Raw genomic sequence first — 121283 nt, 5'->3', positions numbered from 1 at the left:
CTGTCATGGAGCTTTAGGGACATCTCAAATCCAGGGACGTCCATCCCTTAAAGATGAGGAAATAGTGGCTCTTTGGGTTTAGACATTCCAAGATCACATTGGATTGGAATTTAAGAATTAGTCCAAATTCTTTCCCTACATCATGCTGTGCTCTGATTAATTGAAAATCTAACCTGGCTGGTGTAGTTCAGTGGATTGAGCGAAGGCCTGCGAACCAAAGCATCGCCGGTTTGATTCCCAGTCAGGGCACATGCCTGGGTTGCAGGCCATATCCCCAGTGTGGGGTGTGCTAGAGGCAACCATACATTGATGTTTCACTCCCTCTTTCTCCCTCCCTTCCTCACCCCTCTAAATATAAATAAATAAAATCTTCATATAAAAAAAATCAAACAAACAAAAACCCCCCCACAACTTGTGAAAAAAAAAGAAAGAAAGAAAGAAAATCTAAAGGTAAGTGAAGGCTGAATATTTGTTAAGTGCATTTGTAAATTAAAGGTCCACCTCGTAGATGTGAAAGTCTTCCTTGAATTCTTTCCTTCAACCTTTTCTACCTTCAACCCCATAGCCTCACTATTAACAAGTACTGTTGATCCTTCTACCTCCAAAATACATCCTTATCCCTCCACTGCTGCTGTCCTAACACACACCATCGATCCACTACAACAGCCCTCCAACTGGTCTCCTTGTTTGAATCGTCACCTTCTTTAATCCACACATGTGGTCTTTTTTTTTTTTTTAAAGATTTTATTTATTTTTAGAGAGGGGAAGGGAGGGAGAGAAACATCAGTGTGCTAGAGAAACATTGATCAGTTGGCTCTCACACGCCCCCTCCTGGAGACCGGGCCCACAACCCAGGCATGTGCCCTGACTGAGGATTGAACCAGCAACCTTGCAGGACGACAGCCAACCAACTGCGCCACACCAGTCAGGGCCCCACGGGAGGGCTTTTAAAATCATAAACTGGTTCATGTTCATTCTCTTGATTAAAACCCTAGCAGTGTCCCTTTCAACATGAATAAAACCCAAACACTCCACAAGACCCTGCATGACTTGGCCCCAGCTTTCTCTCCATCCTCCTCTTGTACCACCTTCTCTGCCTTTCCACTGTGTCCATCAGCTCAGCTCTTCTTCCTGTTTTTTTGTTTTTAATCCTCACCCAAGGATGTGTTTATTGATTTTAGAGAGGAAGGAAGACAGAGAGAGAGCACGCATATGAGAGAAACATAGATGTGTGGGAAATATTGATCACTTGCCTCCAGTACCCGCCCCTACTGGGAATCAAACCTGGACCATTTTGGTGCATGGGATGACGCTCCAATCAACTGGTCCACCCAGCCAGGGCTTCTTCCTGTTCTTGACTGCCCAGCCTGAGTTGGCCTCAGGGCCTTAGCACTTGCTGTTCCATTTGTGTGGGACATTCTTTTCATGGCTCTTCTCATGGATAGCTCTTAATTTTTCAGATTTCAGCTCAAAATCACCTCCTTAGGGACCTTATTTAAAGCAGCTGTTTCCTCCCCCCAGTGTGTATCCCTTTCTCCATTTTACAGTCCTTGGTAGCACTTGTTCCTGTCTGAAATTATCTTGTTCATTTTATTTGTTTATTGTCATTCTCCCACCACTGAAATGTAAGCCCCATGAGGGAAGAACCTACCCTGTTTTGTTCTGGTCTGTATTTCCAGAGCCAAGAACAGAGCTTTGTATATGCAAGGGGCTTAATGACTAAAGAACTAGACAGTAAGACTTCAAGGATTACAGCAGACTACTGGTTTTTTAAAAATTAAAGTATAGTTGACATATAATATTAATTTCAGATGTACAACAAAGTGATTGAACGTTTACATAGCTCATGAAGTTACCACCACTAGATAAGTAGTAACAATCTGTCACCATACAAGTAATTATAGTTATTAGATTATAATTGTATTCCCTGTACTGTACATCATATCCCTGTGACTTATTTATTTTATAACTAAAAGTTTATACCTCTCAATCCCCTTCCCCTCTTTCGCCCTTCCCCCCCCACCCTCTGGCAAGAATCAGTTTATTCTCTGTATCTATGAATTTCTGTTTCTGTTTGGTTTGGTTTTTAGATACCACATATAAGTGAGATCATACAGTTTTTGTCTTTCTCTGTCTGACAACAGGTTACTGCTATTCTGACCCCTGTGAACTGTTTCGTTTTATTTTTGTTTTACCACTAACAGGGGTCTAAGCCCACTTCCTCCACCAAGAGATCTAAACTTCCCTCCTTTGGGCCTCTCCTTCCTCATCAAGTAAACTGGATAAGTTAATCTCATTCAACTCGAAAAATTCCACGATTTCAAAGCGCTGTAAGCAATTCCAGACTGACCATCAAACACGATAGACAAATGGAGCCAGGGTTTTAATCCATAAAATGAGAATAACAGGGCCGCCTCCCTGGGCTGGTATGAAAATTAGAAATAACGAATGTGCAGTGCTTGCCACACACTGGGCACAGCAAGTAGTAGTTATTTTCATCCTATTAGACAACAGTGGCAGCAGCCAGAAGAGTAAACCAGCCAAGAATATCCTTTCTGAGTTGCTTTCTTTTAATTTTTTACAAAAGAACAACCATGAACCTCACGGGTAGAGCATCGGCTCATGGCAAATCATCTTACTCATCGAGCGTTTATTTAGTGCCTACTGTGTGCCAGGCACCGTGCTAGACTCTGAGAAGATACAAGTTGACTGCCTCTTGCAGAGAGGGAGTCAATGAAAACAGCTAGTTCCAACTGGGAAGGAATGCATCAGGGTGCTGTACTGGAGAAATGGGGAGGGGAGAGTCCAGTCCTGGATGTCCAGAGAAGGCCTGCTACCTGAGAAACAAACTTCCCTGACTTGCAGGATGTGAAGGAGCCATTTAGGAGCACAGGGAAAGGGCATTCCAGGCAGAGATGCAGAGTTTAGGGAGGGAGGTGAACCGCTCCAGTGGCAGGAAATTACATGGGAAACCTTTGAAAGATTTTAAACTGTGAGTTGATTAGATTGTGTTTTAATTGATCACTCTCCAGCTGCTGTGTGGAGAATGGACTCCACTGAAGCCTCCTGGCCCGTTTCTTTTCCTATCCTGTCCCATAAATTGGATCAATGAACTCCCCAGCATCAGTGATTTGTAGGCTGGGTGCTCTTTATCACACCACTCGCTTCTGTCTGGCCTCCCCCCAATTATTTAATAAGACCTTCGGGGAGGGAGCAGTGAACGAGAAAACAAGAAAACGGCACAGTTCCTGCTCTGAAGGAGCTTCCACTCCGATAGGATCCGAAGGAAAGGAGACCGTGGCATTCAGGTGCAAACCCGGGCCGGCAGGGTGCTGATTGCTCTGACTGCAGGCCTGCCCCTGTGACCCTGGGCAGTTGGCAAAATGGGCTGATAACGGGTAGCTCCAGACCCTAGCCCTCCCTCGATCGGGGTTGGGGTGCAGGCCGAGGTCAGAGGGGCTTGCACCACTCACCCCGCCACCCCCACCCCCTATCTCTGCCAACCACCTGCCCCCAGCGCGGGGCCCGACAGTGGAGTGTTCTGGCGGTGCGCGCGGGGTCCGAACTCCAACCGCCGGCCGTGCCGCCACGCCCCTCCCTGTCCCGCCCCGCCCCCCGCGCTTGGCGCGCTCCGCGCCCTCCACGCCCTCCACGCCCCCACCCCGCCACCCGCTACTCCCCGCATCTCCCCGCAGCCTGGAAGGCAGAGCCCCTGCCCGCGCTAGCCCGACCGGAGCGGGTTGGAGCGCAGCGCGGGCTCCCTCGGACGGCCGGCCCGCTGGGTCCAGTCTGGGGGATCGGCGGCGGCCGTGTGCGAAGGACGCGCGGCGGCTCGCAGCGGGCAGCGAGCCCGGAGCTCTGTTGCAGCGTTGGGCCAGAGCAATTAGTACAGTGCCCGGCCCGGAGCGAGCGCTCAGAGTATTCTGGCCTTGGTTGCAACCGCAGCGCGGGCAGACACCAGGAAAGGGAGTGTTCGATAACTGGGCTGCCCAAGGGTAACTGCCATTATTGCACCCAGGCTGGCCTGGCCGGGTCACCACCGCTTCCTTCCCGCGGTGGCAGCCCAGGCACAGAGGGCACGAGCTTGGGTCCCAGGATGATGAGAGCGGCAGACCTGGGATGCGAACCTGGGACGTTTGGCTCTTGGCCCACAGCGCTGGGGTGAGGAAAACATACAGTACTTTAAGGACTGGGAAGGGTTTGACGGATGGAGATAACTGAGCGAGCTCAGCCCAGTTCTCTAGGACCTTGGGAAGACGTCTGCTCTTTATAGGTCTTGTTTTCCCCTTCCACAAAAATGGCAGGACTTAGGAAAACTGAGAACGAGAATGTAAGTAGTGCTCTCGGACGTGTAAAGCACTTTCAGTGACGTTGTCATAGGTAATGCCTCACATTTAACTTACCAAGTGCGCGTTTTTATTGGCCGCCTTCTACCGTGTCCTACAGAGGTTTATTAGGTCAGGGAGCAGTGACAGCAGTACTGTTGAAAGATTCAAAAGTTTGTCAGGACAACTGCCTTGGATAGTGTGAGGTTCTGAAACACAGCCACCCTATGACCTCATTATCTGAGCTCCAAGCTACCGATTTAAAACAATACTTTTGCTGGGTCTGCTTGCCCCTCCCCAACTACCAAGCACTGTATCCCAGCAACCCAGATTACCAGGACAAAGCAGTTTTAACTATTATTATTTTTTAAAAAGTTTCTTTGTGATTTGGGCTGGACCCACTATGAAGAGTCCTTTAGGCAAAGTCCAAACTGGGAGGTAGTTGGGTGGGGGGATTGGCTGAATTCTGAAAGTTCCAATTGAGTGTTGAGTTTTCTAAATGAGAATTATTTTGAGGGCATTGGTGGTAAATAACAATTTTTGTCCTTTCCACTGACAGGTCTACCTTCTAGCAAATTATTGGAAGGATCATGAGAAATGTAAGTAGGGATTTGAAGTATTAGTTAAAGGAACCGAAGTTGGGTTTTGTTTTTTTTTAATTTTCATTTATTGGTGTGTGTGAGTGAGAGAGAGAGAGAGAGAGAGAGAGGGAGGGAGAGAGATATTGCTTTATTGTTCCACTTATTTATGCATTCGCTCTTGCTTCTTGTATGGGCCTTGACCAGGGATCAAACCCTCAACCTGGTCATATCAAGAGGACGTTCTAACCAACTGAGCTATCAGGCCAGGGCTGGAACTGAAATTGTTTATTTATAGGAGAATAACATTTAATTTGGTGACACCATTTCTGGATGTATGAAGTTAGTTGGCAGATGCCTTGCAAATGTCCATTTCTGAGGACTATATGTACTAATAGTACAGGCAGCGAGGGCACACAGGCGGCAGCCCGTCACGAATGCTGACAGACCCATGCAGAGTGCGATGGTTTTCAGCCCCTATAGGCCTGTGGAAGGGAAGCCGGGCCACGTGTTTCCTAATGTCCGTGATGTGCGCCAGGTGTTCTTTGGGCTAAGCATTTTCACCTGTCCTGTAACCTCGTTTATCCTCTAAACAAACTTAAAAGGCAGGAGGAGTTCTTACCTTTTTTAGAAATGAGGAGACTTAAGCTTAGGAAGGTTAGATAAACAAACTCTGTTGGTGCCAAAAATACTTTGCACTAAATAACTCCTTTCACTTTGTTGGTCCAGGTTCAGAGTCCGCAAATATTTAATGAACATATCTTTATGCTGGGCGCTTTTGAGTATTTTATTTAATCCTCATGACAACCCACCATGCTTTTTGCTCATTTCAGCTGATCACCTTGAAATCAATTATTGAGGCTTTAAAAAGTATATAGCCCACACAGCCCAGGAAAATAAATAAGAATTTGTAAATCCATTGTCACTATGTCAGATCGACCTTTCTAAATGTGAAGTGGTGCTGTGGGGTACCAAAAGTATCAATTCCCTTTTTAAAAAAATGTTGTTTATTTTTATTTATTTATTTTTGGATGGGGGAAAGGGGAGAGAAAGAGAGGGAGAGAAACATTGGTTCGAGTGAAGTCAATTGCTTGGCTCTCGCACACCCCCAACTGGAGACCTGGCCCACACCGCAGGCCTGTGTCCTGAAGGGGAATCGAACTGGTGACCTTTCGGTTCCCAGGCTGGCACTCAATCCCCTGAGCCACACCCACCAGGGCAGCACATTTAATGCACTCCTGACGTCTCACCAAGAGTGGGGCGAAACAACAGTGCTGCCTTAGGAAACAAATTGAGTTGCAAGAGCATTTTCTTCCCCCGATAACAGTTAAACCTGAAAATGCCACCGGTTTCCTGTGATAAATGCTTGCAATATTGACTTATGGAACTAACCATTGATCTGGTGCTTGGGCAAATTAGGTATTACTTACAAAAAAACATGTGGATATTCCACCATGGCCAGTAACTAAAGGGATTCATAGAGTGTTGCTTACACCTGAGCACTTCGGGAAACATTGACAGGGACAGCCTCAGTCTGAACGTCCCCCACCCCGCTCAACTGGTCTCCATAACTGTGAGTGATATTTAAAATATATGTAAATCTGATCAGGTGTTTTCCCCCTGCCTTTGATGGAAAGGTATTTATTTGCACAGCCAGGAGCAATCGGGGTTGCCTGGGGTGGAGGTGGGAACAGACCCTGAAAAAACAGGACGGTTCTTTTCTGGGTGATGAAATCTAAAACTGGATTGTGGTGATGGCTGCACAGCTCCGTGTATTTACTAAAAATCCCTGAATTGCACACACAAAAGAGATGGATTTTGTGGGATATAAATGGTACCTCGATAAGAGTTAAAAAAAAAAAATAAAGAAAACCCCTTTAGGTTCCCTGTCTCTTACCAATCAAGGCCCAGCGTGCTTAGAATCAGTCCACCCTCCAGCCTCTCCCCACAGGGCCGGAGTTCCCTGCATGTGAGCCATTCACAGCTGGTTGCTGGGCTTTGGATAGAGGCCGGGTCATCTCCGTGCTTTTGAGCCTGCTGTCCCAGGCTCTTTCTCCTGCGCTGTCTGCCTGAGAAACACTTAGTCTCTCCCCTCAAGACTCAGCTTGAGCACCTGGGAAAGGAGCGAGCTTCGCTAGGGGCTGCTCTGCACCACAGTGGTCCATGTGCAGTGATTTAAGAAACTGAGTCTTAGGCTAAGTAACAGATTCAGGGTAACACACTGAGTAGGCAGTGGGGCCAGTGTCCTGATACATTTCTTCCTGATTCCAATGCCCTTTGTCCTAACCACGTCAGGGTAAAGCCTCCTTGAGAAGGCCAACAGTTAGAAACCAAACAGACTTCCCAGAAGAGGTGTGTTCATATAGGTCTCCCGCATTGTTCTCCATTCACCCATCAAATGTTTGCTGAGTGGCTGCTGTGGGCGGGGCAGCGGGGCACGGCTGCATGGAACAGTGATCACACAGCTGTGATCACAGCGCCTGCTCTCTGGAAGGGCACCGGTGGAGGTGACAGATACTTGCAGAGCCATCAGCGAAGCAGTGGAATTGTGTGAGGTGTATAATAATGAAAAGGAGGGAGCAGGGGAAGGGGGGTGTCAAGGTAAGTGATGTTTAAACTGAGTCTTGACAGGTGGGTGATGGTTTAAGAAGTCCGCAAGGGGAAAGGATTCTTCAGCAGAGGAAACAGCATAGGTAAAAGCGTGGTCAGTAAGAACAGTAGTTCTTTTAGGGAATGGGAATAATGTCGCATGGCTGCAGGCGAAGATGTGGAAGAGGCTGCCTGTGCAGGAAGGACCTTGGATGTTATTCTAAGACATTAGGATTTTAATCTGTAGGCAGTGGGAGCCATTGCAGTGTTAATGAAATGATTGATTTATGTTTTAGGTAAAGTTGAGGACAGACCGGAGCAGGTGGAACTGGGGGCAGGGAGGCCAGGAAAAGAACTCTTGCAGTTAGTTCAATGGAATGAATGTGGAAATGTCCAGTAACTGATAAAAATGATAACAGCTAATGTTCATTGAGCTCTTTCTGTGTGGCCAGATGCTGTGTGAAGTGCTTTGTGGGCATTATCTTAATAACTTTCACAAGTACCCTTTGAGCTAAGTACTGTTGTCCCTGCTTTGCTGGGGAGGAGCTGTGAGACGACTGGGTAAGGTCACAGAGTGATGGAGCCAGAATTCAAATCATCTGTCTGAGTCTAACACCCTTAGGCTGCAAATCTAAACCCGAGCTGCAAACTTAAACACCTGTGCCTGGTGTCAGGCAGAATATCCAGACCTTTGTCCAGTGGAACTTGCATGTAAAGTACAAGTCTAGTTGATGCTGCCTCTAAGACACACCCCAGATCTGTCCTCTTACCTGTCCCCTGCCACTCAGGTGAAGTCACCATCCTCCTTGCCTACAGTCTTGCAGTGGTCTCCTAACTAGTTTCCCTGTGTCCTCGCTTGCCCCCCATGTGGGATTTTATATCCCACAAAATCCATCTCTTTTGTGTGTGCAATTCAGGGATTTTTAGTAAATACACGGAGCTGTGCAGCCATCACCACAATCTGGTTTAGATTTCATCACCCGAATAAAAACCCTCCCGTCTTTTCAGGGTCTGTTCCCACCTCCACCCCAGGCAACCCCGATCCATCCATCGCTCCTGGCTGTGCAAATAAATACCTTTCCATCAAAGGCAGGGGGGAAACACCTGATCAAATTTACATATATTTTAAATATCACTCACAGTTATGGAGACCAGTTGAGCGGGGTGGGGGAGGTTCAGACTGAATGCTGAACTTACTACCTTAGCAATATGTTCATTTATCTCTTGCCTCTTACACTTTAAGAGATCATGAAACCTGTTCATGATCTCTTAAAATGGAAGTCAAACCACATCATCTTCCTCCTAAAACATCCCTGGCTCCTCGTAGCTCTGAAAATCGAATTCCCTACCCTGATCTGTTAACTGTCAGCCTTGCCAACTTCAGCTGGTGTAATTCCCTCCCTCTCTCACTGATTTCTAGTCCTACTGCCCTTCTTTCTGTCACTGGAACATGCCAAGCTGGTTCTTGCCTGAGGAAACTTATACTTGTTTCCTTCTAGAATATTCTTTTCATGGATATGCTCCTGTCTGGCTTCTTCTTGCCATTTAAGTCTTAGTTTAAATGTCATCTTGCCCTGACCAGTGTGGCTCAGTGGGTTGGGCATCGTCCCACAAAGTGAAAGGTCGCAGGTTCGATCCCTGGTCAGGGCACATGACGGGTTGCAGGTTCGATCCCCAATCGGAGTGCATGTGAGAGGCAACGGATCGATGCTTCTCTCGCACATCGATGTTTCTCTCCCTCTATTTCTCCCTCTCTTCTCCTCTCTCTCAAAATAAATAAATAAAATCTTTAAAAAAAAAAGTCATCTCAGCCCTATCCTGAACATCCAATGTAAAGTTGTTCATGAAGTTCTTTATCACCTTTTTAATTTTCTTCATTGAACTTATTGTGATACAATATGTTCATCATTTTCCACCTTCTTCCCCTAGAGTGAAAGCTCCCTAGATTGTAGTAGCTGAAACTTATAGAATGCCTATACTCATCAGGCACCATTCTCAGTGTTTTAGTACATTACTTATTTATTCCTTATAACAGGTCTCACAGGAGGTGGGTACCTTTATTATCCCCATTTTACAGGTGCGAGAACTGAGTCTTCAGTAGGTTAAGGCATTTGCCCAAAGTCACACAGCTAGTAAGTGCAGAGCTGGGGCTTGAACCTAGGCAGTCCAGCTCTGACATCCACACACTTAAGCAAAAGCAGGAACCTTGTTTCCCCACGTCTGTGTCCCAGCACCTTGACACAGCCTGGCATTCAGCAGGCTCTCAATACACATTGTGGAATGAAAGCGTAGTTACCATAGAAATATAAATCCATTAGAGACAAACACCTAGGAATTGTCCTGGATTCTACTCTCTCCAATTCACAATCCATCTGCAAGTTCTGAGTCAGAACTACTTTTCACCTCAAAACAGATCCCAATATGTCTAATTTTCTCTTTCTTTCTTTCTTTTTTCTTTTTTTTTTAAAAATATTTTCTTTATTTTTAGAGAAAGGAGAAGGGAGAGAAACATCATTGTGTGGTTGCTCCTCGAGTGCCCCCTACTGGGGACCTGGCCTACGATTCAGGCATGTGCCCTGACTGGGAATCCAACCGGTGACCCTTTGGTTCATAGCCCAGCTCTCAATCCACTGAGCCACACCAGCCAGGGCTCTTTTCTTTTTTTTAAAAAAAAGATTTTATTTATTTCCTTTTAGAGAGAGGGGAAGGGAGGGAGAAAGAGAGGGAGAGAAACATTGCTGTGTGAGAGAAACAGTGATCGGTGGCCTCTCACACGCCCCCACCTGGGGACCTGGCCCACAACCCAGGCCTGTGCTCTGACAGGGAATCCAAATGGTGATCTTTCAGTTCGCAGGCCCCGGTGTTCAGTTCACTGAGCCACACTAGCCAGTGTTGCTTTATTTTTTTAAAAAGATTTTATTTATTTGTTTTTAGAAAGAGGGGAAGGGAGGGAGAAAGACAGGGAGAGAAATATCAGTGTGAGATCAGTGTCTAACTGGGTGTTGACATGCTCCAAGGCATGGCAGAGAACTCACAGGAATGCTGAAGGGGATTTTAAAATCACAGGGGAAACCTAGGGTGTTCGTTCACTAGGCTGCCGTAGCAAGACACCACAGACTGAGGGGCTTGTGCAACAGAATTTAATTTTCTCACAGTTCTGGAGGCTACAAATCCAAGATTAAAGTATTGGCAGGTTATGTTTCCCCTGAGGCCTCTCTCTTTGACTTGCAGGCGGCCACCTTCTCACTGTGTTCTTATGTGGTCTTACCTCTGTGTGTGTGTGTGTGTGTGTATGTGGTCATTTAATCATTTTTTATTTTTCAGTTACATTTGACATACAATATTATATTAGTTTCAGGTGTACCCCCCAGTGATTAGACATTATATAGCTTAGTAAGTGATCATCTTGATAAATCTCATGCCTCTCTGGCCCCATACATAGTTATTAGAATAATACTGACTATACTCCCTATGCCAGGGATGTCAAACTCATTTTCACGGGGAGCCACATCAGCCTCGCAGTTGCCTTCAAAGGGCCGAAATAATTTTAGGACTGTATAAATGTAACAACTCCTTTAAGGAGTTGAAATTACATTCGGCCCTTTGAAGGCAACCGCGAGGCTGATGTTGCCCGCGGTGAAAATGAGTGTGACACCCCTGCCCTATGCTGTACTTTATATCCCCATGACTCTTCTGTAACTGCCACTCTGTACTTCTCAATCCCTTCACCTTTTTCACCCATCCTCCCAAAGCCCTCCTATCCATCAACTATCAGAATGTTCTCAGTGACCCTTTGGTGCGCAGGCCAGCGCTCAGTCCACTGAGCCACGCCAGCCAGGGCGGATAGTCTTTTTTTTTTTTTATTTATTTTTTATTTTTTTTATTTTTTAATATATTTATTGATTATGCTATTACAGTTGTCCCATTTCCCCCCCACTCCACTCCACCCTGCCCACCCCCCTCCCTCCCACATTCCCCCCCCATAGTTCCTGTCCATGGGTCATACTTATAAGTTCTTTGCTTCTACATTTCCTACACTATTCTTACCCTCCCCCTGTCTATTTTCCACCTATCATTTATGCTATTTATTCTCTGTACCTTTCCCCCCTCTCTCCCCCTCCCAGTCCCCTGTTGATAACCCTCCATGTGATCTCCATTTCTGTCATTCTGTTTCTGTTCTAGTTGTTTGCTTAGTTTTGTTTTGGTTTTAGGTGTGGTTGTTTATAACTGGGAGTTTGCTGTCATTTTTACTGTTTCAATTTTTGATCTTCTTTTTCTTAGGTAACTCCCTTTAACATTTCATATAATAAGGGCTTGGTGATGATGAACTTCTTTAACTTGACCTTATCTGAGAGGCACTTTATCTTCCCTTCCATTCTAAGTGATAGCTTTTTTGGATACAGTAATCTTGGATGTAGGTCCTTGCATTTAATCTTGGGTAATGTAATTATGATGTGCCTTGGCGTGTTCCTCCTTGGGTCCAGCTTCTTTGGGACTCTCTGAGCTTCCTGGACTTCCCGGAAGTCTATTTCCTTTGCCAGATTAGGGAAGTTCTCCTTCATTATTTGTTCAAATAAGTTTTCAATTTTTTGTTCTTCCTCTTCTCCTTCTGGCACCCCTATAATTTGGATGTTGGAACGTTTCAAGGCATCCGGGAGGTTCCTAATCCTCTCCTCATTTTTCCAAGTTCTTGTTTCTTCATTCTTTTCTGGTTGGATGTTTGTTTCTTCCTTCTGGTCCACACCATTGATTTGAGTCCCAGTTTCCTTCTCATCACTATTGGTTCCCTGTACATTTTCCTTTGTTTCTCTTAGCATAGGCTTCATTTTTTCATCTGTTTTTCGAATAGATTCAACCAAGTCTGTGAGCATATTGATAACCAGTGCTTTGAACTGTGCATCCGATAGGTTGGCTATCTCTTCCTCGCTTAGTTGTATTTTTTCTGGAGCTTTGAAGTGTTCTGTCATTTGGGCCATTTTTTTTTTTTTTGTCTTGGCGCGTCTGTTACTTTAAGGGGCGGAGCCTTAGGTGTTCACCAGGGCGGGGTAATGCTGGTTGCAGCACTGTGAGGCTGTACCTGTACGTGGGGGAGGGGCCGAATGGGAGCAATGGCGCCCGCCTCACTCTCCTCGGGATTTCAATCTTCCACTCCGATACCCACAATCAAACTGGGCCCCTCTGGTGCTGGTTCCCGAGTAAGTGGGCCTGTGCACACTCTAGGCCCCTGTGGGTCTCTCCAACGACCTCTCCGGTGAGGCTGGGAGTCTCTCCTGCTGCTGCCCCAACCCCCACGGGCGTTTTCAATCAGAGTTTTGAGGCTTTATTTCCCTGAGCTGGAGCCCCGGGTTACGCGGTCTGCTTCGCTCCCTGCCGTTTGTCCAGTTTATCTGTGGGCGAATGTGGGCCGCCGGGTGCTACCCGCCACTCTGCCTGCCCCGCTCTCCGCCACTCTGAGTCCAGCCCTCTGGGTTTATCTGTGCAAATGTGGGGCCGCAGGGTCTGCTAGTGCTCGGACTGCCTGCGCCATTTGTCCCACACTCCGCCAGTCTCAGTCCCGACACAGCCACGCGAGTCCTCTCCACCCCGGTGCCCGTCTCCGCCCCTCCTACCAGTCTGGATGAATGATTATTTTCTATTTCCTTGGTGTTGGTCCCCCTTGCTGTTCGATTCTCTGTCAGTTCTGGTTGTGCGAGGAGGCGCAGTGTGTCTACCTACGCCGCCATCTTGGTTCCTCCGCGGATAGTCTTTTTAAAAGGTGCTGGAGCAACTGGATATCCATAAGTGAAAACAAAAAAAAAAAAAAAAAAGAAGAAAAAAACAAAACAAAAACCTAAAACCTCAAGCTAAAACTTCTGTACAAAAATAAACTCAAAATGTTTTATAACATAACATAAAACATAAATACAAACCATAAAAGTATCAACTTTTAGGTGATGACATAGGAGAAAATCTCTAGAACCTAGGGTTTGGTTAAAGAGTTCTTAGACATATCACCAAAAAGCATGATCTATAAAAAAAACCCAACTGATGTTATTGGACTTCATCAAATTTAAAACTTTGCCCTGTAAGCACCCTGTTGAAAGGATGAAAAGACAAGCTGTAAATAGGCAGAAAATATTTGCAAACAATATGAGTGACAGACTCATTATGTGGAATATGTTTCATTTTCTGTTAATTGCTGGTGTATAGATATGCAAGTGATCTTTGTAAATTTTTTTCCTGATATCCTGCTACCTTGCTAAGTTCATTATTAGTTTGAGTAGCTTTTTGGCAGATCCTTAGGTTTTTTTACTTATATATTTATGACACTTAAAAAAAAACAAAGTTACAGAAGTAGAAAAAAATGAGCCAGTTGGGCCATGTGGGCTCAGGAAACAGGAAAGTTACAGAGACAAAAGAAGGGCCCTAGAGAGAGTCAAGTACATGCCTTGAGGGAAAGAGCAGGGAAGAGGTATAGGAGAGAAAGAGAGGTGGGGGGGAGGGAGAGAGAGGGAACTTGCTTTGGGGAAAAGGGGCGGTGAAAGTCACAGGCCTAAGAGTGAGCTGGAAAGAGCCTGTGACACCTTTTCTACTTGTTTCTTTTCAACCATTTTGTCTTGATTTTTTTTTTCTTGCTTTATATTGCTGGTGAAAACATCAGCATAATTTTGAAAGGAGTTGGTGAGAATGGAGATTCTTGCCTCCTTCCTGGGCTTAGGGAGAAGGCATGTGGTCTTCATAGTACATATGACGTTAGCTGTGGGTTTTTATAAATGCTTCTTTTAGGCTATGAAGTTCACTTCTACTTCTAGTTTGCTGAAGGTTTTTTATTATGAGTGGGTGATCTATTGAGATGATCACATTTTTTGTGTCCTTCATTCTGTTAATATGGTGAATTAGACTGATTTTGGAATATTAAGCCAACCTTGAATTCTTGGGGTACACCCCATTTGATCATGATATAATATCGTATTTATACATTGCTGGGCTTTATGTGCCAATATTTTGCTTAGGATTTTTACATCGTTGTTCATGAGGGCAATTGGTCTTTAGTTTTTTTAATAATTTTTTAAAATTTTGGGATCAGGGTACTGTTGATTTCATAAAATGAGTTTGAGAAGTGTTCCTGCTATTTTTAAAAAGAATTTGTGTATAATTTATCTTATTCCCTCCTTATGTGTTTGGTAGAACCCACCAGTGAAGTAACCTTGGCCTGAAATTTTGTTCGTGGGAAGGTTTTAATTATAAATTCAATTTCTTAAATGGATTCAGAGCTATTTAGATTTTCTACTTTTTTTGGTATTCTGGTAATTTTGTGTTTCAAAGAATGTTTCCATTTCACATAAAATTTACATTGTAAATTGTCAGGTACATTGGCATACACGTTAGGGTTGTTACATCTTGATGAATTGACACCTTTATCGTGAGGAAATATCCTCTTTCATCCCTGATGATTTTCTTTGTTCTGAAGTCTGCTTTTTTCTGATATTGATGTTGCCATTCCAGTTCTCTTCTGTTTAACATTTGCATATATATCTTTTCCCGTCTTTTCCCATTCACCCATGTCTTTCCATTTAAAGTGGATTTCTTATGGAGAACATATAGTTGGGTCTTGTCTTTTTTAAAATCCAACCTGATAATGTCTGCCTTTTAATTGGAGAGCTTGGGACATTGGCATGTACTGTAATTATTATGATTGAGTTTAAATCTTACATCTTGCTATTTGTTTTTCCTTTTTTTATTATCTTTTGTCCTTTGCCCTGTTATCTTTTTGCATTAATGTGGTAATTTAAAAAATTCCATTTGAAAAATCTACTTGCCTTCATTTTTGAAGGTTATTTTCTCTGGTTGTAGAATTCTCGGTTGACAGGTTTTTTGTTTTGTTTTTTTTTCCATTGTTTTCTAGCTGCACAGTTTTGGTGATAAATTTACAGTTATCTTTGTTCCATAATGTATCTATATCTTCTGGCTGCTTTTAAGACTTTCTCTTTAGTACTGTTTTTCAACAATTTTATTATAATTGATCTTGGTATGATTTCTTTTTCTTTTTTGTATAAAGCACTTTTTTAAATTGTTTATTCTATTACAGTTGTCCCAATTTTTTTCCCTTTTGACCCCTCCACCCAGCCCACCCCCCTCTTCCGCCGTCAGTCCCGCCTTCACTGTCTGGGTCCATGGGGCATCCTCACACAGGCTTTGACTACGATGTGATTTTCTATGTGTTTATGCTGCTTAGGGTCCATTGAGCTTCTAAGATCAGTGAATTTATGGTTTGCATCAAATTTGGAAACTTCTGTCATTAAAAATTTTTTCTGGCCCTGCCGGATGGCTCAGTTGGTTAGAGCACTGTCCCGATACACCAAAGTTGCGGGTTTGGTCCCTGGTCACGGCATGCACAGGAATCAATGGAATGGAAATGAATCCACACACCAAAAAAACCAATTTTTTTCCCTCCTTTTTTCTGGAACTTTAATTATACATGTGTTAGATTGCTTGATACTACCCCACAGAGGCTCTGTTAATTTCCTTCAGTCTTCTTTTTTCTGATTTATTTTAGATAGTTTCCATTGTCTTACATTTAAATTCACCAATCATTGCCTTTGCTGGTGTGGCTCAGCGGACTGAGCACCAGCCTGTGAACTGAAAGGTCAGTGGTTTGTTTGCTGGTCAGGGCACATGCCTGGGCTGTGGCCCAGGTCCCCAGGTGGGGGCATGTGAGAGGCAAGGGATCATGTTTCTCTCCTTCTCTTTCTCCCTCCTTTCCCCCTCTCTAAAATTGAATAAATAAAAATTCCATTACATTAAAAAAATAAACTCGCCAACCATCACTTCCTTCGGGGTTTACTCTTCCGTTAACCCCATTCAGTGAATTTTCCATTTCAGACGCTATTTTTCATCTCTGGTTCCAATTGTTGGAGTAGCGAATGTCTCCTCACCAATGCCACTCCCCAGATGGCATTTGGCACAGGTCTGCACCCTGGCCTGCCTTTCAGCACGGCGTTTGCTACTTGAACAGGAATGTCCAATCTTACACTCTTTAGCTGAGCTGTGTTTTCTTTCTCCTTTCCTACATTTTGCTTTTGTTTCTGCCTATGACCACCTGGTAGCCCTGAGGTCTGGAGGCTGCTGTCCTAAGTCACCAGCTACTGCTTCCTCTCACGGAGCCTTTGTCAGTAGGCCATATATGGTGCTTGTCCTGTTGCTAGGACACAAACAGCCATCTCTGCCCTTTGTTTTCCGCAGCTGCCATCAGGCCATCTTCTGTGTGGGAACTAGGAGGAAAGCCCCAAAATCCTGGCCAGAAATCTCTCTGTCATCCTTATAGGGATTAAAATGTAAATTGGCTCCTTTTGGCTAATTGATTGACAGCCTCCTGGAGGGAAAGAAATAACATATATACACAACAGTGCTTTCTAGTTTACAACATATTTTCATTAACACAATTTTATATAATCGTTTTATTGACTGTTGCCTCCTTTTCGATTAATTGTGATATAATTCACATACCATAAAATTTGCCCTTTTAAGGCTTATAGTTCAGTGGTTTTTAGTATATTCAGAGTTGTGTAATCATAACCACTATCTAATTCCAGAACATTCTCATCACTCCAAAAAGAAACCCTATACCCATTAGTAGTCACTCCTCATTCTCTACTTTGTCCAGCCCCTGGCAACCACTAAGTGACTTTTTGTCTCTGGATTTGTCTATTCTGGACTTTTAAACAATTTTAAATTATTAAAACTTATTTTAGAGAGAAAGGAAGGGAGAGAAACCTCGATTTGTTGTTGAATGCACTTATTTATGCATTCATTGGTTGATTTCTTGTATGTGTCCTGACCAGGGAGTGAACCCACAACGTTGGAATATTAGGATGACGCTTGAACCAACTGTGCTACCAAGCCAGGGCCTATTCTGGACATTTTATATGAATAGAATTATACAATATGTGGCCTTTGTGTCTGGCTTCACTGATCATAACGTTTTCAAAGTTCATCCGTATTGTTGCATGAGTACTTCATTCCTTTTAGTGGTTGAATAATGGCCCGTTGTGTGACTATCCATTCATCAGGTGATGGACATTTGGGTTACTATTTCAACATTATGCATAATGCCGACACGAACGTTTGTGCACAAGTTTTTGTGTGAACATGGTTTCATTTCTCTTGTGTATATATCAAGGACTGGAATTGCTAGGTCATACAGTAACTCTATATAATTTTTTTCTATGCCATGGACAAATATTTATTGGAATAAGTTTTTCGTAGTGTGCAAATCATCCTTACAAATACAAATAGTTAACTTTTTAGAGGAATTGCTACAGTTCCCCAAAGTGGCTGCACCATTTTACATTCCTGCCAGCAGTGGGTGAGGGTTCCAGCCTCGCCGCTTCCTGAGTGGCACCCGTCGTCTGTCTTTTTGATTATAGTCATCCCAGTAGGTATGGGGTAGTATTTCATTGTGCTTTCAGTTATTAGTGTTTCCCTAACGACTAATGATCTTGAACATCTTTCCATATGTGTATCGGGCCACTTGTATATCATCTTTGGAGAAATATCTATTTAAATCCTTTGCCTATTTTTCACTGGGTTGTCTTTGTATGGTCTGGACACACAGACTCTCTCCTGTGGGCTGACTTTTCACTTTCCTGACATTGTCCTTTGACGCACAGAAGCTTTTAATTTTGATGAAGTCAGGGTTTTTTGTTGCTCGTGCTGTAGGCGCCGTATGTACGTAACTGTTGCCTAGCCCAAGGTCCTGCAGATTTATACCTATGTTTTCTTAGGTATTTTTGTAGTTTTAGCTCTTACATTTAGGTTAATTTTTATATTTGGTTTGAGTTAAAAGTCCAACTTCATTCTTTTGAATGCCGGTATCTAGATGTCCCAGCAGTATTTGTTGAAAAGACTTTTGTTTCCCATTGGGTTGTCTTGGCACCCTTATTAAAAATCAGTTGGCCATAAATGTATGGATTTGTTTCTGAACCCTATTCCATTGATCTAAATGTCTTTTTTATGCCATTGGTATAGTCTTTAAAAAAAAAAAGATTTTATTTATTTAGTTTTAGAGAGACGGGAAGGGAGGGAGAAGTGGGAGAGAAGCATCAATGTGTGGTTGCCTCTTGTGTGCCCCTAACTGGGGATCTGGCCCCCCACCCAGGCATGTGCCCTGACTAGGAATCGAATCGGTGACCCTTTGGCCTGCAGGCTGGCACTCAATCCACTGAGCCACACTATACAGGGCAATAGTCTTGATCATTGTAGCTTTGTGGTTTGTTTTGAAATTGTGAAGTGTGAGTGCAGCAAATTTATACTTAAAGATTGTTTTGGTTATTTTTGCTTCTTTGCATTTCCATTTGAGTTTGAAAATCAGCATGTCAATTTCCCTAAGGAAAAACAAAAAGCAGCCAGCAGATGTATTGATAGGGATTTCATTGAATTTCTAGATCAGTATGGAGAATAGTACATTATTAACATTAGGTCTTCCCATCCATGAATGTTTTCATTTATTTAGGCCTTGAATTTCTTTCAATGATGTTTTGCAGTTTACAGCGTACAAGTCTTGCACTTCTTTTGCTAAGTTTATGCCTAAATATTTTACTTTTTGATGCTGGCCTGTGTGCTCTTTAACTAAGGTGACATCATCATGAATGTAACATTCCAGGAAAACTTCAGTCTGGAGATCAGTTTCCTTGGTTGTAAAAGAAGCCTGGAGAGCTTACCTTTCATTCCATAGTCCCGTCCCCTTTCAGTTTTTAGTATTTTGAATTTGCTTGGGACAGGACACATGTCCTATGTGTTAGTTAATTTGCAGCCGTCACTAGGGCTTCTCTACAGTATGAAAGATAAAGATTATGGAGAAGAAAGGGTTTGGAGCCTGACAAAACTTTGACTTGATTGGGGGTGCAATCTTGACCAAGTTGTTTCATCAGAGCTGTAGTTTTCTCATCCATCAGTCAGGGCTGTTGTGGTGGATTTAGTAAGCTAAGTCATTGAGAGCCCCTGGAAGACTGCTAGACCCCAGGTTTGATGTTAGTAACAGCCCAATTGGAGACTTGTGGCTTTTAGCTCTTCCCAGCTTTTCACTGCGACAGTACTGAGATCACATTCTTGTATTCCAGACTCTAGAATCATCTGTATGTTGCCCTTCCCTAGGACTACCTCTGGTCTGGGTGAGGACAGCTTTTTCCTCTTCCCCACTCAGTAAGTGTTCCGCCCTCAGTCCTCAGTTCCTTATAACATTGCAGTGAAATGTGGTCTAATGCTCCGACCTAGAGGTCTAGTCAAAAAGGCTAGCGCTGTTAACAGCTGGTAATTTACTGCTTGAAAATGGGTGAGAATTTCCCCTTTGGTGGCTCACTCAGATCACTCTTGTGTCTCTAATTAACAGAAAGCAAAAGGGGGGTCTCCTTGTAACAGGGACCATGTCCTACAATCTGGTCTCAGCCAAGTGGGTATGAGCTCTTTCCTGAACAGGACCTTATTGGGCACTCTTCTGGGAGCGGGGGTAGTTTCTTCTCGCTCCTCCATTTTTTCCCATCCATTTCCCCTCCAAGGTTCAGTTGAAATACAATCCTTTCCAGACCCTGCCCCCCCCCTTCTCATTGGCCAGGTTTTCCCCTTACTTGATGCATCTTGTTCCTGCTAGTATCTTCTAACATTTTCCATTCCAGCGTATTTCAGCATCATTCTCTTTTCTGGATCTCAAAATGGCTTGAGGGTAGGGCTGCGTCCTGTGCTTGTGCTGTCTGGTCTGGCACAGAACATAGGTGCTTCATGTGCATCTGCTGGACCACTGACCTGAGGCAGGTGTGTGCGCTTGATACCTTTTCTGGGTTGGGCTCTAAAAATACTTGGTGTGCAAGTTCACCTCACCTTAAAGTACTTATCATTTTTGGTAATACAAAAATAGAAAAAAAAAAAAAGGAGTTGGAATAACTCTACTGGACTCTCTCTGGCCCTCAGCAGACTATCATGTATAGTATCAACCTCTATGACAAAAGACAACCTGCCAAATGATGCCGAAGCAGCTTGCAAACAGTATTCTCATTTTTCAAACTCGTTCATGGCCAATGTAATTAATATGAAGTTAGAGGGAGGACCAGTAGTAATCGCTCTGTTAACGGCTGGAGAAGTACTGGACTCACTCTTGTAATTAATCTTAGCTTTTCAGGTCTTATTTCCACACTTTTCTTTCTTACTACTTCATCCCTCCCGCCCCCACTGACATCTCATTGGCACTTAAGAAAAACCGAGCGTGATAGAAGATGTATTGTAGCCCCAGGTTTAAGTATTGCTGTTTCAAGAAACTGGGTAACTGAAGTGCTTATTTTATTCCCTGTAAAGTAAGGTCGATTGGAGGACCTTGAGGTCATCTACAGGGGACCATGTAAGAAGGTCCCCATAGCAAGATTTTAAAAGCTAATTAATATCAATTCAAATTGATAAAATTGACATTGGGCTGGTACTTGTAGTGTTTTTCTCTGAGCGTTGGAGACATTTACAAAGCCCATTTATAAATTCATAAATCTATATAGGGAGGCTATTAGCTAGTGCTTTTGCTTTTTCCTCTGACCACTATGCATCGGGGACTTAAACTGATGCCTTCTGAGACAAAGATGTGACGACAAGAAGTTAGCTGTCTCACACAGTTTATTTAACAATAGGTAATAAGAAATCAAATTTAACAGTCTATACAGTGATCCAAAGTTCATATTTATAAGTAATCAATTTTAATTGCATGATTTACAACAGTTGAGGGTTTTTGCTTTCTATTTTCAAGTTTTACAGAAAGTGTGTGTGTGTGTCGGGTGGGGGGGCAGGGTGAGGAGGAAGAAAGCAAGCAAAGCAGAGACCCCAGGGACGTTTTGCATGTTAAAATCATCCCACTGGAATCGTTTCTTACCCTCTTTTTAATTTTTTTCTTTGTTAGATGTAAAAATAACGAAAAAAATTCTTCCGAGAAACAAAACCACAGTATATAATACATCAATTTGGCAGCTGCCCCTGTATATTTTGAAAAAGTCACTTTTCTTTCTACATGTACAAATTATTTTAATACTTGAAGTTTTACGCTCAGACTTACGGAATAGAAAATTTTCTGGAGCACAAAAGTTGACTTGAGGGGAGGAAAGAGAATTTTTTTTTTTTTTTACATTTTTAAAAGAATGAACATCTTTGCACCCAGAGAAAAAAAATTGGTATTTTAATATATATTTATATATATTTATATATATATATATATATATATATAGAATGTAATTTTAAAGTAACATTAACCCCCGTTGTCCTCTGGTTTTAGAAATGTTCTTTTTTACTCTTCCATAAAGTGAGGAAAATAGGGAAAAATGTCAACCATCTGCACCAGTAAATAATAACTATTAATATTACATATTTTCATTAATTTAAAAAAAATAATAAAACCTATTGGAGGTGCAAGGCAGGAGCACGTGGGTGGCTTCACAGACCTCAGCCCCCTCCCAGTGCGCACTTGAACCACACACACAAGGGAAAAAAAGGCTGGTGGTAGCCAGCCATAACAAAAATATATTCTTTGTATTCTATTATCCCTCAGGTTCATCTTGCATGTTTGCTTTAAACCACAAACAGCTACTGCACAGTTCTTATGTGTTCCAAGGAAAATTGTCTTTTAGGCTAAGAAAGATTCAAAAAAATTGTTTTCAGTACAAAACAGTCTTGTTAAGAGAAAATAATTTTTTTGCTCCCAAAATACTACAAGGTGTCTCTAGTGTATGTCTAGTGTACTCTGTGAGAGGTTTGAATTCAAGTCCGAGTTATCGGTGCTGAGTCCCAGGTCTGTGGCGCTTGCACCATGGAGGTTTGCCATGCCTGGATTGCTAGTGAGTTGAGAAAGCATTGGATTCTGGTCCGGGCTGGCAAAATGCCCTTGTTCCATGGGGTTGGCTTGGGCTGCTACCAGTCCCGGATGTGGAGAACTGGTCTGTGGGGAGACGTGGTGTGGAGAAGGCTGAGGCTGCATCCTTGGGGAAGGGCTGGAGTGGGGGGGCTGAGACTGCGGCCGTGGAGAAGGGACAGGCTGGGGAGAGCGCACTTGATTGGAGAGAGAAGAAGGGATCTGCTGGCCTTGTAGGTGTGGGGACTGAGCCTGATTTGGGAGCATATGTTGTTGTGGGCTCATGGGGTTGGGCTGAGCAGGGGACCCCATCTGTTGCTGAAGGAGTCGCTGCTGATAGGCCTGCAGACTGGCTCCTGCCTCGGCTCCCAAGGCCTGGGGGAGCTGGCCCATCTGTCCCATGTTCCCTTGTTGCATCTGTTGCATATGATGCTGCATCCGTTGCTGTTGCTGCTGCTGCTGTGGGGAGTAGCCAACTCCTTGGGGTTGCTGGAACTGGTTGTGGTTGGCCATCCCAGGGCCAATTCCTGGCCCTGCTCCCTGTTGCTGCTGCTGCATCATCTGTTGTCGTCTCAAGATGTCTCGGAACTGTGAAGGCATGGTGTTGTGATTCATGTTCATCTGCTGAGCCTGAGGGCTCATCCCTCCCATGGGCGGCTGGAGCTGCTGCTGTGGTTGTTGCTGGGGCAGGCCAGCCCTCTGGACACCTGCCTGCATGGGATTCATGTTCTGCATGGCTGGATTGGAGTGGACCCCCTGCTGACCTGGCATGGCAGGAGGCTGCAGCCCTGGCTGGCCCTGGGGCATGCCAGGCTGCCCAGGGAGGGGTTGCGGATTTGAGTTGGCGTACTTGGCAGCCCGCTGCTTAATGAATGCAGCCAACAGCTGGGGATTGGCATGAAGGATACTAAGCACCTGTTGCTGCTGTAGGGGAGAGCTGGGAGACCTGAGAGTCCGCAAAAGGTTTTGTAAGGCTTGTTGAGACACAGTGCCTGGTTTGAGAGGGCTCACACCGACCTGGCCCAATCCTGGTTGGGGAGCCATGTTCAAGGGCTGACCATGTTGGGCCACCGACATCATGGCTGGCCTTGGCATCCCAGACTGTAGCTGCTGGGGCTGAGGCAATGCTCCTTGGGCCCACGGTGGCTGTTGCTGCATCCCAGTGGGGCCCATCCCTGGCTCCAAATGCCCATTGGGACCTCTGGCCATGGGAGGTGGGTTCATACCCATGGGGGCCATTGGGGTCATCTGGGGCATCTGGTGCTGGATTGGCCTTTGAAATATCTGCACGTGGGCCATCTGGCGCTGTGTCTCAGCTGCCCTTTGAATCTGCATCGCCATTTCCACTGCTGCGGGTGGGGGCCCCGGAAGCGGTGGCTGAGCAGTCTGAGGAGGGGTTGGAGGGGTCACCTGGCCTGGTGCTTTACCCTGGGACACAGGGCCAGAAGCTTGAGTCCTGGGCAAGTAGGGTGGCATGCTGTTGGGAGGGGTGGGCTGAGGCTGAGAGGGGGGCTGGGGCTGGGGCGTCTGTGGGGTGGTGGGCTGTTGGCTGGTCGGCGTGGTTGGAGTGGCAGGAGTTGGGGAAGGCAGGCCCTGCTGCTGCCCCACCACACCAGTCCGCTGCATGCTGGCCATCCTCCTGCGGAGCATCTGGGCCTGCTGGAGCCGGTGTTGCAGCTGCTGCTGCCGGAGCTTTTGCTTGATGTTTAGGCAGAACGGCACAGGGCACTTGTTCTCCTGGCAGTGCTTGGCATGGTAGCAGCAGAGGGCGATGAGTTGCTTGCAGATGGGGCACCCTCCATTGGTTTTCCGTTTGCAACCCTTGGTGTGCTGCACAACCCGTTTCATCTTCTGGCAGGAGGGCAGGGAGCAATTGGCATTTCGGCACTGGCAGGCATGGACCAGAGACTGGATGCAGCGCTGGATGCTCAGGCGGCGAGAGTCTCCTGGGCTCTGGGTGGCTGCAGCCTGCTGGTTGTTGCTCTCATCATCTAAGCCAAGCCCTAGTTTCTCCATTTTGTGGTCATGGTTTTTAGTGTTATAGCAGGTGATACACAAATCGTAATCCTGGGAAAAGACAACATAGGTACAGGTAAGCTCCCCAAGGTTGAAGTCATTCAAAAACATTTTACAAATTCTGCTGGAGCTCAAAAGCCCCTTTAGTTCTACCCCTCAAATACGAGGCCAGGCCCTGCTTACCTGCCTTCTAGCACTCACCACCCTTCAGCGCCCTCCCCTCCCTGACACCTGGGGCCTACCTCGCAGACGGTGCAGTGCCAGCGTGTCTCCACGTGGTGCTTGCACTCATTGCAGGTGTAGACAAAGCGGTCCTGGCTCTGGGTGTGCAGCTCCACCAGCATGCACATGGTGGACCACTGGGCTCTTCGGAGGGATGAGAACTCCAGGTGCTTGTCTCTTGCAAGGGTGAGAAAGGCATCCCGCCCATCCATCAGATCGCAGGGGATGAGGGGGTCAGGATCCACGATGGGAGGCAGGGAGTTGGCGGCAGGGCCGGCAATGAGGCGAATGACAAAGAAGACCTGCAAAACAGACGCACTCATTCTGACTCTGGATCCAGAGTGCCATGTGGTGCTGGATCAGTAACAGCAGACAGGTGAGTGTGACTGGATGCCTGTGAGGCTGATGAACAGAGTTAGTGATATAGCCCTCCCTCCTGCTTCACATGTCTCCGATCTCTTCTCTGAGACTAATAGGCCTAAAATCTACATCTGATCTTTTCTACCTCCTTCAAGAATTCTTTCAAAATAAGAATGGAACAGGTCAGCAGGTACAGCTCATGGACAGTGGACACTGTGCTTCAGAGAGGTCTACTTTTGAGAAGCAATCTGTGGTTTAATCTAAATCTTATTATGAGGGGAAAAAAATCGGACAAATCCAAAATGGGGGAAATTCTCAAAAACAATTGGCCTGTGCTCTGAAAGGCAGGCCAGGAACTGAGTCTGTTCGTCGCGGCACAGACTCCTAGACTAGAGCCCATCAGGACCAGACGTGAGATGGTGACACTGGACTAAGTTTCCTGAAAGCAAAACCATACTCTGGCCATGCAGGAATTGTCTGGTTTCTCAGAAGGTATTTGCTGAAATAGAGAAGAGATACAGAAAACGTAGCAAAATGTTAACAAATGGTGACTCCAAATGAAGGATGTGGAAGGGGGTCCTTCATACAACTTTCCTTTAAGTTTGGGGGGAAAAAAAAAAGTTGGCAGGGGCAGGAAAGGTAAACCATCCCCCCACCCCCCGTCGGAAAACCTCCTTATTTCTTGCTGTGGAAGCAGCAAAGCTTTTGTTCACCCAAGTTTGAAAACACCCAATAACCATTAATTCCCATATCCACTAGCAGAAAGGCTGCAACAGGAAGCTGGTATATGTGAGTAGTATTTGAAATGAATGAGTATATAACTATAAACTCTGATTAACCTAATAAAATATAAAATGCTACTTTCATGAGATCAGGATGTTGTGAGCAAGTGCTGTATTGCCCTCTATCTTCTAACCAGCTTTCAGAGACTGACCTGTGCAAACTGCAGTTAAGACTTAAAATATACTTGGGAAGCAATGTTTGCATAAAACAAAGAGTATTTTAAGATAAGATACATTTCTAGAAAAAAAAAAAAAATACAGGACAGGAGAGCACACACTGAAAATATAGACACATATAACACAGATGCCAGAAGTTAACAGCATCAAGGGAGGACTTGGATGGGTGTTCGACCTTGTAAGGAGTATTGGGTTTCGGATTGTGGCTCACAGGAAGCACTGATGAAGCAAGAAAGAGCGCTTGAAATGTGACACAGAGGCACTGCTGTAGCAAGTGGGGACTGCCTAACTCATTCAAAACAGAGGCAAACAAAACCATCTGATGACTCCCTAGAAAATCTTCACCACAGCCACCCCTCTAATGGTAGCCACCATGACTGATTCCACTCTATGCCACTCCCCAGGCATGACACCTGAAATTACCTGAATCGATCGACACCTTGTAGTCTAATTCCTAACAGGTGACTACTACCTACACCTTCAGACTAAACAGAGTCTCAAACGTATCCACTATTTAAGTAAAACCCATCACAATAGGGCCTTTCCCAATTGCTCTGTTACTGCTACATATCGCTCTAAATAGCTAGTAATTATTATCTAAGTGAGGCACTCACGAGAACTGAGGAAGCCTTCCATTTCACTAGCACGGCTGAGATAAGTTAGGCCTCTACCACTGTAAGCTGGCCTGCTGTCCTTAGTTTGTTGGGCTTTGACAGCAAAGGCAGGGGGCAGAGCACTGGCATATGGAAAAAGACCCTCAGGAAAGCTGTAATAGGTTGAGCACCATTACAAGAAATAACTCTCTGAAAAAGGTTTCTGCCATAACTACTCTCCCGGAGACTGCTTCTTTAATTTGGTTCTAACTCCATACTTACGCCTTCAGCTCCCTCTCCCTCTCCAACACCACTTCTTAAGAAGAACTTGATCGTGCATCTCTGAACAGTGTCGAACAGAGATGTTCAAAATCGGACATGAATCACCCTTTAAGACTTCTCATCACACCAATGATGATGTTGAAAAGAAAAGCACCAACACACCCCACAGCAACAAATAGATAAATAATGAAACAATTCAGAGTTTTAACTTCTCTGAGAAGAGGTTACTAGTTACAAAAGTTTAACTTTTCTTCAATTCTCTCCACTTCTCAATTCACTTTCAGGAAGGACAACAGTCACCATTTTTATTAATTGGTTTTGCCCAAGATCTGTTATAACAAACTGGAATGACCAATGGTGTTCTAAGGAGCTTGGTTTAAAACAGAACAGCAAACATATCCAACAAGCCCATCTCCTGTACAATGAACTGACATACCCACTGATACACTAAGCTTATGGTTTCAAAATACAGTCATGTGCTGCTTCGCAACTGGGAAATGTTCTACAAAACGTGTCAGTAGGCGAACTAGTCGTTGTGCGGAAGTCACTAGGCAAAGCTAGGTAGTATACGAGGTCTGTTCAGAGAAAGCCCAGCCACTGTTAATTTAACAAGAACGGTTTGTGCAACTTCAGCGCCTCAGGTCTGTTTACACCAGCACCACCACAGCTGTAAGCCACGTGCTGCGCTATGTGTGACATTGTAATGGCTGAGACAATGATAGGCGACAGGAATTGTTCAGTTTCATTATAATCTTATGGGGCCACCACTATATATACAGTCCATGATGATGTAAGCAAAGATCCAACACCATCTATATTTATAATAGCTGCAAATCAAAGAGACCATCATTTCCTGTTCGTAGCACCCACTCTAGCCACCCTCTTCTTTCTTATTCAAGTGACTCCTTCCTTCTGAATTTCCAATATGGTGCTTAGGCCAAGTGCCAACCTGCTTTTCTCCCATTCTTGAAGGCTCCGCCTTACCTCTTTATGTTTCTCCATGGTGGCGTACAGTTTCTGCGAGAGGTCATTGGACACGTTGGGCATGCCTGGCTTCTTCTTGTTGCCCCTACTCAGGCTGCTCTTGTTTTTGCTGGTTTTCTTATTGTTCTTCTTCTTAGCATTTTTGCTGTCTCCCTTTGTCACCTGCAGGACAGCATGAAGGAGAGAAAAAAATGTCAATGTTTTGTTAGGAAGTGATTTGAGTAATACAAATGGCAAAAAGACCTCTTTCTTTGAAACTAGAGTTCGTATGTATTATACCTTCCACCAACTGCTCTGTGCTCACCCTCTTTATACTTTTAAGTTGCTATTTAAAGTATCAGTTATCTCCTAGTGAAGAATCCCTGCATTAAGACCCTCCATTAAGGCCATGGCAACCTCAGCTCTGTGACCAGAAGAGCCCTGTAGTTTGGAGACCCCTCAGATCAAGCAACCCTATCCCAGAATCGAGGATGGGGAAGGTGGCAGTGTGTGGCAGTGAAGGGCACACGGAAGTGGAGAGCTGAATACTTGGATTCATTTCTTTCCACTCACATTCTAGAGTTTTATGGGTCTACTCCAAAACTATCAATGAATTTAAATGACAAGGCCATAAAGAGTTCTTTTTTTTTTTTCCATAAAGAGTTCTTAAAAAAAAAAAATCATTGATTTGAGAGAGAAAGAGGAATGCAGAGAGAAATATCAGTTTCGTTGTTCCACTTAAGTATGTTAAAAATAAAAAAGACAATATATGTCCTGCAAGGCCCAAAATACCCATACCTTGGACCTTTACAGAAACTAGTATTCAGGGTTTCCTTTCTATTTCCATACTGGAAACCAGGATTCTATTTATAAAGGTGTTTTGACGATAAAAAGGTTTAAAACCACCGAAATAGAACCTTAGTAACTTAGCCAACATTTCTTGCCTAATTCAAAGAGCTCTTTCACACCTGAGAGCTTTAAGACCAAGCTGAAGTTTAAGCTCACTTCTGGATTATAGACGAGAATCAAGGTAGAAATTGGAAAGGAAAATAAAAAGCCCTTACATCTGTGCTTTCATTGCTGGTATTTTCCTCTCGCTTCCGCTCTTCCTCCTCCTGTTCCAGTTCCTTAATGCTCTCTTCCAGAACATTGGGCCAGAAATCACCTTCAAAGTAGGGCAATTCCTTTGCACTTGTTAATCGATCTTCAGTAGCTTGTTTAAAAATATCCTGTGAAAATATCCATGTACAAATTAAATTTCTATTAAAAAAATTTATACTATATAGTAGCAGTCATAGCTAATGGATACACGAAACACCAAGGATTAAAATGTCTTCTAAAATGGTGGCAGAGATATTATATCTAAGCACCATGCCTGGGAAAACATTTAGTGCCATAAACAGTAAAAATGGACATCTTATGCCAGTATTTCTGGTTTTTGCCTTTCCTCTACCCACGAAGGCAGGAAGATTTTCTGCCTTCTTATAACTAAGTGGTCCTGCCAGGACCAATGGCAAAGGCATCATAATTCACACGTGGCCTTTACCACTCCTGATGACAAAGGCAGCACAGTGTGAGGCTCGCCTACCTTGCACCCATCCTTGGAGTTCCAGCAGCTTTCACTAAGAAATCTGTTCAACACAAGTCCAACTATAAATACTGGAAACTGTATGGCTGCAGAGTGATCTGCTGTGCTGCTGGGAAAACACCCAACTGATGATTTCCTCTCCAAGAGTAAAAACAGAATTCAGCAATTGAAGTTCTTTTTATGAGAGAACTTAGAATCAAAATGGCTATTAAGAATAGCCATTTTTTATTTGCCACACCTTTGAAACAAATTTGTTGATCTAAGACTCTTTGAAAGGCTAGTTTTTCTTAAGAAAGTCTGACTATAGAAAAAAGAATATTTTACATTGCTAATACTCAACTGACTAGATTTTGTAATAAACATTTTGTCAGGTGCACTTCATCTTACTAATTCAGGCAAAATAAAAACATTTTACCAAATTAGCATAATTTTATACATTACATGGAAGGAGGGAGAAGAGAAGATTTTTAAGAGAGTTAAGTGACAGAATACAGAGCGGCAGGCGTAGGGAATTTCCACCACCACCTCTCCCCCACTTGTCCTGACCTTGTAGTCATGGACAATTCTCTCAGACACGGACTTGTCAAGCATCTTTTTGTACCACTCTTGCAGTCGCTTGGGCTTGGGTATCTTCTGGTCAGGAGGATGGCAATGGAAGATATAGTCATCTCCTTCACTGGGGGGACATGCCCAAATATGCCCTGTGGTATAACTAACAACAAAAAGAAAAGGAACATTCAAGAGAAATGATCATCCCATCTAAGAAGAATGCCACTCTTTAAACTACAAGGTAAAGTCAGTAAAGAAACCAGTAACTTCCCCCTAAAGACAACACAAAGTATACAATCCAATATCAGAATTCTCAGTCCAGAACCAGGCATAACCCATAGCACTAACAATGGATCTCACACTGCCTAGTCCTTCTTAGAGGTTTCCTGGAAGCCAGTTATTCTCGGAGCACCCATAACCCCCAAATTTGCACATAATGACAAAGAAAAGGAAAATGGATCATTTTCAACATAAAAGCTAAACAAAATGCACATTGTTAAGAATAACCTGTGAGGTGAGGTGGTGAATATTCTCAAGCACGTACGTACCTTAAAGAAGGTAAGGAACCAGTCTGACAAATTTTTATTATCTCCAGACCTTTGTTTTTTGTTTTGATACCCAGGTGAAAAGGGTCAAATACAGAGTTCAAGGTTCTGGCTCCAAATGAGTAACAACCAACCTTCAAATCAAACTGTACCTAACTTCTCAACTGAACAAAATAAAATCAATCTGTGATGGGTATAACATCAAAGGATCTCCAACAAAATTAAGGTTATAGTTCTACTAGATGGAAAACAAAACTGAGGAAAAAAACAAAACCAGAAGTCATATATTTGCATGTTTTAACCTATGTCTTACCACAATACCACAGTGGTAGTTACTTTAAATCAATTTTTTTAAAAAATGGCATTTGTTATCAATATGCTTACCCTAGTTTCTTGACATATTCTAAGTATCCAATTAGGATTTCATAGTAGACTGCAGTCCTCAAGCATTTTGGACGGAAGAAATGAACACTATCGAGGTATGATATGTACACTCTCCTGTACCAAGTGGGGAGAAAGAAACCAAGTCAGATCATCACATGGGTTATTGACGTGGCTCAAAATACACCCTCTCACTTCTGTGCTTTTTGCCCACCTTGTCAACACGGCGTTACAGTTAGTTAAAGGACTAGACTGTGAACCCTTTAAGGGAGTTTAGTGAACCTATGGCTCTAGTATAGTCTCAGCACCCAGCAGTGCCTGAAACACAGTATTATCAGCCAATATGTATGGATCCAAAGGTATTCTGGTGGCATTCTTATACTGGCCTTTAACTGTCTTGGAAACAAATTCTAAAACATACTCTACTTCATTTGCATGACTTTCATTAACACACGGTCTCAGCAAGGTACTTAACACCCTTTAGAGGTAAGCCCATTTTCTGGGAGAGGGGAAAAAAAAAAAGTCTGTTTCCCATTCCAGGCTGCTATTTACAGCCTTTCCTTATTACCATGCTACAAAAAAGCAGTATTGAGCAGTACTTTGTGATTTGGGTTTTACTTCAATACTTGAAGAATTTGCATTTCCAACCAAGCACATCACTTTGCTTTTAAATGTAGCTGCAAACCCTGCACACAGCGGAAGGCAGCCCCAGTGAACCCTACCTCTGGTTGGGCGGGGGGCAGTCCGAGCCATACTCCTGAACATGCATGCCAAAGAAGCACAAGTCCACACCGTCAATCTCCTCAAAGGCAAAGAGGGCTTTGGTTCGATAGGGAAAGGATTCCGCCATCTCTCCGCTATCCACAAACCTGCACAATTCAGATTGGAAGGAAAAATCACCTCTCATTCAGATGAGAATCATCGACAGTAGTCGTGTGTGAGCGATTGTGGACCCGAGAGGAGAAAGGGAAGACTACTACGCACCTTGCTTTCATGCCTGGTTTGACCTCCACAGTTTTGTCAGAAGCATGTACTACACGAACAGTGACTTCTCCTGACTCAGGGTGATTTTGTCGCCTCAGAAAGTCATTCACACGATTCTCTAGAAAAGTGCCAAGCCTGGTAGATGGCAACCCTAGGAATATAGAAGTTAAAAGTTCAACAGTAACCAAAGTAAAATTTATTAGTGTAGTCTTAAGGTTCAGTATCAAATCTGTTTATGCTTTTCCAATACCGGATTTTGCTTAAAGTATGCAATATAGTCAACACCTAAAAAGCATTCCCCTGGCACCCCGCCCACGAAAGACATGAATGTGTGTATCATCCTTGTGTGCAGTTAAAGCAACCATGGTGCTTATTATTTTACATGTTACTTCCCCAACTTTTTATTATGAAAACTTCAATTTCAGAAGTTAAAAAATAGAACAAATATCTATGTGCACTTTGCCTCGATTTCAAAGATAGTTTTAAAAGGTGGGTATTATAGGAAACTTTCCAGCAATCATAGAAGCAACCTGTAGGTCAGCAAAGACTGCAACGGCACTTATGAAATAAAACCAAATACTCTTGAGTTAAATTAATTTTATGATAAAAATTTTGACTACCACTCCTCTCCCAACCCTCAACTGAAAAGATCACATAGGTCTAAAAAGCAGCCCCCACTAATGGTATAGACAAAGCTAAAGGAATTCCTCAAAGGATGGCCAATTTTGGACAAGTATTTTCACACCTGGGCCCCATTAAGAAATGCCACAAATATGGAGAAATGGAGAAACAAGAAAAACAGATTCTTCTACAAATCCTGATTCTTCAAAATGTTTTTCTTATATTTAATGAATTTCACACCAAAAAGGACATTACAGTTCAAATCTAAGTACATTATAGAAAAGTTACTTATTTCTAGTTTGGCTAAATATTTTACATAAGGTCAAAACAAATCAATTCATTTCATAGCTTATTCTTAACTATGCTTCAGTTTTGCCTCTAAGATGCACCTGTAAGAATAAAACTTACTTTTAGCAGAAAACTTATTTTCTTTCCTAGTACGTGCAGTTTTCTTTAAACAGCCATCACAAATAAACCTAAAATGTAAACCAACGTGTCGTTTACAAAACTTAGAGAATGATTTAAAGTAACGTATACTACGCAGTCTATCTCATGTACGTATGAAGTTAAAAAGTGAAGGGTGACCCGGGAGAAGTATTTCTAAATATATAAGAATTAATACATATAATATGTGAAGCGCTTGAAGATGCCATTAACAAAAAAAGGGAAAAAAAACTAATTGAGAAACAGGCAAAAGCTATGAAGAAATGTGAAGAGCATATGAACTGGCTTACATGTGAAAAGATGATGGAGGATTAGATTAACACGGGAATTTTGGTTTTTGGCTAATCACAGTGGCAAGTCTATATGCTACTGATAAGTATGTAAGTAAGCATACTCAGAATTACCAATAGATTTAAAATGTACATTCTTTTTGTTCCTGCAATTACATAAGGATGTGTACATATGCTTATTTAAAAAATATTTTAAAAAGATTTTATTGTTTTCTAGAGAGGGGGACGTGAGGGAGAAACATTGATATGCAAGAGAAACACCGATTGGTTGCCCCTCACACACCCCACCTTGGGACCTGGCCTGCAACCCAGGAGTGAGCCCCAACAGGTACTTGAACTGGACATCTTTCGGTCCACAGGCCAGTGCTCAATCCACTGAGCCACACCAGTCAGGGCTATATGCTTCATCTCTCACAAAAACATGAGAAGTCATCGCTAGCTGATCTAAAATTGCAAGAATCACTGCTAGTCTCTTAATTATTCTCACCCACTATGAGATTAAGGGGAACACTAATATTTGTATCTAAAGACAAGCCATATAAACATTAACTATTATAATTTTCCTGTTATTTTCTGGAAATTTGTTAGCTTCCTTTTCCTTGTGATCTTCAAACCAGCATTAGTAATCCAAGACAAGAGCAGAAGACAGTGTAGATAGAGACCGTATCCCAATGAGTCACGTGACACACAGATACCCCCTTCGCTTAGAACAGGGCTGGGATCAGCTCCACTCTTGGAGAGTGAGAGGTGGCCCACAGCAGTAGCAGATAAGGTGTCCCAATGGATACAAATGTGCTCATTGATACATAAGTCACCCATGATGTGCAGCTTGGGCAAATATGTGGAGAATATTCAGAAACAGAACATGGGGCCCAAGAATAGCTAGTTAACTGAAGTCTGTATCTAGTTACTTTATCTAGTAACTCTAACTGTGACTGAACTACAGCCATGTAACCTACTACTACAGACGTTAAATTTACAACCCAACCCCCAAAAGATGGTTAAGTCAAATCCTGACCAGGGCCACCACTATTCAGAGTGTGGTATTTTCTCAGAGGGAGAAATAGAGGTGCTCCCTCGGCACCCTCTATAGCTGTATCTTTTAAAACCTGGTGAATTTAATTGTATCTAAGACCTCCTTGCTACTTTTCAGGTGTTAAGAGATTTCCTGTTACCTCTACTGAGATCTTTCAAAAGCATTTAGTTTCGATGTAGAAAGATCAGAAAATAATTTATAATACAAAACAGTCGAATTTGTGTATGGATGAAAACAATGCATGCACGTAAGAGAAAAATCTACATTTTTGGATTCTAGAGTATTTAATGTTTTAAATCTGGATTTTAATGATCTTTTACCAATTCAAAGAACAATTTTTAGGGACAGTAACTTTGAAGATACTATATAATCAACGCAAAAACTCGTTAAAACTCATGATGAAGAGTCTAGAGAAAATACTGATGTCTTACCCCGATGGCCAGATCATCTCATGGTGAAGAACACAGATCTGATGCATCTTTCTTCCACACTCTGTACATTCCACAAACCTGGAAATGAAAACCAAAAACCAAGCCTTGAAATAATAGTTTAAAAAAGTTTTTAGTTTTTAAAAAGCTCTTTAATGTTAGAGGTAGAGCAAATTTCAAGAGAAATTAAGTTCAATTGTTACATGTGAAAATTTTAAATGTGACTGTGGAAAGGCAGTGGAAAGTGAAAGATCACTGCTGCTTAAATTTCCCAATCAGTCGGAGAGCATCCTAGCCGTTCTCAGAATGCCTGAAACACTGGTGCCACTCAGTGCTCTGAAAGGCTTCCCCAACAAAGCAGGGGACTGTGAGCTTGTTTGACAATGTGGAGAACAGGGATGCAACACATGGTCCAGAGCAGAGCCAGCGGGGGCACTTCACTTGGGCCTACGTAACACCAGGATGAGGTTGACGTGGTGAGACGTAAAAGCATACTAACTGTGATGCCGCCGTCCACACTTCCACCGTCTGCTAGCTGTACATTATGTAGGTTCGGCCCAAGGACACAGAATCATCTCATTGGCCACGCAAACCAAGAAAATGAAAGGAAGAAGAAAACTCCAAGTCCACTGACTCATTGTACTGACTAGTCAAGGAAAACTACTCACAGTTCAGGATCCAGTGTGTCATTTTTTCTCTTGGAAAACTGTTCTTTATTTATTGTACTAAGGAGAAAAGAAGGAAAAAAATGAGAAAAAGCAATATTGAAAGATGAGTACTCTGACCACTGTTCTAACCCAAGGAACAAATCTCATACTGTAAGTGGATTATTTAAATCTCCTGAGAAGATACTGAGGTTACATTAAACAGGTACATTTTTGGCTCCCACAAAGTGCATATTTACATAAATAAATGCCTGTGTTTTTGGAAGACTTTACAGTATAGTAAATCTATTTCTCCTTATAGGAAATGGAGAAGCCAGGAAGAACTAGAAACACGAATTCATTGTTTTATTTTTTTAAATCTTGCCTGCCAGTCTTATTATGTATTTATGCCTTTCAGTAGTTTAATGACCCCAGAACGAACTATGAAAGATGGCGTGTATAGAGGCAGCTAAACCACTAAAAATAATACTAATTTTTCAGGAAAGTCTAGTCGATTTTTAATATAGAAAATTTCAATATTAAAACACATATTTTAGTTTTAAAGGGTAAAAATTCTTTAATTGATACTATTCATTTTTAAATTTTCACATGGCCTCCCATCCATCCAGGAATCTGGCACACCACACTCAACAGCTTCACAAATACAGAAACTAAACAGTCTTATTATTCTCTATCTAGAATAAACTTCAGGGGGCCCGATTCTGACTACTGTGATTGATTCTTCTGCCCAAAAATGAGGACACTTTCACATTTAAACTATTTCCTACTACTTATAGCCTAGAGATACAACTCTACATGGCCTAAGGCCTTGCTGCACTGAGTATACTCTGAAGACAGAAGCACAAGAGGACCCTGTTAGTAATGTAGACTCCTAGGTCCACTACACTCTAAATCAGAAGGGGGTTTCTATACTCTTCGAAGTCAGATACACAATGTCCTGAAGTTTAGAGCACGTGGTAAGATGCTCAACAGTACCAACAGTAAGTCTGCCTTCCTTTGCTGTACCAGGGAAACCTGGCTAGAGCTGACTTCTCTTATAAGGCTCAAGGGGACCCAGTACCTACTCTTCAGATTAACACATGACTCTACTATACGTACTTCAATGGTGACTTAAGTTAAAGTGCAACTTTAAATACCAATTTAGAAAAATTAACCAGTTTTTCTCAGAAGCCCTACTTTACTAGTGACATGGTAATTTCCTATTTTTTAGAATGTTATGAACTGCTTCTGTTTCCCACAGGTTAAACTGTAAAAAAAGAGGCTGAAGAATATTGAAAGTACACCAAACAGCTTTCTTCCTAGTAACAGTCCAAATTTGAAACACTGTCTAACTAAATCTCAAGGATTTAGTTAGTATAATGAGACAGCTCAGGATATGTTTGAAAACTGTTCTTGGCATTTACCAAAAAATAAGGGCTTGTAAGATGGCAAAAGCTCAACGAAGTTCTAAGTCATTCAAACAAACTTCTAAAGCCCTTATGTTGTTCAATGACCTTCATGATTATAGTGGCATCTGTATTAACCTGTATGAGAAGGCTGTAAGGTTTTGTTCAATTCCCCTTTAGACTCCAAACAGTTAATAATGAAATTCCCTTGTACTACATAACCTTTCAACTGTTAGGAGAGAAGCCGATCGTTTCTTTGTTTAAAAAAAAAAAAAAAGTCTCTCTGCAATGACCCCCAGTGCCGACGTATCCCCCCCACCAGTGCTAAGAGCACTCTCTGCTGTGATGGAAATGTTCTCTATCAGTGCTGACCACGATGGCAGCATTAGTCACAGATGTCTACTGAGCACCTAACACGTGACTATTGCAAGTGAGAGACAATTTTAAATTTTACTTACTTTTAATTAATTTGTATTAAGTAGACATCTGTGGGTGATGGCTACCATACTGGAGAGCATTAATCTGAGACCACTTAGAAGCCTGAGCTTAACCACCTGACAACAAACTGAGAAATAAGATGGTGCTTTCCAAAATAATGCAGCTACTTACGTTTGAGGCTGGGAAGGGTCATCCCCCAAAGAAACGCTCTCCCCTTGGATTTCATTGAAACACTTCTCACAGAAATGATACCTGTCGGCAAGAAGGCCATACTGGGGTGAACTGTTCCGTTCACACAACACAGCCCAAGCCAAGCAACGAAGCCACCAATCACAGCAGGCCAAGGAGGGGGACGGGAGCAGAGAGCAGGTCATCAACGGCGACAAGGACATTCAATGATGCAGATTTATGGGCCCCACAGTATGGGTTTTGTTTTTGTTTTTTGTTTTTTTGCAATCAAAGCCAAGTGCAGACAACGACAAGCATGAGGGAGAAAAAAAACACAAAACAAACGAAGAAATGAGGGATTGCAGGACAACAAAAAACATAAAGCAAGACAAGACAACACAAAGCAGAAAGCCAAGGCAAAGCACAGATTAGCATTAAATATCTCAAATGGAATCACAAGTAGCAAATGATTACAGCAAATAAAACAAAAAGTTTCACTTACACAGACCCACACCCTTTCATTTTAGTAATTAATGCTAATTTATGCAAATAATCAGAAGAAGAAAGGAGGATAAATCTACTAAGGAGAGAAGAATTGCCACCCTGTTACCTAGCAATGACACACTTCTCCCCACTTGCTTGGAATAAAAATAAAAAATAAAATAAAATAAAATCCACTATGGATATAAAGTGCCAAGGAACAAATCTTCCAAAAACAATTGTGGTTTGGGAAAAAAAAATTTCCTTTTGATCCCAAGGAAGCAACATAAGAAAAAAAATGTTTCTCAATGAAAAGTCTGCACAAACAGTTACATACTGATCATCACCATCAACTGACACAGTTAATAAGGCAGCGGTGGTGCAGGTAACCCAATTACATGTTCCTTTGTACGAAGATTACAAACACTGTGGGCCGATGTTAAAAATCCAAAAATGGTATGAATATTAAGATTGCAGCATGAGAAAAATTTCATCTTGGTAATTACTTTTTTGAATGTAAGGTGCTTAAAAACAATGAGGCCCACTTTTTCCAGGTTTTATTGAGTAGAAAACTATGGAGTCTGAATGATTACAAAGCACTAAGAGTGCACCTGGCTTTTTGTAAATAAAACAAAAAGTTTAAGCGACTCTTCCAAAGCTAGAAATGCATCTGTAGCACACAAGTTCAGCAAAAAACCCACCACCATGAGCTTGGTTTTATTAAAGAAGTAAAAAGTATTAACTGCCCAGTCTCACTACCACCATCTCAGAGCCCAAGGTAAACACTCCATTACTGAAAATAGGAGATAAACCATGGTTAAGATAGCTCAGTGAGTGTAATTTTTGTAATTATAGCCACTATTTGGGCAGGGGTAAGTAAGGCGGGAGTGCCTCGTTCATTAGAACTCTACCATCCACTGTCATATGTGAGTCTTTGTGAGAAACAGTCTGGTACAGAGATATTTTTGGAGGTGGTCCTTGTTGTTTGCTTAATGGAGGCAAAACAAATACTCTGGAATCCTGTTTTCACATACATCAAAAACCACTACTTAGGTAGGGATAGACCGCACATAAAAAGAAAACATTTCCAAAAAGATAAATCTGACTTAACAAATTTTGGGTTAAAAATTTTCTGGGTAGTTTTTGGGAAAGGAGATAGCCAGCAGCCATTTCATGGACCTAAAGACTAATTAGTTAGAAAATCTTCTCCATGTTGCCCGAGGCTGTGGTGAGCTATGAAAGGGCAGTGCTAAGAGCTGTGAGGCCTGGGATGTACTCCCATCGATGCCACCACCTCACACATCTGTGTGCTCTCCTAAGGCTTTGGGTTCTTGCCTTTAGTATTTTTATGAACCAGGGCCCAGGCATCTGATGCAAGGCCACTTTCTGCCAGAACTCGTGTATTCTACAAATGCAAACTGCGAAGACCAGAACTTGTGCTGTACAGTTGTTTCCGAGCGAGTTACACATGACCCATGACCATACATGTGTTGGTCCATCTGCATGCACTCCCTAGACACGCAGACACATGAACCATGGGCCACACGGTCGAACTTACCTGTTCTGGTAACTGTAGTATGTGGCATCACGAGGGATTGTGCACAGCTGCTTGCCATAGCAACAGAGTGTCTGTGGAGAAAATTCCAACTGCAAAAGAAACCATTCATTAAATAGTACACAGGCCTGAAGGACAAGCTAGAATATTTTTTAAAAAGATTTTATTTATTTATTTTTAGAGAGGGAAAGGGAGGGATAAAGACAGGGAGAGAATCATCAGTGTGTGGTTGCCTCTTGTGACCCTTACTGGGGACCTGGCCTGCAACCAAGGCATGTGTCCTAGATTGAGAATCGAACTGGCAACCCTTTGGTTTGCAGGCTGGCACTCAATCCACTGAGCCACACCAGCCAGGGTGACAAACTAGAATATTTACATTGGCAAATTAAGTAAGTCAGTGAAGTCTTAGTTCTCATTTATGTTAATCAAAACGGGCTGTTTCTAAGACAGTTCACAGAACTAACACCATTGTAGTTTACTAACGTATTAGTTCACCACTGTGAGTAGACTTTACAGTCATACCCTCCCACCACGTGCCAAAGAACTCAAGGGGAGTTTAATGTGAATTGGTATGCACAGGTAAACAAGTACATGACAGGCAGTCTGCACCCATAGGGGACTCAAAGGACCAAGGCTCCACTCCAGATGAGCTTATAACCTAATGATTCAGGATTCTAATTAGTAAATTTTCATGTTAACTTTTTAAAATTATTTACTCATTCATTTATAGACAGAGGGGAAGGGAGGGAGAAAGAAAGGGACAAAAGCATCAATGTGTGGTTGCCTCTTGAGCGCTGCCCACAACCCAGGTGTTTGCCCTGAGACTGGGCATCAAACCAGCGGCCCTTTGGGTCACAGGCACTCAATCCACTGAGCCATACCAGCCAGGGTCAACCCAGTATTTATCAGTGCAAAAACTTCTTACCTTTCTGCCACAACAATATCCAAGGCTTTGCATGACTGGGTCAATTTCTTGTTCAAAGACCTCAGACAGCTTGGAGCAGTATTTGTACACCCGCGATGTTTTCCGATTATATAACCAGGCATTGTTGAACATAAGCCAAATGTCATCCACATACTGCCAGGGCTCCTGATACTGTCCAGTGTCTAACTTCCTCTTGATGGTAGAAAGATCCATGGGGCTCTTTACAATATCAAAGTAATCCTAGGACATGTGACACCAAACAACATTACCCAAAATATTTAAGGTAGATGGCGTATCTTCCTATAATCATCACTAATTTTCCAGGCAATGTTGAGTTTCTGACCTGTCTATATTTCTGAAGAGTTCACTGATATCCAACACTTCTTTAAATCATTAGTCTACAGAGATACAAAGCATCTCAGAGGACAGAGAGAATAAAAGAGCTACCACAGTGCCTTTCCATGTGGCAGGCTGATGATCTACAGAAGCAATTCCAGGTGCTATGGCACACGGTATCTGTGTAATCAGTTCAAAGCCCCTTAACATTTCAGTACTAGAAAGAACCTACAGATAAGGAAATTAAGTCCAGAGAACATCAGTGATCCATCTAAAGCCACAGAAAATATTGGGGAGGGAGGGAAGTTCCTAATGGATTTCTGGCCCATGAAGCACTCCATTGCCTTATTCAGTATCACTTAAAATGCTCAAACAAAGCCTGCTAGCCTGGTGTGTAAAGGCAACTTTAGAAGCAGAAGAAGCTAATTTGGGTCTATCTTTCCTGTCATGAACCACTACTACTCAAGTGACAAAAATAAACTATATGACCCAAGAATCCCATTCCTAGGTATTTATCCAAGAGAAATAAATACACACCACACAAGTCTGTATACTAATGTTCACAGCAGGACTAGCGTCATCAGTCAAAAAATGTGTAAATTACTCAAATGTCTATCAACAAAAGAATGGGTAAAGATAGTGTGGTATAACCACACAAAGGAATATTGCTCGACCATAAAAAGAAATGAAATACTGTCTTGTGCTACAAAATGGATGAACCTTGAAAATATTATGCTAAGTGAAAGAAGCCAGTCACAAAGAACCACATGCAGTATGACCCCATTTAATGAAGTGACCAGAATAAACAAATCCAGAGATAGAAGGCAGACTAATGGTTGTTTGCAGGTAGCGGCAGTGGGGGTCGTGAAGGAAATGGGGAGTGACTGCTTATGGGTATGGGGTTCCTTTTGTGGGCTAATACAAATTATCCCAAACTGACTGTGGTGATCGTCACACAATTCTGTGAATACAGAAAACCCACTGAATTGTACGATTTAAATGAATGACCTGTGCAATGCGTGAATTATATCTGAGTGAAGATGTTAATAAACCACCACCACCACCACCACCATCAAAAGTACCACCACATACTTACAGGGATTCCTAGAAGCTGAGGGTCCACAGGCTGACGAAAGGGAAGGGATTCTGGATCCTGTCGGTAAAGTGCCTCCAATGTTGGCATCAGTGCCTGACGTAATTCTTCTGGTTTGAAAACTTAAAGAGTACGTTGGAAATTAGTTATCAATTAAGCAAAAGAAGGAAAAAAAAGGTTCAAGTCACAGCTATGAAAATCTTTCAAGAATCATAAAACACAAAATTGCCTACATTCTCCCCATGGAAATATCACTAAGGGTGCACTTCCTGTTTCTAATTCCTGGTCCACTTCAGGTAGCACCTGCAAAATTGCCCAGTCATCTTTAAACACCTTTATGGCTTGGCTAATTTTGCAGTCAGAAATTTAGTTAAGATGGTCTTGACCAAGTAGACAAAGAATCTCAAGCTTTCCAAAAATTTATGAAGAGACTTATTAAAATAATATTTCAAAAGATACTGGTGATAGGAGCAAGGTACTGCCAAATAAGAATATAAAGAATTCATTCACAAATTAAAACCACAATGAGGTACCACCTCACACCGGTTAGAGTGGCCAACATAAACAAATCAACAAACAAATGTTGGAGAGGATGCGGAGAAAAGGGAACCCTAGTGCACTGCTGGTGGGAATGCAGACTGGTGAGGCCACTGTGGAAAACAGTATGGAATTTCCTCAGAAAACTAAAAATGGAACTGCCCTTTGACCCAGCAATTCCGCTGCTGGTATTATACGCTAAGAACCCTGAAACACCCATCTGAAAGAACCTATGCACCCCAATGTTCATAGCAGCACAATTTACAATAGCCAAGTACTGGAAGCAACCTAAGTGCCCATCAGCAAATGAGTGGATCAAAAAATTATGGTACATTTACACAATGGAATTCTACGCAGCAGAGAGAAAGAAGGAGCTTATACACTTTGCAATGGCATGGATGGAACTGGAGAGCATTATGCTAAGTGAAATAAGCCAGGCGGTGAGGGACAAATACCATATGATCTCACCTTTAACTGGAACATAACCAACAAAAGAAAAAAGCAAACAAAATATAACCAGAGACACTGAAATTAAGAACATTGTAACAACAGCCAGAGGGGAGTGGGGAGGGGATAGTGGGGAGAGGGGTTTATAGGAGCTACTATAAAGGACACAAGGACAAAATCAAGGGGGAGGGAAGAAGTGGGGGAGGGAAGTGGGACTGGCTGGGGTGGGGTGGAGGGAAGGAAATGCAGACAATTGTAACTGAATAAAAATAAATTAACTCAAAAAAAATTAACTAATTAAAAAAAAAGAAAAAGCATTCATTCAGTTGTGATATCAGTATTCAATAAGCCAGAAATTGGACCTGGCATTGTCTTATCAATGAAGGTATCAAAAGCACTGAAGAGTCCCTCATTATGTTTTAGTGTTTAGGAGGAAGACGTAGTTACAATTTTAACTGCAAATGTTAAGTTTGTAGTTTAAGGAAACAGAACTAAATTGCTATTGCCAGAACACTGGACTCAGCTGACCACATTATGTTCAAATGCATTTTCAGTATGTTTCCCGAAAGTCAGGAAAGATTTACAGGCGTGTCCTAAGTGGAATCAATTTAATCTATCATTCAAGGAGGTAGTCATTAAGGGTCTAGTTTTGAGCTTTAAAAACACTTGAACAGAGACCTTGTTATTTGTACTATTTACAAATTAATTTTATCTTCAGGAGGGTATGTATTTAAGCACTTTAGGTATTTTTCACCTCATTGTGGGGGTTGCCACGGGGTAAAAAAAACGGACAGATGGGAGAGGCTTCTGTCTCTCATACTTCATCATACTCAAACAGGATTTGAGCAAACTTGTGAAGTCAGCTAGGTTTTTAAATTTTTTAATTACCGATTTTTTAGGGAAAGCAAAGAAGGGAGAGGGAGAAATAGAGAAAAGCACTGATGTGTGGTTCCACTAATTTATGCTTTCATCGGTTGCTTCTTGTATGTGCCCTGACTGGGGATGGAACACACAGCCTTGGTGTATCGGGATGATGCTTTAACCAACTAAGTACCGGCCAGTACGAGATTAGCTGTTCTAAAGAGAGAATCCTATTAGCAGGACCAGGTTTGTTGTAGCCTACTTTAAAATAACATGTCATATATACAACCTTATTTTTAAATGAAAATTTTTTAACTCCAACATTTTAAAGGACATTGCATTAATGATCGCCAGGAGCCAGAAGACTCACTCCTGAGGTAAGTCCTAAGCATGCCACTGAAGGGGTCACCAGAGCTGCAGTTAGTTCTCATCCTAAACAAGTTAATTTCTGTGGGAAATGCCTGAATTTAACACTGTCTTAAGCAGTGCTGCTCACTCGACTTGATTAACCTATGTTCAGCAAAATGTTTCAAAACAAACTTCTCTACTAAACCACCTGGTTCACTTACTGGCTGAATAAGCTGGGGTCAGTTACTTAACCTTGCTGACCTTCAGTTTTCTGGCCTGTATAAAGGGATCGACAGCCTCGCAGTTTTCATGAACTTATCAGATGTGAGAATGCAGAAGTGTGACGACAGTGCCTGGTGCATTGTAGGTTAACGATAAATGTTATGATTGCTATTATTTTCTGCATTTCATAATTGGTTAATTTTCCTCCTCTGAAAAAGACAATTTTGATAGGGTGTTAACCAGCCAACCCTGAAGAAATGATGGGCATGACTGACCCAGTGATTCCAGGAAATTACATACCTTAAACAAACAAAATCAATATATTATTTTCTAATATTAGTTAATGAAGAGAGCTGGCCAAGGGCTCCAAGACTAATAAAACCACATTAAAGTCAATTTCCAATGCCCAAGGAGCTTGAAGCCTGATCCCATTCTCTTCAAACTCTTTGGTTTTTCTCCTGCCTCCAAGAACACAGAGCTTAAGAGACTTACTCTTTTTCTTTGACTGTCCTGGGGCTGGAGACGACTGGGTAACTGAAGTACTTGGCTGGTCTTCCTCCTCTTTTGCTTCGGTTTTTAATTCAGTGCCTCTCTCTTCTGTTTCTGCAGGTTCCACCTTACAGTCTTCCGGTTTAGTCTAAAAGGCAAGGTAAGTTTTTTAGTATTCCAAAGACATGCAAGAGGATGCAGGAAGATCACTGTCTTACTTCCACCCCTTGCCTCCCCGTGGACATATCTAAAGACCCTTTTCTCGCATGGAAATCAATGAAATGAGATCTAATTATCAGAATACTTTCCTGTTAACATGTTTAATTTGATTCCTAGACTGAGTTCCTAACCAAATAACAGTAACTGTCCTACTCTCACCTCTGGAATATCCTCTGGCTGAGAATCTGCTGGTTCTGGCTGATCCACTTCCATTTTAGTCTCCACTTTCACTTCCTGTGAAGGCTGCTTCTCAGAAATGGCCTGAGAATTCACTTCTGTGCTACTAGTAGATGGAGGGTTTGATACCTGCCCCTCAATGCTTACAGCTGGCTGGGAAAGCTAAGCAGAGAGAGGGGGGAAAAACACAAAAAGTTTGCCAATTATACAACCAGAATTTAAGCTATACAACAGGATGGCATGGTTAACCATCTATTTCTAGGCTGGTATAATTATATCCACTTATTGTGCTTTCACTTACTGTCTATTTCACCCCCTTGTAATTATGCTTTTAGAACAGGAGATTGAAGACTTAAAAATATGGGTTGACTGGCTGCACATAGAAGAACCATCAGTGGGCTCTCTGGTGACCATCATTTTGTGGCAGTGTGTGAGGGGTGGAGGTTTCAGATGACTGCCAAGAGGAGCTCACACTCAAGAGAGAAATGGAAAGAAAAAAAAGGATAACTGACTATCTTGTTTTGTTTGTAATGTCTCATTAGGAAAAGTTTCAAATGTCCAGAAATGTAGACTATAATGAACCCTCATACTGAGTAGCTGTTTGGAACGATCACATTCTAATGGCCTAACTGTCCACTCTACCTTTCCCCTAAGTTTTCCAATAAGAACCTCATAAGGAGAGGTTGGTATTTTCAGGAACTACCTCATATACAATAAAATCAAGTTTCCTTTCTGCATGCTGCCCTTTCTTGCCCATCAGACGCCAGGGTGAACCAGTCGCTAAAGAACAGTGTTCTATAAAGTAGTTGTGACTAATGGGTTTTCTCAGTTCAGCAACATGACAGAGAGCGAAAACAGCAGTATCAGCCATCAAGTAGAAGGTTCTAAGCCTTCACACACAGAATTGTATTAGTAAAGATGCAACTATTAGATGTGAATTTAGATGACCATGATATATATAATACAAGGAAGCTGCAAGTTGTTCCAGGCCCATACCTTTCTCATCTTAGATCGTAATTTTCTAACCTTAGCCAGCACCACAGACACTCGTAAATCCATGACTTTGTTGTTGTTCATTTGCTCTCAATACTATAGCTCAGACCATTTGAAAACGATTCTTTAAAATTCACGTGGGTGTACTAAATATACTACCAGCTCTCCTCTTGTGATCTCCCTTACATGCCCTGACGCCTCAGAATACAACACAAACCACAGCAGAGTCAATAGCAGACCTAAACAAAATCTCTGAACTACTTCTGTGTTAGGTAGTACAAAAGGAAATGAAAGAAGGGAAAGAAAGAAAGCAAGAAAAGAAAGTCCCTAACTGGGAAGACAACAGTAAGAGATGAAACGGTAGATAATAGAAATACCACAGCACAGAAGTACTTTAACACCACAGTACAGTTGAAACGATGCTGCCTAAACCCCAATCTCTGCTTACTGGAGTGGCAGGCTGCGGAGGCAGCAGCGGTGCTGTCGGCGTGGGAGCAGATGCTGATGTACTCTGCTGTGAGAGAGGCTGCTGCTGTGGCTGGTCAGCTGAAGCAGCAGCAGCAAGTGAAGGCTGCACTTGGGGAGGAAGTTGCGTTGGTGGTGGTGTAGGTGTCTGCCTTGGAGGTGGATGTAGAGCCTGGGACTGTGGTCCAGGTGGCATGGCTGGAGGTGTAGGAACAGGGGCTGGAATTGCTGTTGCTGGTGGCTGCTGAGCCCCTATGCTTGGGGGTGTGTGGTGAGGGGTAGGGGTACGACTAGGTACGGGAGAGGGTGAATTCTGATGCAGAGCTGGTTGAGGGAGAGGGGGACAGTGAATGTGGCTCCCTTGAGACCCTGGAGGCATTATAGGTGAGTTCACCGGGCAGGAAGAACTGGACATTTGTGCCTGTTAAAATGAAAAACACAGTAAGATGGCAATTAAGAGAATTAAAAGTAGTATTTACATAGGTAGTTTATATGCATTTAAGGACGCAAACTGATTAAACAGAAAATGGCAACGAATACCTCCATTTTAAAATATGATAAAAATCCTGTCATTAGGGGAGCATATCTCTGGATAATATAGTAAAATTAAACAGACGTCAAAAATTTCAGCAGAATGGCTTCAGCCACTGCAGGGGCATGGAACAGCTGAGTACAGTATTTTCTGGCCTCTGTATGCTCTTTAGCTAGAGTTCTTCCTTCTGCATGGCAGTTATCACCAAGGTTGCCTTTTAATGAGTTTAAAACCATCAATTTAATTTTTTTCTGGTTTGTTAACAATTAATATAGCTCTATGCCACAGATTAATCTCTTCACTGTTCAGAATACTAAGTCTATAACTGTTTTTATTAAAGCCTTAAAAAGATAATTTCCTCTCACCCACTATTTGCTGCTACCCTTCCCTGTAAAAAACCTAGGTCAGCCCTGGCTGGTATAGCTCAGAAGACTGAGTGCTGGCCTGCGAACCAAAGGGTTGCAGGGTCCATTCCCCATCAGGGCGCATGCCTGGGTTGATGGCCAGGTCCCCAGTAGGGAGTGTGTGAGAGGCAACCATACGCCGATGTTTCTGTCCCTGTCTCCCTCCCATCCCCTCTCTAGAAATAAATAAATAAAATCATCAAAAATGAGAAGAAAATCCATTTGTGAGACATACTTGAGACACTGGTGCTTGACCGCCAGTCGGAGCCAAAGGCATATTCGTTACATTCAATCCCTGTGTTGAGAACGGAGTCTGGGGAAGGAACTGGCTCTGACTGGAAGGCTGCTGCATTCGAGGCCCATAGCCCATAGGCTGCACACAAAGAAACACAGCTTCATTACAGGTATCCCATGGGAGCACAGTTGGAATCACCAACTGCTCTGGCCCTGCCATGGGAGGGTGGTGTTATGGTAGGAAGGAAGAAAGTGGTGCAACAGCTGGTTCTCATGTCAAGATAATGGAGGAAGGCCTCATAGCTTACTTAGACTTAAATCTACAGAAATTACAAATTTTCTGGTACATAAATGCATCCAGAACTCTGATAGAATAGGGGTAATTATTTCTTTGCATACTCTGTTAAGTGAGGAGAATGAATCAAAATTTCACTAGACCTTTGCTCATGTCGGTGGTACGGTAACAGATCAAACTGGAAGATGCCAAATGGGTACAAACAAGTAAAATCTTACAAGTTGTGGCTGAACAAGTTGTAACATTCATGGTCCACAATGAATTGTTACATTTCATTTCCAAAATTATCCTGAATACAGGCCTTTAATAAAAAATTATGAAGTACCAAAATTTCCATAATCTAAGAAAGGTATGTGTATTACAGATTAAAATGAAGACTAAATAAGACTCCTCATTAAATGTGAAAGACATTACGTCAGACAAATCCAAAAAAGGCTCAAGAATTAGAGGCACTAGCTAAATCTGAAAGACAGGTAAGGATTGGAGCCAACCAAAAGTTGAGAATAGGATTAGGAGCAACGAGATGGTTAGACACCTTTTTCTCCAGTCTCAAGGACCAAGTAACTGCCCCTCCACTGCAAAAGACAGTTTCCTTCCGGGGGAATACAGGCGATTGTGTCAAAGCATGCAAGCTACCAAACACTGAGACTCCAGGGAAAGGTGACTGGCTACTCTTATGAGCTTTCCAGTACTATGACTATGAGGAGCATTTGGAAGTATTATCTTTCTTGTAATGTTTATTTTATGTAGATTATAATAAAGACAGATCTTAGCTATGTCGGATCCCATAACACACACATACTCTCTTTAGAAACCGGTTTTTCCATTTAAAGCTTTTGTGCCATCATATAAGTTCTCAAATTATTGCCTATAGAGCATTCCAATTTACAGATGTACCATAATTTGACCGAACAAATCCTCCAATGTGCATTCAGGATATGGCCTTTTTTCAAAATAGAGTATGCAGTGTAACATCTTTCACATGAATTCTCTTCCAAGTACACCCTTTTAGTATCAGTGATTATTTCTGTAGGCTAAATTTCTGAAAGCAATTTATAGATAAAAGAGGTGAAAATTAAGGATTTGGTTTTCACTGCTTATTTATCTTACCTCTGAAACACATGTAGTCATTTAATCATGTCTATATCATGGCCACATACAATAGAATTACAGAAAGAATCAAAGAAAAAGATTAAGCACTTACAGTTAGCTGTTTAAGCAAATGTAAACATTTTTGTTTTTGAAGTAGAAACAAAAAGGACTTAAAAAATGTCAGGTAAAGACCAAAAGAGATTACCCAAAGAGGTCAAACTTACTGGGTTGAGTGTTCCAGGCTGAGCTAACTGTCCATGGTGCTGAAGAGGAGAGGTTTGCCGGGGTCCAATAGGGGGCTGGGGCATATTCATCTGGCCAAACTGATTTAAACCTGTGAGTAAGTGTAAAATATTAGATCTGAACACCTTCAGGGAATCAAAGAATAAAAGAAGTTTTTACTTCTGATTCCACATCATTTTATCAGAACAAATAAAGGAACCTGTTTTCAACGGTGAATGAATCTATTTAATTCACAGTGGCCATAGAAGGGCATTGTTAAGTAATATAAATTCCATTTTGGCCAATTGTTTTTAAATGAATGTTGATCATTTAATGTCTTTTGCCCCTTGACCTGCCAGCCAATCTGCTCTTTATCCTTCTCTTCCTCTCCTGGGCTCCAACTCCAAAAGATTTTCAGATTCCTTAAGCAGGTAATTAATTATGATACCTGCTGCTGGCCTAAGGCAAGAATCAAGGTGGGAAGTATATTCTTGTAGTACACCAGGGACTCTATTAAAAAAAAAAAAAGGCCACGGTTAAATACACGGATTTCTTCCATGACCTACCAGGTTGTGGAGTTATCCGAGGCATCATTTGGTTTGGCACACTGCCACGGACCATAGATGGATCAAGCAGAGGGCCATCTAGTAGGGAACAGAGAAATGGTTAGAAAAGTATCTTTTTCAGCCAGCTTCCTTCCCTGAAAAAAAATGCCACAAAGTATTTTTAGCAGTATCTTGAAGAACTCAGCCTGAATCACAAAACAATAAAAACTATGAATTAGACAGGATCTGAAGAAAATGTTAGTTCTGAAATATAGGGAAATCCCCCCCCCCCAAAATCTCCAAATGGTTTTAGGAACTACTGTGCTTTCAGTGTTGACAGGAAAATAATGTAAAAATCTTAAATTAAAAAGAAAAAAAAAAAAAAAAAGCTGCCGTGGCTGGAGTAGCCCAGTGGGTTGAGTGTGGGCTGGGAACTGAAGGGTCACCGGTTTGTTTCTAGTCGGGACACATGCCTGGGTTGCAGGCCAGGTCCTCAGTCAGGGGTGCAAGAGGCAACCACACATTGATGTTTCTCTCCCTCGCTTTCTCCTTCTCTTCCACTCTCTCCAAGAATGAATAGATGAAATCTTTTTTAAAAAGTTCTTAATTAAAAAAAAAAGCTATCATAACATTTAACATGCTATTATTTGACTAAACTAGACTGTTTGGCTTGTATGCAGCAGAATACTTCCGTAGACAAGGGCCACAGATTTTGTCTGGTAACCAAATTTGATTGTGTACCCCAATGATACGTGTTTTTATGTACACGAGCCCAATGTGAACACTGACTTTAAATAATATACACATTATACCACACTACAGATCATGTACCTTTTAAAAAAACACACAAAAAAGAGAAATTAAGAGATTAAAATATGAATACATAAGATTCTAATTTTTTCTTGGATCATGTACACATTCTCTAGTGTAGCACTTCCCAATCTTTCCCACATCATGGTGAGCAGAGCAAACAATTCTTTCCACAGCACCCTTGGAAAAGATACCACGCTTGTAGTGACCCAGCTCTATCCTGTCTACCCCCCACCGGAAGCACTACGCACTCAAGCCTTCGGCACATGCTTGGTCCACTGTGCTGCACAGACAAGCCCACCACTTCAGACAACTCTCAAATTCTGCTATCACTTTTGTTTAATAAAGAATGATCTCACAACTAAGTGACTTACTGAAACTCAAGTTACTAACTTCATAAGGACTTACCACTAATATTGCTCCTAATAAAATAATGCAGTCAAACTAAAACCTGAAGAATGTTGAACACTTAGTCATAAAATCTTTTAATTGCAACTGTGAAAGACTTACAAAATTACCTGTCTAAGCTTTGTGTAAACTATATAGAAATTTAGAGAACACAGTAAGAAGAGACAAACCTCTATTAATAGTTTTAATCTTCCACATACACTTCATAGAAAAGTTTTCACCTAATATACAAGGAACTTTTTCTCCTGTCAGTAATATGGATAGGTGCTGCAAGCTACATGCCAGCAGGGGCCAGGCAGTTAATATCAATGAGTAGAGAAGACTAAGCGCCCGAAACGACAGGGAACAGGGAGGACTCTGGTGAAGCAGAAAAAGCACAGCCACAGCTCTAGTTATAGACAACGGTGCCCCTGTAGGAGAGGGAGCCGAATCTGCTAGATCCTTCCATTTTTACAGAAAGCCAGAAACCCAGATTTTAAATTGGTGATATTAAGGAAATGGAAAAATTAGAAACATAATCCTACTGCCTACATCTGGCCCAAGCACTCTCGCCTACAACTATGACATACAACAACAATTCTTTTTTACTGACTGCATGGCATGAATTGTCCTAAATCTTCTGTCGGCTTATTAGGTAACTCAATTTTTTTTTTAATCATAAGAAACATCTGATTAACATTTGAAGGAACAGTTTGATGAGAGCTTTTAAGGTAAATATTTACAGATAAATATAAGTATACATATAAAACTATTAATTAAAATATCAACCACTCATATTTAAATAAATACTGTTAATGCACAAGACACACATAGATCAGACAACCAAAAATCTCATAAAACACAACACTAAGTTATACAGGAATCCTACCACCCCCACAAGAAACCAATGCTAAAAGATTAGTATTTATTTCTTCCAGACTACTTCCTGGGAATATGCTACAATTAAAAAAATAAAAATCAGATAATAATATATATACTTGTTTGTCATCAACTTTCTCTTTAAGTTTTTAAATTTTCAAAAAATTGAGTAATGTCCTGGCTAGTGTGGCTCAGTGGATTGAGTGCTGGCCTGTGAACAGAAAGCTCACCAGTTCAATTCCCATCTTTCTCACATCAATGTTTTTCTCCCTTTCTCCCTCCCTTCGCCTCTCTCTCAAAAATAAATAAAATCTTTAAAAAATAAAAGACAGAACCCCCCCCAAACAAAAACCTGAGTCAGCTCCTGTTCAACCTTGTTAATAATCAGGGTTTTTTCAGACTGCACATATATGTTGCTTACAGTAACTTATTACAAATTTCTAGACCAATACGCAGACCCACATATGATAGTCACCCTTTGATTATATAATGTATTATACTTTGCAAAAAACAAACAAGAACACCCCCAAAGCTCAAGTCTTCCATAATCCTGCCTCTTACAATTTCTTATGCAAATATAAAAATTAGATAGAAAAAACTCACTCAATGCATCACACTGAATGTGAAACGGTCATCGACTCTCCTAGTTTGAGGCACACAACATAATGGTTTGGTATTTGTATGCACTGTGACATGATCACCACAGTGAGCCTAGTTAACATCCCTCATCATACAGACTTACATTTTTTCCCTTGTGACTAGAATTTAAAGATCATCTCTCTTGGCAACTTAGTATTGCAAACATGCAACACAGTATTAACCACAATGGTCACAATGCTGTTCATTACATACCCAGGACTTTTACTTTATAACTGAAGGGTTTTTTTTAATGAGAGAGAGGGAGAAAGGGAAGGAGGGAGAGAGGGAAGGAGGGAGAGAGGGGGAGAGGGAGAGAGAGGGGGAGAGGGATGGGGAGGGAGGGGGAGAGGGGAAGAGGGGGAGAGAGGGAGAGAGGGAGGGAGGGGGAGGGAGGGAGAGGCAGGGGCTGAGAGAGATGCACTGTCAAAACCACATCCTTCTGGTTTATGGGGCGACACTACAACAAACTAAGCCCCATGGGCCAGGGTTGGAAATTGTACCTTTTGAATGCCCTTCACCCATTTTGCCCACCTCTCATCCTCTGTCTCTATCAACCACCAATTGTTCTCTGAATCTATGAGCTTGTTTTTGTTTTAAAAGATTCCACATATAAGTGAGATCCTATGATATTTGTCTTTCTCTGCCTGACTTACATCTTTTGGCACAAAACCCCCTCATCCATCCATGTTGCTGCAAATAGCAAGATATTCTTTTTTATTGCCAAACAAAATTTTGTTATGTGCGCACGCGCACACACACACTCTTTATCCATAAATCCACTAACATGTCAGTTATAGCACCTTCTCCGCATACGCTGCAGAAATCCTTTTTTTGCATTTCAGTTGCATTTTTACCTTTCTTGGAATAATAAAGTATAATATGCCAGAAATGTTGCGTATTTTCTTCCATCCTCAATATTAAAACAGCTACACAAAAATTCATCAATTTTGATTGTTTTATTTTAGATTTTTATTTATTTTTAGAGAGAGAGGAAGGGAGGGAGAAAGGGAGAGAAACATCCATGTGTGATTGCCTCTCACAAGCGCCCCCCACTGGGTACCTGGCCGTCAACCAGGCATGTGCTGACTGGAATCCAACCAGCAACCTTTGTGGTTCACAGGCCAGCACTCAATCCACTGAGCCTGCACTCAATCTATTGAGCCACAGGCTGGCACTCAAATAAAAAAAAATTGATTATTCATTTTTTTAAATGCACACTGATATGATAGCTGTCAAAATACAATCTAACAAAACTATTTGTAATGAAGTTAAAGACAACTAGGTATTATTAGAGTCATCTTACGTAAAAAAAAACAAATGAAGTTTTTTGCCAACCCAGTATCTATCATCTCCCTAATGATCTGAATTTTCTTTTTTTAATTTCCCATTTTATTTTGAACCATTTAAAATAAAGCTGTTTAAGTCCTACCTTCTGTTCTGTTATTGATAATATGGCTTTTAACTTGGTCAATAATCCACTGCCTTTTCCATCCTCTGCTGTATTTTTGTTTTAATTTCTTCTGTGTAGCAATTTTTTCTTCTGAAAATGTTTTTCAGAGTAATTCTTCAAATACTTTTTCTATCATGCTGAATGTGGCTTTCCCTTGCAGTTTTACTCAAGGACCCCAGGTTGCATCCTTCCTAGTTGTTATTTATCTTTGTGGAGCGAGCAGCAAGCTTGGGCTGTGCTGTCTGCTCAAAGTGGGTAGGTAGAATCACTATGGAGCTGTCATTCTCTCAGCCATAGCTTGACCATCACCTTTAAGTACATGGCTCCTGATGGCTGGTTACATCTGCCTATCTTCCCGGTGCCTGAGCAGAAAGGGAATGCTCCAAGGATGCCTCAACTACAATATTCTAGTGTAGAGCTGTATGATTACTTTAGCAATACAGTATTGGGGCACTTTCAGGGTGTTTCTATAGTATAAATTATGCTGTGACTACTTCTGTGCCAATTATATCATTATTGCTTGGAATTAAATTCCTAAGAATGGAATGACTGGAGTCAAGGGAATGAACAACCATTTAAATTCTTACACATAGCACATATTTTTTAAGTCATGCTGTCACTAAAGCTCATTTTAACCTTTAGAGACGCACAAAAAGTCTGTATTGATTCTTTCATTTTACTGATTCTTTCATTTCCTTTTCCTACTTTTCTTCATAATGTTTCATCTATTTCTTTTCCCTTCAGGTTACATATTAAGAAAATTAGTACCTTTAATATTGAAAATATCTTCCTTGGCTTGCTTATTATTATACTTATGATATCTTTTGTTCTCATTCCCCGCCCCCCGTCTTTTTAAAGAGTTTATTGATTTACTTTTAGAGAGAGGGGAAAGGAGAGAAAGAGAGGGAGAGAAACATCAATCTGTGAGATATACACATCAGTAGGTTGACTCTTGCACGCCCCCAACTAGGGACCTGGACTCCAATCCAGGCATGTGCCCTGACTGGGCATCGAACTGGTGACCTTTCACCATGTGGGAAGATGCCCAACCCACTGAGCCACACAGGTCAGAGCTCTTCACATCATTTAAGTAGCCCATATTCCTTCTCACTATTGTGTATCTAACTCCACATTTCACTGCTGAGAACCCATTAATAAGTCAATGAATGAATAAGGCAACGAAAAGTAATCCCAACTACCTGGTTAATTCATTAGGTTCAGAGGGCTGCTATAACCAGAACACTGAAACTATCAAGACGAATTTTAAATGATGCTTCTAAAAAAAGGTTCTTAGCGTTTGAACGTATTTTGTCAATGTAAGAAACACGATACTGTTTCTTAGGGTGTATGAAAGCTGGTGTGGCCTTTGAACCTGCTCAGTCTACGTCTGTTGGCTGCCCACCATATGTAAGTCAGTGAGAACCTGCGGGCTATCATTTTCTAGGTGTCCCTGTGACAGAAGAGTATCCTGGACTCTAAAATGATGCCAGATTATCAAGTTGTGTTAAGTACCATGTCCAAAAATCTTAAATATACTGTTCAGCTACTGTTTTTACCAAAGAATGAATTATTTTCTTTGCAAAGACAAAAAAAAAAAAGTCATTCAGAAACTCTAGAATAGTTGCATAAGTGAATACAAATTTATGACTCTGGTGAGAAACCATTTATTACCAAATTTTCCCCAAATCAAATGTAACACAGAGCACTTACTAGAAGTCATTCCTGGTTGTGGCTGCCCCATGTTAGGCCCTGGATTCATGGGAACCGGCACCATGCCTGCAGCATTTGACATTGTTTGTTTCTGTAGTCTAGTCCTTCGTTTTTCTTCTAGTTCTTTCTGGATTTTATAGATCTTCTCAGCTAGCAGGTGGTAGTATTCCGCCTTTTTGAATTTTGAAAATACATCAGAGGTGAGAAAAAAATACAAGAATTACCATTAGGTAACAGAAAAAAAAATGAACTAAACAGATTTTAGCTTCATTTTTTAAAGAGGTAGGCAGATGATCATTCCAAGTATGAGCTTATTTCAGAATGATCATGTGAAAAGCAGCTTTATTATGAATTTACATAGTAAAGCATGACCTCTTCAACTAGGTTTACAAAGTATGTACTAGGAATTTAGAGCACAGGCAAAGACTATGCTACAAAAAGTGCCAATCTAGAGAAGAAAGTTCAAATGATGTAGAGAAACTGCAGTACTACTTGAGATGAAAATACTTTGCAGCTGATTCACCATTTTCTAGTGAAAATAGCACAGAGCTAGAAACAGCTCAACCACTTTCTAAGCTGACAGAAGGACAGCCCAGATAAAGTGCCCCATGAGTGCACTACGTTATTAGAGGAAAAATGTAAAATTCTTGGCAACATACACTTTAACAAAGAAAGTTACTTTGTTATCTTGACTACGCACAATGAGAATAAGACAGGACAGCTAAAGGGTATCTTCTGAAGTACATGAAGTAGCATGTACTTGCTACTTCATGTACTTCAGAAGATACTTAGTTTATTTAGGAATAAACTAAGCAACCAGAACAGGTCCATCTCTGACTTTATATAGAAAAAAACAGGTGCTCACTCGATTATTTGCAGATTCATACATGTCCCCTTCCACTTTCCGGGCATATGCAACTAGGTTTTCCATTCGTCTGTCTTTTAAAGCAGCAGGATCCGGAGTAGGAAATATGGCTTGAACACTAAGAACAGAGGATACTATCACTATTATATCACATTAGCTTTTCAATCTCATCCCAGAAATGTACAGTACTTTAAACGTTTAATTAATATTTTCTCATTTTTGTACAATACACAGATTAAATAAAATTAAAAACGAGGGGTAGAATGTGCTCAAATATTACTGACCTAAATGAAGTTGTCTCTTTGTAGTAAACAAAAGATTTTCCTGACCAGAATGTAAGAAATGACTCCATAAATATACTCTCTGAACTCTCCCTATGACTCTAATATGGAGCAAAAAATTACACCGTGCAATTTGCATGAAGGAAGTGAAGAAACCTGACCTTTGTTACAGTATAAATCTATAACAGCCTTCAGATACTTCTACTCCTCTAAATTTATTCACAGCTTAGTAAAATAAAACTTAACCATCACTATGAGATCTTACAAGATCAAAAACGTGAAGTAGAAGGGGCAAAAATGCATGATGATTCTGCTACATGTCTTTTAAGCTCTAGCCATTTCCTACAAAATGCTTGGCACTAGGTGTTCCTAAAAACTGACAAATGTGATTTCTAGCTACTAATTTTATCAGTTGGATATCTCATTTTCTGTTGTACAGTACTTGAAGGAATAAATGGAAGTTTAGAAAAATACTTGATGGGAAACCCCCCCCCACAAGCACATTTACCATCAAGTCATCAGAGGATCAACCCTAAATAATTATCTCTGTTCATTAACTTAAAAATATGGACGGAATGAACGAAGTAAGTGAAGGAAAAAAAAGATTGTTTTCTTCAGGAATTAAAAATATTGTGTGCTGTTTGAAGTGTAAGCTCTGTAGTCAGTGAGGTCCAAGCTCTATCTTCTTTCTGATATTGGGCACATTATGATTTCCCACTATTTGCCTTTCCCCTCATTATCCTGAGAAGCGCTCTTTAACAAGACAGTGTTTGTGAGACAAGAGTGCCGGTACATATTCTCAACAAACAGTGCAAACTATTTCACAAAATGTTGTTATGTATACTTTTGGGGGATCAGAAGATCATCCTACCAGATTCAACTTGTCAACGTAATAAAAACTTATCAGGGATAACAAAACATTTGCACTGTCATAATCTAATGAGATGAGACCTAGTTTTTCATGAATTTTTTAAAGGCAGTGACAGAAAAATGAATAACTTTTAACTCTCATATTTATTACTGTCACCAGGCAGAACAGATCACACTCCTAACAAATGATGGTGAAAAACTTGAGAAGCAGAGCTAGGAAGCAAGAAAGCAACAGGAGCAGAAGAGTATTAGCAGCAACAGCCAGGCGATAGAAAAATCAGTAATATTCCTCCTGGGGTTAAGTGCCTGGCAGATTGGAAATATGGTGACATGGTAACTCCTTATGGATAAGACACGCCTACAATCTTACAGTTTGTGAACAAGATGATTTCGAAGATCCTGAGTAATATCTTCATGCCACTGTTTCCGAATTCCAGTATTGGATGGTTGAGCTGCCGTTGGCATAGGACCCAGGGAGGCCACACTGGCATTTTCATTCATCATCGGGCTTTAAAAAGGAGTGGTGAAACAGTTTTAGTGAAGTTTAGGGAGCAATGAGATTTCATTTAAGTCCAGTTGAAAGTGATGACCACAATGGGTCCAATACACAGTGACAAGTCTATTTGCTAAATGAAGAAGTATGGGAGGAAATAGTGCACGTGTTTGTTTCTGTGAGGGAAGGTGTCAATCCACAACATTTCACTGTGCGGAGTGGAGAAAGATGATGTGGGTTTTTAGCAGGCTAAGTCTCTGCTATGAGACTATGCTGTCTTTTTGACACAGCTTATCCCAGGGAAGTCACTGGGCAATGGACTAATACTTAACACTGGGACAGAGCAAACTCATTGTGTAAGTAGCTGCATACTTACAACTTCTTACTGCATATGGGAAGGTATAGGTTACCCCAAATAACTGATATGATTTCAAATAGGATATAGAAAGCCTGAAAGTATGGATGCAAACATTCTATTTATCTTTATTCATCAAGGATATCTCAAAATAAAAAAGCTAAAACACTGTAGAAATTTTAACAGATGTTTTAAAAAAACGACCACAGAGCACCAAAATAAAACTTACTTTTGAGAATTTATGGCTGAATGCAACATGGAGTCAGAAAGAAGATTCGAAGTTTGAACCCCTACACCTCCATTTACTCCCATAGGACTAGCATCTAGGTCAAAACAAAAAACAAGATAGAATATTTTAAATACCAATATAAAAAAACAAATAAAAAAGCCATAAAAAGGGAAAAAAGAATGAATGAAAAGCTATAAAAGCACTAGAAGAAAATATCGCAAGAAATTTTTACCCTTTCAAGACCCCAAACTTAGAAGCTATAAGGACATTTAGAAATTTGAGAAATAAATAATCAAAATAAAGTCAAGAGACAAACAACAAATTAGGGGAAAAAGTACTAGCAGCACATGTAATTATTAGCAGTATAACCTAAAATTCAAGGAATATGCACTCTTATAACATGGGAGGGAGAGGGGAAAAAAAGCCACCTTGTTAAAAGAAAAACAAAAAACCCAAGATAGAAAAGAAGGGGCGAGCCCTGGCTAGGGTGGCTCAGTGGATTTGAGTGCTGGCCTGAGAACCAAAGGGTCACCAGTTCCATATTTAGGTAGGACACATGCCTGGGTTGAAGGCCAGGTCAGGTCCCTGGTGGGGGTCACGCAAGAGGCAACCACACATTGATGTTTCTCTCCATCTCTTTCTCTCTAAAATAAATAAATAAAATCTTTAAAAAAAAAAAAGGTGGGTAGGATGAAGTCCAGCAATCTTCTGATTTGTAGGTTGGCACCCAATCCACTGAGCCACAACAGCCAGAGCCATTTTTAAAAACTCCTAACACAATAATTATTTAACAACTTAGCACCTTGTGTCATGAATAGTGTATACTTCCTTAAGTTAAAACAACAGCTTTACATTTCTGGAATAGTGTAACCAATTTGTTTCCTAATTTAGAATGAAACAACAATGGACAGAAACTGAAGCCTACTGCAAACATTAACAGAAGGATGAAAATCAGATTTCACAAGAAAAAAGCATGGTGGATTATTCAGAATCAGACTATTTTCTAGTTAAAGAACTTCATCTTAAAATAAAAGTGACAGTATTGCCCTGGCTGGTGTAGCTCAGTGAATTGAGTGCGAGCCTGCAAACCAAAGGGTCACCAGTTCGATTTCCAGTCCAGGGCACATGCCTAGGTTGTGGGCCGGGTCCCAAGTAGGGGGTGCGTTAGAGGCAACCACACATTGATATTTCTCTCCCTCTCTTTCTCCTTCCCTTCCCCTCTGTCTAAAAAATAAATAAAGATTAAAAAAAAATAAGTGACAGTATTAAAAATATAAAAAGTCATGGATTTACCACCAGTAAGTGGTATCTATGTAAACAAAATGAACTACATGTTCAATTGCCTAACAGGAAAGTGATAATCGCAGAACAAGGCTCCTTTACTTTACCACAGTCTTAGAGGGGAAAAAATACACCCCCAATTAGGCTATTGCAACACTGTTCACTGGCCCCTCCCCTCTCAGTCATATCACAGGAAGGGTAGGCAAACAAGTGCACTCAATAAACTATTTCAAAAGGTACACCATTTCTGCTGCCAGATACATATGTGGAAATCTATACTAACTACATCCACACTCATTAATACACATTTCAAACCAGAAGAACACTTCAAGCCCAAACATAATTTCTTTGCATAGTTTAAAATAGCACAAAAGCTCTGGCTGGTTGGTGTGGTTCAGAGGACTGAGTACCAGCCTGAGAACTGAAAGGTTGCCAGTTTGATTCCCAGTCAGGGCACATGCCTGGGTTTCAGGCTAGGTCCCCAGTTAGGGGTGTGTGAGAGGCAACTGATCAATGTTTCTCTCCCTCTCTATAAAAGTAAATAATAAAACCTTAAAATAGTAAAGTAAAAACAAACAAAAACTCAAAAACAAACCAACAAAACAGCTAGAAACCTAAATGTCCAACTGTTATTATATTTTTAATATAACGAAGTACTATAGAACTAAAAAGGTTATACTAGATATGGAAAGTGATATATGGCCCTATTATGCTAAAGAAATAGTCTATTATAGTCCTGGCCAGGTAGCTCAGGTGGTTAGAGCGTTGTCCTCGTATGCCAAAGCTGTGGGTTTCATCCCTGGTCAGGGCACACATAAGAATCCTTCAATGACTATGTAAATAAATAGAACAAATCGATGTCTCTCTCCCCCCTCCCCTACCCCCGCAAAAAAGCAATAAATAAATTTAAAAAAGAGAAATAATCTGTTATAGAATAACACATGGGAGAAGAGAGAGAGAAAAAAAAAGAACACACGGGATCCCATTTCTAGAAATTAAAGTCACATATGCATAAAAGGATTTAAGAGGATATAAGCCAGTAGCAGTTGCCTCTGGTATATGGATTACAAGGGGACTACAATCTTTTGAAAATTATTCCAAAAATTAATCATGTAACAAAAAAAATGAAGGGGGGGAGACAAAAACAGGTATATACACATAGAGACTAAAATAATCTAAGCAGATAATCCTGTATTTTATATAGCATTTATAGACACAACCAATAACACATCAGTCACTAGAAAAACACAAACTTACTAATGTTGCTCATGGACCGCATGCCTTGGGGAGACTGCCCAGACTGCTGATTCTGCTGGTTCTTTGCCTGTACCTGGGGCTGTGTCGGCATCTGATTTACTTGATAGGGCAGTCCGAGGGCTGCGTAGGCTCTTTCTATAGAGCTGGGGTCAATCTGACTAACAGTGCTTAAGCTGGGTGTAGACTGCTGACCAACCCCTAGAGAGCTGGTATTTCCAAGTCCAACTGGTGCTCCAGTCAGAATTGCTGCAGAAGACAAAAGAAATGGTATTACAACATTAAAGATGGTTAAAAAAAGAGACCAACATATTTAAATGAATTTTAAAAATCACAAAAATTACTGTTTTGTGAGACATCTCCACACATGCATCTTTCCCCCCATTATTTCCTTGAATTTCTAGATACAAAACTGAATGGTGAAAGGGAATCATTGACATGAAAAGTCTTTTGATCCAAAATACCCAAAAGCCTTTCTACAAGCTGAATCAATGTCCTTAGCAGTGGTGTAATAATGCCTCCGAGCCGTACCAATGCCAACACTAGGTAGCATTATTTCTGCCAATATGAAGGGAGAGATGGTACTTCATTTCTTACTTTAACAGTGAACTTTTTGGCATTTCTTCCCTTTAATGAACTGTTTCCTAGTCTCAATTTTCTACTGGGCTATGTATGACTTCATTATTTATTAAGTTAAAATGCTTTTCTACATGCTGCATATGTATCTCCAAATTTTTCTTTCAATTCCAAGTGCTTAATGTTTAGATTCTAGAGCAGAGATGTGATAGCTGCACTTAAATCTTCCTACCTTTTTACTTGTTTTTTCTCTAAGAAAAGCTTCGCATCATTTCAGACTTCTAAAAATAATTTCCATTGTTTTCTCTTCAAATATAATTTTGAATTATCTAAATATTTAGTTCACAGGTATAGAGCCAGAAGTAGCTTGTACAATGTTAAAAGCAATGATCTTTAAGTTTTCATGAATTTAAAAGTGGAGCTTAAGTACATCTATCATTTTTATAAAGAATGACTAAGTTTCTGCATGTTATTTTAGGTAATAAGCAGTTTAATTCTAACCTCGTTAATATGAAATTAATGAAAAATGATAACTAGGCAGTTATAGGAACTTCACAAAATCAAATTCTTTAAATCCCACCAAACTGCACTGGGTAGAATCTAAGAATCCTTTTGCTATAAAAGCTTCAAAAGATTTAATCACTGCCCTGGCCAAGTAACTCAGTTAGTCAGACCATTGTCTCGATAAGCCAAGGTTGTAGTTCACTCCCTAGTCAGGGCACATACAACGATCAACCAATGAACGCATGAATGAGTGGAACAACAAATAGATGCAACTGTCTCTCTCCTGAAAATCAATGAAAAATAAATCATTTAAAAAAGACTTAATCACTTACACTGTTGATTTCTCTTATCCCCAGCATTTTTAAGGGGGAGACACACAGGACAATCATGCCTTGTACAGTTCTTCCAGTGTGAAATGATTTGTCGAGAAGATGCACAGTGTGCCACTAAAAAGAAGAAAAATTATTTTCGCCCCCAAATGCAGGTTACATTTTTACATTAATCTCAGCTAATTTACCGATCACTTAACAAGTGCCACAGATGTTAACATTCATCTTCGTAACAGCACTACAGGGTAGCTATTAGTACTCATGTTTCATAGTTAAGAAAACAGGTAAAAAGGTGGTAATTTGCACAAAGTTGTATAGTACCCAAGGTGGGATTCAAACTCAAGCAGTCTGGCTCCAGAGCCCATATTTTCACCACCAAGCTGTACAGTCTACTTTATTCCATAAAAACAGATTTCTAACAACACAAATACATGAATTGTATTAAGGCAGGTAATACTGTCTTAGTATCGGGCTACAGGATAGTTAGCAAACAGTAATATTTAAGTATGCTATGCTGGGGCAAATCAGACTTGGTGAGGATCATCACAAAAAGGAAGTGCTTTAAAACTTTCTTCTCCTACCACATCCCTAGATAGTCACACACAAAATGATACTCAAAAGAATATCCTACTACAGAGGAAGACATTATTAGTAAAGGAGTCTCAAACAGGGTTGATCATGTTTTCTCTTCTCTCTGACATAAATACTAATTGCTGAGCACACAAACCCTTTGAGCTCACTCACCTTGGCAGGACTTGCCTGACTGGCAGTGTGTCATATGGTTTAGGACGTTCTTCATTGTGCGACAGTGGGGAAGGTTGCACTGCCGCACCTCCCCGTTAGCCTGCTCCCGGCGCTGGCACTTGTGCGCATGCAAGAGGAGGACAAGCTGCTGTTGGATGAGTTTGCGCTTCTCTGGATCAGCCGTGTGGGCTCCAGAACCCATCCCTTGGGCTACTGGAGTCACAAGGCCTGGCTGCTGGACCTGAGGGGCCTGCTGTTGGCCCTAAGGGAGAAAACAATAAAGATACACTTAATGTTAGATGTCACAATCTGCTCTTTAATAAATATGAACCTATACATTTTCAATTAAAACCTTTAAGGACAGTCTACTATAAGCCAGACTCCATTTTTGACACAGATTCCAAAATAAATGATACTCCTACCATTGAGAAATACAGTGTAATAAGAAAGCAAAGTACTTACATTATCAAAAGATATAATCAAAGAATGAATAATACACAGAGAACAAAAGAAAAGAGAAGGACATGGTAAAACTCCAGTGGGGCAGGGAAAAGCAAAGAATCTGTAGTAAAGAATATGTCGAAGACAGGTTCTGGAGAACAAAGGAGCTTCTTGGGAAACAGGATCTTTTAGGTGGGTGAAAATTAGCTTTTAGAAACTCTGGAAGAAATTTCGTTTTTCCAATATAAAAGTAAACATTTCTGGGGACAGAGATGCCATTTTTTATTCATCTTTTTATACCCATTGCCTCACTTCCTAGAGTACCTAATATAGGTATTGAATAAATACATGACACAAAGCAAAAAACTAAGACATCTGAAAGAGAAATAATATTTCTACAGGACAATTTTTTTTACAACTAGACAGTTTTATTTTAGAAAAATAGCAATGTTTAGAAATGTTGGAGATTTTTTCCATAACAAAAATCGCTGTTTATAACAATGTGTAACTTCGACAGGGAAATTCCTTCTTTGCAGCAGCATCATATTCAAATCAGTAGTTATGTTCATTAGGAATGGAATCCTTGCCAGAGTCCCTCCCAAGGAAAAAGGCTCCACTTTCCTGTCCTGCAGACATGCTCACAAGCAGAAGCTGCGCACTATAGCAGACCCCCAAAACTTTCATTGTAGCAACACCATTTGTTCCTATTTGGACCAGCATCCTTACTGATCAATATCACTGGTGACAAAACACCACATGAACTGGAAGGAGGGCACCAGCCTCCTTAATCACAGGGGCCCCCCATCACATTGTAGTATACAGAAGAAGGAATGAAAGTTTGTTAAAATGCCAGTGTGAAGACAAAACTGCAGACAGATTACTACCCACCATGCTGGGCATTCCTCCACCAGGAACTGCCTTTTTGTCCATTGCAAACGGAGACAAGCTATTTGGTAGAACAGACTTCGTCGGAATCTGGAGACCAAGGCCACTGGCTCCAATCTGTTGTCCAGAATTCTGAGTGTATGGCGAACCATAAGGATTAGGGTTGTTCATCATTCCCATCTAAGAATAAGAAACAGAAAAAACTTACATCTTCCTCCTAATAATAGAACATTATTATTCCTTTTCCACTTCCTAAATTATAAAGAAAATTTTAAAGGAAATCCTCTGTATATATGAACAGACTGTAGAGTATGCTCATGAAAATACATTTTTAAGATTAAGATTTATGAACCTCCAGTTCAGTAAATTTACAGAGCTATTTTCTGTAAATATTTGACATAAATGGGCTTTGGAAAAACTTATAAGCATCTTCATTTAGCTATACCTGCTAAGCAAGGTTTGTCATACATCTCCACTTTTAATGCATTAAACGCACTTTCATTTAACGTACAAACTATGTGGCTTAATGAATTCAACTCAGTAACTAATTTAATCCTTAAATATATGAAGTTTGATACGTCAAAGCATCTGAATGCTTATTCCAGGCATTTCATTTATATAAAAGGTAGAAACTGGTAGATTGGGGGTATATCTTCTCTTTTTTTATTAAAGATTTTATTTATTTATTTTCAGATAGTGACAGGGAGGGAGAAAGAGAGGGAGAGAAAAATCAATGTGAGAGAGAAACATTAGTTGGTTGCCTCTTGCACACCCCCACCTGGGGACCTGGCCCACAACCCAGGCATGTGCCCTGACAGGGAATTGAACCGGCAACCCCCTGGTTCACACGCCAGCACTCAATCCACTGAGCCACACCAGTCCGGGCGGATATATCCTTTTTTATTTAGTAACACAGTGGCACCATGATTCAAAAAATTTTTGAATCTGAATCCCTTACACAGAACATGCAGACTTCAGAGTCTACTTCCTGATCTCTTAAACCTAGCTTCTATATTATGAAATTACCTGATTGGCTCTTAAATTTAACTTTCTTTGCAACCCCCATGAAAAAGAAGCCCCCTCCCCCTAGTGTTTATATAAGTCCACCTGGAGCCATCATACTGTATAATGATTAATTGAAAGAGTATTAATTATTCAAGAGCCAAATGTTTTGGTGATAACAATGATGCAAGCAACTTACAGTTCTGTTTTTTTCACGTAAGATCTCACCAGAAGTCCATCATTGCCTACCAGAAACACACAGCAAGCACTGAATAGAAACTAAGGCCACTACAGCTACCACCCAATTAAAAGGAGTCATCAGATTTTAATCCTTCACCGTTAGATCTAATTTTATCAAAGGGTCCTTCAAATTCTACCTCTACACATCTAATCCAAATCCTTCCCTGCATCCATGGCCACTGTCACTGTCTTAATCCCACGCCCCTCACTGCAGCCTATGTAGACTGTCCGACATGTTTTCTTGCCTTCTGTCCTCATTTACTCAATTCAAGGGAAAAAAACACCATGTACTAGATTTCATGGTGTGCATGAGGCCTGACTACTTACTTCTCCATGGTACCCAATTTCCCATACCCAGTAACTTGCAAATCTGAGAGCATACTTCTTAAATCTCCAGTATTTGCCTTAAGCTTTTCCTTTTTGCTAAAACCAGACAGTGGTTTATCTTCCTTTCCTATCTGACTCCTGAATGCTACCCTATAAAGGAAATAAGCCCTAGCCCAGTAGCTCAGTTGCTGAGAGCATTGTACCAAATTTGGGGATTCAATCCTCAGTCAAGACACATGCAAGAATCAACAGATGTATGCATAAATAAGTAGAACATCAAATTGATGTTTCTTTGTCCTTTTCTCTCTCTCTCAAAAAAAATCAATCACTAAAAAATTTTTAAAGGAAATAAAAGTCAAGTTCACAAAGAAGAAGTCCAATTTTCATTTTTTTTGTTTCTTATTCAGTTGGTACAAGTATAACTAAGCAGCAGCTACAGATTCTACTAATCCTTTAAAATACATTTCAGAAGTTAACACCTGTGTGAAGCATCTGTTTATTGTCCTAAACAGCTAAAGAGTTCTTTCTACCCTGATACAAACGTTCATGCCTTTATTTATAATACAATTTAGGTAATGAAATAATCTGTTAAAACACATGCCTTTATTCCCAGACTACACACGAAAGGGAAAGAACCTTACTTAATTTAATTTATATGAATAAGACGTCTTTATCAGTTCAAAAGTTTGCCTATAGTGGAAAGGCAAATTAATAAAAAAAATTAAAGTGCATTCACATTTTCCAGATGACACTGGAGACCTGGAGTTAAAGTAACTTGCCAAGTGCTCTAATGATGAAAGGAAATGAGACTGAGAGAACTGGCATGGTTTGGGCGAAAGCATAAAAGAATTGGGCAGCATAAATGAAAAGCATCCGGAGTAAAAAAAACTTAATTCATTCAGCCTCCAATAATTGGAATTTCCTAAGTGTATCTGGCTAGTAAGATTGTAGGGACAATCAAATATCGAAATAGCCTCCTATGCAAGTTCACTTAAAAATAGATTTTATTTATTTTTATAGAGTGGGGAAGGGAAGGAGAGAGGGAGAAAAACATCAATGTTTGGTTGCCTCTAGTTATGTCCTCCACTGGGGACCCAGCCCACAACCTAGGCATGTGCCCTGGCTGGGAATTGAACCATCAACCTTTTGGTTTGCAGGTTGGCACTCAATCCACTGAACCACACCTGCCAGAGCAAGTTCACATTTCTTTTGGTAGTTTCGAAAGTGGCTGAAAGTACTGCTGCTACATATGCCTTTAAAATACAAATAGTTATACTAACATAGTTCCAACAATATGCACTCTTACACTTGGGGGAGTTATATTGCGCTGTTTCTTATTAGCATGGAAATTCGTGACAGACATAAAATGAAAGCCATTCTATCACAGAACCTGCATGACAGGCCATAAAAGATCGACAGACAATAAATTAAGACTTCAAGAGCCCATTATTAACATAAATAAAATGCTGGGATTTATAACCTGTCTTAATGTCTCTTGTTAATGAGCATTATGTCTTTATTCAAATACTACATCCCAAGAGAATCTGGTCCTTCACATTTGCTCACAAAGTCACTGCCTTGCCTGCCTATACCAACTGAGTTTCAATCAATTTCTGACACTGATTGTTTCCTCGATCACAACACATTACCAAGTTCACTCTCTAGCAGACCGGCCTCAAACAGACTGCAGTAACTGCTCATCGGTTGGCAGTATTCATTCTTGACACTTCTCATCACTCAGACCAACTGACTCAGGGTTTGGTTTTACTGTCTCCCTCAAAGTTCAGCTGCCAGTGTTACAAATTAAACTCCCCAGTCCCTACCACTCCCTCACAAATATAGTAAGGGAATATACTGTATTTAATTTCTGCCATACTGTAATCATTTGATTTTGTTCTCTTCTCTGTAGATAACATGATCCAGTTGTCGAATTACCCACCACCTACCTGGACCACAACAAAACAGATAACTACCTAAACTGTCAAGGCAAAGGACCAGGATGCCACTAACAGTTATAGGCAGCTAAATCAAAGACAACCTACAGTGAACTATTTTTTCTTTCTTTTAAAAATAAATTTAGCTCTACAGGTTGTTTCTAAGTTTTCAATATAGTAAAAGCAAACACTGGGGGAACAAAGGAACATAAAAACACATGATAGTAACAACCACTGACAAAAAGGAGTGCCCAGAATATAAAGAATGTAACAGTTTAGGGACATTTAATAGAGAAAAAAATCCTTTCTCTTTAATTTAAAAGACTTAATTTTTTTAGAGAGGGAAAGGGAGGGAGAAAGAGGGAGAGAAACATCAATGTGTGGTTGCCTCTCGCACGCCCCCTACTGTGGACCTGGCCTGCAACCCAGGCACATGTATTGACTGGGATCAAACAGGAGAACTTTTGGTTTGCAGGCTGGCACTCAATCCACTGAGCCACACCAGCCAGGGTGAGACAAAAATCCTTTAATAAGACTTGTAGGCACTACAGTAACACAAACAGTAACGCAGTATGTGTGACTCCAAGATTCACCAAACAGTAAAAACAAAATTAAATTACATTCTGACATTTCCTACTACCTACTGGATTCAATAAAATGTCCACATTATGTATCCAATTTACACAGTCAGCACTATGTTAAGCACTGGGGGTATGCTGATATACAAGGAACACTAATCTCTCAGATCCTACACCAAATCCTAAACATTATTTTTCAGACCCATTCCCATTATTCCTATACCACTGCCTTAGGTTAGGCAGCCTCATCACCTCAGGAGGGACCCGTTCCTTGTAAATTGATACTGAGTACCTAAAAACCACATCCATCAGTTATAAATTTGGCCCTAAGACCCTCCTATTTAAAACCCAGCAGAGTATGGCCCCTGTCTTTCTCTCTTTCAATATGGACTCTCCCTCCCTGTCTTACACTTCATACCCCTCTAACTGGTCCTTCCTATCTGCTTCACTCCTTGCCTATCCAAAGACACCCAAGTTCTAAAACAGCAATGCAACACACCAACCATTCATTGCTCTTGCTTTAAAACTTTATAGGTTAAGTGCTCTTTAACATCACTGCCAAAGACCATCAAAAACTTATGTTAATTTTAAAAGAGCTCAAAACCTGACAATATTAGTTCCTACCCCCTCAAAAAATTTTTAAAGAGAGAAAATGAAGGAGCCTTGGCTGGTGTGGCTCAGTGGATTGAGCGCCAGCCTGCAAACAAAAGGCCACCAGTTTGATTCCTGGTCAGGGCACATGTCAGGTTTGCAGGTTGTTCCCAGTTGGGGCACATGCAAAAAGCAACCTACTGATGTTTCTTTCCCTCTCTTTCTCCCTCCCTTCCCCTTCTCAAAATAAAAGTTTTTTAAATAAGAGAAAAGGAAAAGGGGGATTATTCCTAAGACCAATACTCACTTGAAAATAGTTCAGCTTCTTTTTTTTAACATCAATTTCACCAGTCACAAAGCATGTAAAATTTGGATATGTATCTGTCCAGGTGCAAAGTAACACACACCTCTTCAAAGCTTGTGAGGTAACCAGAGTCAGAGGAAAGGGGTAGGAGTTTTCTTTTCCCCCTAAATCTAGGACTACACAGTAATAAATAAAGATGTTCCAAGATTGTGTCTGTGAAAGATCCAGGGAACACTTAAGGCAGAATTTTATAAAACACATGGCTCCTGCTTTTTTATAGGCCCCAGCTTAGCAATGATCACACGTCAGGTCCTAAGTCAGTCAGGAGGTGAAGGCTGCAACCATAAAAACCTTGTGTTTGTCTTCAGCTGTGCAGGCTTTATCAATATGATTTATGTACTACAGCGATGAACAACATGGACTTTTAATTTGGAAAATGAGAGTTCTCTACAACACCGCCCCACTGACTTTGTTTCCTCACATGTATAATGGGGATAAAACTTTCAACTCATCTGGTCAATGTCAGCATTGATGGTCCTAACATATATTAAATACCTACTCAGGAGATCCTTAAGCATTTGGAGACAAATATTAATTTAGGTACAATTACACTGCCTGATACTGTCATTTAGTAATAGTTTGAATCTTGTCATCTTAACCATAAGCCATTTCATGGATTTATTGTGTATTGATTTCTACAAAAAACTAAAAACTCCAGAATATTAATAAACACTTCTTGAATAAAAAGTCTTTAGTTCCAAAGTAAGTAAATCTTCCTTCAAACTTATAATATTAACACAGTGAAGTCTCTACTAGTCGCACCCCCATATCCTCAGTCAACTTCTGTTCATGTAGTACACGTTGATTTATTCTCATCCATTAGACCTGAAAGCTAAGCCTCTACAAGACGGTAGCATAACCAGATCATATAGTTATTTCTCTCCTGCACCATAAAAATGTTTTAACATCATCACAAAATGGGAACCACAATAATTTTTAAGCATTTGCTGCTACTACCACCACTACACTAGTAAGTGCTCACCATATGCCACTCATAAAGAAATTAATTAACTCATTTAAGTTCTCCAACAATTCTATGAGGTGGGTTACACCTACTCTTAATTATCTGCATTCCACAGATGGGAAAACAGAGATACAGCAAGCAACTTGCCCAATGTAACATAGCTACTATGTCAGTGGCTGAGTCCATTCTTAACCCAAGCAGTGGTGCTCCATAGCCCACACCATTAGTTATGATGCTTTTATTAATTAACCTCATTTCTTCTTTCATACATAAAGGACAGCTATTAAAAAAATAAATTTCAAAATGTATTTCTTTTGTCACCAGCATTTCTTAGGAGACAGACATAATTTCTTGTGAAATGACTTAACCAACAAGCTTTGCAAAATGCAGCTACAGAGGAGGAGGATTGTGGCAGAGCCCAGATTCTAACCCAGGTAGGATGGTTTGAAATCTGTACACTCATTTAAAACAAGCAAATATTTTAATGGTGAAGTTTTATACTTAAATACCCCCTTTCCGTGAAAATAAAGCTCCTTGGAACAAGGAATTTTGTCTGTTTTGTTCACTGTATACATCGAGTTCCAAGCACTGTTGGTGCAAGAAATCTACGATTTAGATTATAGTAAACCACATTAACACAGCAATATAATAAGTGCCAGAAAGGGAGAATGTACAGCATAGGCAGAGATGCCAAATAGGACCTTTCCCAAGTTTAGTATCAACACTCCTTACTGTGTAGTACAAAACCTTTTAAGGGCTTTCATACATCCACACGTGACCCTAGTCCCCACACTCCTGATTCGTGCCTATCTCTTAATTTCATCCTTGATCTCTTACCATTATGATTCCAAGGAGCAAAGAAGTTTTAGTATCTGCTCAGATTATTCCTCTTACAGAAAAAACTTGCTTTTGACACCATGTAAAAATCTTACCCATCTCAAATAACACCTTTCAAGCAAAGCCGTCTCTTTCATTCAATAAATATTTACTAACTACATGACAAGCAGTGGCATCTAGAGTGTGATACCTTTTTTAAAAAACAGGAATAAAATGTACAGGAAAAATACGACAGAATGAGCATCAAAGACGTGTTTATTAATGTCTTAATTATATAGAAAGTATACATTTTAAAGGTTTTTAAAAATATACTTAGCATTTTCTAATTAATGAAACTTAAGAAAGTAGACCTTGGAACACCTGGAATGTTAACTTAGGTTTCATAGTAAACCACTGTACTTTACTGTGTATAATGTGTACTTTTCCCCCAAAATTTTTGAGGGAAAAACAAGGATGCACATTATACATTGGTAGTACTAATTCCATATCTATATAAATGTTTTAAATTCTCTTAATTATGCTAATGTGTTAAAAGTATAACTCTAGATAGCAGTAACGATATCTGTATTTCCAAAAATAAATGCTAAAATTCCTTTATAATACCAAAAAAAACCCCAACAACAAAAAACAAGATTCTAAATATAAATGAAAAGTTGAATTAAAACCAAAGATTTGTCCCCCCCGAATGTTTGGGCCAAAAATGCAGGTGTGCATTGTACACAGCAAAATACGTTAATGCACCTTTATTTCCATCAACTAACAAGGAAAAACAACATTAAAAAAATCTTATATAGATATCTGTTAAAAACCAGGGACTTTCAAAGCAGTGGTGATAAATATAGTCTATATGAAGAGAGCATAATGCCAGCTATCTCAAAGCTGTATTTTTAAGAAAGATTTTGTTTATTCACTTTTTGGAGAGGGAGAAGGGAAGGAGAAAAGACAGGGAGAAAAACACCAATGTGTGGTTGACTCTCACGTGTGCCCCCCACTGGGAACCTGGCCTGCAACCCAGGAATGTGCCCTGACTGGGAATCAAACCAGAGACCCTTTGGTTCGCAGGCTGGCACTCAATCCACCAAGCCACACCAGCCAAGGCTCAAAACAGTAATTTTATAGGGAGGCTAAAATGGCCTTAGAAGTAATATGAAAATTTTCTAATATTGTGCCAGAGAGAACAGGAATTAGCTGACAATCATCTGGAACAAACTGTGAAGGTATATAACATTTTACACTCAGTGTAAAATGTTTTACTTGAATTTAATATTAGAGGTTCAAAAACTTTGTGAGAATACAGCAGATCCTCGGCATAAAGTATGTGGAAAACGCTACAGAGTGTAAGAAGATTAAATACGAATAAAAATAAATGAATAGCTGACCTCAGCCCTCCCTATAACATTGGAACACTCAAACATACGCTAACAGCGCACACATGCCAAAATCACACTTACCTTAAGAGGCTGGGGGCCTCTCAATCCTGTCTGTCCTCCCATTTGGGGAGAGCCCTGCTGCAGTGGCTCAGTCATTAAGTTGCCAGCATTTCCCATGCCTGGGTTTGGGTACTGCATATTAGGTCGCCCTCGGCCTGCTCCAATCGAACCGTTCATGACCTGATTAGGCATCATCCCCTGTCCATTGCCTGCGGTCAACATTCCAGGATTCATGCCAGCATTCATCCCTGTGTTCATTCCCATGGCAGGTTGATTCACCGGACTGTTCATCATACCTGTTGCAGATGGCGTGGGACCCTGATTTGGTCCACTAGTGCCCAGCCCCATGTTGGGGATTGGGCTTTTGACCATGCTGTTTATCAAACCTAATCCAGGACTGTTCTGTTGGGCCTGGCTGGCCATGCCTTGGCCTGGGCCACCAACCCCCATATTTAGGTTAGGGGAACTACCAGACCGTAGCAATTCTGACAGTTGTTTATGTTTAGAAGCTGCATCTTGTACTATGCCAAGACTTGTCTGAAGCTGACTAATATCACCACCATTGGTTAGTCCCAATTCTGTAGAGTTGATTAATTCATCTGGTAAGTCATGCTCCAAGTCAAATAGAGAGCCAAAATCTAAAAGCAAGAGGAAAGATAATGGTTAAAGTTTGACAAACCAAAAATTAAAAACTGCTTTCTATTTTGTTCTTGATAAACATTACCTTTCTATACCTCACTCTATGGAATACTATCTATTTGTATTGCAGTTTTTCATGTTATACTGATTTTTTTTTGATATCTATACATTAAAAAAATCGAAGAAATGTTTGGTTATTTCAACAACTTTAAACAATTAATGAACTGTACCTAAAATAATACCAAGGAAAAAGAATTAAATCTTAGTATAACAGCCATATGAGTTGCCAAAAGTTTGTCTTGATAGTCATGAGAAAAGATGTACAATTAAGTTGTATAACACTACAGAATTCCTTAGAAGTTGTTAAAATAATTTATCAATATACAAACTAATTCAGAACAAAAGATATTAAACTATCATAATGACAGAGACAACTGATATAAAAAAGACACATCATTCGTAGAACACTCAGTGTGAGCTCCATGAAGCAAGGGTACCATTCTTTGCCAAGTTCTTCTTACACTGCCTGCCACAAAGCAGTTCCTCGATCTGCTAACTGAGCCTGCTTTCACCCAACCTCAACCTACAAATTCATTTTCCTTAAACAAAATCAAGCTGACATAGGATATAAAACCATGCCTCTAGCTAAACCACCCCCACCCTACCCCTGCCCCATCCCCACCGAAAAGAGAAAGAAGTTATAGATTAACCCAGGGTTTCTCAATCTTGCTACTATTAAATTTGGGCCGGATAATTCTTTTTGTGGGGGAAAGGAGGATTATATTGTGTATCGTTAAGATACTCTGCAGATCCCCGCTCTCTTCTCTCAATGCCGTTATTATCCATAACTCATTTGTGACAACCAAAAATGTCTTCAGTACCACCAAAAGTCCTTTGGAAGGGCAAAATTGTTACTGGTTGACCTGTTGACAGTCTTAACTCAGTATATACATTAGGTACTTGAGTTTTCTTCCCTTTTAATTCTCCAAGTACTTTTCACATTAAAAAGACATTACTAGGTATTTAATAATTAAATGTATGTGAATCTACAACTAATTTCCCTGTTAAAAACAGTTCATTCCTTGAAGATAAGATACCACTTTAAATTATCTATTTGGTCCAACTAATCTTGGTTTTTAGGTACAACTCTTCCTCTATGTGCCCTTGCTCTTCTTATAGAATTCTATCATGGCACTCAAATTATGAGCCCCCCCCCCCCCCCCCCCCCCCGTCCTGGCTTCCACCTCTACCACCTCTCCTCCCAACACACCCCAATTCATCCAGGCTGAAGCTCTTTGGAAAGCACCTATCTTATCACTAATAGACCAATTCCTTGCCTAATGCCCAACACAGTTAAGCATTCTGGTCATATCCTAATCGAACCAAATTGTATCTCAGGATCTCAGGACATGATTTAGAGTCCACACTTTTTTAGACAATTATTTTCTTTTCTTTTGAAAAATCATATGTGCCCTTCCATCATTAAAAAAAAAAGTGTCTTATGCTTTTGGAATATAAATAGTCTCAAATAAAACTTACCTGACATCATTATTCAAAGAAAATTATTTAATATATTGACATATTTCCTTAATTTTTCTATTTATATAACTCACAAAACTGGGATCATACATATTTTAAGAGAGATTTGACATTTTACTTCTCCCCTGAAGGATATGAAAAAAAATATATATATATTTTTACTGTTGCATGTTTTTACTTATTTTAGGGAAAAATAAAAAATCTTTACCCATTTAGAAATTTAAAAAACATATGTATACATAAATTACAAATCAAAGAAGAAATTACAAAAAAACCTGAGTAATAATAAAATACATTTCAAAAATTAAAGCCAAAAATTACGAGTTAAGTATCCAAGTTATCATGTTAAAATAACATCAGGAAGCAAGTAGTGATCAACAAAAGAGAAAACCAGATACAACTGAGAGCGTATGGACAAATCAGAAGTTGGTACTTTGATAGAGTAATAAATTCCTGGGAAGGTTAAGGAAAAAAGAAAGTAAAATGAGAAAGCAATACTAGTAACCAATTTCATGAACAAAAAAAAAAAAAAAAAAAAAAAAAAAAAAAAGAGGAAAAAAAGATGGATAAATTCCTGCCCTGGCTGGTGTGATTCAATGGGCTGGAGCGTTGTCCTATAGAAGTTCACGGTTGATTCCCCATCAGGGCACGAGCCTGGGTTGCAGGTTCAGTCCTATAGGGACACTTGAGAGAGGCAAATGATAGATCTTTCCCTCTCTTTTTCTCTCCCTTTTCCTCTCTCTAAGCATGTTCCCAGATGAGGATTTAAAAAGAAGAAGAAAAAAGGACAAATTCCTGATAAAATACTCACCAACCTTAATCAAAAAGAAAATATAAAGGATAAATGTCCTAGTCTCTCCAACAAATCAATGGCAAAAATAGAAAATGGGAAGAGTTATTATCAAATAAAAGATTTAACAACTATATATACCTTGTTTATTCGGGTTCAAACCAATTGAAAAAAGGGGGGGCACACAAAAACTGGTGACTTGAAGCAATAAGCATATGGGAGGTTTTTATTTTATTTTTATTTATTTTAAGAGAGAGGGGAAGGAAGGAGAATGAGAGGGAGAGAAACATCAATGTGTGAGAGACACATCAATTGGCTGCCTCTTGCACACCCCTACCGGAGGACCTCAACCCAGCCTTGTGCCCTGATGGGGAATCTACCAGGGACCTTTTGGATTGGGAGACGATGCCCAACCCAGTGAGCCATACCAGTTAGGGTGGGAGTTCTTTATTCTACTCTATTAAATTGGAATTTCTCTTTTTAAAAACTTTAAAAGGAGGTACAGAAAGACTGAATAATGGCCTATGACTATTAAAAAAAAGAATCATTGGTTAATCTTTCCATAAAGAAAACACTAGATCTGAATGTTTTTTTATGGGCATGTCCTACTGAACAAGACAGTTTGACCTTACACAAACACTTCTAGAAAATAGAAAGAATACTCTAAAAATCATACATGGCCAGTATGAATCATGAACATAGAAGCAAGAATCCTATAAAAAAATAAAAAGAGCCTTGGCTGGTGTGGCTCAGTGGACTGAATGCCAGTGGTCACTGGTTCAATTCCCAGGCAGGGTACATGCCTGGGTTGCAGGCCAGGTCAGGCCCCAGTAGGGGGCACGAGAGAGGCAACCACACATTAGTCCCTTTCTCCTTTCCTTCCCCTCTCTCTCTCTCAAAAAAAAGAAAAAAAATAAATAAATAAAATAAAGAAAGAGCAAACCAATTTTTAGTGCCTTAAAAATGTATTATCATGATCAAGCTGGGGGAATCTAAGGAAGCGGGGGGGGGGGGGCAGTTTGCATCAGAACCTTAGACCACCTATAAATGACATTCACCATATTAACAAAGAAAATAGAAGATTCATCTCAATGGCTACAAGAAAAGCAGTGGATAAAATTCAATACCAAATCCTATTTTTAATAATCAGGAAGTGATAGGAATTTCTTTAAACTGATAAAAAAAAAAAGTCTTCTTCCAAAACATAAAAACTGAGAGCAAACAAGCAGAACAGATCAACATTAAAAGCAGTCTCTTTAGCACCAGAACAAAACCAAGGTACTCATGACAACCACTCCTGTTCAATGTAGTACTAGTGTCCAGCTAAAGCAATAATGTAAGAAAAATTACAAGCAAAAAGACTGAAAAGAAACACAACTCACTGTATGGACATGATGTAACTGTCAATATACAAAATCCAAAGCAAAGAAATGAAAATAGTCAAAGGTTAGCACAGACTAAATATACTATAAATATAAACAAATTAAACTGCATTTCTAGACATCAGCAATAAATGTTTAGAAAAAAAATTTAATACAATTTATGGTAGCACAGGGACAACTTAGGAAAAAAACCTGACAATATGTTACTATAAAATACATGTAAATTGGGGAAAGTAAAGACTACCTAAATAAACAGAGTAACAACCCAGATAACTGGGTACAACTCCTTGGTATTACATAAAGGGACACTGAGCTTAACAAACAAGGGATGCTAAAACCTAACACTTCTCAGCCTATCCATCAGGAATACTGTCCTGGAAACCAGGTTCCAAGAAGGAAATGTCAGTGGTGTTCCGTGCTCCAGAGAGAGAGAATTCACTGAATGTAGATAATAGGATATATTGAGTAATTTATGTAAGAGCAGTTCGGGGGAGTTGTAAAGTGCAAAAGCCAGACTGCAGTGGATTGAAATGTAGGAGGTAAAGTGAAAGACACCAAGTGTGTTTTCTAAATATTAAGGTGAGTTTTTAGATATGTAATCTGCTTATTCCTCTCCCTAAAATTCCTCTCTGAAATTTATTTCAATGCCTTTAAATTACCCCGTGGCAAGTATCAAAGAGCTACGGCATACAACTGGCGAAATCAATGAAATCACACTATCTCGAGTATGACACTTCCTGCTTACTTTCTAAATATCAACCAATATTTGGTAGGCCACTCCTACCAAATAGTTTAAGTTCTCATGTACATTTAATGATGCTCAAAGTGACTCTGAGTAAAATGTTCCGTCATCTGAATGTACATTCAGTCCCAACAGTAATACAAACAAAATGTGACTGACTAGGTAGATTTAAATCTTTGAAAAATTGAACATAACACATAAGGCTTATTCAATGGACCATGTATCAGAAATGTAACGATTTAAACAAAAACAAATTTGGATTGAGCATGTGGGAAATTAGCACTGAGTCAAAACATCCTTTCATTATTACACACTCATTCTCTAGGTCACCCTTGGTATCTTCTATGTTGCTGTGATTCTCAAAGCAGATTCAGCCATATAATCTCTTGTCAAATAAGCCCTGGACAGATGGTTGGAGCACTGGTCCCGTAAACCAAAGGGTCCCAGGTTCAATTCCCGGTCAGGGCACATGCTGGGTTGCAGATTCAGTTCCCACTCAGGATGCCTGTGAGAGGCACCCGATTGCTGTGATGTTTCTCTCCCTCACTCTTTCCCTCCCTTTCACTCTCTCTAAGACCAGTGAGCATGTCCTCAGGCGAGGATAAAAAAAAAAAAAATCTCTTGTAAAATAAATACTCACCTCACTCAGCCCTTCCATAAATCAAAAGATCAAGGCAATTCCATGGTACATGAAAAACTACACAAATACTGCCACCATGAAATATGTACTTAAAGCATAACCTTCAAAATTAAGATCAACAATCCCAAACACCGCATTGTCTGTGAGCATAAAGGATTTTTTTTAGCTACTAACTAGGATACAAAACAACTTAAAATTGAGATAATTTTGCCTCAAAATCTAATTCTACCGCATAATAATATCTCCTCCAGTTATACATTATTTGTTGAATAAACAGGCTTATTTTGGTATTTCAGGTAAATTGAAGTCAAACGAAAACTCAGTTCTGCTCTTAAACTGTACATTAAGCAAAATATCCGTATGAATTATTCCAAAACTAGTCTATTCTCAAGTATCCACTTAGAAGACTGAATACATCCATGGATTCTCCTCCTTTCAATTAGTTTTCACTGGTATTAAAAAGCTTTTTTAAAAACAAACATTCCTGCTCTTAGAACTCTTTCCTTCCTCTAACCCGGTGGTGAGGCCAGAAGATAGAGTAGGAACTGGACAGGTGAAGAGCGCAGAGAAAGAGAACAGGCTGTGAACAACTTGTAGCACAATCCATTCAGCAACTGGAAAAATTCCAAGTAGAGGGAGGAAAGTGAGTGATGAGGCTGGCAGAGAGCAAAGCACTCGGAACCCCTGGTAGCTCCAGGTGAGGGGTTTGGGATCTTAAAAAAAAAAAAAAAGAAAAAGAAAAGAGAAAGAAAAATGGTCCTGGATAGTATGTCTCAATGGATTGAGTGCTGGGACCACTAACCAAAGGGTCACAGGTTTGATTCCAAGTCAGGGTACATGCGCCTAGGTTGTGGTCCAGGGCTCCAGTTGGGGGGCGCATGAGAGAAAACACACATTGATGTTTTTCTCCCTGTCCTTCCGCCTCTCTAAAAATAAGTAAATAAAATCTTAAAAAATAATTTAAAAAATAAGGATGGAGATGCAAGTCAAATCTACATTAACTTTATAACAGTTTGGTTAGACACTGAAACTATCAATCTCACCATGATCTCCTGTTCTTACTGGTTTGGGGCACGAAACATTCTCTCAGCTGTTCTGGGTGCTTAAAAGCATGACATTTTAAAACACCACAGCCTTTAAAACAAGGCAATTTTGCAAACTTCACCAATTTATCAGGTAAAACTCTAATGTTCATTCAGTACTTTATTTAAAAATAGTATTTTAATATTCTGTAGATGAAGCAGAATTAGACGACTCATAAACAGCCTTACCTAAGCAATTAAAACTACTTAATATAAACTAACACAAAGATAACTGAATGCGATATCCATGCTGGTAAGACTTGTAAAATTTCTGAAACAAATGGAAAAGACCTGTGATTTATATACAAATTTGAATCAATATAGAAGTTTTACAAATCACATAGCTATGCGTGTTGGCAGCTGTTGAATTTTGAAATCCCATAGTCAAAGGGCAAAAGTGCAGCAAATTTCAAACGCGTATTCTCAACCCTGGTCTGCAACCATGACATCAAAAGTTGTATTTAGCCCTTGTTGGTGTGGCTCAGTGGATTGAGTGCTGACCTGTGAACCAAGGGGTGGCCAGTTCGATTCCCAGTCAGGGCACATGGCGGGTTGTGAGCCAGGTTCCCAGTGGGGAATGTGTGAGGCAACCACGCATTGATGTTTCTCTCCCTCTCTTTCTCCTTGCCTTCCCTCTGTCTAAAAATAAATTAAATAAAATCCTTAAAAAAAGTTGTATTTATACTTTGGGAAGTGATCGACTCAAGACTGACTCTTAACCTCAACACATTTAAGTCAGTTCTCAAAATTTAGAGATGAAGTGCTATTACTGATCAAGAATGTGCCTGGGAGCCTACTTTTAGAAGTTTTACACTACCTGCCTTGCTCTTTATCGATTTATTAATATATTGACTTCTTAGTTAACATTAACTAAAAGATGAGGACATTATTATGTGCCATATTAAAATCCCATCATAAAAATCAACTCATTGGCATGTTATTAAAACCAAACTGCATCCTAAATTAACTATCACTGATCATTTCTTGACTTTGAGTAGCAGTAACATGGTGTGAGAAGCTAAGTTATAAGTCTGGGATTTGTTCGCTTGACTGGGAATGGCTATTGTGAATCCTGATAATGAAGCTACCATACTCTCTCTTTTTGTAAAGATTTTATTTATTTTTAGACAGAGGGGAGAAGGAGAAAAGACAGAAACATCAATGTGTGGTTACCTCTTGCATGCCCCAACCGGGGATCCTGCCCGCAACCCAGGCATGTGCCTGGACGGGGAATCAACCAGCAACACTTTGGCTCACAGGCCAGCACTCAGTCCACTGAGCCACACCAGCCATGGCCATGGCCACTCTCTCTCTCTCAAAAAAGGGAGGGAGGGAAGGAAGGAGGGAAGGAGGGAAGGAAGGAAGGAAAAGAAAGAAAAAAAATAAGCCTCCTAAAACTTACTTATTTGTAAAGAAGAAGGGGAGAGTAATGCTTTGTTTTGAATTATCTGCTATGTTTTCTACATTTATGACAACTGGTAAACAAAATTTGGATCTCAAAGAAAAATCTTAAAAAACAAAACAAAACAATTCACTTTGGTAGTTACAATTTACTATAAACTTCCAAGGCAAATGATAAGTGTATTTCAAGAGATAAGTGACATACCCTTGGTCTTCCTGCCATTAGGTTCTCTCCCTGCTACTGATCCCATACCATGTCACCAGAATCAGTCTTTCTCCTTTTCCTGCCAACGTCACTCCCCTGCTCATAAATTCTTATCCTGATGATAAATGTCAAACTCCTTAGCATATTTCTGTCTTTTCATAACAGGACCCCAACATCCTTTTCCATCTGTCTCCCATGAAAACACTCCACAATACAATCTGTGTTCAGTCACATCAAAAGCACCTGCATTTGTTACCACCTGAAATCCCCAACTTTCCTGACTTCTATGAAAAGGTAAGTTACCTTCAAGCCCTCCTACCCCCATCCAAATATACATATTCTTTATGAAGTTTTTCCCCAATACTGCAAACCCACACTGTTAGAAATAATTTCTATTTTATGCCTTTATTCAAAACATTTAAAAAAAACTTATCAGAGTAGCCCTGGCTGGTGTAGCTCAGTGGACTGAGCGCTGACTGTGAACCAAAGGATTGCTGATTCCATTCCCAGTCAGGGCACATGCGTGGGTTGTGGGCCAGGTCCCCAGCGCAAGCCGCGTGAGAGGCAACCACACACTGATGTCTCTCTCCCTCTCTTTCTTCCTCCCTTACCCTCTCCCTAAAAATAAACAAATAAAATCTTTAACCCCCCCCCCAAACCTTATCAAGAGTATAATTTATGGGGAAATTGTGTGTACATGTATACCAACCCCACCAGATCCTAAAGGACCAGAGAGCAGAAACTGCACCTTGATTCACCTTTAATTCCAAGTGCCTAAAGAGAGAAAGGTTCACCAAATGCAAAGTTGACTACTCAATTCAGGAGTTATCACGCAACTTCAAAATGTCCAAAATTAAACCCATCACAACTCCTCACTCAACATCCATACACAAATACTGCTTCTATTCCTATGTTTGCTATCTTAGTAAATGGCATCTTCATCAATCCAACTGCCGTAATTTGAAAACTGGGAATTATCCTCTATTTCTCCACTGCAATATCTTAACATCGAATTAATCACGAAGTTCTGTTGACCATCACCTTCCCTCAAATCTTCTCACTTCTTTCCTTCTTCTAATCCAGGCCACCCTCATCACAGCTAGAATCCTTTAAGAGCCATCTCATTGGTCTCCCAGCTTCCTATTTTTCCCTGATCCTTTCTGAGTAATTCCTCACTTAATCATCTAAGGTAAAAGTCTGCCCCATCCATTTAAAAAGAGCTAAAATGGAAAGTCTAAGCTCTAATAAGCATTATAAACCCGGCATGAGTGGCCCCTTGTTCATCTCTACAGTAATATTTCTCGCTATCCTACCAGCCAGATGGAACTTACAGGTTCCCTGAACACACTCTTGTTCACAGCCTGGGTCATTCTTACTAAGTAACCGTGTATCTATCCTTCAGATTCCCAGATCAGACACCAATTCCTCAGAGTACTAGTAATACAGGATAGCCCCCCCGTTTCTCCCTGTGCTTCCCAAATACAATACTGGTCAGGTCCGACTTAAATGTTGCTCCCCTGCTCTTATCTGTAAGTTCCAGGATGGAAGGGTCTAGGTCTCTCTGGATGACCAGAGTATCCCCTGTACTGAAGATAAATGCCTAGGGTACAGAAAATATTGGTCTAATACAGGACAACTGCTACCTTGTCAAGTCTTCTAAGCCAGTACTTTTCAAATTGTGGGCCACAATTTTTTTTTTTTTAAAGAAAACGCAACAGAAAACATAGTATGTTACAAATAGAAAGGCTAAGTATTATTGTATTTGTTCACTCGCTGAGACAAGGTCTCTGCTTTTCCACACAAAATGTAGTTCTTGGGTGTGGTCAAAAAAAATCTGAAAAGCATCACACTGCTCCTACTTTCCTTCCTCCTCCTTTATAAGAAAGTATTCTTTTAAGACCCAGATAAGCAAAAAAAAAAGAGAGAGAGAGAGAGAGAGAGAAAAGAATGGAGAAAGAAATAGTGCTCAACCACACAATTCTTTAGCAAAAAGCCATTCTTAACTTGAGCACTTCCAATAAGGACAATCTGCTTTGACTTCTCATTGTGCCTTAAAAGTTTGATTTTAATTTCAGTTATGTATACAAGATATCCTATGTGACAGTTTATGTAGTACTTTTATTCTTATACTTTCAAAAAAATCTCAGTAGATGATATATAGGCTAACTGCACCATAAGCCTTACTTCTAAGACTACTCTCTGAACGTCATGCACTTGACCTTCTTTTTCCAGTCTCCACATATTCGTTACAAAAATCTACCACTGCTTTTTCCTGTACATTTAGTAGTAAGGTTAAAAACAGTTAGCTGGTAGCTGCAGCAATTTTGAGAAAGAAGAACAAAGCAGGAGGGATCACAATACCTGATATCCAACTGTATTACAAGGCCACTGTAATCAAAAACAGTTAGCTGTTAATGAATGTATACTATGCTGCAGCAAACCCTACCTTAAGCATTTGATAAAGAGAATTCTTGTTTATTCCTTACTACAATCCTGTAAGGTGGGTACTATAGGTGAGAAAGCTAAAACAGAGAGGTTAAGTAACTGGCCCAAGCTGACTCCAAACCCAATCTCTTAACCACTCACTTTTCCCCAGTAGTTTTAATTTTTTCCCCTCAACTAAATTACTCTTAATTGCCTTGTTGGATATTTATTAAAAAAAGATCTACACCAAAAACAAATGAGATCCAAATTGTTTAGAAGAGGCTTAACACTTCTTGAGTACTTATTCTCCTAAACCTTTTTGAGAATTGAGCGATGAAAAATTCCCATTAAAATTTCAGAAAACTACCATCCATTTCACAGAAAAAAATCATCCGCAAAATTCAGTGTTGTAAAAATTTTACACTTGGTATAATTTAAGTTTTCAACTTGCTCATTAATTTCTCTAACGGATGCCAGACTTAAAAAAAACAAAATCAACTTCAAAAATCCTAAAAGGAAGAAACCCTAAATAATAAAAACACACGCACAGAAGAAGCATGTCTTATCTGTCCATTAATTGTTGGATGTTTGGCAGAATAACTCCTGAACTGTTTTTTTGTAAATACACCAGTAAGAAGTATTTTACACTCCCACTGTATCTGTATCATTTTTGCTATTTTTTCCTTTCCTATTTACTACTTATACCCCTAAAGAAAACACCACTATGTACCAATTTTCAACTTTCACTGGATATACCAATACATTTCTTACCTCTGCAATAGAACATGAACTAGGGCTGGAAGAGGGTATCTACATTGTAACATACAGAAGATTTACAACTTAACAAAAGTCATTTTACCTCTCTGTCAAGCACAGATAGCTTTCCTGAAGCCTTACAAACGCACTTACAAAGCCCTGAGAATAAGCAACTGCCAGAGTTCAAGGCACTTGGTAAAATGTGTTTCACTTCAATTTTAACAGTATACCTCACTGGGTCAAAGAGCCATAAATGAAAAACTAGATGCAGAACTCTAAACACTCGTGTGTATAAGTTAAAAGGAAAACATAGTATCACAAGCTTCAGAGCTGAAGAAAGAAATGGCCTCCTCCAAAACCACTGTGATTAGGATGTTAATTTAAACCACTAATACACAACAGTGTTTTCAGAAATAAAAACTGACGTTTAAAAATTCCTTGCCACTTCTCTACTGTGCACATTAATCTAGTGGTTAAACTGCAGGTATATTTTATATACTAGCTGCCCTGTGCCTTTAAAATGCAAAATAGGCATAAAACCCAAGCCAAGTCTGACACGTTAAGGACACAATAGGGCCACAACGCTGAACCAACACCAGGAGGGCCATTACCTGCTGAACAGGACAGATCCCGGCACTGCTGCGCTCACCCATCTTTCCAGAGACCGCTCTCAGTGCGCACAGCGTCAAGTGTTCACAGAACAATGACAGAACGTGTCCAGTGTGCAGTGAAGACGACACACCATCCTCCTCATTCCCACCATTCAGGCCATTGTTAGAAATAGGTTCAAGAAATTCCTCCAGGACTCACCTGTTTACTTTCCTGCCAATAATTTTATTTTATTTATTTATTTTTTACAAATGGCTTTATGATCTTTTTGAAAGAAAGTAAGCCATTTGATTTATCAAATAGTTTTGACCTAAACATAGTAAGTTAAAACTTTCAATAACTCAAGTGCAGATATTGAAACAGGAAAATAAAAACTAAAAAATGTCTTTTCCTTCCCATTCTAACACACAAAACTTAAAACTTAATTCAAGTTATTTGAATCAACCTGTAAATTTTTTAGAACAGTCTTTGAGTAAGTCATTTTTACTCTGCACCAATGGCAAACCTTAGAAATTCAGAAGCTGGGATTTAAACGCTCATTTGTGAGGCTTTCGAAGGCCAACCCAACTGGGTTCTAGTTTTCTTTCCTATAAAACTGGCACATGCAAACACTCTTGGTAGGTACACTTACACTAATAAACTTGTAAGCCTCTATTAAAAAAAAAAAAAGTTTCTGGGGTCTAGAATTTTGGTATCATTTTGACCCAGTTCTAGATAAAATTCATAACCAAGTACCAAGGAACAACTTACTTTCACATTTATAAAATGTCCATGTGACAACTCAAAAGTCATAATATAAAGTTACGAGTTTGAAATTTAAAGTTTTAAAAGTGAAGTGTCCTTGTTAAAAGTAGCCCACAAACTTATACCACACACTACTAGATGCAAAAAGGAAAAAAAAAAATCTAAATGTAATGATGCCCCAACTTGAAAAAAGTTCACAAGGAGACAGTATTTTCTTTACCCCTTTCCCACCTCCACAACAAAAAGCCCCAGACCCATCAGGATTAAAAACTGGACAAAGAATTCTAGGAATATAATCTTAATTGGGGGAGGGAGCAAACCATCAGTACAACATTTAGACAAAGCTAAGGAAGATCAACTCACAGTTTATCTCAATGTTAAGGGTTTGTTTGTTTTCTATAAAAACCCACTTGATACATTTAGGACTCTCATAACTATTCACAGACATAATAAGTAGCAAAACAGTTTTTATGTAATAGGCGAAACACTACACCAAAATGAGTTAGCTGAAGTTACCGAACACACAGATCGAGTGGAGCGAGAGGGAGAATGCAGCAGTGCACCTGAACAGAAGTGTCTGAACACAAGGCAGAGCCTTCCTCCAGGCTTTGCATTACTCCAAGACTAAGCTGCTCCAATAGGGGGTCATCAAAATAATGCACAGAAAAATAGTTTTCTCTAATATCCCAAGCCACAGGCTAACTCAAATGTAAAATCCATTACAACATTACCCCAAAACTAATGAAACAACCCAAAAATTTACAGGGGAAAACGTGTCTAATGGTGATCTATAAAAATCTGACACTTTAATAAGTGCAAATACACTGCTCGTTATGTGTGTGAATTCTGAGAAAAAAGACAAGTTAAAAAAAAAAAATCCCTGAAGACTATAGGAACTTCAAGGAATAAGGACAGATCAAAGTTCATGCAATACCAATGTCACAAGCCTGAGGTAGAGGAACTCTGCAAAAGCCCTCAATTTTTGCAGATGCTCTTTCTTATAAAAGTAAAGAAACCAAAACATTTGCTATATCCTTACATTTTCACCCTTCAAAATGAAGCCTACTTAGAAACGTGCTTAGAAGTTCTCTACAAACCCAAAGGGTACATTTAACTCCATTAAGTACTCTCACTGGCAGATGGAGGGATGACGTTTAGCCTGCTCTTGGGGAGTTAAAGAGATGCTCCCTAGTAAGGAGGAACATCTTGTGGACTGTCAGATGGCCAGCCATTCTTCATTATCCTGGTACCTCAAATAACTATGACAGCAAAAGAGAAGGTCGGTGGCCCTCAGGATAGCACCAAACTAACTGTAAGGAAGGGATGATGGAAGAAAGTCTCCCTATCTCTCGACAGCGAAGTAAAGGATTTGTAGAGCTTTTTAAACGGAAATCTCCAAATATTTTAAAGTATACAAAGCATACAAAAACACAAATACAAAACCTAGTGCACGTTTCAAATGTGTTCGATCAGTTCATGTTTGCAATTCGTGATTGGGGCTCCTTTCAATTTCTTATCTTGATTTCCAAGTTCATAACTCCACAAAATCAGGTATCTCTCTTTTCTTCCCCCACCCCAAAGAGAAAGTGACTACAAACTGCAAAGAAAATGCCTTTGCTCTCTCCCAACCTGAAAAACCCGAGTTTCAGACATTTTGGTCTCAAACCAAAGAAATGGAAGATGTAAAATGAACTGCGCTCCATATTGATTCTTAAAGCAAATAAAGGAAAAAAATTTAAAAAGCTAGGAATGGTAGGTAAAATATTTCAAATCAAATTTCAGGCTTGACTTAAACCTCACGTCAAACCCGAAATCCTGGGTCACCTACACACAAATAAATAAAACAAAGATTTTTTACACCCTCATCCTTAACAGAGTAAATCTTGTGCAAAGAAAATCTTGCAAAGCAAGAGTGGAAAGTAGAGGAAACAGAGTAAGAGAAACCAAAGAGAAAGGATTCGCAATTTCTCCTTTACCAGCAACAACAACAAAAAAATTTAAAATTGCATAAAAAACACTTACACAGAAACGCACTGCAATTTCCAAAATTAAATTGCACGGGAGCAACAATAAACACCATTTGTATAGTACCACTAAAGAGCTCTAATTCCAGAACACACATCGATATGACATAATGTTGCAACGAATGTATTAGGAAGCGAAGAAAATGGTTGGGCTACTGGACGTCTTCGACTAGCTCATTCAAACACCTTTAAAATTAATCAAGAGAGAATTAAGAAAAGAGAGAAGAAAAGAAAATATGGAAGAATAAAGGTACACGGAGCAGAAAAGATTAAAGGGGATGTGGAAGGCGAGGGCTCCCGAGACTAACCTGTGCCGTCGCTGGCCGACGCCGAGAGGGCCGGAGATGAGAGTTTAGGCCGCTTGGCTGAAGGCGGCCCCGGTTCCACCACATTCTCGGCCATTTTTAATTCTTTCGGAGATACAGGCGAGGAAAACGAGAATCCCCGGGATATCTCTTCTTCAGATGGGGTCCCCGCCCCGCTCCCTGGGGTGGGCTTGGGGGGCTCCGCCGGCCCCCGAGGGGGGTGGGGGAAGTTCCTTTTTCTCTCCGCCGGGTCGCGGTGACTGTAGAGGGATGCGGACTCGATAGAAAGGTAGGGGCAAGTGCGAGGGGCCGGGCCTGACCCAGGCCCGGAGGAGGGCACAGAAACCCAAATCCGCCGAGCGAGTCCGCTGCGGCGAATTCCCGAGAACTCGCTGCTCTAGAGGCGCAGTCCCCGGCCCGCCACGGCCGGTCCCTGCCGAGCCGAGGTCTCTCGGAGCTCCGCCGCCGCCATCAGCCTCTTCCTCCTCGGCGCTGTCCTCCTCCTTCTCATCGCCACAAGGAGGCGGGGGCGAAAAGGGGGGAGAGGAGGAGGCGACGAGACACACTCACCTCCTCCCGGTGCCCCCTCCCGGACCTGCGCCCCCACCCTCGAACCCTCCTCCTGCCGCCGCACCGGCCCCTAATGGCCGCAGAGAGCTCGCGCGAGCAGAGAGCCAGGCTGGCGCCGCCGACTCACATCGCGCGGCGGAGGCGCGGCCAGGACGCCGGGCGCGGAACTCGCTAGCTCAGAGGGCCGAGCCGAACTGCGCCGTCCGCCCGTGCGGACGCCGAGCCCACCAAGGAGGCCCAGCTACGGCAGGCGCCGCGCTCGCCTTCGCCCTCCTCTCTCACGGAAAAAAATACGGCCGCCTCCGGCTCCCACTCCTGGCGGCCAGGTGCTGGGAGCGCCCGCCCCCCCGGGGCTCCGCTCGGGGCCGCCCTCGGCGGCGGGCGAAGGCGCTGGGGGCGCGGGGTTATGTAATGGTCCCCCCTAGGCGTCGACGCCGGCCCGGCTGCCGGGCCGCGGTGGGGGTGTGTTCGGGCGGGAGGGGGCTGGGGGTCGCTTCGGCCCGTGCGCCCCGGGCCCCCTGTTACTGTCTCCGTCCCTGCCGCCTCTCTCCGGCCCGGCTCCCCTCCGCACTCTCGCTCTCGCAGTTAGTACTCAGCCCGGCGTCCCGCTTGCCCACTCTCGCCCGCTCCTACTCGCCCTCTCTCCCCCCCAGCCTAGCACACAAACAAGATGGCGGCTGTTGTTTCTTCCCTCTGCCGAATCCTTCTTACGGGCTAGCGGTAGCAGCGGCGGCCGGAAATGAGCCAAGGGGGGGGAAGGGGGAGGGGTTGAGCCTCCGGAGGGAGGCGGTGAGGGGGCGGGGCCTGGGCCCCAGCCGCTCACACAATGGGGGAAGAGGACCCGTGGGCGGGGCCAGTACCAATCACGGGATCCGCCCAAGGCCCCAACGCTGTTGGCGCTTCCGCAAACTCCCCCGGAGTCACCCGGCGGCTCCCTTTAAAGGGGAGGACTTGAAGAGGGGGGTCGGGGACGGACTCGGAATCTATTTTCAGTCGGTGGACACTTACGGGGAAGGTCCCTGGGTTGGGTCTCTGCGTGGTGGGTCGGTGGGAGTCACGCCAGGGAAGGCGCCAAGTCACCGTGCAGGTGGCCAAAAAGGAGCTGTGGGGGTGGCCCTGCGCCCCAGGCCCTTGAGCCCGTAGGTCTTTCTTACCTCGGTTGAGTCCACCAGTTAGGAGGTAGGTACCCCACTGCCCCGTGTTCCGGGCCAGAGACTTAATGCGTCCTCTCCCGTCCATCGCTTTCCCAAAGGGAACAGGTTACATCAAAAAATCACACTGATTACAAGTTGTTTACTTTTTTCTGAGTTTTACATTTTTTTGACTACAAGTGTGTATTACTTTGATAATCAGAAATTAATTTTGATTATTTTGACAATCAAAAATCACAGCAATGGGAAGAGGTTTTAGGATCAGACTTAAATTCGTTTCTTGTCGACCACGTGTCCATACACACCTACCAGGTATCACTGTCACCCAAGGGCCTTGAGTTATTTTCCCCAACTCATCTCGGACCTGAGGACACTGGAAGACATTTCTTTTCACCCAGCCCTAATAGACCACGTCAATAAAAGACCACGTTTATGCAGTGACTTAAAGATAATGTAATCATGGGAGAAAAGCAAAGACATAACGTGCTAAAGGTAACGTAAGGGTGGAAAAAAGCAAAAATGTAATGATGGAGGAAAGAGCTTAAATAAAGTGCGCTGTGTGAGACTACAGTGTTGCAGAGGTGGACCTCGTCAGCCACCTGCACCAGGTGCATTTCACATTCCTACACACTACCGGATTCTGCTGTGTTTGGCCTTGTGAAAATTGGTACTTGAGGAAGTGGCAAATTTCTTAGTGGTCCCTAAGGAAACCCCCAAACCAGCATCTGTGGAGAGAGTTAAAAGCTTTTTAACATGTTTAAAATATGCTCCTCAGTTGGTGTTTGCTTATTGTTGAGTCTACTTTGCTTTTTATTATTATTTGCTTTTCAAATGCATGATAAGAATAAATAAGAATCTAGGAGTGAAAATCTTAAACTCTTAAGCAACTCAGGTTGCCAACAAGGACAATTTCTGTCGTGTTGTCCAGGCCTACTTCACCCAAACTGCAATAAGAAAGCAGGCAAGCTGAAAAGGACAGCATCTGCTTATGAAAGTTGTTGTAGGATGGATCCATTGTGTGGGGCTGAGGTCAAAATTGGCCCTCAGTTATTTTTAATAGTTCATATTCACATTCACAGTAAACAGGAAAGAAATGTGGACAACACCTGAAAGCATAGCCAGTAGTCTCCTTGTGGGAGGTTATTCACCTGATTTTTTGAAGACTCTCTGACCTTTGGAGAAACTTTCGCATAGTTTTGCAGAGGATCCAGCTTGAGTCTAACCAACATTCGAACATACTCAGCCAGCCTAGCCAAAAATATTGTGGGACTGGGTACAGGAAGCCTACTGAAGATCAACAGGCCTTGGCCCAGTATCTCAGTTGGTTAGAGCGTTGTCCCGATATACCAAGGTTGTGGGCACGTGCAAGACTCAACCAAGTAATACATAAATATGTAGAACAATAAATCGATGTTTCTCTCTCTTTTTTCCCATTCCTCTCGTTCCCTCCAATTAAAATTTAAAAAATCAAAGGAAGGTCTCATGAGGAAATTACGCAAAGGTGAATCAGGACCCGCCCAGAAGGGAAAGCTCAGGCCCAAAACAGGGAATTCTGCTCCTTCCTGGGATGCACTTTTCTGGGTCCTTACCTGGCACCCCGAAGTCAGTCATGTTGGAAGCAGCTGGAGAAAATAAAATCACATTAATCAAGATGAGACTTCAGAGGGTCTCAAGAAAGCAGAATTGAATCATCAGCCTGGATTATATAACCTAATCAAATGAAAATGCAATCAGTTGTGGAGTGCTATGTGTAGATTAAAAGTGCATTCGTGAAGAAGGAACTGTCTGCCAGTAGCTGGGGGGTGGGGAGAGGTTGGAAAGGAACACACATGAGCAGAAGTGACTGTAAGATAAGAGCAGGAGCACTGAAGTCAACCAGGACTGGGTTTAAATTCTGGTTCTGCCCCTTAGCAGCTGTGTGACTTGAGCAGTCTACTCATCTGTAAAAGGAATTTCTTGAGTAGACCTAATTTAATGTTGCAAAGATTAAACATGGTAGTTTGTGAATATACTTATCACAATGCCTGGCATGTAGTAAGCAATCCATCTTAGCTGTTTCTAGTCATTTGTTCTAAAAGGGAAAGGATCTTACCTAACTCACAGAGCTGCTGAGAGAATGAAAATGTGACCTCTGCATGTAAGGTGTTTTAACAGTGGCCAGAGACTGGCAAATGCTCATGGGCTACCACACTGGCTTCTCAGTCAGAAGGTAGTGCCTCCCAGTCTCACCCAACTCCCTTTAAGTCATTCTCTTAAACCATCTGATGACTAATCCAGCTTCCAGGGTATCCTAATTGCCAAAAAGGAGACCCCTACATAGTGGGCACAAGGATGGGAGGAGAAAGGTATTACCTCAGGATAAATTCATCAGTTGCATCTGGTCAAGATGCCACCCATACGATCCACAGTCACCTTAGCCTTAGTTAATATATACCCTTTTCCCCAGGATCTACATAATTCTTGTGTGTGTGCCTTATTTCTATGCATGATCCTACTCTCCAGCTGGAAACCTGGATGCCATCCATGAATCCATGTAGTCTTCCCTATTCCTTCTTCCACATACCCCGTCATGAAGTCCTGTGGATTCTACTTCCTGAATTACCTTCCTAACCAAATGGATGTTCACCATGAGCAAGTGTTACCTATTAACAAAAATTAAAAAGGGCTCTCATAGGTGTGGCCTCAACAAAGTTCTTCCAAAGTACTTGTCTTCAGTGGAAGACAGTTCAGGAGGTTGGGACACAGCCGCATAGGTGAATGGGCTCCATGCTGTGAAAGTGGCCACACACTTAGTACAAGGAATTATCAATTTAGATACTGTTCTAAAATATTGCCATCAATTGCAAGAATACATTTTTATTGATAGCACACCTTTAATAAAAGCTGTTCTTGAAAAAGATCTTAATAGCCAGTATTGATAAGAACATGAAGAACTGGTGTTTTCCTATACTGTTCGTGGTAAAAAGGCGTGACACAAACTTTTAGGTTCACACTAGTGATTATGGACATCGAAAATCCCAGTATGTGTAGGATGTATTCTACAAGTGTACAGAGATGTGCAGTGGTTTCCCCTTATCCACAGGTTCGCTTTCCACAGCTTTAGTCACCCACGATCAACCGTGGTCCGAAAATGCTAAATGGAAAATTCCAGAAATAAACAGTTCGTAAGTTTTAAATTGTGTGCCTTTCTAAGTAGTGTGATGGAATCTCATGATGTCTTCCCCTGTCCTGCCTGGGATGCGAATCATTTCTTTGTTCAGCATCTCCATGCTGTATATGCTTAGCCATCTCAGCTATTAGATTGACTCTTGGGATATCACGGTGCTGTGTTCGAATAACCCTTGTTTTACTTAATAATGGCCCCAAAGCACAAAGGTAGTGAAGCTGGCAGTTCGGATATGCCAAAGAGGAGCCATGACATGTGCATAGTCCATGTAAGGCTTTGGTATGATCTGCGGTTTCAGAAATCCCCTGGGGGTCTTGGAATTATGCCCTGCAGATGAGGGGAAACTACTGTGTATGAAATTGTTCCCTCTGCAGTGTTGCAGTAGGCCCTCCCCACCCAAAAAAAGGAGAAACAAAGGAACAGCCCATCACCAGGTAAACAGATAAAAAAAGACACTATGGATGTGATTCCATTTATATGAGGTGCTCAGAGTACTCAAACTTGTAGAGACAGACAGCAGAATGGTGGCTGCCGGGGGTGGAAAGAATGGAAGTTACTGTTTTGTGAGGATAGAGTTTCAGTTTGGTATGATGGAAAACTTCTGGGGATGGAGGGCGGTGACAGTCATATGGCAGTGTGAACGTACTTAATGCCACTGCACTTAAAAATGGGATGACAAATTAATTTTATGTTACGTGAATTTTACCACAACTTAAAAATTTTAATGGTTACTTTTTGTGATATATATTTTACCACAGTTCAAAAACAAAACAAACAATGAATATCGCGTAGCCTTATGATGACGGGGTATCATGCAGTCATTTAAAAGTTGTGCTGCTATAGAGAGACCCCCATATATCGCTAAGGACAAAACAAGAAAAGTGTAGAACAGCAGGTATAGAATGGCTCGGTTTACAAATGTAATGAACAGTAGCAGTGCGTTAGAAGCTGAGCGAATATGCACCAGCCTGTTAGCGGTGTTGGAGTGAGGGGAGGGTTACAGGGAGCTCTCATTCTACATCGTGCACTTCTTGCAGTGTGTGAAATCAGGACCAAAAAGCATTAAAAAGCAAAAAACAAACAAACAGGAAAACAACCCTCAACTGTTAAGATAAAATGTCTTGTGCAGGAGATGGCCTTCCTATCTCCTTTCTCTCATCTTCCCTCCTCACAGTCCAGCGCTTGTGCATGCTTTGTCTGTCCTTGGGACAGTCCCACATAACGCTCCTTCAGTATGAAACACCCACTCACCCCACCTGATTGTGGCACCCTTCAGGGCTCAGCTTACACATCCCTTTCTATGTAAAGCCCTCCCCGATCCCCCGGAATCCTGCTTACACGCTCCTCCTGTGCCTCCCATGGCTATCCTCCTGGACTTCTGAACTGCCCTGCATTTCACACTGTATTACAGTCCTTGTTGGCTGTTCCCTGTCACAGTGGGAAGGGTGACCATGTTGTCCGTCTCTCTACCCCCAGTTTCTAACTCAGGAACTGATGCATAGTAGGAGTTCAACTCAAATTCTTGAACAAAGGAATGGACAGCATTGATTTGTGAATCTGGTCTGAGCAGGTGGGTCTGTTCTACTGCAGCAACAAGGGCTTTCTGGTCCTGCAAAGGACCTGGTATGGCACCTGTCCATCAAGGTGCCAGCCAATCTTCCTCTCTCCTGCAATTTTGAATATCTTGACTCAAAATTGACTCAAATCTTATCTTTCTAAGTAAAACAGAAAGAGAATAAGTGTTTCTATTCATTAATCATCTGGGAAACTGGGACTCTAAAGCAAGAAATATGACCTTCATGGGAATCCAAGCTGAGGCAAGGGGAAGGCTTGAATCAGGTCTTCCAACACCTCTATGGGCCTCTTACCACTGAACTCTGAGGGCAGGAAACAGGTCTTATGCTTCCCCATGTCTCTGGTCCTAGCACAGGAACTGCCACAGAATTCATAGCCAATGAATGTTTGTTAAGGAAGGAAGGAAGGAAGGAAGGAAGGAAAGGAAGGAAGGAAGGAAGGACGGAAGAAGGTCTCTACATAAACACACATTCACAAACACATACATACAATATCTTTTCTATAAAATTGGAATAATGTGTGCCAAAGCCACCAAAGCAGCCAGAGAATGTGTAACTTCCCGTGTCATTAGGCATGACGTCCCACCACCAGGACTGAAGTGGACTAGCAGAGCCTGAGGTAACCAAGGAACTTACCCTCTTCACACCCTGAACCAGCCTTTACTGAGCATCTTCTCTGTGCCCAGCACTTTGCTGGGTACCGTGGATTCCAAGAGGGACAAGACACCAATCCTGTCCTCTGAGCATACTGTCTAGTTGGAGAGAAACTCACAGAGATAAATACTTACCAGACAGATTGATGGGGCCTTTCTCAAGGCAAAGAAGGATGGCTAGTTTGTGAGGGAGGGCGTTTGTCACATGGGCGCCTGGATACGGCTCACCAAGCCCGGAGTATATGCTAACGAGAGTGCCCAGGTAGGAGAGGATGTGGGAGAAGGGAGCCCGGTCAGGCCACAAAGGACTGTGTGTGCTGTGCTAGGAAGTTTGGGCTGAGCCTAGGTCCTGCTTTTCGTTTGAAATTTGTGGTCATTTAGCCCATAAATCCATACTTCAGTGGATTCAGTAATTCAGTGGAATATTAAAATAGGTTAGTAGTATTGTAAATAAAAATCTGATTGACTTCAAAATAAAAACAAATGACCTCAAGTGTGATCCTTTGACTTCTAAAAGAATACTCTGAAAGATGTCAAAAGAGAAAGATATGCAAATAAGATACTCAATGCCTTGTACCCCTAAGCTGATGGTAACTATCGCCACAATGTGTGGGCCTATCAGACTGTGACTTTACCTAAAAGGGTCTCAAAATAGCTCTGCTCTGCTCTCTGCGGCAGGCAAGCGGCTGCTCCATTCGGCAGTAGCTCATTCTTTACTATTGTTGCTATGTGACAAACTATTGGCTCTCAGTGTTAGCCAAGCCGGCCAGAGGAGGGTGGGTAGAGGGTTTGGGGAGGAGCATCTTTCCTAGAATCTAATGGAACAAACATGGCCTGAGCATCTCCTAGGTACCCCCATGTTACCTGCCCCTGAGGATACAGACATCCAGTTCTGTTCAATGAACATTTATTGAATGGCTATCTGGGAGGCACTGTGCTGAGCTACAGGGATGTAAAAATAAATAAAATTTACATGCTTTCTGCTCTCAGTTTCTCACTATCTGGTAGGAGAGAGAGTCTTGCAAGCCGGGAACTAATCTAACAAGATGCAGTGATCGCAGCTTGGGTGCTGTATGGACACACAGAGGGGGTGCTTCAGATGGGTTCAGCTTTGGACATGGTGATGTGCTTGTGGAACACACTTATGGAGATCTCCCAGGGACAACTGGACACACGGGTTATAGGGAAATCAGACCCGGTGCTTGCCCTGGAGCGTCTCGCTATTGAGTAAAAGAGAGAGAAATGTGAATACAATAGACCAGCCGCCATACTCTGGTGAATGCTCACACGAGGCTCACAAAACATGACGACACCACTGCTTGGCCTGCAGGTTTTCGTGCTCCGCTAGGAGACAGCCTAGGACCCGGGTCTTGAATGACCCAGGGTGGTTATCCTGGTGGGGGAAAAAAAAAAAGAGTACAGGCCCACATGAGATCATTGAATAATTTCTTGGCTCTGCAGTCCAGGCACCGGAAAAGGGAGGGTGCCCAGAGCTGGCACAGTAAACGCCATGAAGCTCAGAACCTGGACACTGGGCACCAGTGACATGGTCTGACGAGAAGCTGAATGTATGGTGTCACCCGGTGACATAAGACGTTTTGGGGTGTTGAGTTCTTTAGAAGCATACGGAGGAGTAAATCCATGGCTCCGCACTCTGCCAACTTGACAAACATCTCACTCCCTAGAACTTCAGGTGCGTCTCCCTGAGACACAGGTGGCATACCTGCCTTTTCCTCCTACCTGCGGCCTCATTGCAGGTTTATTCCTTGCACTACTTCTTTGACTCATCTTGGCATAAATCAAAGTCAGCGCAATTTCAGGTCACATCCAAATCAACATTCTAACCCATCCTTGAACCTCACTTAGATTCTGTGCTTTAACTCAACTCAGCTCAGGTAAGAGAAACAGACTTTACAAAGTCCTGCCAAAGTCACTGTTGCCTCAGTTAAAAGCGTGTAGGACATTCATGACGTCTTTTATTAATTTATCAAAAATGTATTGAATTGGCACCTCATGTGGCAAGCAAAGGGTTAATTTATTTAATCCACAGAGCTCTTGCAAATGGATAAGGAAAAAAATAGGGGAAAAAAACTGGGCAAGAAAACCTCTCCAAACAGAAATCACTTGTGGCTGAGACACTCTAAGGTGACTCCCAATAATTCCCACCTCCCGGTGTTCACGCCTATGTGTTATCCTCTCCTCTTAAGTGTGGGCAGAGTCTATGACTTGGTTCTGACCAATGGAATATGGCAAAGTGATGGTATGTTACCCCCAGATCGTGCTGTGTTAGGTAAGATGGCATCAAACCTTAGCAAGGTGCATCAGGAGATTCTCTTTGCCGGCTTCATGTAGCTGGACGCGGTGAGGAAGCCTCTACATGGGTGCTCTCTATGAACTTCAAGAGGTCAACAGACAAAAGCAACCAGAAGCAGGGGCCCTCAGTCATACAGCTACAAGGAAATGAGTTCTGCTGACCCTCTGAATGAGCTGGGCAGCAGAGTTTTCCTCATTTGAGCTTCCAGATGAAAATGCAGCCCAATCAACACTCTGACTACAACCCTGGGAGACCCTGAGCTGAGGACCCAGCTAATCTGTGAGGACTCCTGACCCACATAAACTGTATGATAATGACTGTAAAGCTCACTTGAAGCCACTGAATGTGTGATAGGTTATTATGTAGCAATAGAAAACTAATACAAAAGATCAAGAAAGGAAATACAAACAGGACTTCTTTTTAAAAAAACGCAAATGTATTTTTAAGTCGATAATATATTTACATGGTTCAACACTTTAAAAGGCGTATTCTTCCTCCTACCCCGCCCCCCAGTCACCCAGTGCCCCAGCCCAGCGATAATCTTTGTTACTGATTTTTTGCATATGCTGCAAGAGCTATGCAGTGCATATGTGAGCAAACAAATTTATATTTCCCCTAACTTAAAAAATATACTATATTGAGCCCTGGCTGGTGTGCCTCAGTGGATTGAGCGCTGGCCTGAGGACCAAAGGGTAGCTGGTTCGATTCCCAGTCAGGGCACATGCCTGAGTTGTGGGCCGGGGTGGCGGGGGGGGGGGGGGGGGGGGGGGGCCTTGGTGGGAAGCACTCAGGAGGCAACCACACATTGACGTTTCTCTCCCTCTCTTTCTCCCTCCCTTCCTCTCTCTAAAATAAATAAATAAATAAAATCTTTTAAATGTATATATACTATATTGAAAGAAAAAGAAAATATTATATTGAAAATGTGCTGTTCCGCCCCTTTTTATTGTTTTTTTTTTTAAGTTGTGAGAATACATCATACACACAGAGGAGTGGGTGGAACTTATATGTACAGTTTAAAGACCAAGGCAACACCTATGTAACCATCATCCAGGTCGTGAAATACAGCAGAGCCAGTATCTTAGCAGCCCCGCCACTGGCTGTGTGGTCTGTCATATCACACCTGCTTCTCTGAGGCTGCGATCACCACGCTGACCTCAGCCATAATCACCCCCTTGTCTTTTTAATGGTTTTTCCTCCGATGCATGCATCCTCACACCCCGTACTATAATTTAGTTCCACCCATTTTTGACCTTTATATAAAGGGAATACTACTGTTCTTTTGTGACTTATTTAGCTCACCACTTTTATGCAAACAAGCCACGGTAATGCATGAAGTTGTGATTTGCTCATTCTCTTGCTGTTTGGTTTCCACTGTGTTAATAAACCACAATTTTTCCCCACTCTAATATAGGTGGACATTTAAGCCTTTCCATCTTTGTTCTTTTAGGAACAGTTCTGCTCTGGACATTTACTTGCATTGCTCCCGGTGCATGATGGGCAAGTCTTTCTCAAGCAGTCTAGATACTAAGAGTGGAATTTCTGGGGTACGGGACATTCTTATCTTCAGTTTTTCTGAGCAGTTCACCAGTTTACACTCTGCCAGCAGTGTATAAGAATTCCTATTGCTCCACTTCATCACCAACATTTGGTATTGTCAGACTCCTTAATAACCACTCTGGGGGGTATGCAGTGCTGTCTTAGTGTGATTTTAATTTATATTTCCCTTGATGTTCATTTGGATTTCTTCTTTTATGAAGAGCCAGTTCAAGTTTTTGTTTATTTTCCCATTGGTGTGACTATTCGTTTAAAGAGTTTTTATGTATTTATAGACGTAGGGGAAGTGAGAGAGAAAAAAAGGGAGAGAAATATCAATGTGTGGTTGCCTCTTGCGTGCCCCCCACTGCGTACCTGGCCCACCCAGGCATATGTCCTGGCTGGGAATCGAACTGGCAACCCTTTGGTTCGCAGGCTGGCCCTCAATCCACTGAGACATACCAGCCAGGGTGGTTTGTTTTTCTCTATCTGATTAATATAATTTGTGATTTCCTACTTTGTCATTTGTCCAACTGTGCAAGTAGATCTTAAGTATGATAAGATACTCACCTTCAATTATAAAAGAGATAGCAAAACTATGATGGTATTTTTATTCTTTTCGTCACTACCAGTTTGGTGAAAGATCATGAAGCTTGATAATACTGTGTTGGCAAGAATGTATAGTAGTACATTGCATACTGGGTGTGTAAACTGGTGAACTTCTGTGGAGATCAGTTTGGCGTAACTAACACACTATGAAATGCAGGTATGGTTTGACTCAGCCTTCTCCTTTCTAGGAATTTATCCTATGGATACATTCACTTGGGTGTGAAGTAACATGTTCAGGGATATTCAGGGTAACATTGTTTATAATAGTAAAATGTTGGAAACTTAAATACCCCATGGATGAGGGCTACTTAGATAATTTGTGATACATATCTACAAAGGAACATTAATACAGATTAATAAAAACATTTTATATAGGAATATCTCCCTGAAAAGGAATGTCTTCCAAGATACATTGTTAAGAGAGAGAATGGCCAGGTGCAGAATACTGTCTATCAGGCACTAGCTACCACACCCACAGGATACGTGCCTATCTGCTTGTATTTGCATAGAATATCTTGGAAGGATTCTTGGAATGTGGTTGGGGAATTAGGGTGGAGAGCGACTTATTTTTCGCTCCAAGTTCCTTTGCACCTTTTGGATTTTCTACTAGGTGCATGTATTACCCATTAAAAAGAAATAATGTTTAAATGTATTGAGCTGCTATCATGAGCCAGGCCTTTGCTACATACTAGAGAGGTGAACAATACAGAGACTGCCTCGGGGAGCTCCCAGTCTAGTGATGGAAGATGGTCACTGGAACCTTTATTGTGGTGACTTGTGACAAGTGCTATAATAGGGGACATGAGGTACTTGGGAGGGAGGTGATGTAAGGCAGGACATCCACCAGAGTCTCGGAGGAGGACAGGCGGCCTGATTTTCATGTGGGGCGCCAGCCTGTGGAGGTGGCTTGCGGGGACCAGAGGCCCCAGCAGAGGAAACAGCGTTTGCTGAGGGAGAGCCAGCTCTGTCCATTTGAGGAACTGAAAGAAGTTCAGCTCGTCCGGAAGCTGACAGGGGCTGCGTTGGTTTCCAGAAAAAGCCACAGTAGATTAATGGAAAAAGGATTGAAAGGGGGCAAGAGTGGAGTCAAGAAGACTGGTTAAGAAGCTTCTGCAGCCATCAGAGAAGAGAGGACAAGAGGCTGGGTGAAGAAGGCCGAAGTGGAGACAGAAAGGGTGGGGCAGATGTAAGAGAATCTACATTCTCACTGACTTGTGGTTGGATGATGGGGTGAAGGGGAGAGAGGATCATTAAAATGACAAAGGCTAATGTTTGGTGAGGATTTACTAAGTGGCAACACCTGCCCAGAATTTGGCTTGACTCTATCATTCAGTCCTCTCTCACTGATCTGGGGAGGTAGGGACTGCTGCGATGAGAGGCTGCAGATTTAGTACAAGAAGGTTTAGGAACTTGCTCGAGGTCACATAGGTAATATGTGGCAGTGCCAGCATTTGAAGCCATGCATCTGGTTGCCAAGTTCATGCTCTTAACCCTTCTCTTAAGGGTGACTCCCAGATGCCAGGTTTGGGGAACTGAGTGGTTGATAATGCTCTTTATTGAGAGAAAACACAAGAGAGAAAGAAGGTTTGAGGAGGAAAGTGGTCGTCTGTTCTTCAAGTTTCAGGTCCCTACAAGACTTCCAAGTAGGTAAGTATAATAGGCAGTTTTGTGTATAAAACCAGAGCAAGGTCTGGGCTGGAAATTTGGGCATCATCAGTATAAAGTTCCTGTTGTCAAAGGAGTGGATGAAACTAGACTGTGGCCAACTAAGTAAAAGCCAAGAGGAGCCAGGATAGTTTTTCAAAAAAGAAAGCAAGCAGGGAAGTCACATGATCAAACATTGTTTATGGGAAGAAGATAACTCTGGCAGCAATGTGGAAGATTGGCTGCTGTGGAGAAATAGGTAATAAAAAATCCAACACGTGTATTCTTACTTTCATGTAGCATCTTCCAAGCATCGCCAAATACTCAGTGCCAGGGACCACCAATCCCAGGAAACACAGAGAAACAGCAGACTCTGTCCTTGACTTTGTGGAACCTCAGGGACAAGAAGGAGTGAGATTGGCGAGCCTTGTGCTTTGAGGGGAGTAGGTGGGCACAGGGTGCTGTGGGAGAACAGAGGAGGGAGAGTACATCTAAATCCACCCGGGGCAGGGTGGGGGGTTCCTTAATAGAAGTGTGGCTGGAGGCGAGCCTTAGTGAAGTGACACCTCCAGGAGTAACAGGGAGAGCACCACAGAGAGAGCCAGCAGTGCGGCTGTGGGCCAGCTCGCCTTTCACACAAAGTTAGCTGACTCTTGGTGTAGAGGAGGTGGGAGGGCGACTGGGAGCACAGAAGAAGTCAAAAATGCTGGTGGGGCTGGAGTGATAAAAATGGCCCAAGAGAGTGACAGTTACCCAAGCCCGCTAGGAAAAGTGGCATGATTAAGGTGAGGCGAAGAGAAAGAAGAAAGGTCGGTGGGAGGTGGAGGGTGGGGATGGGGAGGCTGAGTGCTTCTGAAAGGCGGAGGGAGTGGAGGAGTGGGGGACAGCTGGAGGGGATGGTGGAGACTAAGACTTCTGAGGTGCTGAGGTCCTCGGGATGGTAGTGAGAGCTCCTGTGGACCCTCCGGTCAATGATGAGCACCTTCAGCTCCCAGACCCCTTTGCTTTTCACAGCCGCCCCCAACTGGGGGCCAGATGCCGAGTTCTCCGTGAGTGTGACGGGGTGACAGGAAATGGTAAGAGGAGATGGAGGAATAGTGGTGAAGAACAGCAGGGAGAGGCTACCGAGTTAGAGCCCGAGACAGAGGAAGTGAGGGGTCCAGGAAGCCTTTGCTCCTGTGCTTGCTGGGACACAGCCAGGCTGGCCAGGTGCCCGGGAAAACAAGCTGCTGGGGGAAGTGGGCTCTGAGTGTGGATGCTCAGGGGCTCCGTTGCCATGGAAGGGGGGGCAACAGGCCAAGGGGAAAAGGCAAGGAAGAAGTGTGAAGGGTGAAGGCACTCAAAATAGTCTAGGGCTGAACAAAGCAGAGAAAGTCAGAGACTGGCTTGGATTGCCACAAGCTCACCCCAGTATCGGTAGGTACAATTATCCCACACAGAGCATGACAATAATCAGTGACTGGCTACTGAGAGAATTCCTGTAAGATTTAGGAATAGGAAATCTCAAAACAGATAAGGTAAGAATTTATTTCTTTCTCCCGTAAAATTCCAGAGGTAGGTGGTCCAGGGCTGGTGTTAGGGACTTTGGCTGGTTTCAGGGACCCAGCCTCTTTCCACCCCCTCAATGCCTTGTGCATCTTCCTTTTCTGGGTAATCTTTGCACCGAGATCTAGCAGCCATCGCATTTCCATTCCAGACAGGAGAAGGAGGGCATGGGAGAAGAAGGCACACCCCTCCCTCTCAGGGCTCCCCAGAAGCCGCACCTGCCATTGCATATCCCGTTGGCCAGAACTTACTTACACGGCTACCCCTTGCTCCAAGGCAGCCTTGAAATATGGCTTTCATTTTGAATGGCCATGTACACAGACCAAAGAAAGAACATATAGTAGTGAACAAATAGTTTTCTTTGCCCTATTCCACCCATACACCTATGCACATGAAAGATGACATCCCAATGCATGGGATAGGCATGGCCCACACTGTTGTCCCACATAATTATTAACAGCATTCCTTTTTACTCAAAAGGTGGGGGAAGGAAAAGGGTTTGGTGATTGCTCAAAAAGTTAAACATAGAACCAGCAAGTTACCACATGGACCAGCAATTCTACGTCTAGGTATATTCCCAAAAGAATTAAAGGCAAGGACTCACCCAAAGAAATTGGACCCAAGGAGGAACACAGCAAGACACATCATAATTATATTACCCAGGATCAAAGATAAGGAGAGAATCTTAAAAGCAGCCACAGAAAAGGAGACACTTGCTTTTAGGAGTTCCCACTAGACTATCAGCCGATTTCTCAAATGAAACCTTACAGGCAAGAAGGGGCTGGAAAGAAGTATTCCAAGTCATGAAAGACAAGGACCTACATCCAAGATTATTCTATCCAGCAAAGCTATCATTTAGAGTGGAAGGGCAGCTCGAGTGCTTCCCAGATAAGGTCAAGTTAAAGGAGTTCATCAACACCAAGCCATTATTATGTGAAATGTTAAAGGGACTTACCTAAGAAAAGGAAGATAAAAAAATATGAACAGTAAAATGAAAACAAACTCACAATTATCAACAACTGAAACTAAACATAAAAAATAAAAACTAAGCAAACAACTAGAACAGGAACAGAACCAGAGAAATGGAGATCACATGGACGGTTTTCAGTGGGGAGGGGGAGGGGAAGAATGGGGGGAAGGTACAGGGAATAAGAAGCATAATTGGTAGGTACCAAATAGATGGAGAGAAGTTAAGAATAGTATAGGAAACAGAAGCCAAAGAACTTACACGTACAACCCATGGACATGAACTAAGGGGGGAGGAATTATAGAGGGTGGGGAGGTGCAGGGTGGAGGGAGGATAAAGGGGAGAAAAAAATTGGAAAACTATAATAACATAATCAATAAAATATACTTTTAAGAAAAGCAGGGACTCAAATACTTGTACACCCATCTTCACAGCAGCATAATAGCCAAAAGGGAAAAACAATCCAGTGCCTGTCGGCAGATGGAAAGATAAACAACATGTGGCCTATCTAGACAATGAAATATCATTCAGTCACGAAAAGGAATAAAATACTGATTCATACCACAACATGGATGAAACTTGAAAACATTATGTTTCGTGAAAAGAGCCAGATACAAAAGTACAAACATCATGTGATTCTATTTATGGGAGGTACCTGGAATAAACAAAGTCACAGAGATAGGAAATGGGTGGAGGGGCTGGGGAAAGTGGAGAAGGGGTAATTATTGTTTAATAGATGTAGAGCGAAAAAAATTGGGGATGGTGAAAAAAGCCTGGAAATGGATAGGGTGATGATGGTAGCACAAAAATGTGAATGTACCTGATGCCACTGAATACTTCCCTCAGAAACTGTTAAATGGCAAACTTTATGTTATATATATTTTACTGAGAAAAAATGTTGGAGGTACTTACCCAAGAGAAAAGAAAGCATATTGTCCCTACAATACTGACTGTTAGAACAGCTTTATTTGTAGTAGCCCCAAACTGGAAACACCCCAAAAGTACATTAACAGGTGAATGGATAAACAAATTGGTATAGCCATACAGTGGAATACCACTCAACCACAAAAAGGAATAAATTTCTAAGATGTACAACATAGACAAATCTCAAAATAATTATGTTGTGTGAAAGAAGCCAGACAAAAGGCTATGAGTTGTATTTGCACATAAATGCATATAGAATTTATATAACATTCTAGAAAACTCAGACTAATGTATAGAGTTTTCAGACTGGTGGTCGCCTGGTGAGGGTTGGTACAGGGAGGGATAGGAGAGGGTTACCATGGAATACAAGGAAGTTTTGGAAGGGATGACGGGTATGTTCATTGTCTTCGTTGTGGTGACAGTTTCATGGATCTATACATATGTCAAAACTTTTCAATTTGTAGACTTTGCATATGTGCAGTTTTTGTATGTCAGTTATACCTAAATGATGCTGTTAAAATAAACACACATGCATGCTTACCTTACATGTTAATAAGTAGTCTTGAAAATAAAGATTTTTCAAAAAGTGTCTTAGTTTAGACAACAGATTAAATGGCCACCAAATATATATATCTTTCTTCCTATGTACAAAACACACTCACCTGCTCCCCAATAGAGAAACCTCCAAATCCCACTGTGTCCAGCTCAAAGCCTATAACCTAAAAGTCTATAAATATCCATCAGGCCCAGATGAAGGTACAATCTGTAGACTAAAAGACAAACTGCCTTGAAATATATACTAGCAGCATAGGAACAAGATAATCACAATAAAATGGCCATTCTGAAAATGAGAGGCTATGGAACACGCAACGGACGCTGGTCCGCTGCCACCTGCTACGTCCTCTGAGTGGGAACAGGGTGGATTCTCTGGCCGCAGAGCCAGTTTCTCAGTGCACCTGCCTGGCAGTCCCTAGCTCTGCCTCTGGCAGTTTGTACTTTCCCCATTATCCCCCACAGACACAGGAGAGACAGGCGTGGGGAGACGGTCTTTTGGGGCTGCACAGTTTCCAGAACCTGCTTCCGGCTGGCAAAGGTTTTGGAGCCTGGGAATGGCGGCAGGGTCTGAGTCATCACAGATTTTTGCAGGCCAGGCTGGTGGTTTCTTTGGTAATATAATTCTTTCAAACATTTAGCAGTCTTCCAGACTATTTGCTTCATGTGTAAATGACCACAGCCAAAGATCTTGCTTCGATTTAATTTTTCAGCCTGGGTACTTTGCTCTTCTACAAATGAGCCTCTACTGAGCCTAATGACAGTCACCTTCAGTCCCTCTGAAACCAGGAGAGAAGGCAAAATCCTTAATCCCATTTCTGCCTTCAGGCTCATGGTCTCTGGGGAAAATTAGTCTAATCTCTTGTTACTGTTCCCAAGCCACTTCTCATAATTGGTTAAGTTTGAAATGCCGAGGCAGATGGCTTCTTTCAGCCCTGAAAGTCTCATTGTTATGGAACTCCTGGGCATTTTGGACTGTGGACCACCGGCAAGAGTACAGTGTATTCTTTCCACCTCTGCTGAGGACTGGAGACTTGTCTGCACCCTGTCCTCCTCAGACTCTTGAAAGCACCAAACAGTACCCAACACACGCAAAGACTGAATTTTCCCTGCCAGTTCTCTGGTATTCCTGCCTTGTTTGGAACTTGCCTTCCAAGGACCGCTGGCATTGGTGACCCATCAGGGTGTTGTGAAATCAAGTGGGTCGTAGCCAACTTTTTTTTAATGACGTAGAATAGAATAGAAAATATCAGATGCATGCAGTCCAGGGCAAGAATAGAAGTTCTGATCTACCAAATTCCCTGCTCAGGCTGCTTCTGGCTTTTGGTCTAGTCTCCATTGCCTCAGGCACCAAGACAGCCTCTGCAGTCCAGAGAGAAGTTTGGTCAAAGATGAAGAAACAGGCAAAGGCTATACCACCAATCTCTTATTTTCTATTCCCGGAAGCTGCCATATGACACTTCTACTTATATCCCACCAGCAAGAGCTTAGACACATGGCCACATCTGGCTCAAGGAGGTTGAGTGGTGTTATTTTTCTTGTGGGTAACTGAGTGCTCATCTAAAAGTTATAGTACAGTGCAAGCCCTGACTGATGTAGCTCTGTGGGTTGGGCGTCAGTCAGCCTGCAAACAGAAAGGTCGCCGGTTCAGTTCCCGGGCATATGCGTTGGTGGCAGGCCAGGTCCCCTATTAGGGGCATGTGAGAGGCAACTGATCTTTTTCCCTTTCTTTCTCCCTCCCTTCCCCTTCTCTCTAAAATAAATAAGTGAATAAAATCTTTTAAAAAAATACTTTAAAAGTTATATTACAATGCAAAAATTGGACAGAGGATGTTAATTATTAGGCAACTAACAGAGTATGTTTTTGTGTAGATTTTTAAAAAATCTTAATTTCTAGCCCTGGCAGTTGTGGCTCAGTGAATTGGGTGCTGGCCCACAAACCAAAGGGTTGTCGATTCAATTCCCAGTTGGGGCACATGCCTGGGTTGCAGGCCAGGTCCCCAGTAGGGAGCTCAGGAGAGGCAACCACACATTGATGTTTCTCTCCCTCTCTTTCTCCCTCCCTTCCCCTCCCTCTAAAATAAATAAAATCTTTTTTAAAAAATCTTAAATTCCAGGCAACGTGGGTGGTAACCAAATACTTCTTTCTAAATCTCAGAGCTCCTCTCAGCTGTAATTCAATCGTAGAGATCGTCCTGCCTTGCTTTCTCCCACCTTCGTGTACTCTTCCTTCGTTCCCTCCTTAATTCCAAATGTATGAAAGACACTGCAAAACTGTCCTTCCCTGGAGTATTTGAGATCTTGCTTCCTAGCACGTTGTCGTTTGCCTCAAATAAACTCTTATAAAAAATTAAAACAAGCCCTGGCTGGTGTGGCTTAGTGGATTGAGTGCTGGCCTGTGAACCAAAGGGTCGCTGGTTTGATTCCCAGCCAGGGCACATGCCTGGGTTGCAGGCCAGGTCCCCAGTTGGGGTGTGCAAGAGGCAACCACACATTAATGTTTTAAAAAAAATTAAAACAAAATAAAACATTCTACTGCTGTTCCTGTCGAGGGACCTCTGAATGAGCCCTTGCCTCAGTTTGGCATGTTCTTTCCCTGACACGCCGCACATGGATGTGGCCTTCGCTGACCTCTTCTGCCAATCTAAAGGAGCCCCTCAGCCAATCGCTGGCACATCACCCTGTTCTATTTCTTATTTTAGCACTTCCATTTATTGATTGATTTATTAATAGATTGTCCATCTATTTGTCTGTTTTTCCCTACCGGAATGTAAATGCCAAGAGAGTAGTGCCTTGTTCTTATTTATCTTTTTATCCCTGCTGACGAAAACCAACCTTGCTGCATATTGGATGGGGACTCAATAAAGATTCATTGAATAAATAACATAAGCTACACTTGTTGAGTCTTTTCTATTTTCTGGGCATTGTTCTACATCCTTTATGTATATTAATATATATGAAACCCTTACAACAATTCTCTGAGGTATTCATTATTATCATATGTGATACTGCTGAGGTATAGAAATGGTCATTTTCCAAAGAACAAGCAGCTAGTAAGTAGCAGAACTAAATATCAACCTTGGGAATCTGAGTTCCAAAACATGTGACCTTAAACTTTACAAAACATTGCCTCTTAAATATCAAGGGTCAAATTGTATAGAATGTAGCTAAAGCAGAGCTCAGAGTGAGATTCCTAATAGTAAATGCCTATTTTAGAAAAGAAGAAAGATCTCAGTAACCTAAACTTCCGCCTAAGAAACTGCAAATTAAAACAAAGCAAGAAGAAGGAAGGAAATAATAACGATATAGCAGAAGTAAATGAACTAAAGAATAGAAAAACAATAGAGAAAATCAAAACCAAAAGTTGGTTTTTTTACAAGACCAACAAAAGTGGTAAACTTTAGTTAGAAAAAAGGAGAGAAGATTCAAATTATGAAAATCAGAAATAAGAGAGGGGCTATAACTATCAAACTTACAGAAGTAAAAAAGATTATAAGAGGATACCATATGGGGAGATGCTGGTCAAAGGGCACAAGCCTTCAGTTATAAGAGAGACAAGTTCTAGGACATAATGTACAACATCGTGATGACAATAATACTGTGTTATATACTTGAAATTTACTAAGAGAGTAGATCCTAAGTGTCCTTACCACACACACACACAAATGTAACTATATGAAATGACGAGTGTGTTAATTACCCTAATTGTGGTAATTTCATGATGTGCATGTACGAGTATATCTGTGTCAAATCAGCACTTCACATGTATCTAATTGTATTCGTCATTTATTCCTCAAAAGGCTGAGGGGGAAAGAAGGATATGATGAACAACTGTACTCCAAAAAATTATATAACTTTGATAAAATGGACAAATTCCAGAAAAACACAAATAAACTGACTCAAAAAGAAATTGAAATCATGAGTAGGTTTATAACAAGTAAAGACATCAATTAAATGTCTATTTAATTTAATTAATAACTTAAAACTTCCCACAAAAAAAAATTCCAGTCTTGGCTAGATTCCCTGATAAATTCTACCAAACATTCAAAGAAGAATTAGTGCCAGCTGTGGTAGGCTGAATAATGGTTGCCCAAAGATATCCATGTCTTAATCTGAAGAACCTATGAACATTAACTTATATGGCAAAAAGGATCTTACAGATGTGATTAAGAATCTCAAGCCCTGACCAGTGGCTCAGTTGGTTGAGTGTAGTCCCAGAAACCAAAAGGTTGCTGGTTCGATTCCCTGTCAGGGCACATGCCTGGGTTGTGGGCCAGGACCCTGGTTGGGGGCATGTGAGAGGCAACTGATCAATGTTTCTCTCTCACATCGATGTTTCTCTCTCTCTCTTTCTCCCTCCCTGCCCCTCTATCTAAAAATAAATGAAATGAAATCCTAAAAAAAAAAAAAAGAATCTTGAGATGGGGAGATCATGCTGGATTATCTGAGTGGGCTCGCTGGAATTACAACGGTCCTTCTAAGAGGGAGGATGACAGAGTCAGAACGCCATGTGAAGTAAGAAGTAGAGCGAAGCAGGGTCTAAGAGAAAAACTGCTAGTCAGCTGGCTGTGAGGATGGAGGAAAGGACCATGAACAGCTTCTAGAAGTTGGCAGGGGCAAGGAACAAAGTCTCTCCTGGAGGTTCCAGAAGGAACCAGCCTTGCTGTACATTAATTTTAGCCCTTTAGACTCATTTTGGATTTTCAATCCCCAGAACTGTAAAAGAATACATTTGTGTTATTTTAAGCAACTAAGTTTGTAGTGATTTGTTACAGCAGCAATAGGAAGCTAATACACCAATCTTCCACAAACCCTTCCAAAAAACAGAAGAAGACACTTCTCAATACTTGTATGAGGCCAGTATTACTCTGAAAACAAAACCAGACAAAGACATTAGAAGAAAAGAAAACTACAGACCAATTTCCCTTATGAATTTAGACACAAAAATCCTGAACAAAATACTAGGAAACTGAATCCAACAATATATAAAAAGAATTATATATCACGATCAGGTGGGATTTATCCCAGGAATATAAGGTTGGTTCAACATCATGTGCAGAGCAGAGTTAGCATGTTGAGCCTGAAATGCTATCTTTAGAAATCCCTGCTTGCAGTTTGGCCCCTCAGCTGGCATCTGCGAAAGTGGATTTCAGAACTGGTAAGAGTGACTCACTGTGGCTACGTTGTTTGTACAAACAATATGGTTTATACGAAATACCTGCTTTCCTACTGGGAGTCTGGAATTTTGGTACATGGTAGGCAGAGGATGCTTCCATGACCAGCACCTGTTAAAACCTTGGGTACTGAGTTTCAAATGAGCTTCCCTGGTAGACAACATTTCACACAAGTTGTCATGACTGTTGTTGAAGGAATGAGGCATGTCCTACGTTGACTCCACAGGGAGAGCACTCGGGAAGCTTGGCGCTCGGTTTCCTCTGGACTTTGGCCCCTGTGCTGTTTCACTTTGCGTGTTTGGCTTTGTATCCTTTCACTCTAAGAAAACGTCGCTGTGAGTGTGACTACATCTGAGTCCTCTGACTCCTCCCAGTGAATCATCGTTCTTGGAGGTGGTCTCGGGGATCCTCAACACACATCCAAAAATCAATTAATGTCACATACCACATTAATAGAATAAAGGACAAAACCCATATGATCATCTTAATAGGTGCAGAAAAAAAGCATTTGACAAATCTCAACATCTTCTCATGATAAAAATACTCCACACACTAAGAACAGGGAAATTCCACAACCTGGTAAAAAGAACATATGAAAAGTCCATAGCTAACATCAAACTTAAGGCTGAAAGATTGAGTGATGTTCCCCTAAGATCAAGAACAAGACAAGTGTGTCCCCTGTCACCATTTCTCTATAACTTTGTTTTGAAGGTTCTAGCCTGGGTAATCAGGTAAGAAAAAGAGATAAAAGGCTCTCAGGTTAGACTGGAATGTTGGGATGGTAAACATAAAATACAATATATAGATGATGTATTGTAGAATTGTATACCTGAAACCTATATAATTTTATTAACCAAGGTCACCCCAATAAATTCAATAAAAATAATAAGTAAATAGAATGGAATAAGTAAAACTCTCTATTTAGAGATTATATAACCTTGAGTATAGAAAACCCTTAGGAACCCAATAAAAAACTTTGAACTAATAAACATGTTCAACAGGTTGCAGGATACAAGATCAGTGTGTGGAAATCAATTGTGTGCCAGCAACAAACATCCCAAATAAATTTAAGCCCCAGTCGGTGTGGCTTAGTTGATTGGATGTTGTCATGCAAGCCAAAAGGTCTCTGGTTTGATTCCTGGTTAGGGCACATGCCTGGGGTGCAGGTTCTGTCCCCGGTCAGGGGACATATGGAATAGGCAACCAATTGATGTCTCTTTCACATTGATGTTCTCTCTTTCTCTTTCTCTCTCCCTTCCTCTCTCTCTAAAGAGCAATGAAAAAAATGTCCTCAGGTGAGGATCAAAAAAAAAAGGAATGGTGCAGAGACAATTGGATATACACCTGCAAAATAATGGATCTGTACCCCTGCCTCTTACCATACACAAACATTAACTCAAAGTGGATCATAAACCTAAATGTAAGAGCTAAAACTATAGAAAATCTCAGAAGAAAACATAGAAATAAATCTTCATAAGTTGGGCTAGGAAACAGTCTCTTAGATACAACATCTAAAGCAGAAACAACCAAAGAAAGGTAGATAAATTGAGTCCCATCAAAAATGTAAATCCTTTGTGTTTCAAAGGATGCTATCAAGAAAATAATAAAAAAAGGAAGTGAAAAGATATTATACAGGTATATTTGCAAATCATGTATCCATAATATATAAAGAACATTTACAGCTCAACAAAAAAGACAAATAATTCTTTTTTAAATGAGCAAAGGATTTGACTAGCTACTTCTCTAAAAAAGATGTGTGAATCAACAATAAGCGTAAGAAAACATTCTCCATATCATTAGCTGTTAGGGAAATGCAAATCAAAACCACACTGAGACCACTTACTACCCACTAGAATGGCTATAAACAAATATGGACATAACAAGTGTTGGTAAGAAGGTAGCATAATTTGAACCTTTACACACTGATAGCAGGAGTGTGAAATGGTGCAGTGCCATGGAAAAGATTGGTAGTTCCTAAAAAAGTTTAACATAGAGTTTCCATATGACCCAGCAATTCCACTCCTAGGTGTAGATCCAAAAGAAATGAAAAACATCAGTCCACACAACAACTTGTATGTAAATATTCATAGCAACATCCTTTATAATAGCTTAAAAGTGGAGACAACGTGAATGTCAATGGATGGAGGAAGCGATAGCCCTATGCGGTGTGTCCAGATGATAGAGTGTTACCTGGTTACTAAAAGGAATGAAGTACTGGTCCATACGATGACATGGACAAACCTTGAAAACACAATGTTAAGTGGAAGAATCTAGTCTCAAAAGGCCACATATAAATGATCCTATTTGTATGAAGTGTCCAGAATAGATAAATTCATAAACACAGAAGTCAGATTAGTGGTTGTCAGGGGCTCTGGAAGGTGGGGGGAGTGGGGAGTGGGAACCCTGCCAATGGGCGCAGGGGTTTTTTTGAGGGGGGTAATGAATATGCTGTAAAATTGGCTGTGGCGATGGTCGCAATGCTGTGTGGATACACTAGTCTCTCCCTGATCCATGGATTCAATCTCTGCCGTTTTAGTGACCTTTGCCAACCATGGTCTGAAAATATTAAACAGAAAATTCCAGAAATAAACAATTCATAAATTTTAAACGGCATGCCCTTCTGAGTAGCGTGATGAAATCTTGTGTCATCTCACTCTTTTCCACCCAGGACGTGAACTCTCCCTTTGTCCAGCATATCCATGCCGTATACTCTTACGCTACCCGCCCGCCAGTCACTTTGTAGTCACTGGGCTGCTCAGATCAACTGTGGCAGTACTGAAAGAGCTTGTTTTCAAGTAACTCTCAGAGCAGCCTCATGCCAGGCGACAATGCCTGTGTCCTTCACCCCCTCTGGTCTCATCACGGAGCCACTGAATCATCGCATGTGATCACAAGAGAAAGGGTAAGTATAGTACAGTAAGGTATTTTCGAGAGAGAGACCACATTCACATAACTTTTATTACAATATACTGTTATAACTGTTCTACTTTATGATTATTTATGGTGCTAATTTTTTTCCTGAGCCTGATTTAAAAAGTAAACTTTATCGTAGGTATGTAGGTATGGGAAAAGATAGCACGTACAGGGTTCAGTACTATAGGGTTCAGTTGATTGGATGTCGTCACGCAGACCAAAAGGTCGCTCATTCGATTCCTGGTTGGGGCACATGCCCCAATCGAACGGTTATAGGCATCCGCTGGGAGTCTTAGAATGTGTCTCCCACAACTAAAGGGGGATTTCTGTATACTAAAAACCATTCAACTGTATACTCCAAGTGGATGAATTGTGTGGTATGTGAAATACCTCTCCATAAATTTGTTAAAAAAACACCAAGGGGACAGTTGGGTGTCCCCTTACAGGAGAGGCTGGAGCAGTAGAAATGATGGTTGCCGGGCTACACATGCAGGAGCTCTCACCAGAAAGACTCACCAAGGGGTAAGACGCTTCAGGACCAAGTCCTGAGACCCCTCCTTGGTGGAGGGAGGACAGTAGGGGAATTCAGGAAAGAGGGCTGAATAGGAGCAGCCAATAGGGTAGGGGAAACCTGGGTAATGTAGACAAGCTGAGGCCATACAAGAGTGTTTTAGGAAGGGGGATGGGTCACGTGTGTCAAACGCTGCAGAGAGAGCGGGAAGGTGCAGGTAGGGAGCAGGGCCCAGCCCAGACTGTCTCCAATCTTTGGCAAAAAGTCAATGGAGATTTACGCCCACCCCTACCCCCACCCCCCGTCCCAGGCCTCCCTGAAGCAGCAGGGAATATAGTTAGGTGGAAGTAATAAAAGAAAAATCAGAGTTTGGTGTCCAGCACACCAGGGACAATCTCAGCTCAGCCATTCATTGCCTAAGTGACCACAGGAAAGTCACTGAGCCTGCCTTCTCAGCTCCCAGTGGGGCCAGTGGGAGCAACAAGTACTGCTGGCCTGTGAGGGTGGACGAGGAGGCGGAACACCGCAGCGCATGCAAACTGCACGACCCCCAGTGGGCACTTCAGTCGTTAAAAGCTCTGCCTCCAGACACAGGGAGCTAGCTATATAACTGTGGTCAGTTTTCTTAACCTCTCTGAACGCCAGTTTTCAGGAGGTTCAGGGAATATTAGTAAAATCAACCCCAGAGGCTTATCGCAAGAGTTAGATGAGAAAATGCAAGGAAAGCATTTGGCACTGAGCCTGGGAGCCCCAGGGTTCCATGGAGAAAGAGCGGGATGTCCCCCTTCTGCTCTCAGCTGTGGCCCTGACGCATGCCCTTGCTGGGTGACATCAGGTGGTGGCAGAAGCAATGGGAGCAGCTCTGACACCCCAGTGTTTGTGCAGGGCTGGCTGAGGATCCAGACAGAGAGCAGAGTGAGGTGGGTGTGTGTGTGCTGGGGGCCTGGGGAGCCTGCAGCCTCTCCCTAGCTCCTATTGGCTCCCAGACTGGCAACATGATCACCCCCTTGACCCCCGAGGGAGAACAACTGCACTGGGGACGTCCCATGGCTGGCATCCCTCACGTAAGGCCTGTTAACCTCGAGCAGCTGCCGAGTCCACGCCAACAGCTGGGCCCCGCGGGCCATAAATCACTGATGACACGAGCTGAGCATAGTCGCCGGCTGCTCCAGGAGGTGGGGGATGGGGTGTGGAGGAGCAGGCAGGCAGGGGCTCAGAAAATTCCCCCTTCTCCCCCAAACTCCATCCCCTCCATTCAAGCCAAGGGTGGCGCCTTTGCATCCTTGCTGGGCAAACTTTTCTTAACTAACCACAGCTCTTTCCACACCACGACGGAAGAAACGTGGACTTACAAGGGGAGGCTACATGGATAAGCCCAGTTGGAAACCGGAACGTCTGACATAAAAGTCACTCTCACACCCTATGGGGCCAGCAAGAGCAGCAAGCCCGCCAGCCCCAGCCTGGGGCTCCACATCCCTCTGGCCTCTGCCCTGGCTGTGAAAGCTGGGGGCCAGCTAATCCCACGGATTGCACTAACCCGTAAAACACACGCTCCGAGCCGCCGCCAGGCCACGAGGCAAAGGCAAGGGGACCTCGGCCTGGAGGACTAGGACACGCGTCTGAGGCATGTTAGCTAGTGCAGGATGTCAGAAGCCAGCCTGGATTTTGCCCTTATCTGATGAGTGTGAATTCCAGGCAGTTCATCAGCCCGTTTACTTTGCTCCCGTGTGATTTGTCCAGAAAGGTCGGTAATGGCATTTTCCCTGTAACGTCGTAACAGGCAGTGGAAAGAAAAGCAGTATTAATGATGATTCGCCCTTAGATTAGTTATGGCAAAGAATTGGCAGGGGGTGGAACAAACCTGGGTGTCAACTATACTCTCACAACTGTCAGCTGAGTTTACATCTTGAAAAGACTGGAAAGTAAATGGCAAATGTGAAAACCATTGTTCTCGGGTGTGGGATGTGCTTATAATTGACCTTGGCTAAATTAATCTGTGGGGTCAGAGTGACGGTCGTCCTGGGTGTGTAGTGACTGGAGGGGTTACCATGGGGGGCGGGGGGGGGCGATGGCCAAACTTCCATTGAGGCACGCTTTGTTACATGCGTGTTTACTTAATTCACCAAGCTGTTCACTGATATTTATTTGCTTTGCTCTGTGCTCTACCTCAATGAAATGTTGGCTTTAACAAATGTTTGTGAATGATATCTTCTTATTTGTAAACAATAAAACATTTTCACAGGTACTCATAGGGTGAAAGGGACTTTAAGGATTACCTAATCCAATTCCACTGCTGTATTGGTGAGAAAGGAAGATCCCACATCTGGTCCCTGTGGCCCCTGAGTCAGAGACAGCACCAGAGCTGGGACCTCAAAACCTCCCTGTTTCCATTCCACTGAACGAGGTAACCTCGGCCAGGCTGAGTTAAGAAATCTTTTAGAGGGACTGTGGTTTTATTGACTTTTAAAAGAATAGTGATTACCTTTTTGCATCTTTTTAAATTAAAAAGGTGTTATTTTATTTAGTTTTTAATTAGTTATAGGTGCCAAAGCTAAAAATTCAGAAGAGACCAAAAAAGTACAGAATGCAAAACATCCCTCTCATTGTTTCTTAGGGGCTTTGTCCCACGCCTACCCCAAGTGCCACTGTAGGGACTTGTGCGAGTCTCTGCAGAGATCATCTGTGCGCGATAAACCTGCTCCTCTCTCCTGACATAGAGGTGAACATACCAGACACACCATCCCCCACCTGGCTCCTGTCACTTAGTAACATGCACCGAACCACACACGCTGAACCTCTCTTAACTTTTCACTCTGAGAACCCTCTGTTCGTGTCCTCTGTCCATTTGTCTCCTCCAGTTTTCACTGCACTGTCTGTTTTTATAAAAATCAGGTTTTTACTTTGGAAGTATACTCTGTAGAGGGAAAAAAATTGTACCCCTTCCACACAAAAATCACAGTTATTTCTGGTGTGGCCCTTTGATGCTCTTTTCCATAGGCATACGTATTTTTACATTGTTACAACTGATCATAATAGTATCTTCCACTTGTTGAGTACTTCCTGGGTGCGAGACATTGTGCTGAACCAATGGTGAGGTACATGAAATTTGTGGTTCTGCTTTTTCACATGCATAGCAGGAGTGGTTTTCCGTGTTGCGACATTACCCTTATGATTCTCATTTGTAATGGCTGCTTAGCAAGCTGTCAAGATAACACACTTACTATCACACAGTTAGCTGCTCTGTAATTGTTAACTTTGAGTTGCTTCTATTGCCTCGTAATTTCTGATTAGTAAACGCTTCAGATCTATTTTAAAAATTAAAGTCCTACATTGATGTAACTTGTGTCTTACTTCAATGTCAAATAAACATCCTGAAAATATTTATAAATATTCAATCATTGTAACTGAAATGTTCGCCTTATGAAATAGAGGGGGGAAAATGGTACAATTAAGGAGTGGATGTAAAGGGCGCACATACCGACCACTCTCTGTATGGAGCGTGCCCTTTCCCTGCCCCTCCTTTCCCCATGGTGTGTTCGTGTGTTCTCTCTCTCTCTCTCTCCCCCCTAAGCTCCAAGGGCCTTTCTTTTGCTGTAACTCGTTTCCTGAGCCAATTTCTTCACTACTCACTTAGAAAACAAGGTGGGGAGCGCATGCACCTGGATTGTACATATATGTCTCACCACAGTTTATGATTTCAAATTACAGATGGAAAATTATATCACTCAGCTTGCTGCAAAAGGTTTCATTTAATATCAACTTTATTTGTTAGCACTCTAAAAACTAAATCAAGTTACACATTTTTTTAAACATAACTCATTTTTTAAAAGATTTTATTTATTTTATTATTTTTTAGAGAGGGAGAAGGGAGGGAGAAAGAGAGGGATAAAAACAACAATGTGTGGTTGCCCCTCATGTGCCCCCCACCAGGGACCTGGCCTGCAACCCAGGCATGTGCCCTGACTGGGAATCAAACTGGCAACTCTTTGGTTTGCAGGCCCATGCTCAATGCACTGAGCCACATCAGCCAGAGCAAGTTATATACTTTTTAGTGTGACTTTCTCCTCAGTATCAATATAAAAAGCAAGTGCAATTTCCCTTTCAACCCCATAAAACTATAGTAAAGAGAATTACCTCTGCCTCATGCCACCTTTGAAAGTATTGTTGTGAAACTTAAATAGCCACCATCACATATGCTTATGTATGTAAACACTTGTTTAACTAAAAGGCTTATTTTTCTTTATTTTCTAAGTAAAAATGCTTTTATATAATGTCAAGTGAAAAAATAAAAATCTCAAATTACACATACAATATGAATACGTTCATATTGAAAAAATAAGCCCTGGCTGGTATGGCTCAGTGGATTGAAGGCTGGCTTGAGAACCAAAGGGTCGCTGGTTTGATTCCCAGTCAGGGCACAGGCCTGGGTTGAGGGCCGGGTCCCCAGTAGGGGGTGTGCAAGAGGCAACCACACGTTGATGTTTCTCTCCCTTTCTCCCTCCCTTCTCCTCTCTCTAAAAATAAATAAATAAAATCTTTAAAATACCGTATTTTTCAGACTATAAGATGCACCCCCCCACCCCCCCATTTGGGAGGAAAATGGGGGTATGTCTTATAGTCTGAATGTAGCTTACACTTATAGTGGTGAAATATTATGTTATTTATGTTATTAAATATTTTACCACATTCTTTCCTTCAAAATTTTTTTTCCTATTTTCCTCCTCTAAAACCTAGGTGCGTCTTATGGTCTGAAAATACGGTATATATGTATACACCTAACAAAGGAGAAAAAAGGCTACACGGAAATACACAAAAAAGTTGACAGTTGGTGTTACCAAACTTTCTGTAATATAATAGTTTGACAGTAAAACCCCAAAAATAAAAATAATATTTTGTAAAGAAAAAAATCATAATATCCACTGCATAATGATCTGAACACTTAGAAGAATTTCTGGGGTCCACATGTATAGTGGCTCATCCCAAACTATCTAGCAGGGCCTTCACCCATGCAAAGCCTGTGCCAGAATTCAGCCTGGGCAGGATCTTTTTCCCTTGTATTAAAACAGAGTAGAGGACGTCAGATGTAGGCAGGGACAGATCTAAAAGAGGCTTCCCGTGTGGGAGGTTAAGGTTCATCGGCTCCATGGACAGACATCAAAATTACGGGGACAATGTAACCCAGCGCCACAGAAGAGTCGTTGCATTAAGCGGCTGTGGTCACAGGTTGATTCCCCACTCTCATGTTATAGAACATTTTTATTTAAAAAGCAAGTGGGTGAGAAGAGCTGTGGAGAGATGAAGAGTCCCAGAGTGTGGAACAGTAGGACTCTGAGGGAGAAAACGGGAAAAGCAAACACCACAAGAGTGGGGATTATTCTGGTCCCTGTGACACAGCAAGCCCACGAGGCCACGGGACTTGATTTTAGTGTGGAAAGGCCCCAGCTGTAGCCTACACACCTAGATGGGTTTAGCCAAGAATAGTCACCACCCTGTAGGCCCCCAATGCCCAAGATTGAGGTGATTGGCCCTGTGATCAGGGGCCCATCTGTCAGGTGGGGTTCTTTTTTTGTTGCACCGGTGAGGGATGCTCAGCACCACCTTGTCCTCACAGCAGAGATCACCCAGAACCTTCCCCAGACTTGGTTTGACTAGATAAACCTGTGAATGGGTTGTAGGTTGCAGCTTTCTCTGTGTTGTGGCTAGAGGTTTGATCACTAACAAATATGGTTGCCTAGGCAACCAGGCAGCAGTTTAGTCTCCTGGCACCCATCTACATAGGACGGCTTAAGTGGCGTGAATTTAGGGTTGTATTTTGTGTTTTGTAAACGGCACCATTGGATCTCCTTTCCCTTAAAAAAGCACAGAGAAATGCCTACTCGGTGGCTGTCAAGGTTCATACTTTCCCCTTCTAGATCCAGTTCTCGTGCTTGTCTTCCTTCCTGCCTACCAGGTAAGTGCAGAGAGACCAGCAGAGGGAAGGGCGGAGTAGGAAGAAGGTGGAGGACGTGGAGTATCCAAGGAGAGGCTCAGCAATGAGCCAAGTGGTGATCTTTCACTCTTGCTCTGCAAACTCCTCCCTTGCTGATGCCACCAGTGCAAGGTCACAGGGTTCCGGTGGCAGAGCTGGACCCAAGTTCCAGTGCTCTGATGTCTTCACTCACTGCCCTTTGCACTGCTTCAAGCTGGGGCAGCTGGGGAATCGCAGGGAGGTGGGCTGCCAGGGAGTGTGGGACAACATACCTGTATCACCCTCAGAGCCAGGCCACCCCAGTCAGGCTCCTTCAGCCCCAGCCGGAAATGACAGATCCCGGAGTCCAAGCTCACAGAACCCAGTACCGACCACATTGTCCGCCTTCCTTGGATGCCTGTTTTTGTTTTCTTAGCACCTCTCTTTCCACTGGCAGACTGGCCCAACCCTGTGGCATGGTGGGATGGTCACTCGCAGGGCCTTGACAGCCACCTAACAATGGGACTTGGTCCCATAGTCAAGGTTTAGACAATAATGTGCCCCCTCACCTGTTGAGAGTGACTGGTCAAAGGGGTAAGTAGCCCAATCTCAGCCAGTCAGTTCTTCCCAATCTATTTGCTGTAGGAACAGTAGGAGGGACAGGGCTCTTTTAGGTTCTGGATTTGAGGGCAGAGAGAGTCTGGCTGTGGCTAAAGGAAGTGGGACAAATATACAAAGAGAACCAGGGACAAGCAGAGTCCAGAAATGGAGGGCCTTACCTACCCTGTACCTTCTAGCCGTGCCTACAACCGGTACCTCCCCTGGGCTTCATGATTGCCGAGACCAACAAAGTACCACCCGGGGAGCATTGAGCTCCTGCTTCCAGAGCAGCACATGGTCCATATGGTTCAAATAAATTCTTATAAAAATTCAGAAAGAACACCACCACAAATTACCACCCAGTTTCTTTACCAGTTCCTCTTACAATTCAAGATGAAGGCCAAGTATCTTTCTTCTGGCAGGGTTCTAGAATCACAACTATTTTTTAGATAAGTCAAATGCCCCAGGCTCAATAAGTAGAGTATAATTCTTAAGAGCATGGGTCCGAAGCCAGATTACATGGGTTTCTAAATTCCCTAGCAGTATGAACTTAGCTAGCTTCCCCTAAGCTACATTTTTCTTATCTGTATTTATTGTATAGATTAGACTTATTATGTTGTATATATTTGTTATTATTGCCACTGTTGACTACTAGTATTTGCTAGCTTACC

General features: G+C 41.7%; 1 protein-coding gene across 2 annotated transcripts; it reads right to left on the bottom strand.

Annotated features, from left to right (window-relative positions):
• Window positions 1-21103: 21103 nt before the first annotated feature.
• EP300 (E1A binding protein p300) lies at window positions 21104-89601 on the bottom strand. 2 transcript variants are annotated; one of them, XM_024579053.3, is made up of 31 exons: window positions 88266-89601; window positions 73002-73618; window positions 64717-64893; window positions 63388-63649; window positions 62647-62760; window positions 61238-61483; window positions 58700-58793; window positions 57993-58130; window positions 56472-56589; window positions 55607-55778; window positions 49753-49830; window positions 49189-49298; window positions 47579-47716; window positions 46391-46828; window positions 44932-45111; window positions 44557-44701; window positions 41653-41771; window positions 40221-40460; window positions 39299-39387; window positions 37264-37344; window positions 35273-35329; window positions 34608-34685; window positions 32815-32882; window positions 31786-31936; window positions 31524-31670; window positions 30805-30918; window positions 29873-30038; window positions 28803-28967; window positions 27760-27921; window positions 24602-24883; window positions 21104-24410 (listed from the first exon to the last, which is right to left on the bottom strand). In XM_024579053.3, exons 1-31 carry the CDS (start codon window positions 88357-88359, stop codon window positions 22215-22217), a joined length of 7236 nt encoding a protein of 2411 aa, XP_024434821.2. In that variant the 5' UTR covers window positions 88360-89601; the 3' UTR covers window positions 21104-22214. The 2 variants fall into 2 exon arrangements, with proteins under 2 accessions (XP_024434821.2, XP_024434822.2); XM_024579054.3 differs by lacking the exon at window positions 44932-45111.
• Window positions 89602-121283: the final 31682 nt, after the last annotated feature.

The sequence above is a fragment of the Desmodus rotundus genome, chromosome 3 (genome assembly GCF_022682495.2).
Source record: "Desmodus rotundus isolate HL8 chromosome 3, HLdesRot8A.1, whole genome shotgun sequence".
Classification (NCBI taxonomy): Eukaryota; Metazoa; Chordata; class Mammalia; order Chiroptera; family Phyllostomidae; genus Desmodus; species Desmodus rotundus.
This window is presented reverse-complemented; position numbering and strand designations above follow the sequence as displayed.

Coding starts and splice junctions, on each gene's coding strand:
- EP300 (XM_024579053.3), bottom strand. CDS start 88,359: ATGGCCGAGAATGTGGTGGAACCGGGGCCGCCTTCAGCCAAGCGGCCT. Junction 64,894..73,001: donor GAGGCCCCCAGCCTCTTAAG/GTAAGTGTGATT, acceptor TCTTATTCTTAG/ATGGGAATGATGAACAACCC. Junction 49,831..55,606: donor ACAACCAGGAATGACTTCTA/GTAAGTGCTCTG, acceptor GTTCCCTACTAG/ATGGCCCTCTGCTTGATCCA.